Source organism: Pungitius pungitius, chromosome 14, assembly GCF_949316345.1.
Source record: "Pungitius pungitius chromosome 14, fPunPun2.1, whole genome shotgun sequence".
NCBI classification, from domain to species: domain Eukaryota; kingdom Metazoa; phylum Chordata; class Actinopteri; order Perciformes; family Gasterosteidae; genus Pungitius; species Pungitius pungitius.
In genome coordinates this window covers 16746802-16868697 of record NC_084913.1, presented here as the reverse complement: position 1 = coordinate 16868697, position 121896 = coordinate 16746802, and the positions used below count along the sequence as shown (strand labels likewise).

Below are 121896 nucleotides of genomic sequence, written 5' to 3'. Positions count from 1 at the left end.
GGGAAAACGGGAGTTGTTCATTCAAAGCCCGGATATGAAGTAGATGTCGTGGTCTTCTCTGTTGATCGGGGATCTTTGGATACTCGTGAGAGTTTTTGAGGATGCAACAGTTGTTTGTGCCCTCCAACATGTAGAGGGGGGTAGATGAAGGGTAGATGAAGCTTTCTTCCTCATTGAGCGTCTACTGTTAAGTCCAACTGTCCCGAAAGCGTTGGCTTGAAGAGGTCTATAAGCTGAAAGATGGAGAGCCTGAATCCTGACTATGCCAAACCGGTTTTTGGAGGTAAAATCTATTGTCTGTCATCTCTCTCAGTCCACAACACCAGATCAGATCTCAGGGCTGAGTTTCACCAAGACAGAGACATCACACATAGGACGACATCACCCACAAGGAGTTGCTCCGGACACCTGTTTCATCCCATGGTCGGAGCACAACCAATGACACCTGCCAATCAGTAACTTACCATTCACACATGGTCAAGGACACACCACCATGGACACTAAAGAAGCTGGTGATCAAACCATCAATCCTCCAGGTGAAGGACAACGCTGTTCACTACAGTCGGCCACATCCAACACTCTGTTATTGAATGGAACAACGTTGTGATATCTTTTACTCAGTGAGAGGGAGCAAAGTAGGTCAGAGCAGTCCTGTCCCGAACCACCCCCGCCACAAGAGGGCCGGGAGCCGAGCCCGTCAGGGGACCCAGTCTGGCCCCCTGCTGCTCACACAACTACAATGTTAATGTCACACAACTACAATGTTAATGTCACAGTTTATGACTGAGTAGGACTTGTGCTTGAGGAAATAAATCGCACCCCCCCTCTCTGAACATAGAGGTGCTGTTGTGCACACCTGCTCATGTTGTGACATGTATCTTCTGCTCAGTGAGATGGAAAATAAAATAGCTTCTCCATGTTCCAGAACTCCAGAGACTATGAAAATATTGTATTACCATGTTTTACTTTCAGGAAACTCTGATGGTGGATTCCAATCGTCTGCTCGAGTCACAACGTCTCCCAAATAAACTCATTTATACTCAACTAATTTCCCCATGTGGTGATTTAGTATTTACCATGAAATAATTTGGTGTTCTGGTGCAACCAATTATGTTCACTTTGGAGTCAGAGCGGCAACATGAGAGAGACGCAAATTGGCAGCCATTTGTAACATTTATCCTTCCTGGATATCGGAAGCCAAATCAAAGCAATTATGACCCGAGCGCGTCTACTTTGGAATTTACCAAGTTCATTAAGCAAATTAACTTCCTAATTAGCTTTGGCTTCATGCACACTTTCATCTGTTTTTTTAGGGGGCTTTCAAGTAACGGCCGGCACACAAGAGCCCAAACAAAGCTGTGTGTAAATACAACAGGGGCCACAGAATGGGCCACTTACAAATCACATCTAATCAAAATCCCAGCATGGACCGAGGGACACTGCTGAAACACATGAGCTTTTGCTGGAACACAAATGCCGCTTGTTATTGACTTCGGGCTGTCATATACTTAGGGAAATGAGGAGAACATTGTTTATTTTGTTTATTTTTGATTTGCATTAGGTTGAACGGGCGAAGAGGAGCTCCATTTTCACTGGTTGATGGGATTGTTCCTTGTCAAGAACTCCGCCTGGAACAAGACAAACCAAAAGAGACGATTGGGATCAAGTCCTAGAAGGCTGATGATAACAATGAGTTCATACCAGTGCTGAGAGCACTACCAGGAAGTCCACGGGGTCCTGTGGGCGGGCTGCACAGCATGCGATCAGGCCCTGGGACAGAGTGGGCATGACATGCTCCATCAGGTAGTTCCTCAGAGGGGCTGACTCGGCCTCCAGCACCTCCTTCTCCTGCTGCCTCACCTCCTGCAAACGGCGAGTCTGACACACATCCATGCATCATGAACATATGGAATATAATATTTAAACACCTAAAATAAAAATGTATTTCTTAGGTATGTGATATAATGCCCTTTCTTTACAATTTGTTTTAAATTGTATTGGTTATAGTTTATTTCATATTGTTTTACCGGTGTGTCAAGTATGGTGTGTGGGTGTCTCTGTGGTGGACCCCGGTCCTCCTTCCAGTACCTACCCACTCTTCCCACTGTGCTGCCGTGTGCCTCTCCTCCTCTACCTCCTGCCTCTCCTCCTCAGCTTTCTCCTGGGCTTCTCTCCTCATCTTCTCCTCAGCCTTCCTCCTCTCCTCTCCCTCCACCTGCTGGCCGTTGGGGCCGTAGTTCCTGGGCTGGCCCACTGTGTCAAAGATGTTCTGCATCATCAGCAGGTGGTCAGGTTCCTCGTTACTGGTGATCTCTGGAGAGGTTCGATGACACAATGAAGACATCGGCCATGTCAGAATGTCCTGATAAGGTCTAAGGTCTCTGAAGCTGTCTGCTATCCTTTTAAAATGTAATGATCTAATATTTATTAGAGTCAGTATTGACTTGTATTAATACGTTGGCGGCTTTGATGTAGCACCTTTACAATCATACTATCAGCAGTTAGGAAAAGACGCTGCTACTACTAGTATTAAGTGAACACAGTGGGTATCAGTTGGGACACAACATTAAGTCTATATTATAGGTCACCTGTCTGTAGTTAGTAGTAATGTGTCATGGATTACCCAGGTACAGAGGGGAGATGTCCAGCTCATCAAAGTAGTTCACCACAGTTTCATCCTCCACGTTGTTCCCTCTGTATGTGGCCAGTCGTTGCTGGAAGATCTCCTGCTCGTAGTCGTGCTCCTGAACCAGCCTCTCGGGCAGCATCATCACGCGGTGCTGCAGGAAGACGTCCGACGCATCCAGGCACAACACAAACTCTGCGATACACACAAGAAGACCAGTGCAAACACCACAACTCTGGAAACTTTCTGTGTCACATGCGGCTTGCTGCATGGCTTTAATCTCACTTCCCAGAAGGCCAATAGCGTCACACACCTGGCATAATCTTCTTCCTGCATGAAGACATCTGGGTATCTCCGTCTTCTGGTTCATGTTCTTCAGCTCAAAATGAAAGCAGACAGATTTTTATGTATGTCTATGGTATATATCCCTGTTATACTGGTTGTAAGCAGTAGTGTGGCATCAGCGTGTCACCATAGAAGAGCTCTCTGGCCTGTTTGTATGTCTTAGGGAAGCCGTCCAGAACAAAACCCTGGTTTCTGCAGGGAGGAGACATCAGCTTGTCCCTCACCACCTTCACCAACAGCTGGTCATCCAAACGTCCTACCGGGCAACACGCTGACATCACACTGGGAAGAATGATCTGAGGAAAGCACTTTAATATTGCACTTTTAATGAAAAAAGCAAACACATAACAAGTAACAATGAATACTATAATAACATTGTTAATAATAACAGTCTCTACTCTGCTCTGTGCAAACGGTTTTAGCGCTGTCATGAACCAGGCTCTAGTCCAGAGGTCACTAACTGGTGGACCGCGGTCCGGATCCGGACCCAGAAGCCGTCCCATCCGGACCTAAAGCTAAAAAACAGACGGTTGTCATTTAAACGTGGTGGGGAACTTTTAGACCGGCGCAGCTTTACTCGTCTTTACGAACGTGGCTTAAAGCACTGACCAATAGCATCGGAGTTAAACCATCCCACATGATACCACTCGATCAATAAAGTCTTTGCATTCCACGCAGGACGATGACATTGTCTCAATACTGCGGACAGACGAGAGAGTGTAATGGTAAAATGCTTTAACTCTGCATTATCAATGTACAATGCTTTTACTTTGTATTATCAATGTCTGAACTGAGTGGAAAATTACTGGCTGGGTCAAACTGAGTGGCACCGGATGACTGTTACACGCATGCTCTCTGCGGTTTGTACTTCCTGTCTCGTCTGCCCCTGCGTTCACCCGACGACCTTCTGATCACCCTATAAGGCATGGCCCCCCTCTGATAACAACACAAAAGAGGAACCAGTTCGACATGAACGCAAGCAAACTCCTTATATGAACTTGCCCGTGCATTTTGAGAAAGCAGAAGTTAGCTCAACATGAACGCCAACAACTCCTTATATGTACCTGCCCGCACGTTTGGGGAAGTAGATCTATGCTACATAAACTGCACGTTTTCCCTCCACCCTTTATGACATCTTGCACGCTGCCTTGGTGGCGTGTTTGATCTCATCCTGTGCTGCAGACAGAAATAAAACACCATTGAACGCTGAATTTTTGACTCTACGATCTTTACTACAGACAAGGTTTTTCATCCAGTGCTTTGTAGATAAAGAACCTGTGGAACACAAGAAAATTTCCACGACAAGAGGTACCGGCAAGTAAAAAGACGGAAGGAAGAAGAGAAAAATAGCGACGTTTGAGAAAAAGACGAGTCAGAGGGAGAGAGATATGGAAGGGTGATAAAAACGAGGAAGAAATGGACAGCGACAGATCATTAATCCAAAATGGATGGACTGGTTTCTGTTCATGCTTCCCACTGCAGCACTAAACCAGTGTCTCATATGCTCAGAACACGTTGAAAGGCCATCATAAGGCTCAATGAGCTCCTCCATGTGAGGAGAACGGCCTGATGCATTCAGGTACAGGTTTAAAGTCCTGGAAAAACTAGATCCTAATTCTCCCACTTACCTAAATAGTGATAAAAAAGAGTGGATAGATATATTCTATTAAACTGTTCAATTGTTAAAATGTGTTTAGATTTATTATTATTTGCTGCGACTGTCAAGTCCAAATATGAAGTAAAAAGGGTGAAATTCAAGCTTATCTTGATCTTATCTTATATTTTCTGAATTAAAGCACTTTATTTGAACATGCAAACATTTTCACATTTTATTTATTATCATTTTTAAATGCAGCCCTACTTTTATTTAACTTAGTTAATCGAGAGACAGAGAATATTATTTCTATTTGCAGTCATGCATATACTCTATGTTCAGCTCTTTGTTACGTGACAATAAATATTGTCAAAGGAGTTTTAGAATCGTACTGAATTCATTTGAATTCATTCATTTTTTAGTCATGTATTGATTACATGCAGATGTTGATATTCCTCTATTTAATCACACCAAGTATTCACATTAGGATCTTCTGGACCTTTGTTTCTAGAAATGTTCTCTAACTGGTCCTCTTCACATTTTAGTTGAAAACCCCTGCTTTAGTCGGTGAGAACAGCAGACAAAGGGTACAGGGTGAACTCTGGGTATCAGTGTGTACCTCCGTACTCCTCCATACTGTGCTTCAGGCTATTCAGAAGCTCCTTGGCCTCTGCTGCAGAGTTCTCCTCCACTACATCAGCATTCCTCACATTATCTTCCTAGAGATGGAATTGTTTGGACAGAAAAAAGTGTTATTTTTGTTAACTACCATTATTTTTTATGACCAAGACGAGTACTCGCACCGAGAGGTGGCATTAAGCTAAATAACAGTACTGTTAACAAGGTCAAAAAAACAGACTAAAAGATCTCTGCTCGGTCTGCGAGTCTTAATAAGTCCAAAGTTGACTAAAATGTAATAACTCTTTGACTACATGAAGACGTTTCCCAGACTATGAAGCTTTTTGGTTGATGGGTGTGTGCCTCAGAGAAGCTAACCAGTTGTGAGATGCTTTCCGAGATGGTCTCCTTCAGTGTGACGTGCTGGACCTTGTAGTATTCACTGATCTGTCTGGACACTGTGCTCTTCCCCACCGCAGGAGGCCCCAGCACACAAAGCCGGAGGGGCTGAAGAGGACACGCCTACATAGGTTACCTAGAACAAGTAGTGACTTGATGCGGGGATGTTTTCACACGGTTTATCCATTACCAGAAGTCCCCTGGCTTTCTGGTACTCCTCCACCACCAGCTCCATGTTGTTCACCAGACCAGTCTCACACAGCCAGTCGATGGAGAACAGTTCCTTGAGTTGGACACCCTCCATGCGGAGGTTGACAAGCAAGGAATCGATTTCCACCGTCTGTCAGGGGAAGACATCAAGATCTCAAAGTAACAATTCAACATTTGGGGAAAATGTTCATTCACTAATTTGGTCGAGGAAGAGACAAAGACAAACGAATGTCATCCTCATGTCTCTGTTCATTCTGGTGTCAGTTCAGTGTTTCCATAAAGACGGAAACAAGCAGAATCTGGCCATTCATTTCAACAGATCCATTACAAATAAACAAATATTGCATATTAGCTATGCTAAGCTAAGCTAACCCTGACCCCAGCTTCAACAACGTGCAAACATCAGCTCCATCTTCTCCTCTCGTACTCAGAAAAAAAGCCAATAAATGTATCTCTAAAAAGGCTGCACCATTTCTTTAAAGGCTTAAAAAATGTCTGAGCTAGGAGAAGTCAGTTGTCCTTCCTAGCTGTAAAGTCATAAAACATACTATGCATTAAAATGTCCTGAGCATTGCAGTAAAGTGTAAATTAAACTAGTGCAATGTACACTCAAGTCCTCTGTGAGATAGGCCTCCTCAAAAGGTCTCTTCTGGACTTTCCCTTGTCCAAATATCGAGGCAACTTCCTGTTGGAGAAAGAAGTCACATGTCATCATAGTTTGAGTTCACGCTACCAATGTGAAGAACGTAAAACGACCCGATACACTGTCTCATCGACTAAAACAACACTCACACGGTCTGATTTCACATTGATTCACACACCTTCACAATCTGCTCCAAAGTATTTCTGGAAGAGTCCACAGCTAGAAGGTAATAAGGCTCGGGCTGGTGTTTAATCACATTCAGGATCACACTGAAATAGAAAAATCACATTGTATCAACATTTACTGAAAGTCTTTTACAAAGGAAAATTCTGTAGAATCTTTGACTTCATCACTTTTCAAGAAAAAAAAAAACATATGTTCAACCTTGCCAGGTCACTGACGTGAATTGTGGGGACGATGTTTGTGCCGTCTCCAAAGATGGGTATTTCATGTTCGAGTCCCAGCCATGATGTCTAATGACACATTATTTCAATTAGTTACACATATGAAGCAAACATTTCACATTGTATGTGACATGGAAAGTTTGTAACTTTCCAAGAATAGGATTAATCTGTAAGATCAACAGGAAGTGCAGTTGATTGACAGCCCCATACAATGTATGGGTCAATCCTGTAAATTCCAATGCTGCCTCTTCTAGTACTCATCCAGGCGTCAGGTAGATTTCCCCCATTCTCAGTCATTTTCCATCACACACATCAAACATTTGGAAAAAAAAGACTGCGGTTAGGTCAAGCTTCCATGTTGTGAGATAGAGTCCACGTGAAATAAACACAAGCATGTTGTAGTTCTTTCCCCTTGACCACTTTGATCCAACAGTACATAGTAGAAGGAGCTGGCTGACTGCCTCTGTGTGTTTACTCAGAGACGTTGGGAAGGATTGGTGAGCTTAATGCTGTACCATCAGGTGTCCCAGTATTTCAAGTACAGAGGTGGTGGGTGCAGTTACATCGCTAGAGGCATTTTCATATTAGACACATTTACAACAAACCTGAGGAAATAGAACAAAATCCTGAAGCTCATTTAGAACCTTTAAGTCAAAATCAGTTCAGTTATCGCAGTCCCATTTCAGGCAAAGTATCAAATGGACCAGCTCCCTGATCAGGTCTGAGTTGCCAGCACCTGAAAGGACCTCCAGTTCACACTTGTTTCAGTGATAACCACGTAATGAGGAGATCAAATGCAGCTTGTTGTACACTCTGCAATTGTCTTCAAATCTCACCTTGAAGAAGTAGTGGAAGACCTGCTCTCCCCTCCCGTAGTGAAGTCCTGACGCCACCACGTATGTGGAGAACAATTCCCTCTTCTAAAAGCAATAGCCACAGATGTGACAGTCAGACCCATGCCTGTCAATCAAATGTATCTCATGCACAAAGTAAAGAAAGATGATGCTCACAGTTTTCCCCATGTGGGCCACCTTCTTCTCCAGGTCAATGTGGGGTTTGAAGTTGGGATGTGCTCTTCTTTTCAAGAAATGCTCATCAGTAAAATCCTGCAACACGAGGCACAAATCCAAAGAATCCATCTCCCCAGAATTGGTGAGTATTGTAAAAAACATATATATTATCATGTGTGTGTTCTAATAGATTTCATATAATATATTTAAAATTGGATATTGATAATAGTTATGATATGGTAGTTAAATCATATTCTGAATATTGTTATTGTGGTGGTCACCAAATTCTTCCCCAACAGTTGATCATTGATATTCTGAATTGTTTGAATAAGATGACCGTATTATGTTAAACTGTTGGAATAAATGTCAAATATCTATATTTATATTTAAGTAATAGTGCGTGTTTGCATTTGTTTTTTGTAATGAATCATACTGGGATGTTACTCTGTGGTGTCTTACATGCTCAGAGGAGATATGGGACTGGAGATGAGAGCACAATTTCAATCAGGAGTAAAAATAAATAAATGCATGAATGCCCAAATACCTCTACATCAATATGTGAAGAGGAAAACTGTGCTCAGGTCTGTTTTCCTGCTGCACATACGTACCATGTTGACCTTAGAGGTGCCGTATGTGGCCACTTACAGAACTGAGCGACTCGCTGCACGCCCAGGTCATCACCGTGGAGACCAGGATGAACATCTTCGATCCGGAAAAACGGCCCATCTCATTGTGGAGAGCTACAAATACAACACACAAGACATTGAGTAGAAGCAATCACAATCGCAATGACACTAACAATGAGCAGCCTAGAAGATCCACCAAGCTGAGGACCGCTGACCTGAAACGGCCCACATGGCCTCATCCACCTGCTCAGCATGCTGGGTAATGTTGTAGATGATCACGTCGCAGGCCATCAGCTTTGCCAGGAGCTCATTCCTGTTGGGTTGCTTGAGGGCAAACAAGACATTAAAGTGCAGTCCCTTTGATTTGGTCTGAGATGGCCGTAGTTGCAGGTGTGCACATGCAAACGTGTAGAGGAAGGAGGCCCCAGAGTGGAAGCCCCGGTTCCGTCAGGAGAAGGGCCACAATTGTGTTTCAAAGTGACCAATGCATATGCACGTCGTCATTCCTGTTGATTTGCAGTGGGCTACACAAAGTACGCAAAAGAAGAAAGGGGAGCCAAACTGTTACTTACTAAATACGCCTCCACAACACATGGAAGGGCCACTCCATGCGTGCCACTGACGGTTCCTACGACGCGAAAAGCTGTCGCGGCGCTATGGGTGGTTATCTCGAGCTCCTCCTCCTCGTCCTTGTCCTCCGTCTGTCCGCCCACGCCCTCAGACAGACACTGCAGGGGGGGGGGGGGGGACCAAGCGTTAATGGAGAGAACAGGTGTGCACAAAACCAAATCGAAGCGTGCACTCCTCTGATCTGTGGTACGGGTGTCCTTTCTGATTGGTTACAATCGTCTCAAGTTGTCTTTGTCCCCAAATGGATGGATTTGCTTTCCTCCCGTGTGGTCCGTTGCGTCTCTCTCGGGTTAAGTGGCCACTGACGTCACTTCCCTTAAGGCTCATTTACCGTGGCGATGCATTTGGACGCGTAGCAGTCGATGTGGTTGATGAAGACTCTTCGGACCCGGGGTGGCGGTTGGGGGTCCTTCGTCCTCGGCTCCGCCATATCCGTCATTCTCCTAAAGTATTGTTTGGTTGACCGTTGCCATGGAGACGGACGGCACCCTCGCGCGCCGCAGAGCGGAAGTGGATGTGCGCGGCTCAGCGGCTGACTCGGAGCAACGTGCATTACACTTTATACGAGTCTATACGACAATGTGTGTGCATCAGGACAACTACACGAGCACACAATGCAGACCAACAATCTCAAGTAAAAGTCGAGAGCTCCTTGAACCGCTGCGCTCCTTTTATGAGAACATCTCTACAATTATTACCATAACCTTCTTTTGTCACACTTTTTTTATTGGACATGCGGAAAAATCATCAAAGAACACAAGTGCCCATTCTTTCCTGTAATCATTGTAACACACTTTTGTACAAAAAACAGAATCCATTTTTAACAAACTAGAAGCGTTTTAGAATGGAGCTTTCAATATGTCAGCACCCTAGAAAATGGGTAACGTCATTTTATTGTGTAGATGTAATTAGTGAGTTGAACCAATTACTGAGACAAGGGCTTTGTGTGTGTGTGTGTGTGTAATTAAAAAGTATTTTAAGCACGTTGTGAATGGAGCTTCGAACCATTCAGTACAGCCCTATGGTTAAACATACAATTGATCAAAGTATTCACATCCCAATGAACATTTTTTCACATTTATTTATCAATATTCTGCCACCACGGCAAAGTTATCAAACTGAGCCAGCTCAAATGCGTGGGTTCCAATGGCCGCCCAGCCGTTCTTTGGTGTCAGTACCACAGCGTTCTTCCACAGTGGGTATCCATTCAGCTGCCCTGACGCATACGGACCCTGCAGGAGGGGAGGGGAGGGGAGGGGGGACATGTTACGTACACCTAGCAGCCTCATCGTATACATCAGGTCAGGGACATGAAGTACATTCAGGACCTCGGGTCTCCACTTACTGCCACAGTGAGGGATAAAGTGTGCCAGCCATGGGCTCGGGTCCCAGACTTTCCCTCTGCCAGTACGGTCTGTCCAGCTGAGGACAAAACAAGAGAACCAATCATCTTCAAAAGTACCTTCAGTTACAGCTCTTACAGTTACAGATTTTCTTTCATTTCAATTTGCTTTAAAAAAAAAGGGGTAAATCTTTTCCTAATGTTGACAAATTCCATGAAAATACCACAAAAAAGGACAGAATAGAAACAGTTTTAGTGATTGACAGGCACTTAAAAACAACAGATATGATAGATCACAACAATTTTTTCCTTTTATATATTCGCTGTTATTTAGACTGAATCTCAAACACAAAATTTTAGATTAATCTCCTAAAAATAGTCCCTAACAAAATGCACCTTTCCTCCCGTCGGGGCACACTTATCTGGAATTCACATAGAATTATCTAAAGCGTTGCATATGCATCTGTGAGCTGTCTGTGGTGTCCATGCTGAAATGTGTACGAAGCAGAGGGCGACACTACTGACCGAGGTCGCTGGTCACTTTGTAGGTGCCGTCTGCAAACACCCAGAAGAAGACTCCTCTGGCGCTGCGGACCGACTGCCCTCCTTTATCCACCCGGGCAGCTACGAACACGCCGCCCGTCTCAACGCGCTCCATGAAGACGTCACATGTGACCGTCAGGTTCTCCCTGTGACATCGCAGTGTGTCAACACGTAGGACAGAAATCTGGAACACTAATACCTGCAAACTCGTAAGGGCTGAAAAAGGTGACAACAGGGAAGAAGGGGCGCCTCATTTGCATAATTGGTGGTGTGGGTCTGCTTTGCTCTAACTACTCCTGTGAGACGGACTCACTGAGCACAGGAACTGCAGAACGGCCCATGCTTTCACGTCAAGATGCCAGAGAGCGCCCCAATAATACCGGGGAAAGCTGCCCACAGGGTTTGAAAGGTCACAAAGCTGGCAACACTGATTTGGAGTGAAATGATGAAAGGTTGGAGGGGAAATGAAGACGCCCCGCGGACGTCTCAACGCTGATCGGCACGGCGACAAGTTTGCAGGTATGAACTCTGTCATCAGATGTATTCTCAAAACAACCACTAGGAGGTACATCCGGCACCATGCCTCACCACTGATGGTCTCCTATGACACTGATGGTCTGGTCAGCATCGGCCACCCACGTGACGGGCCTCTCAGTCACAACCTGTCGTAAGGTGAAGACGTGAGGGCCGGGGTCGCTCATGTTCACGTAGTACTCAAAGACGCCCGTCTGATCAGCAAAGTCGGGGGCCTCTGAGAAGGGGGGGGTTCCTACACAGAAGATGGACAGAGACATATGGGGACACTGTAAAATCCAACACAAGGTCTGAAGTGCTCCTAATGTGTACTACGACTTGGTTGGAGCTGGGTCCTCAAACGAGATCCTTTTCTCCGTGGGTTCGTGTGGTACTTACGCACGTTGAAGTCGTCCTTGTAGACTTTGGGAAAGCGAGCAGAGGGGGGGGAGGCGGGGTAGCTGCCCTTCTGCCCGGTTGTGATGGTGGTAAACGTGTAAACCTCATCTTCAGCCAGTTTAATAGTGAATAATCCATTTAAAAGCTGAAATCATAAAGTAAACATCAATATGTCAAAACAATTCAAACCTGGTAAAGTTATTTGTGGGAGGAGTCCTTTACCTTCTGTGGAGGTAGTTTCTCAAAGAAGGAGGACTTTTGGGTTTTGAAGTTAAACTGTGACCTCCAAACTTGGAGCTCCTTGATGGAGGCCTAGAGAAAATACATAACCTACAATTAGACAAGAGCATAATTTGTTCATTTTAAAACAGTACAATGATGACCGCAAGGCAACTTACAAAGGATCCCTCTAGCTGGAAAGTTGCATTTTGGGATGTCACATTGAAGGGAGGGAGTGGAGGTCTTATACACACGGAATGATCGTGAGTCTGCAAGAGAAACAAAAAACGTAAAATACTTAGAACACGTTCTACAAGAAAACTAAAACTGGACACCTAAACATGTAACTCTTTTTTTAAACTTCACAACCAGAGGAGGAAACTTTGAGGCTAAAAGTCAAACTTGCCATGGTCTCTATGACAACAGTGAGGTTTCCCTTCCCGTCAGTCAGCGCCACATAACTTCCTCCTTGTGCCAGATGGCCAACAGTCTGCAGGTAGGTCCATCCGGGCTGGGTGAACTGTGTGGTGTGGGCTATGAGGGGGACAGAGGTCAGAGGCCCCATGACAGACACTATTACACTCTTAGATGTGACCACATGCGACACAGATTACATTTGACATGTGAAACATCCAAACAAACCAGGGAGATTTCCTGCAGCTCATACAGACACCAAACCCAGAAATGGAAATGTCTTGTAGCAGTTCCAATGAATGAATGAATGATTGAAGAATGCGTCCCACCTGTGATCCAGATAGGAGACTCCACCACGTAGTTGCCGCTCCAGGGCTCCTCAGCTGTCATCAGCCCGTCTCTGCTGAAGGGCAGGTCCTCATAGTAACTGGCCACCAGGTTCCAGGAGATGGTGCTGGAGAAAGAGCCACGGGTTCATCCAGGGTTTGTGCAAACATGAAAACTTAAACCATTACAAAACCGGGACGACGAAGTTCAACTTTTATTTTCTCCCATGGGTCTAAAACAAAAAAAAAGTGTAGGTTTCAGGTTGCCATGGATAAAACACACATGGGGTCCAAACTGCTTGGACCGTACCTCAAGCGTTTACTTACGCAGTGATGAGTCCGTTGACGTAGTTCTGGTTGAGGATGCGAGCCCAGCAGCCTCCTCCGACTTCATCGTTGAACGTGCTGTAGTCCTCTGACGCCCACAGCTTCTTCTGCGTCTTAAGGGCCTCCTTCACGGAGTTGGTGCCCGGGTAGTGGGCCCTGAGTGGCACACCAGTCATTTTAGCTTCAACAAAGGGCAGCCATTGCTACAACACACATGTAGCTGTTGCTGTCTAATCCTTTGAGACAGGGTCAAGTAGGAGATTGAGAAAATATAATAATAGCAAAGCATTTCATATTTATAGGCTATATTAGTGCATATGTTAAAAAAGACACTCAAGTCCCAACACTGTAGTCACTGGGTTTCATGCATTTATTCAATCAGCGAGCTAACAGCTACACATAGAACACCACATCTCAGAGGATTCAACCCGTCTCTCACAGGTCAGGGTTCACACCTGTAACAGAGCCCATATGTGGAAAACACTTAAAACGCAGCGGCCCCCGACCTCTTCACGGCCGCTTTCATGTTAGACGATATTTTGCGGATGGGTTTTCGAGGTGTGGCGGATAAACAAGACAAAGTAAAAAGATACGACCGGCATTTGTCCATATATGGCAGATTACCCGACGCTGCAACTCCTGATACTGCCTGTTAAATGATGCTTTCTTCAGCTTTTTAAAAAGATGTATTTTTATCATAGTTTTGATCTTATTTTGCACCAAGTCAAATTCCTGTGTGTAACATATGTGGCTTCTGATTTTGTTTTGAAGGTGTATGCTCCTCTCCCTTTTCCAAAGAGGTTGGTGTTTTTTTTGCTGATTTTCGCTAGTTTGTGGGTTTAAGTTGTGCCGTTATTATCACGTGCCAGAGGCAAGCGTCTTGGAATGTGTCAAGAGGGACAAGCGCACGGCATTGGGAGAATGTGGTCATTTTTCAGAATAAAACACTTCAGTAAAAAAAAAAAAAACGTCAAATGACAAAATGAAAAGTAAAAGATTCTTTTTGTGCGTCCTGGTGCCCACGGACCAGTGCTTTGGCACCATTGTTTTAATGTAGCGGAATGCTAAGACACCTTTTTGTGTGTAGTTATACTTTGTGATTAAATATAGGAGAGGCCCTTTTAAGTTTTCTTAGACACAAAAGTCACTCAGTCTGTTGGTGGTGGTTTATAGTAGCTTAAAATGGAAGCTGCTCATGCAATGGAAGCAGAAGGGTTGTGACCAGAAGCATGGCCACATTTTTAGTACCGCATATCGTACCATGCTCCTAGTTAGCCCTGTTATGCGTTAATAGCTCAGTGTCAGAGACCAGGTGTCACAACAGAGGCCGGTCCTACCCTATCACGTCTACGGCTCTGCTGAGCTCTGGGTCGAGCAGCACAGACTGGACAACGGGCTCCCACAGGTTGTCACTGGCTATGATCCTGACTGTCTCCAGGCCACTCTTATCCAGAGTGTAGCGCAGCAGCTGGTTCACAGTGACAATCACATGGAGACAGAGAGCACAACACATACACACACCTTCAACTAGGGCGGTCACAATAGCAAATCTGTGTTGTGCGATTATCGTGCAAACATTATTTTCGATAAACGATATGATTGCAATTTTCAGACCATTTTATGGTAGCATAGAAATGCAAGTTAGACATTAGAATCTGAATGTGAAAAATGTATCCCAAATAAATAAAACAAAAAAAATGAGCGCAAGGGACACTGAGCTCAAAATGAGCGCCAGGGACACATTGGGCTCGGTGCGATGCTGTCGGGTTTGTGGCAGCCGAGGAGGTTTAACCCGTAGGCTTCATCTACCGGGCGACGCGCTGCAGGGAGAGACGGAGCGACTCGGTCCCACTAACAGGGAGAAACAGAGCGGCGGGGACGTCGCCCTGCGTTCCTCGGGGCCAAACAGGCGAGCGAGCAGTCCGGAGGAACCGCCAGTAGTTCAGGTTGAAAGACTGGGCGGATGGTTGATGTTTTAGGTGAGACTTTTGCTTAGTTGTGTTGCCTGTTTTTAAACAAAGTCGACATGCCGGCTTGTTCTCGTTATCCGCATGGTACTCATCTGATGTTGCGATGCCAGTTTAGTAAATTGCTAAATAAGAAAGTAAAGAGTAAACATCTGGTGAACTAAGCATTCCTACCACCGCCAAGCATTAGATCCCAGGTCAGTGTGCAGTCTAGCTGTCAAACAGGCTCTCACTATATGGGCTGCTGTGCACTGTTTCATACATAATGGTAGGAACACATGAAGGACTGTACAGGAGCACGTATACAGCTAGTTTTAATTGTTCGAGCCCAATATAAAAACAGCCACAAACATTGAGGTTTGACAAAGAACAGCTGATCCATTTGTAGAGAAGTGGATGTTTCATCGTCAATGATTCCTTTAGTCCAGCAGTGGTCAGGGATTCACTCGTCCTTGGCTGGACTCACAGCTGAGACCAGGCTCCTCTGAAATTGGGTCAAACGACTGACTAAGCAGCGAGACTTTGATAAGGACCCCCTACGGGTCGGCACATTGGACCAACTGTACTCACCCAATGGCCTCAACACACTCAGTGAGGTAGGGGTCAACCAGCATAGAATTGGCGATGCTCCAATCGCCGTCTGCTGCGATGAGGCCAACGCCGGTTAGACCAACTTTATCCAGCGTGTTCCGGAGCACCTTGGCAACAAAGACATGCTCTCAAAGGAATGCAGGGCACCAAAGGTCCAGCTAAAACCTCCAAACCTATACTTTCTTCCATATCAATATGTCAAGAATTTCTGCTGTAGGAATTGAACGTATTGCACATCTTTAACGCTGTTTATTCTGTACACATGACATGCATTGCACAGACTGTGAAGCCTTCTGAGACTAATTTGTCATTTGGGCTCCACAAAATAAACTGAACTGGACACAACTCGATGTTAGTGGCTGTTTTTCTTCTTAAACTTAGTTTAAATTGAGCTCACCCATAATGCACATGTGTCAGTCACATCCATGAGATGACATTAAAACATATGAAGTAAGGATTACCTTTATGTAATTGCTGTCATAGTTTCGCTCATTCCAGATCTAAAAACAAAGTTAATGTTAGAGACAAGGACAAGTAATCCACATCATGTTAATCCCTTTATTAGAGGTAAATATGAGATGACAAATACTTTTTTTTTTCTTACAAGATCAAAGTAGTGATTGTACGTGAAACAAAGTTATTTTGTGAAATTAAAGTGGTACATTTCCAAGTTAAGTTAAAATAGTTCAAAATTGTCGTACAGGAATCAGAGATTTAATAAGTATTACATGTCATTTAGTTGACGCTTTTATTCAAAGCGACTTACAAAAAGTGCCAATCAACCATAAGGATACAAACCCAGATGAACAAGAAACAAGAGCGCAACACCTGATCATGTGACTGATCATATGGTTTCTGATGAGCACAATGGTTGCACTGATACTGTAAATATATAAGTGGGACTCAATAAAACTATATTGTGATTGGTAAAGCTGCCGTGTTTCCTTACAAATATAATAAACAGGTTTCACTGATACCATGGTATTACCATGCTGATGTGGATAGTTCTGACTGCATTTTAACATTAACCTCACTTGATAAAAAAGTCTCCCTAGAGAAGAGTATGAACATTATGTGCCCCGTTAAAGTTTCAGTCACAGCTAAAGCACTCCCAACAAAGTAAATGAGTACTCACCCCGACATACTGAATGTCCAGGTCATGGTACTGCTTGGCTCCCAGGATCCAGTTCACCACGTAGGCTGCAGTGATGTCTGGGAAATCATAGGGCCAGTTCTTACCATGACCCACCCACCCAGGAAATGCCCAGGGTAGACCTACGAGACACCAACACAACCTCTACTAAACACTTGTCTGAGTGAGACCCCATTTCCCATCAGTCTTGTCTGCCGAAGTGGTAAAATGGTATTTAAAACACACTACATCCATCCAGATGTTGTTGATATAAACCAGAGATAACAAAGGCATATTTCTGCGAGTAGAAGACTGCGTGGCTCTCTTACTCATCAGTGTGATATTTGGGTTCCTCTTCTTGGCCTCTTTCATTAGCCACCACTCATACCCTCGGAAGTAGTTCTCATCATTCTCATAGTGCATGTGTGACGGCTCGGTCCCATCTGTAAAAAGATAGGAGTCGAATGTAAAGTCTATCTCTATGTGGAAATGCACTTATTGCCAGTCGCTTTGGATAAAAGCGTCAGCTAAATGACATGTAATGTAATGTAAAGTCAGGGGAATACACAGCAGATGAACCTCTGCAGTGCATGCTGGGTACACTTTGCTCACTACTATACATTGCAGAAGAAATTAAAAAAGAGAACGTTTGCCCCCAGATGCCACTCACGCTAAACCATTGCTAAGGGAGGCCGGGACGGGGACCTGAGAACGTGTGAACCCGGCAGCGACCAATACCACCCACCGGTAGATTGAGCGTCTCCTCCTATCTCCACCTTCAGGATGTGCAGAGATGCTCCGAACCCGGGCTGAAACACACACGGCGCACACACTTCAGTACGTTCGTCGTGCAAAGCACAACGCTTCTTGTGAACGTGTCGTACCGTGAACAGGAAGTCCAGGATCTGACTGCGGAAAGGCTCCGGGTAATTCACCAGTAACCGAGACGTCGCCTGATGGAGCAAGTGGAGATATGACCGTTATACTTCCACGCAGCTAACGTAACGTGCGTCCACCGTTCAGGACGGGTGCTACACCCCTACTGGCTTTTACACCTACTGGTTTCCCTACGCGTGCGTGTTTGTGTTTACCCGACAGCAGCAGATGTGTCTGCGTCTGTTTCCTGATTCGTCACACATTCACAAACATTGCTGAAAATCTACAAGACGCATCACAAATCCATTGCAGCGTTCACGATTGTATAAGTGAGCACTACATCACAACCACGTATAAAAACATTTAAGAATATGTATTTAAAAAAAAAGATTTGAACGATCGGGATTCGAACCCCATGGATCAAAACATCCTAGGGCCAACAAGGTTTTCTGCCCTTTATGTAATAAATATATTACGTTGAAGCGTATAGGGCGCATCTCATAGAGGCGATCAGTTGTTTGGCGCCATGGGGTTCGAATCCTGATCGGTCAATCAATTCATATTTTTCCCTAAATGTAATGCGTCTATGGTGTACGTCACACTATGGTAAGAAAACAATATCCATTTTTAACCAAAATGTGTCGGCGCAAGGCTGCAGCCTCGCGAAAAAGTAGAGTTACACCTGTTTGGAAGTGTTCTACGACACGCCCAAGGTAACCAGTTGTTTTAGATGTGTTTTAGATCCCACACCAAAACGTTTCTTCCAGCCATCGTGTTCTGGTTTAACGTAATATATTTATTAGGTCACTGCGTAGAGCAGTGAGCGTGTTGGCCCTAGGATGTTTTGATCCACGGGGTTCGAATCCCGATCGTTCCGATGTTTTTTTAATATATTTTCTTAAATAGAGGTTTTCATACGTGGTTGTGATGTAGTGCTCACTTATACAATCGTGAACGCTGCAATGGATTTGTGATGCGTCTTGTAGATTTTCAGCAATATGTTTGTGAATGTGTGACGAATCAGGAAACAGACGCCGACACATCTGCTGCTGTCGGGTAAACACAAACACGCACGCGTAGGGAAACCAGAAAGTCTAAAAACCAGTAGGGGTGTAACACCGGAAAGTTACCAGGAAGTAAGTAAGCGTAGGTAAAACTGGGCCAAACTCACCCCTCCACCGCTCAAACCTCCTATTCCGTCAAAAAGCCTCCCGAGGCCCTGTGCGTCGCTGAGGACGTACGAGGTAGAAGAGCTCAGAGCCCCGGTGAGCCCCAGGACCAGCGCTGCCACCACCGCCAGCTTCCTGAGCTCCATGCTGCTGTCCACTGCGCGAGCCCTGCGCGTCACGTGAGTGCTCAGCTGAGCTGCGCGTCACGTGAGTGCTTACATTGTGTGCACTGATGAACACGACCAGCCAGTGACACTGTTGTCTTGTTAACCTTCATGAGGTTTGCATGCAGATCAATCCAGCTTCCGGTTGCCGGGAAATTATTCATATCTTTATACATTATTCAGATGATAAGTAGAACACTAATTATACTTGTTGAGGAGATTTATTTGAGATCGGTTTTTAAATAAAACAATGCAAATTCAACAAAATTATACCATGTCAAATATAAAATGACATGCTTTATACATACACGCATATATTTTGTCCTATTCACCCCACCCCAGACATGTATCAGTCCACTCTATATACCTCTAAATGTTCATTTCGTTCATTGTAAATATGATTATTGCGGTCTATCCAGTAGTCTTGCTTTTAATAATTGTATTTATCTACGCTACCAGTCACACACCATTTTATTCAATCAGAAAGTAACCTATATCTATAACCTTTCTCTACTCTCTGGTCAGGTTGAACTAGAAAGTGTGTCCAAACAGTTGAATGGTACTTTCATAATGTCCTGAAGGGCATTCTGTAGTAAATAAATACCAAAAATGTATGAAGGACAACACAGCCCCTCTACTTGTTCCTGACAAAACCCAGTGTGAACACATGAATGTGTTTGCGGCTTCACTAGATGACTACAAAGACGTGGTGAGACTGAAGCTTCCCCAGCGGCTCTGTGAGCTGCTTGTGGGTGGCCAGAATACCGTGTCAACAGCAGAGCACCATGTCTACAGCAAAACACACTTTCTTCGTTTCTTTGACTTTGCTGTAAATTCTTTCTCAACTTCAGCTTCCAGGGTCCTCTTCCTCTGCCTCTCTTCTGCTATGAGCTCCTGAAAAAGTCTGTCTTGCTCCTTTATTGAGGCCTTGTTTGCTTCGTTGAGAAACTTTATGGTGTAGTGGCCTCCGTCATTCATCTGCATCATTCTGACAACTTTCTCGAGCAGCTGGTGGGACTGCACCTGGGGGTTCACTTGGCTGCTGAAGACGTCATATCTCCCGTGGCACAAGGCGATGACCTCCTGGAGTTCCTTGCTCTTTGATATAAAGTCTTTGATGGTCTGCGTCTTTAGATAGTCTCCATGCGTGAACAGCACCAGTGAGTATTTAGCCGCCTCCTCACCAAAAATGGTGTGAATCATCCTGACAGTCTCCTGCTCCTCCTGGGTGAACCTGCCCAGCTTCAGAACCACCAAGAAGGCGTGGGGACCAGGAGCAGATAGCGGGATGCACACCTTGATCCTGTTCACCACTACTTCTTGGGATATCTTGGTGTCAAACAGCCCTGGGGTGTCAATGACGGTGACCTTTCGATCTCCAACCTCTCCCTCAGCTCGCTTGCATTGGAGTGTCCAGGAGGAGGAAGAGCGTTGGGGCTCGAAGGCCTCCCTCCCCAGGATGATGTTTCCTGCGGCGCTCTTCCCTGCTCCTGTCTTCCCCAGCAGGACGATTCGGAGTTCATTACCTCGCGTCTGTGATCCTGTAGAAATCAAGCATAGCATAGTAAATACAAATATGTATTTCAGCATTGATAAATATATACAATAGTAAATAAATTTGCAGACGTAAATGCAATTCAAAGCCAACATAATAAAAGCATGTGGTATCTATTTTTTGTTGAAACTAAATAAATACAGTTTACATAGTGATACATTCTTTCTTTTCCAGTTCTTTTACCAGTACAAGTATAAGACCTGCATTGACCACATTACTGGAGCAGAACCACATATGAATTATTAACCAAATGTGCTTGTTGAATCAAAAGCCAAAGGTAAAACTATTTACCATAATCATCAATTAAACCACAATATCAGATACCTAGAAGAAGTAAATCTTCACATGTTTTTAATGTGTAATGTAAAAGTTATTTTTTCAAGAAGAATGAAACTAAGTAACAAGGAAGCAATGGATCTTTCAACTGGAATACTCCTCCCCTCTAGGCTGACTATTTTGCAAGGGCCCTGTTCCTAATTCCTAAGTTAGCGGCGCCCTCTGCATGATTGGGATTTCTTCAAAAAGAAAACAAACAGGTCAGAGCACTTCTTTTACCTAGGGCAGAACACTAGGCAGAAGACTGGTGCAGCAAACCACCCACAAAGTAATGGAAAGTTAATCATTTTTACACTGTCCTATTGTCCGAAATACTAACAACAGCATCTAATGTGGATTAATCCGCTGATGAAAATAGTCCAAGAAATGCATTATTTCCTTCCGTCCTTCCGTGGTAAAAAAACCCACATTGACCATGGTTATTAAAGACGGACATCTTCAGTGGGACCCAGTGGATTTGCGGAGCCGCAGACAGGAAGCCAGAAAGTGTTGGTCATTCTGGGATTTTGTGACCTAAAAACCAACGTGTGCGCTCTACACCTTACTGAGATTCCACCTCGATGAGAGCCAAGCGTCCCATTGAAAAGACAAGTTTGACATGTGAATAGCAGTATCTACCAGAAAATGATGTAACCTGTTGTTAATATGTGTAAAGTCTAAGGTTTGGAGACACTTTTGGCTTATGGAGCTCATACACAGAGCAATAGTGCAGCTGACCAGCTTCACGGCAACAGTGATTTTCCTGCTGCAAAGACACCATCATGAGTCTGAACATTAATTCAAGGAATGATTGCAGATCCACATATTCAGTTTAACTTTTATTTAGATGGTACACATGTCATCATCCAGCCACAATCCATCAAGGTTATTATTTACTACTTTTCTTGCATTTTACATTATACAGTTGAAACACTACTGTATAATAATGAAGAGTAAGTCAAACACAAAATAAATGATCAAAAAGTTTTTCAGTAAAAATTAAATATACAAGGAGTTTACTCGGAGCCAATCCTTGCCGTCTAATGATGGCATATTAACATGACCATTTAACTGTATGCAGTACGGCCCTTATTGCACATGGCAGCGCTCTGACACTTTGATTGACCCCACACCAATGGCAGCTCCAACAGCTGCTCCAGCTGCGATTCCAACTACGACCCCGATTGGACCTCCTGAAATCCCAATCACACCTCCGACAGCAGCACCACAGGCTGTTGCCACAGCTATTGCCGGAGCAGTGACAAAGTCATTGGATTTTTCCGCTTGAGATCTGGCTTGAGATCTGGCTTGGTCATATTGTCTATTCACCCGCTTCATCTCCCTGCGGTAGTCCCTTTCCTGATATCGAGATCTCAGTTCCTCCAGCTCCATCTTCCTCTTCGTCTCCATTTCCTTCAGGAGTCGCTGTTTCTCCTTTTCTATGGCTTCCTCTGCTCTGGTGAACATTTCGTTGGTGTAGTGTGTTCCTTCGTTTGCCATAGTCATCTTGGCAATTTTGTCCAAGAGCTGACTGGTTTGTTCATGGTCTTTGATTTCGTTGTTAAAGACGTGGTAGCGATTGTTGCACTGCTGAATGATGGCTAGTAGTTCAGGACTCTCGGAAATAAAGTCCTCAATGGTTTGGCTCCCCAGCTGGTCGCCATGTGTGAACAACAACATGGTGTAGTTAGCCGCATCTTCCCCAAAAGTGGTCTGAATCATCCTGACGGTGACCTGCTCCTCCTGGGTAAACCTGTTCAGATCGAGAACCACCAGGAAGGCGTGGGGACCAGGAGCAGAGAGAGATATGCACATCTTGATCTTCTTCAACACTTCTTCTTGGGGAAAATTGGTGTCAAACAGCCCCGGGGTGTCGATGACGGCAACCGTTTGACCTCCAACAACACCCTTGGCCTTTTGGCATTCAGACGTTAAGGAAGATGGCGACATCTCAGACTCAAATGCTTCCCTCCCCAGGAGGGTGTTTCCTGCTGCGCTCTTTCCCACTCCGGTCTTCCCGACTAGAACAATCCTCCATTCGTTTGGAATTGGGGTAGCTTCGAACCCTGCCGGACAGAAATACACTGCTCGTCATAACGTGCTGCCTTGTTCCCAGAGAGGGTGTTGATGGACAAATGTCAGCCGCCTTTATTTTGGTCACCTGTCATAAAGAAATAGCTGAGTGTGCGTGTCCTTTTAGCCAATGGTCATGTCAAAAGAATGAAAACAATATTTGCTTAGCATGATGCCATCGTGTCATCACGTCAAACAAGAATGTTAGTATCATATTACTATATATAACTTCAAGCTGCATTCAACGTATTTTGGCCCTGATTTAATCACTGTTTTTTTCTAATTAACTTATTGGTTTGCCTGTAACAAACTAATAAACAAAATATATTGTTTTTTTAAAAACACAACAAACTTTTATCAGAAAAACAAAGACGGCCTTGATCTGTTTGGGCCCCCACCTCCCTCTCCCCTTAATTCCTGAAAATCTCATTATTTTAGTCATCAAAAAAAACTATAAAATCCCTTTAAGATAATTCTAAAAATGCCAATAGTGCTAAGAAGTATAATTGTAAAATTTAAATTTGGAAATATTTTCACAATCACAGCAAAGGATGAACTAGCTGTGCTTCTGGTGGACTTACACAACCATTGTTACCGATAACCTAACTAACCTAACTAACCTAACTGAACAAAAACAAAATGGGGTCGTTCCTTAAACTCCAAAGTTTTATTTAGAAAATTATTACTTACTTTCCCAATCAAGTTACATTTTGTAAAACATATTTTGAAGTGAATTTACTTCAAATATTACAATTGAAGTTATATAGGTTATAAACTTATTTCCACATTTAGGAGAAAATTTCCAAACCAATTTCTCTGTGTACCCTCTCTTTTTCGCTGTCTTTCTGATGCTGTGCGTCTCGCTATCTCCCTCTAACTCTCTCTCGCTCTCCCTTTCACTTTCTCCCTGGAGAGAGCCCTGATGTTGGTTTTGCTCACTATAATCACTATAATACTGCTCACAATATTATGAAAAGTTTTTCAATCCATTATTTGAAATACGTGTCATATATTAATGGAGACATTAATAAAAGTATATCCACGAGGAAATGTCAATACAGTCCAATATCTATAGTGGTTTGAATCTTCTTTTCCACTGAACGACCATAATGACAGAAAGCCCGGGCTCTTACCTTGATAGTGTGACTTGCTCATGTCGACAAGCTACAAAGACCTTGCTGCTGTGTGTCGAGTTTCTTTCTGAAACCTTTAACTGTCATGACTTCATCATTCTGGCTTCCACATGGGCGGCACCTTTCTTGCTGCTAGACTGGAATTTCTCAGCAGATAGAAGTGCTGCATAGTTCTGAATGGAATTTCCCATTGAAAAATTTACATTTCATGTAGATAGTGCAGGTGTGTGAATGAACATTCCATTTCATGTATCTTTCCACCTCTGCAGTTTTGTAAAGAAGTTAATAAAAATAGTTCCCAATGTTGTGAGCTATTCCTTCGTTCACATTTTGTCATGAGGGCCACTTCTCTGTCTCATTGACACACATTTTGTGAGAACCAATACCTGTAATGGTTGCTTCCTTTCACCATGAGGTCTTCAACGCTGGTTTAGACAGCTTAGATGGGCTGCATCAATAAACACAACTATATCATTTGAATACAGTGCTTTGCATGTGGCCATCCCACATGAACTTTTCTACATTTTTTCTCATGGTACAACCACAGATTCAAACTTATTTCAATGGGATTTTATGTAATGGACCAACACAAAACAGTCTATCATCTGAGTCGGGGGAAGATTTACATGGATTTCAAAATTGTTTACGGATCCAATCTGTCCACAGGACAACTATTAGCCGTGTAGTCCACAAATCTGGCCTTTATAAAATAGTTGCGAGAAAAAGACTAAAGATATCCTGTTTGGAGTTGTCCTCAGGCCGTGTGGGAGACAGAGCAAACATGTGGAAGAAGGTGCTCTGGTCAGATGAGACCAAATCAGAACTTCTAGAAAACAATCTGCCCAAAAAGAATAGACGAAAATTTCCATTTCTAGATGCGCAAAGCTGGTGGCGACATACCCCAAAAGACTAGCAGGTGTAATTATAGCAAAAGGGTATTATGCCATGCATTGACTTGTGAATACTTTATTTATTTATAACCGACTGATTATTGTTTGTGTCACAATAAAATTTATTTTACACCTTCAAAGTACTATGCATGTTGTGTTTAACCAAAAGTCCATTTGTCTATTTGAGTTCCAAGTTTGTAAAAGTACAAAATGGGGAAACATCCAAGGGGAGTGAATACTGTAGAACTAATCTTCATTCTGTGTCTCAAATTTTATACTCAAACTGACATAAATCTTGTAAGTTGTTGCCAAATATAGTTTCTCCATGCCTGCAGCAAGTGTATCTGTACTGAGTTGGAATCCTCACTTTGCCTGCTCGACTGTACAGAAAAAGGTCGTAGCATAACCACTGCAGGCTCTCTGCAACGCTGAAGATACTTCATCTGGTTTTCAACATACTGATCCTCACAAATAGTAAGAAATGCAGTATTAGATACCAACAACATACTTCAAATTTCAGAACAACGTCTGCCATAAGCCATTCTTTTAAATGGTCAGCCTCTCTCAGTAAGGTCACATCTACTTGTTCTCTGGTCATATATCACATATATTCACTTGTGTCCGTTTTTTGGGATAACCACCACACAATGATTCTATTGAAATATTTAGACTAAAATCTGGTAGCCATGTTATTGATCATGCTTTTGTTTTGTCAAATCCACTCGTGTAGCAACAGTTTGGGACCTAAACCCCATCCAGCAGTGAACTGCACTGTGAACCAGACCTTTGCCCATTTGCCATTTCTCTTTCAGAAGGAACAGTATGGCTCAGTTATGTTCTCAATAATTGACTCCAATGTAGTTTAACCGTATACTATTTTACATATGCTACTCCATTTCGGGTTGGAAGCCCTTCATGATAAAACCCACTGCCAATCTGTGTACCACATTGACCCTTTGCTAAATCCCTCAGAGTGGGTTGGAGTTGTTTAATGCTGGAGTTGGCTGCTGACTTTGTTACTCACGTAACTGGAAAACATGACTCGTTCAACGTGTCTTGTTATTGTGTGCTGTATCTCTCAAGGACTTAGCTGCTAACACTCAAAGGTCCTGAAAAAATGGAGTGAGCCTTTTTTGCCTCACGGACCGGGGGTGGGGGGCTTGTGCATGAAATTGGGAGAGAAACCACTTTGTACTTTGTACCGTGATTGGGGAGCTCTGCTATGAAGCTTAAGTAAACCTGCTGACAAACCTGTATAACCTGTCCGGACAACTTACAGGCAGGTCACCATGACTTGGCAGAAGTTTGCCTCAAACATTGCTTTTTTATTAATCCCCAAGTCCCCAACCACCGGGCCATTTGGTACCCGGCCGCACCACAGAAAGAAAAAATACATGAAATGGTTTTATTTGGAAAATTAACAAATTTCTCTTGTCATATTTCCCATGCGTCACCAAGCGGGTTTTTTCCACATTTACAATTGTCGACTCCTCGCTGCGCACGGCAGTTCCGCCCACCAGCTGAAAGAGAGCGCGCGACAACACCCTCCCTCCCCAAGTCGATTGGTCGGTTCGCAACATCTACTAATATGCCCCTCCCCCCGTCGACCGGTTATTTTGTCGGGAAAGGTTGGGGACCACTTCCGTATGGCATACTGTTCTTGTATAATATACTTTTGGAGCTTACACTCTTAAAAACAATGAATATAATGTCACCAGACATGTCTGTATCCAATCAAATGAGGGGCCAAAGCATTCTTTCATGTTCTGCCAAGCTGCATGGGACACAGTGCCACAAATCTATCTTTTTAAACCTGTTCGAATTGAAATAACTTCATAAAAATTAAATGTTTTCAAAGATGTATCTTTGATAGATTAAATACTTTTCTTATTATTTCTTTCCTAAAATTGTTTTGTTTTATTCATTGCCTCAAGGCAGTGGTCCCCAAACTAAGGCCCGCGGGCCGGGTAGGGCCCGCCTCCACATTTGGCCCGGCCCCCTGAACAATACCAGAGGGGCATTATGATTTTTTTTTCAGTCTGGCCACGCAAATCCTAGACTAGCCCCTGTGAAGTAGAACGGAATAATGGAGAAAAGGTTGATTCAGAATGTAGGGTATTTAACCTGCTGTGGTCAAACGATTATTTGTTTGTTCAATGCCCTCATCTGTCAAGAGGCGGTGGCGGTTATTATTTATTTCATTTTTTTCTGTAAAAGATCCCAGAGTAGATTATTTGGTTATTATTTATTTTATTAAGTGATATTATTTATTTTCCTGACTCTTTTTTCTGTGAAGATCCCAGATTGTTATTATTTGGTTATATGTGGCATTCTGGAAAACAATAAATGTTTACATTTAGGCACCCACTGCAATCGTCACACTTTTTCTGACCCCGGCCCCCTCCAGAGAAGGGAAAAGTTATCTGGCCCTCACAGGAACAAGTTTGGGGACCCCTGCCTCAAGGCAACACTTTAGATCATTGACCATAGTCTATGCCTTGCTTGACCAACTACTGAGGGAATGGACACAGGAACATTTTATGGGTGGAAGGTTCAGGATCCAGCAGTTAGGGCCGCTCCCTCTAGCTTGATGACAGTGAGCTTGAAAGGAGTCAGGGAGATTGGATCCCTAAAACAGGTTAGCAAGACAAATAGGAGATTGGAACAATGTGTCATTCATTCATAATCATTCATTTTGAATATGACATATTAAAATGTGTGCTTCCTGATTTCTTCTTGGAGAATTCATGTCTGATGACAGTGAGTCTGTGGATCAAGATGAGGATGAAGAAATAGTAGAGGTTGTACAATTCAGGTGGAGAACAGCCCACAATGCATTCTGTTCTCGCTCAGCCATAACATTTATAATGATATCATTTCCCCTTCAGTATTTTAAGAATTGTTTTCTTTGAAGACATTCTTCGCACTATTGTAGGGCAGTCTACAAATATATGTCATACAATGAGAAGCTTTATAAATTCAAATGTTTTGCATATGAATTTTGTATTTTATTTCTTGGTTTGATACTTTCTAATTGGCATTGTTCATTTCCATTTGTAGCTAATGTGGTCAAAATGAACTCTTTCTAATTGCTTGTTTGACTAATTTCACTTATTATCTTTAGTACCCTTGTAGAATACTGTTTTCATGAGGCAACAAACCAAGATTGAGTTGGGGGTTGGGCATGCATTTAATGGTTGATATTGTATAAAGGAGCCCCAAGCTCCCTAAATATGGAATGAAATATGTTTTACCCCCCAAAATAATAAGTCATGCCATAGAGCGTTGTGCATGCCCTGCAATGCCTTAGTTTGAAATGGTTGACGGCAGTAAAACTGCTCAAAACACATCATGAATATGAAGACAAAAACAAGTTCTCTTTGTTATCATTGTGTGTCTGTGCTACAGCTGCAGATGTTGTTCAAGTGCTCTTTCTGTAATTGATTGAACAAACTGAAGATGGGGGCTCCATAATGACCGTGGCAATGCCACATATCAGCTTTGTCTCAATTGCCTAGGCTGCATCATTGTAGAACCCAGCACTGGTCTACCAGAACCTGGATTCCATTTAATTTAGGAAGATATGCTTGTCCTCCAGAGCATGATATATTTTATGCTGAGAGAAGAACATTTTAAATTCAAAGTAAATCAGTTAAACCATGTACTCGCAGCGAAAAGGATAAAATTGCAATTTTCAATCAATACTTATTTTAACTCTAACTCATTTATTTTACAATATGTCCAAGCTACAAAAAGTTGAGTTCCTTTTTCTGTATCTATTCTTAACGTTACTGACTTGGAAAGTGTTATTTCAGGTTCATAACATGAAGTATAAACAATATATATAAAACCATCACAGCCACAGTAAGATATTACTGCCTCTAAAGTATGAAAGTTAAGGAATTAAAGTGACTTTTCACTTCTAACTACGGATGAGCTGCTGTCAACAGCGCGATGGCCCCCCGGGAACGCAAGCTGCTTGTTGTGTATTTTTTTTAAACGTGTCTTAGTAGTACATTGATGTTGATAACAAGCAGTAAATGGACCCAAGGGGGGTTCAGGTGTGGAGGACAGTCTGTGTAAGGGGCGGTCTTATGTGTTTTTAAAAGCATCAGCAGCAGCAACATCAGGTAAGCCATTTCATAAACTAAGATGTGATATAAAATTCATATCGGTAGATATTCGAGTGAATTCTATTACTTAACGTTACATTTAAAAGTGAACTCTTCCAGGCTGTCGGTTTACCTGTCCCCGTCTTGAATAAATTAAATCCTCGTCGGCCCGCACTGCACGATGGCATATGCTGGGCCGCAAAGGATAGATCCGATGTGTCCTCCAAATTGGCGCCTAAAGGGCTGTGTCCCCGGACCGCGATCGGAGGAGCCGAAGGAACGGGACAGCCGAGTTGCAGCTGAAGGGACGTATGCGGTCGATGTATCGACGTATGCGTATGCAGTCTAGTGGAATTGAGACATACCCACTCGGTACCAGTCTAAATCTTGGACACACCTTCTCACTCAATTTAAAAGAATTGTGTCCAAACTTTTGACCAGTACTGTATCTGCCTACATGAGGCCCTTTAGGTCCTACATGTTGAAGCAGCTCCTCCCAGCTGCCACTTGATGTCAGTGTTGTCTGAGCTTTAGAAAGAAGGCCACCACAGGCCTTCTCGTCCACACAGGCTCCAACACAGTACCTGTTCAGTGTCCAACATTTACATTTTGTAATTGTCTTTTAGCCAGTCCTGCCAGCCTCAACAAGTCATGCCCACTGGATCCGCAATTAATTCATCCACTCCCTGATTGGTGAATGATTTACTTTGCAGATGTGCACACTGTCAAAGCTCATAGACTTGGAGCTTCTTCAAATGTACTACAAATAACACGTCACTTATTTAAAGAGTTGTGGATTGCAATTTGAAAGCCCTGCTAACGTATAATAAATAATTTCCCACCATCGTACACAGCAGACAAGGTACAGTTAGATTATGAAGCATTTGCATATAGTGACATACTGTATAAGTCTCCCAGTCTGTGTAAGGAGGCAGCCACCTTCATGACGAACTGTCAAAAAGTCTGTGGCTTTCTTCATTTGAACTAAACTCCCTCACCCCTTTGTGATTCGGTTTGATAGTGGTTGTGTTTTTAGATCGTCCACAGCCTGTGCTTTTTCTCAGAAAATTCCCTTTTCACATTAAAAGCTAGCTCTTTCAGCCGGTTAGGACTTTGTCAAATCCACCACATTTCAGTTATTGTTTCTCATCAAAGGTTTGATGAGATCTTATTCAGTGAGGAAACTGCAGCTCATAAATCAGGTTTTTGTTTATTTCTTTTGTCAGTTTTCAGAATAACTTTAACAGTGTGACAGTCAGCCATGGGAATTAATACAAATGAAAGGTTTTGAAAATACAGATGCAACACAAGCTCGTACCAATAAAAGAGTCCTCATTTATTTCTAGGCAGGAATTGTTTAAAAAAAATAATGTTGCTCGACCCAGTGTTAAACAGTTGGGCTTACAATTTGTCTATTGCTTGAAATCCGCATTTGAGTCCTCCTGTCTTCGGTCCTGGACTTTTCCACGGGACACATTAGAATCCTATTAGTGATGAATACACAGATTATTATTTAGGAATGAGTCCAGACATCAGTGATGAATGAGGGGCCAGTGTATGACTGACACTGCCAGTGTGGCCATGTGTCACTTCAGCTGCCAGGTGAGTCCCATATATAAGGACTATATTCTCTCAGCTATAATGAGAGCAAAGTCCCACACGGGTACAGCGGGTGAGCTGCTCGGCTATTGTCCCTGGTACCATTCCAGGGAAGTTTGCTTGATTGTAAGCTGTTGTGTTTTGGTCCTCCTGCGCAGAAGACAAATTCCTCCTTGTAAGCCTTCCTTTATTCGGTCAAACCTCCATCACACACAACAGGTACAGAGTCGCTATGTCTTCCATGGATGCAGAGGAAAAACAGTGGCGTGAAGTTGAACTGTTTCAGGGTGATAATAAGCCACACCCCCTTTCTGTCGCAACTATGAGGCAATTCATTCGAATGGAAGACAAATAGTTCCCATGCGAGTCTGCAACAAAGAACATATCCTCAAGACTATTTAATAGATAAACTAAATTTTAGACTTTGCATGCAGGTGTTTTATATTAAACAACACTGCTCATTGTAAGGCACTGTAGTAATACTTTTTTTCCCGAGATTTCTTGTTATTGAGAATGTGTTTGAATGAATTGAAAGAAATATTGGCGTATGTTCATAGAAGGAAGTAACCAGTGAGCTATTTACTTTTATAAATCCCAAATGAAGCTGTAAGTGTTCAGCTTCTACCCGCCAATGTTCAACCCGACATGGTCAGTAAAGCAGCTTATCAATGCTGATGCATGGAGATGAACTGCTGATCAAAGGGTGAATACGGTAAATCATCGAGATCACTAGTTCACAACAAATTCTTTTCCAGTTTTTCTTTGGTGCAACATAACACATGATAAGTCTTACTAAAATGATGGCGTCTATAAAAGGACATTTATAGGTGAACACTTTAGGACTGACGATGGATCGTAAGAGAGCTGTCCCTGGCTTTATTTTCACTCTGCAGGTGACTGGAGAAGATCACCATGGCAACTCCTCTTCTCCAACGAGCTCTAATACCCTCAGCGATAGTTGTGTACAGCTTGTCTCTGTACAGTACTCTGGATCTGTTACAATGGAAGATAAACCATAAAAAAATCAATAAAGTAATGATGTCATCAGGTGAGATGGCATACAACCCGTGCAATTGGTCAGCGCTCTGGAAAAATGTTATTCTCTGTGATTTATCGGTTTTAGAACTGGGTAGAGATCCAAAATGCGTCAATCCATTAGCGTCAACAATGATTTTATCAGGTGTTAACAGCATTTTGAGGGGCTTAACACTGCTGCCTACATTAAGCGAGAAAATGGAGAAACCTACTACGAGCCTGAAACATTGATGTCAGACCTTGTTGGATGTGGCATGCCGGAGAACTGTCAACAACCAACACTAGAAGAATTAAGCGTCCTTAGAATCGAAACAAACGAGTCCCATGGTGGGGCGATGGTGGCGCATGGAGTAGTGCAGTGCGCTGGGGGCAGCAAAGTTGGTGGATCGAATCCCAGCTGCCCCATGTGCCATGCCGAAGTGTCCCTGAGCAAGACACCCAACCCCTAATTGCTCCCCAGGCAAAAATGTATGCATGGGTTATAATGCAATGTAAGTCGCTTTGGATAAAAGCGTCAGCTAAGTAACATGTAATGTAATGCATGCAAGCCTCCCCAAACACGCACCGTAAAGAGAATACACAAGTTGTATGAAACGGAGTGACGGCGTTACAACGGGCACCAAACTGTTGCTCTCACTGACAACATGCAGACACACACAGTAGTCTGAAATACAACATCTGCACTGTGTGGAAGCTGTTTTTTTCTAGCTGGTCATATTGTTCAGAAGAAGAGAGAAACCATTGCACATAACATTTAAATAGGCCAACATGCATAAGTTGCTATGACAGAATATTGCAGTGAAAATAAGAGAACTAGAGATCTCAATTATATTGGATGTCAAAAACTGGTTCTAGGGGAAAAGCCAGTGTAAATCCTCACAATAAACTCTCATTACACCCACTGTCTCTCTTGTAAATATGACAATACGACTGCTGTGCTGTGGACGCAACATCCCGGCCACTAAAACAGAAGGGGGCTTAGAGCATAGCCTACAGAATATTAAAACTGATTGCATGTCAGATAACAGATGATGGATGTAAATATAGGTCATAGGTTTTGTTGAGTCAGCTAACGCAGAGTGGCATCATAACACTCTGATCAACTGTGAGGGGAAGAACTGGGAACAGCATCTGCCTGAGGATGTGTGCTCTGATCATCCTACTGTACTGCTACAGAAAGTAAACCAAAAAGTGAAACCCAGTGCCCACAGTCCTCCAGCTCTGCTACAGAGTACACTGCTTTCAGTATTTCCACTAAACGAGGCATGCTTTGAATCTTTACTTGCTGGTAGAGGGCGAGATGGAGGAAAGCTGGAAAGAGCAACAATTGGCCAAGAAGCTACGTTTTCTTGGGACCGAGCTGGCACCAATGTTAAAATATGGATCGAGCAGAGAGCCAATAGGATGCTCAGAAGCTAAAAAGCCTCCACGCACAGAAGGGCCTTTGATTTGTCTTGTGTCGAACAAACACAAGTAGAACGGATGCTGTCAAAGTGTAACAACTTTGCTGCTGTAAACTGGCTTTTGGATCGATTGGTGGTCACAGCCGCCCCATGTCGCATTGACCGCTCGCAGGGAAACAAGTTCTTTTTTGTCACTTTTATGAATAGTGAATATGCTCTTACAGAGTCTGTGACACTCTGGATAGTACTAGCCGTCTTCTCACTGGCGCTGAATATGAGGCTTAGTGCAGTCGGTGGTGTCAAGGTCCTGCTAGTTATTGGCTGTGGAGCAGTACAAGCGTGACTTTGTGCTCAGAAGGATGCAGTTGAAGGAGCCATAGGGTCACCCAGGGACTGTTAGTGTTTGCACCTGCAGGCCACAGAGGCCACAAGGAATCAATTGGAGGCAGCTGTGAGTCAACCAAGCTGTCTTTCCAGGGAGCCTGCAGACAATTGGTGTTTCTATTGAGGGGAAAATCTAGACTGGGGCTTTTTTTCATACATATTTTTGGACTTCCTGCTCTGGACCTTTAGTTAGAACATTTTCTTAAAGATTAAAATCACTTTGAACATCCCTCCATTCTCTTTGTCGCTTTGTCAATACTGTTTGATCAAAACGAATAAGCATACCTGTAGCCTTAAGAAATGGTGTAATTAAAGTAAAAACTTTCACTATGATAAACAAATAAATAAAGTTCACACACAGGAAGAGGAGGACTGAATCGGTGGGGTTATACTAATCAGTAATGCAACGTGACATTGTGTAATCATATTATATTGAAAAATATATTCAATTTCTAACTCCAATGTGCCTTTGGACAGAAAAAAATAAATTCAAGTAGTAGCTAAAGAATATTCTCTTAGGACATCTAAGAAGTTTGCATTCATGTTTTGCCACCAGTTAACCAATTACCGCTATAAATAAATTTTGATGAATTCATTACGATGACGGGGCTCTCATCTCAAAGGAGTCCCATGTTATAATTACATTGTGATGCATATTTAAACATACAAGAGAATTATTCCATTTAGTTTGAGGAGCTGCGCAATGCACACACATTAATCGATGGATCGTTTTATTGACAACAAGATTATATTCAAGACATATTAGGCTTTATAGATTATATGGGATGTTACTTTCTTTTCTGATTAGAGCTCAAATAGGCACAGAGGGATTACCAGCAAGACCTGAAGATAATCATACCTCTGTAATCACATGTGCAGGACATGCAGCAGAGCATGCAGACGTACATGCACACTTTGGATCAGCGGCCATGCTTCACAGCCATGATATTTATTTCTGAGCTGAAAATGATCTTGTCTCATGACCAGATGTGAACCGTGGCTCACTTTAGGAGTCCATTTAATTTCCTTCAGTGAAATATATATTGTGTGCAAAAAGACGGTAAATGAAGACGTAAACAAACCTTGTGAGCCTCTCTGTGGAATCCCACCACAACATGGTCTCAACTTTTGTAGTATAAAAGAACGACAGATGCATTTGTTGTGCAAATGGACATTGTCAATAAATGTTTATTCAACATTGAACACAAAGACTCTACAACAATGCTAGCAGCCCTGTGAGGCAGTGTTCAGGCACATTGGGGCTTTTCCCTGAATGCTAATCTCAGTATGCGGACATCTCACATTGGCAAAGATAGCATGCAGATGCTAAACTGGAACAATATTTATCAGTCAGAATCAGCCTTGTTGGCGAATTGGACTTTTTTTCATTGTTCTCCACATACAAAAGAAAAACATACAGATATGTGAGTGTAAACAATTATCCAAAATATTTTTGTATATACATATACACAAGGGGCCGCTTAGGACTATTGAGACACTCTCACGTTCGCTATTGAAATGCTTTCACGCACACAACTACTGTTAACACAAATAGAATAATTTATCATATAAGTAAAATACGATACATCAGGAAGACGGACCGCTATTGGGAGGTTCTGAGGAGACAGAGAGGTAATCCCCAGCGAAACCCCAAACGCCAAGGGTCTTCCCCCGAATGGCGACACCACAAACCCAATGGAGCTCGACCTAGGGTACCAGGACGACAGGTCGATCCAGACAGCCCATGGGAATATCGTCCAATTTCAACGCCTATTGCCGGCTCCATCACCGGCTCTTGGCAAAAAGGTTGATACAACGCCTGCCCATTCACCACTCCCAAAAAGGGTTCCGAAAAGTAGACGGAACAGCGACAAATCTGGTGATCCTCGCAATTCGGGAGGCCAAGTGAAGGACTAAGGGATTATATGTAGCTTTATTTAGGAATCAGGAATCAGGAAACGTTTATTGCCATTATATGTTAGACATACATGGAATTTGACTTGGCGGTTGGTGCATGATGGACAACAGTACAATAACGACAACGTAGTGCAGCAATAAGATAAAAATAAAATAAAAGTATAATAAATATGTGCTATGGGTTTGTACGCTAAATCTATGGATAAAATTAAAAATTAAAAATAAAGATAAAGTGCACCAGCTAAACAGAAAGTGACAAGTGACAAGTGAAAGTGACAAAGTGAATGTACATGAGAGTTAGAGTCAGTCAGGGGGGGCCCCGGGCTCTGGGGAAGGGAAGAAACTGTTAGTGTGGCGGAAGGTCTTAGTCCTGATGGACCTCAGCCTCCTGCCGGATAGAAAGGGCACAAACAGTTCATGTCCAGGGTGAGAGGGGTCAGCTACAATCTTTCTAGCCCGCTTCAATGTCTCGGAAGCAAACAAGTCCTGGAGGGACGGTAGATTGCAGCCAATCACTCTCTCTGAGAGAATTGACCTGAGGAAAGCCTTCGATAGTGTTGCCCACCAGACAATCTTAAGGGTAGCACTTGAGGCCGGAGTGTCAAGGCGACTGGTGCAGGTAGAGGCAGGGAGGACTCAGATGCAGAGTTTTCCAAAAAAAAGTGTTATTTAATAAACCCAATTCGAGGACGGCTGTGCACCAACGCCGGGTAACACTCAACAATGACGCGACAGGGGACAAGAGGCACACAGGGCTTAAATACACTAGGGAGGTGCAGGTGATTGGACACAGGTGGAAACAATCAGCCAATAACAGGACAAGGCAGGAAGTGAAGCTAACCCAGGGACACAAGAGATATGCAAAACTACAAAATAAAACAGAAAACACGGGGTCTGCCGGGGCGGCAGCTGGGCCTCAGGGTCTTGGGGGGTCTGCCGGGGCGCCGGGCTCTGCGGCTCCGGCGGTGTGTCAGTCTGGGGAGCCGGGCTGTGCGGCTCCGGCTGCATGGCGTGGGCCGCCGGCCCAACCCCTGACCTCACCCCCCCCTCAAGGGCTGGATTCCAGATGGACTAAGGGACGGGAGTGAGGGGGCACGATCAGGGGTCGTGGGGACGGGGCTGGCAGAGACAGGCGTCGGGGGGCTGGAGACGGGGCCAGGGACAGGCGTCAGGGGGGCTGGAGACGTGACGGGCGGAGACGGGAGTCTTGGGGCTGGGACGGGCGGAGACAGGAGTCTTGGGGCCGGGACGGGCAGAGACGGGAGTCTTGGGGCCAGGATGGGCGGAGACTGGCGTCTTGGGGCCAGTTCGGGCGGAGACTGGTGTCTTGGGGCCGGTTCGGGTGGAGACCGGCGTCATGGACGGTGTCACTGCGACCCAGCGCGGAGATCTTTGCGCTGCGGCCCAGGTCCAGGACGTGGGGGTCGTAGGTGGCGTGGAGGTGGGCGGCCAACTCCAGCACCTGCTCCCAGCGTGGAGATGGAGATATGCAAGCCCTCTCGGTGGCCCCATTGTGCTTGGAATTTGCACCCGGTATGGTGAAGGCCTTCCTACTTCCTTCCCCTGGCTACATTCCTAAGGTCCCGTCCGCTTCGGTCGGGCCTATTGTGCTGCAGGCTTTCTGTCCTCCCCCGTTTCTGACGTCGGACCAGGCGAAGCTTAACCTCCTCTGCCCAGTCAGAGCCCTAGACTTGTACGTTCGCAGGACCGCCCTGTGTAGGCTCTCCAAACAGCTGTTTGTATGCTTCGGGCCCCCCAATACACCCACAGCGTTTTTACGCAGCTCGAGTTCCCTGAGAGGGAACGTCTCTCGGTTACGTATGTAACCTTCGAGACGCTGCGTAAACGTTCTGCCATACTCCCGGCATGCCCGTGGCACTGGATTCGGCCCTTCAGAGATGAATGGTCCTGCGCTTCGGGTCCCTTTATAGCGCCCTGGTCCCGGCGTCGCTCTCCTATGACGTACCAGCTCGCCATTGGTTAGATTTCACACTTGCTTCATGATGCGGTCACGCAGAGGCGTTCCCACAGCGTCTTTATGCAGCGTCTCGTTCCCTGCAGGGAACGAAGGTTACATACGTAACCGAGAGACGTTCATTCAGCGGTGTAAGCTGGTACAAACTAGGTAAAAACTCAGATCGCAAGTTTTTTTTCTTCTTGAAAGCAAAAGTTTGTTTTACAGCCAAAAATTCTGGTTCATAAGCAAAACTACCGTATAATTTATTTTCAGTTTATACATTTCTACTTACAAAATGTAGATTTTTGTTTGTGATGATAGAATTTTTTTTTGTTATAATAAATAAATAATAAATACACAAATTAACTTCATACATCCAGGACCTCAAGTCCATCACCAATGTCACGGTTTGGGTCTGCTTGTCTTATTTTGTAGCTTTCTTGTGTCTCGTGTCTCTGGGTAACTTCACTTCCTGTCCTGTGATTGCCTGATTGCTTCCACCTGTGTCCAATCACCTGCACCTCCCTTGTGTATTTAAGCCCTGTGTGCCAGTTGTCCTTTGTCGCGTCATTGTCCATGTCTACCCGTCGTTGGTGCACGTTCTGTTAGATTTGTTGGTGAATAAAGAGCACCTTCTGGAAATCCTGCTTTTGAGTCCTGCCTTCTGCCTGCACCAGCTTCCACACCTGACAGAATGACGCGACCATGGAAGGACTCAGCAGGGTTCGATTGGGTACACCCAATATTGGGAGCCCGAGTCAGCTTCGTGGGCTTCCGCAGGAATCCAAGGGTGGTTCGGGCGCGGCGCTTGCCCCCCTGCCACTCACGAGCCCCAGTTCCCGCACCTTGGGACCCGACCGCGGCGGCGCCATCCAAAACGTCCGTCAGCGCCCGTTCCTGCGCCGAGACGCCCGTCAGCGCCCGTTCCGGCCCCCAGACGCCCGTCAGCGCCCGTGCCGGCCCCCAGACGCCAGTCAGCGCCCGTGCCGGCCCCCAGACGCCCGTCAGCGCCCGTGCCGGCCCCCAGACGCCCGTCAGCGCCCGTTCCTGCGCGGAGACGCCCGTCAGCGCCCGTTCCTGCGCGGAGACGCCCGTCAGCGCCCGTTCCTGCGCCGAGACGCCCGTCAGCGCCCGTTCCTGCGGCGAGACGCCCGTCAGCGCCCGTTCCTGCACCGAGGCGCCCGTCAGCGCCCGTTCCTGCGCCGAGACGCCCGTCAGCGCCCGTTCCGGCCCCCAGACGCCCGTCAGCGCCCGTTCCGGCCCCCAGACGCCCGTCAGCGCCCGTTCCTGCCCCGAGAACCACGCCCCCGCCCGTTCCTGCCCCGAGAACCACGCCCCCGGTCCCGGCCCCGCGGCGCCTGACCATGACCCCTCCCTCCCACCCTCTTGGGACCGCCTGGAAGTCGGTCCTTGAAGGGGGGGTGGGGTCAGGGGTTGGCCCAGAGCCCCACGCCATGCAGCCGGAGCCGCACAGCTCGGCGCCCCCCGCAACGACGATGCCGCAGCCGCACAGCTCGGCGCCCCCCGCCACGACGCCGCAGCCGCACAGCTCGGCGCCCCCCGCCACGACGCCGGAGCCGCACAGCTCGGCGCCCCCCGCCACGACGACGCCGGAGCCGCACCGCCCGGCGCCCCCCGCCACGACGACGCCGGAGCCGCACCGCCCGGCACCCCCCCAGACCCTGACGCCCGGTCGCCGACCCGGCACGCCCCCCAAGACCCTGACGCCCGGTCGCCGACCCGGCACGCCCCCCGAGACCCTGAGGCCCGGTCGCCGACCCGGCAGGCCCCCCGAGACCCTGAGGCCCGGTCGCCGACCCGGCAGGCCCCCCGAGACCCTGAGGCCCGGTCGCCGACCCGGCAGACCCCCGAGACCCTGAGGCCCGGCCGCCGTAGCGGTCGGCCCCCCGAGACCCTGAGGTCCGGCGGTCATCCCGGCCGGAGGGACCCGACCCCGTGCCGCCGACCCTTGGAGTCCCCTGGGCGGCCGGGGGTTGTCGGGTTCCCCGCCCTCCCTCCCTTGTCTGTTTTTCTGGGTTCCACCCTCCTTTAGGACCGTCTGGAATTCGGTCCTTGAGGGGGGGGTTCTGTCACGGTTTGGGTCTGCTTGTCTTATTTTGTAGCTTTCTTGTGTCTCGTGTCTCTGGGTAACTTCACTTCCTGTCCTGTGATTGCCTGATTGCTTCCACCTGTGTCCAATCACCTGCACCTCCCTTGTGTATTTAAGCCCTGTGTGCCAGTTGTCCTTTGTCGCGTCATTGTCCATGTCTACCCGTCGTTGGTGCACGTTCTGTTAGATTTGTTGGTGAATAAAGAGCACCTTCTGGAAATCCTGCTTTTGAGTCCTGCCTTCCGCCTGCACCAGCTTCCACACCTGACAACCAAGAGGGCTCAGGAGAGGCCGTTCTTCCTGAGGCAGCTGAAGAAATTCTACCTGCCAAAGACAATGATGTTGCACTACCATTGCCATTATTGCCATCATTGTCATCATCGTCCGGCACGAGGTTGAGGTCCATCAGGACCAAGACCTCACGCTACACAAACAGTTTCTTCCCGTTTTCTCTTTTTTACATTTTTATTCTATATCTAGATATAGCTTTCTGTTTTGTACTGTAGATTTACATTGTAAATTAAACATGTTTTTTTCTGGTTGTCCATTGTCTCACTGTCCATAGTTTGCACTTTTATTTGCCTGAGCCAGCTCAAAAGGTTTTGCTCTCCATTCCCCTTTTAAATTTTCATTGAGAACTTTTTCAGTGGCTTCCAGCATAGTTTGGTATTGGCTGCTGTTCTAAAAAAAATCTCAAAACATTCTAACTATATCATCCTTGTGGAATGATTCAGTCTCTGACAACGATATATTTCAAAGAATGCACAAAGGTGTTCTCATGTTACATTTTCCCTCTGAAAATGCATACAAATTAAACATGTTCTAATGAAGTTTTACTGCATTTTTAAAATCAAACATTAACACAAATAGGTATTTAATGGTAATAGCATAGCAGTCAAGGCTTTATATCATCAAGACCAGTAATAATGCATGTAATGAGCAATAAAATTCCCCTGTAACTTGCATTAAGCAACAGATGAAATGATACTTCGAAGCCCCTACAATAACACGACTAATGGCCCTGACACTGTTTAATGGGCACACATAAAGACTAGAGCAGGCCCTCTGTCCCTGCACTTCTAACATAATTCATGGATGTTATATTAAGCCTGGAACACACCAAGCCGACGCCGACAAACTAGTGGCGATGTGAGCAGACTCCAAAGTTGCCCTGTCACACCAAGCCGATTCTCAACACCCGACGCCCAAGTAGCACGTCCGTTCTGCGCCTGCGTAGGAGGAAATATCTTCCGTACCAGCAGGTGGCAGTATTGGTTCGCTGGCTGAGCAGCCAATCAGAATGATCAGAATGCCCGACTGACCAACAAGCCCCGACGCCGATTCAACATGTCGAATCAGCCGTTACAAAGCCGACGAGGACCAACTTCAGCAGACGGTGCGGAACACACTGAGGAGATTTAGTCTGCCGACGCATGAAGACTGCCCGACGGCCGACCGTCGGCTTGGTGTGTTCCAGGCTTTAGGAACATCAAGTAGTCATGGTTCCTGAATGATGTATCCAGTTTTATGGGCTTGTTCTTGAACACCAATTCTGCCTGAGTAGAGCAGAGTCCCCCTCAAATAACAAGGAGACTTTCTCCAAAGAGGAGTCTTCCATAGCTTAAAGTATTACAGCAATCTGACACCTGCTTCTAGTCTTCCTTTCACTGCAACAGGGGAAATATGCCCTTTTATCACCCTGCTTGGTCTGCTGTTACCTATTGTACTCAGAATCACAATTGTCAAATGTGCTGCAGCAGCAGATCAGATTTGAGAGTGAATTTTGAGGAGAAAAGGAACGTGTTAGCAGCTAGAGGGAGTCAATCTTCTTTTTTGCCCCAAGTAGTATTTTGGATATCTGTATCCTTCCACTTCTATTATTAATGTTAAAAACATGCAAAAACACTGTTACAGATACACGTTGGTGAACAATACTGTCACGTCAGCTCTTTGGGTCAATGCTGTGGCCGACACAGTGTGTATCGAGATTCCTGTCTGCTCAAATCTGTTTGAGCTTGACTCCTCTTCCTTGCCGTACATAAATAAAGACGTTGGTTCCATTTCAGTGAATCAAAGTTAGACTAAGAACTCCTCTTAACTTGCACTTCCAACAATATTTAAATTGAAAATATTAAACACTACAATGTAATGAGTTATAACGAATGCTTTGAACTAAGGTGAATGAGAAACTGAGGTTTGCCTTCCTTCTTAAAGTTCTTTTAAAGCAAATGAAAAAGGAACAAAGAACTAATGGAGGGCTGTCAGGTCGTTGGAGGGAGGGTGGGATTCACCGCAGCAATTTCTTCATGTCAGGGTTCAGGGAGGTACCCAAAAGCAGACCGGAAACTCAGACTGAAGGAGGAAAACCAAAACGGGTATTTAATCAAACAATTCAGATGAGGAGTGAGGAGGCCAGCTGGTCGGGAACGGGGAGTGGTGGTGATCCTGGGGACAGAACAAAAACAGAATCAAAAACGAGCGAAAGAGCCAGTTGTCCTATCGACGCACAAATGCGACTTAACGATCCGGTGGGTACGCGATGTCTGGTCCTTCTCTTTATCCTGTTGATGATCTTGATTGGGATCAGGTGTGTTGGCCCGAGCCTCTGCAACTCCTCCCACCAGCAGGGCTCACGAGGAGGAGTTTGTGACACTTCATTGTTGACCTGCAAAGCTTCAATTTAGTTAAATATGCTTCATTTTTGATGAGTGGCTTTCATTGATGACTGGGAAGAAAGTAGTTTTGAATGGATCCAATGATGTACATCAGGAGTGCCTACACTTTTTTGGCTCGCGAGTCATCAAAGTCATCTAAATCTACCCCCCCAACCTTTCTGTTTAACTTTTGAAACCGTTCTTTTCGGATTCATCGCTTTAAAAAAAACAACTTAGTTATTTCTAGTTTTCGACGTTAACAATCAAAATAATGTTACATCATGAAAGGCCATAAAATCTGTCTGTTTTGCAGAGCTACTGCTCCACAGAGTAGTGATTCCTTTCACTCGAGGTTGAGAAGAACACCACCCACACCCTGATATTGTGAGCACCCACCGCCTCTCTTTTCTCCACCGCCTACACACGCTCATACGCATGGAGCAAGGGTGGGAGAAGGTTAAGTTGAATGAAAGGGGACGCGACCAGAGGAGAGTTGAACTTTGGCCGCCCACTGCTCCAACACATTTATAAACATCAAGTCATGTCGAAGGTTTCTGCTCATTGATTCAGCTTCATTCACGAGTCAATCAATAGCACTTGATCAAGGTACAGCACGGACACATCAAGCAGTAAATCTGATGTTTGGCCACTCCATCTCCTTCTATCCTGTCTGTTGCCTCCTCCGGTGCAATGCTGCTGTTGTCCTCCCTATGTGAGAGGATAAAGACGGGACAAAAGGCGACAGGGCAAATCCAATTATGTTCTTTCACCGCAGCATCGGGCTCACTGTTACTGCAGAAAATTATAGGATAATATTAGAATAAGAAATCTTCCAAAGATGGTGAGGAGAATTGAACAAACTTCTCACGGTTTGGGTTCATGTCGTTTTATCTTGTAGTTTCATGTCTGTTGTGTCCCTGGGGTAACTTCACTTTCTGTGATTGTCTGCAGTGTCGATGATGATGTTTCCACCTTTGTCCCATCACCGCCGGCCAGAGTTCCCTGAGCGGACCATCGTCGTTGGGTCCCCACCCTTCCGCCCCTTGTCTGCTTCGCCCCTGTTTCCGCCCTCCCCTTAGGGCCATTTGGTATTTGGCCCTTGAGGGGGGTGTTCTGTCACGGTTTGGGTTCAACTCTTGTTTTATTTTGTAGTTTCATTTCTCTTGTGTCCCTGGGGTAACTTCACTTCCTGCCTTCCCCTGTCTTCTCCTGTGATTGTCTGCAGTGTCGAGGATAATGTTTCCATTTGTGTCCAATCACCTGCACCTACCCTTTGTATTTAAGCCATGTCGGTTTCTTGTGTCGTGTCGTTGCATTGTCTACATCAGGTTGTCTTTATGTCTTGGCTTTTCCCCCCTTGGTGTTTTTTATGTTTTGGGTTCTTGGATATTTTGATTTATTAAAAAGTAATTTTTGCCTGAAGCTCTGCGTTTCAGATCAGCCTCTGCCTACACCCACCGCCTGTGATTAAACCTTTTTACAGCAGCTACAACTTAATGTTCTCTTTCCCCCTTATCTCCAGGATCAAGGTCAGTGTTGTAACTGTGATAGTAGTGGTGGATGCCACAGAGTTGATAGAACAGAGATTCATTAATTTCCTTTAGACAATAAAAAATACTTTAACAGTATTGACCCAGGCCCACTGGGTCTTTGCTCAGTATCCCTGGGTAGTTTTGGACCATTAGTATCTTTTTCTCGGTTGTGTGTGGTTCCAATCTTACAGTCAGTTTCTTTCAAAGAAATGTTTTACTAAAGGATTTGTTTACTCTGCAATCCTGGGAAGTCTTCACTCCTCAGTAATGTGAGCAAAAAAGGAAGGGTGTTAGGCAGTGTGCCTGGTGTGCAGGTTGTCAATCTGCAGAGGATTACCCACACAGGCCCCACACAAACAAGACACCCAATCACTATCACAACCCGGAATGTTTTTCCCGCTTGTCAATTTACCATTATTAGGCCCTGTAGAGCTTATATATGTCCAACACCAACTAAGAGTTGACGATCATCCACTCCTCTGAGCAACAAAAAAGTGGTTACGGCCCTAACTTTCAATTTTCAAAAGTCCGGAGATAATCCCAAGTGAGTGTGTAATCGAGAAATCCTTGTTGCTGTCAGTTCCATCTGGTCCTTGGAGCTGTGCATTTTTGAGTCGTCAAAAAGTCCAGGTATTTCTAACATTTTTTCCCACACAAGTGCACATGCAGGAGGACAGTCCCAAAAGGACACCTAAATCCTCAAACAGTCGGCTGGCTGCACATGTATTGAGGCCCAAAAAGGTATGCCTCCTTTGTCAAGTCAATGTTACAAAAATCACAAAAAAAATGATACCTCACATTTATATTATATATTTGTAAAAAAAATTCTTGTGAGGCTGATTCTTTTCTTTCTATGATAAACCATCTGGTATATACATAGCTCTTTGTGTAGCTGATAAAGTTTTGCACAATATACTAAGGTGATTTCACACATAAGGATAATACCTAGTTCATTGACAATAAGATACCTATCGATGTAGTAGAAGTTTTCTGAAATGTTATATTTGAAGGTGTAAAAAGCAAACTAAAGAGATTAGTGAACAAAGTAGAAAAACAAATGAGTATTTCGGATGTTCAGTCTTCTCTCCGAAAGACCGGCTACGTTTCTCTCAGACTGACGGAAAGGCTATACTGATGACTCCATTTTTCAAATGCTTCCATCTTTCACTTCTAAAATGTACAATATGAAGTATCGAACAATTCTAATGTTCTACACTGTAAATTAAAAGGTTAAATCCGAATTGGAAACTTTTATTTACAAAATGTCTAACGTCAGCTTGTAATAAGTTGCAAAGTATTGATGAATTTACTTTATTCAACAACGAATCACTTTAAAAATGTGTTTTTGCAAGACCTTGAAGGATTCAGACATTTCCTAGCTCCGGTCAAAGGGCTTCTAGAGAGCGCAGTGGCTGCTATCTATGACTATCTCGCCATCCATATATCTTTTCATAACTCAACTCATCTTCTTGGAGCAACACCTCCGTGGTTAGCTGAGCACCCAATCAATATGTGGGCAGGAGCACTCTGAAGATGGAGAGCAGAAAAATTACATCTAAAAATAATAGCTGGAAGAGCAGTAGAGGGAGCCAAGCATAAATCAAATGGCTTTTTTTACCCTCAGATGTGTGAAGACGGGGATATGGGAACGGATGTGCTATCGTCGGGTGGACAGAACATCCTTACAACTAAAAAGTAGCGTCTCTCTTCAGAGGGGTCAGCGGATGTGTGGCAGTGCCCCAGGATATCTCCATCCACAGCACAGTTTAAGCAGTTAAATGCAAACATGTCATTCCAGCATTATAAAGCAGCCGCTGGACTTATAATCAACAATAAAGGTGAAATGAATATGTTTTATTATATTGTTTGATTTGATTTGAGTCAATGGTCATTGATGGAGGGGGGAAATGGTACAATAAAGACAATTTATATAATGCAGTAGAATACAACATTAAAATAGTTTTCTTTTTGATGACTTTGATAATGAGAACAGCCGAGTAGTGGAATGGAAACATGGCAGAGCTTTTTCTGTGTCATCAGTTTAGGACACACTATTTGGAAAAACACTGCACGTTCCCTAAATAAAAAATGAAAAATGTGCTCTTGTGGTTTAGTTTGAACCCTGCTGCTTCCTGTTCTAATTCTCCAGATGCAACAAAAAGCCACTGAACGGTGTTCCAAATGTCACGCTTGTGTCGTTGTTCTGTTATATTTAAAAGACATGAAATCTGCTTCAGCTTATTTGAGTGCAGACAGAGTTCAACCATTGGCTGACTACTGACCAAGTCAGTGGTAAGAAAACCGCGAGTTTACCCCTCAAACATTCTGAGAGACTTGCAATATCATTAGTGCCTCCTCATCCCAACTGTACTCCGCAGCCACAATCTGGAAATCCACAAAAAAACCTGGAGGTCAAAGACCCTCACAAAATTGTGGGATCCTGGATCCGCCTGAGCCGCCGTTTGGATATTGTTGTCGACGACCAGAGGCACCACGTTACCCGGCCGGTTGGTTAATTCCTGGGCCTGTGAAGCTGGTGAGGATTTGTTGTAGTTCTTGGAAGATCTGATGGTCAAGTAGCTTCTGCAACTGGGTTAGATGTCTGGCTTTGCCGAATTCAGTTCCTGGGTTCGCAGGCTCCAGCATCCATAGGCCTTCACTAGCACCAACAAGAACATCTTCTTCCTTGCTCAACTAAATGGTAAGAGGTGCAGTTAGAGAAAATTTCTGGAAGATCATAATGTGACTATTTAGTGTGATTAAATAGATGGATAGAGTTGTATAAACATTTGCATTTAATCAATACACAACTAACGAATCAAATGAATTCTGAAAATATTTATTGTCAAGTAACAAAGAACTGAAGATACATGTACTGGACTGCAAAAATAAATGGGCTGCTTTTAAAAAAAAAGTTTTAAAAGTGTCATGTTTAAACAAACATGCAGAAAATTCCACACATGGCAGTTCCACATGAAGTTTTAAACTTAGGGGAACACTGAACTCAGGACATGATGAGACTCACTGGTTTAATGCTCCCGGTGGGGAGTATGAACAGAAACGTCCGTCCATTTTGGATTAAATGCTCTACTTCCGCTGCCCACTTTTCTTCTATTGGAGAACGCCATGTCTTGGCAGAAATTCCACACTGGTTTGGATCAGTGTTAATTTCGTTGCCGAAAACTATGACTAAATCTATGCTTAACGAGACGAGACAAATGTTGGTGGTGACTACGTTTTTTAAAAATTCGTATGCACGTAACAGACACGGGCAACGTATGGCCCCGTATGGCGGTTATTGTGTCATGATGACACGATCCACGGACCCAGACTACCTGGTCACTATGGGGGCAGCGGTGGTTCTTGTGCGACGATCATTTTACACTTCGGTGAATTTGAGTGTGCGCTTCCTTGGCTCAGCTGTCTCCATTTAGATAACTATTAGCAGGCTAAAGCCGCGGAACTTGGTGGAGATGACCCATTTAACAGCTGGGGGCTGGTCGGCCAGCAGAGATGCTCATGCGGACCTGGCTGTTCCGTTTTCTGGTGACGGAAGTCAGTGTTTCGAGACACACGCACTTCAACCAGTTCACACGTCGAGAAGACTGTGTCAAACCGTCTCGGCCACCATACGTTCATTACTAAGCATGAAAGAACGCTTTTGACAGTGGAAACAATAAAGGACCATGACGTTTCCGTTGGCCATGTCAAAAGCATTGTGAGTAAACAGACAAAGACAACAGTTCCAAGTGTTGCGTTTAGGTCCCTTGTCCTCATGAAGTCGGCGGTTCTTTAGACCCTTGCAAATGACTGCGGTTCTTTAGACCCTTGCAAATGACTGCTTTGCTACTTGCCAAATCCTTTCATGTAATGACTTCATCCATTTGTTCCCGGCCCCTTTGTCAAATTTTAGAACCCATCATGGCCCCCCTGCTATAGACCGAGGCTAGGTGGGATCTAATGGACAACTTAAATACTGTAACCTAGAATATTATGCAGCTGTAGACACAGCACAGGGGGTCCCTGGGCCTGAGAAGGGAAGAAAAGGAGTTCAATATTTCTATTAAATGTGACTAAAACTAGACTAAAATGTTATGAGTTTTCGTCGAAAAAAAAACAGACTAAAACTAAGAAGGATAAAAATGACTAAATGTGACTAAAACTAACATACAATTTCGTCTAAAAGACAGCTGCCAAAATTAACACTAGTCTGGATTATTGCGTCGGCCCTTACTCCACTGACCGCCAAGGCAGCTGTTGTATTTTCATCATTCATTTGTGTACAAGCCAGAAAAAGGAAAGAAAGGGTGGGCTGCTAGCCCACACCTCTCTACAATCTCAGAGATCTGGTCTTTGCCGTAAAGAATGTAGCCCTACGTTACCAGGTTATGCTACGTGGAGGCGCCAGACTTGCTTGAGTGAGTATTCGGCTCGCCCCTGGTGCAGGGTTGTAAAGCTCCAGGTGCTCCTCTCTTAATCAGTTTTCAAACAAAAACGAGCTTTATAGACTTAGGAGCTGAAAATTTGGTCACTGTACATGTAGGGTTGATTTGGATGTTCGTTTACATTAGAAAATATTTTAAATCTGGTTCTTCAAGTAGATTGTAGCAAACAAGTCAACTTTGATTAATTTCCGAACAACAAAACTGTGGCTGGAAAACAACTAGCCACAGTGGTCAAACATGTGAATGTCAAGCCCTGGATCCAATGAATTTTAATGGTTCCTTTTTTCCAAGTCGTGTTTGTTTCATAGAACCCTGTTTACAAGGTTTCACACTCACCATCTCAAAAACAATTTCAACGACTGTGAGGTAATTATGCCATCCTTTAAGTTTACCTAATGCTTTTTTCCGCCTTAATGGTATGTTATAATTTCCTTTTGATCAATTCTCATTTTGACTGAGTATAGCCTGAAAGAATCACAACCCATTTTTGATTACATTTACTTTACTCCAATATTCCAACTCCCTCCCTGCATTTTTTTCATGAAAGTGTGCCGTCAAGCCAGTTAATGTAATTAAAGGTATCAAGCTACGGATGATAATGGCCTTCAATAGATAATGCACTCATTTTGCATGATTACACTGTAACAAATTTCCCCCTAGTACAATTTAATACTGGCAGCCAAATTTCCTGTATTTTACTGTAAAAACAGAATTATATGGTTTATAAACAGCATTAGTATGGAAACAGCATTATATTGTTATTTTAACCATTATTCTCATCTACGTGTAAATATTTAATTTATAGGAATACAACCAAGCTCACGTTGGCTAACTTAAATTTATATTACATTTGCTGTCAAATAAAATCTGGTGTCAATCAACATGAAACAACTTGCTGGTAACGCGATTCAACCGAAAGATATTTAAGTTGTTTACTGGATGCGGCACTTGCTGGACAAATCCAGTTAACAACAAGTCACGTTATCGGCAAAAATCAATACAACGTATATTCAACACAAAATGACTGAATACGGTGACAGTGATATTATCCACGTTACATTGTTCAGTGAGCCACATGGGCAGGAGGGACTACGGGGTCCGCTGCGCTGTTTGGCGGCAAGGGGGAGCAGCACGTGGTGCTTCATGAGCACCGTGTGGCCAAAACCGAGTCTGCCTCACAACTCAACTCAATTGGTGTGGAGTCATAGATGACCTGACACCAGTGTGCTAACCGGGCAGACTGACGATGCACCGGGGAAAACACCAAATTATTTAAGCCAGCCAGCGGTTATCACCCGGATGAGCCAGAGAGGGGTGAGGCAATGGGATCAACAGAGGGGTGGAAACTATAGGTTCACACAAAAACAAAATATAAGCACATTGCTCTCAAATACAACACAGACAAGAGGAAGAATTAAAGGAGTACACAGTAGAAGCAGACAGGAAATCTAGCAAAAACACATCCCCAGAATTGCCTCTGGTGGCCTACATTAGGCCGCAGTGATGGACAGTCAATATCTGTCATCCTTATTCTCTTCCTGTTATTTAGACAGGGTAGAACTGCCGAGCTATGGCTGCTGTGTCCACAGGGGCCAACTGGCAAGGCAGCTGTAATGAGCAGTACAGCCTTTCTTCTTAGCTCCAAATTACCCCGCAGAGGCTGGAAGAGGGAATGAACGGGAGGAGGACAGCCCTGGGCAGAGTGATGCTTGTTGAACCACGCGATCATCTCACATTAACATTTTAAAAGTCAGTGGTGGCTTCCGGAGAGCTCGACACAAACGGTCCTTCTCAGCAATTAAAGGCATGCCTGTGGAGAGTCGATTTTCTTTTGCTTAGACTCCTATTTGCTATCCATTTCTGTCCAGTTATCTAATTTGAGTCACTCGAAGCCACTTTATTCAGAAATCACTGTATATTAGGAATGTCTTAATCGTCATTAGCCTAAATGAATAAAATTAATTGGATGTATCCCAGCAAGTTCGTGATCAATCACGATATTATGTTATTATATAATAACGATTATTCTTACAGCATAAGTTGGATTCAGTCTCACATACACCGTCCTGCCAAAAATGTACTTTACAAAATGTGGATGGATCAGTTGAAAATAGTCCAGCAACTTATTTTCTTCTTTTGTCTTGAAAATGTATGTTTTTGTTTTTTTTAATTACACTATTTTAGTGTCAAGTTCTATTCTGTGCCAAAGATTTCTTACATTAGGTGAGGAGTCTCCCCACAGGAGTACTAGTATTGTCACAGCCGGTGTCTCGTTAAGTGTTTGTCTCTACCCCTCCCAGGTGTTTCTCGTCCCCTGATTGCCTCCCCGGTGTATTTAACCTCTGTTCGTTTGTCAGCCCCCTGCCAGATCGTCTTGTGATGTCTCCAAGCTTTCCAGCGTTCCCGTCTCTCTGTCTTCTCCCGGCCTGCCCTTCGTACCTGACCCCCGCCTGTCCGACCACCTCTGTCTCCAGCCTGACCCCCCGCCTGCCTGATTGCCTCCCGCCTGACCCCCGCCCGGCTGAGTACGTCTGTCCCCTGCTCGACCCCCGCCTGGCTGACTACGTCCGTCCCCTGCTTGACCCTCGCCCGGCTGACTACGTCTGTCCCCTGCTCGAACCCCGCCTGCCCGACCGTCCCGCATCGTGCCCCGCACAGGCCACGCTACTCACAAATAAAAGCGTTGTATCCTGCTTACCTGTGTCTGCGTCTGCTATTGGGTCGCCCTCTGTCATTGCCCTGACAAGTATAGATTCCGCTTAACACTTTTATGTATGTTCTGTATTGCCTTTGATATATCGCTCAACTTTCTACCTAGTTCCAAGTGAAAAACCTTTAAATGTACAAAACAAAGAAGACTATTGAATTTAATGAAAAATACACAAGCAAGACGCCCGTGCCAATCCACACTGAAACCACATTCAAAAAGCAGACCCAATAATGCCATGATTTCCAGTAAAACCGTGTGCAATTTATATATTTTTTCAAGTATAATGAGATCAAGAACAACCATACTACTTCATGCCCATACTTCATCATCACTATTCCATGTGCTTCCACTATCATCTATCAGGACTGCAGAGAGCCCTTACATCTCGACGAAAATGTCACTCTCTTGGTCGGAGTTTGTATCTCTAGAGTTGAAATGCACTTATTGTAAGTCGCTTTGGATAAAAATTACATGTAATGTAATTGTGCGAGCTTAACCATCACTGGACAATTTATCATGAGTTAATAACATTACAGAATTGCACCACAAAGGGCCTCTGCTTGGGTGTGTCTTTTGTATTGCTGAAAGTCTTCAAAAATGGGTCACATATCCTTTGCAACAATTCCAATAATATAAGTTCACACCACATCACTGCCATATATGAAGGAATGCATTGAAGAACATATTTATTGAAAGATCGCAACAACCTAGATTTCAAGTCAAGGAGAACTGTAACAGATTCAAAGGCTGTTACGCAGTCCACCACGTACCTTGGTGGTGTTACAAAACTAAAAATACAAGTGACAAGTGGATCACAGACCCGTGAGAACGATATCCCATATTGGAAAATTATTGTGTAGCACCAATCCCCTATCGTAAAAACCACTGGCCTAAACCACACCTTCTAAAAGAACATTTAAAACTAAAATTATAATTTCCTAATAAACATGTGATTCTACTGTCATGAATAAAACTTTTCCTCTAACCGTATTCTCTGAAAAGCAATACATTCTGAGCTACTCAGCGGAACTAGGAAGTCGTGACTGACAAAAGCTCTTTAAAATTGCAGGCCTGTGAGGTTGAGGCTGTAAAAGAGTTTTCAAAAATGTCGCTCGTACAAGACTTTATAAGTTGTCCATAAAATAAATAGCCTTTGCAGCTTAAGACATTTTACATTCATTACAGGTTAGGTCTAGATCAGGAGTCCAACCTTTTTTGCCTATAGGGCCGCTTTAATGTTACTGGTCTTCTCGCCTAGCAGATCTCCGTGGATCATAGTTTCATGCGGACCCCGGTTCTGACTCCTGGCATGGCTCTGCTGACACCTGCTGCTGCCATCATCATTACTTTAAATATGGTTCATATTACTGTCATCATAAATCAACATCTTTCTGCTCTCCCTCCCCACAGAAGCCTCTGTGGATGGTGGTTCTATCTGATGGTGGTTGTCCCTGCAGTGGTCCTGCCGTATCCTTGTTCTGCTACTTGCAATTACTTGTATCATTTCTGTTAGAGAAATTGAATGTATTGTACATCTTTTACATTGTTTATTCTGTACACATGACATCCATTGCAGTCTGTCCATCCCGGGAGAGGGATCCGTCCTCTGACATTCTCTCTAAGGTTTCTTCCCTTTTTTCCCCATTGAAGGTTTTTTTCATATTTTGGGGAGTTTTTCCTGTGTCGATGTGAGGGTTTCGGGATAGAGGATGTTGCATGTGTACAGACTGTAAAGCCCCCTGAGGCAAATTTGTAATTTGCGATTTTGGGCTATACAAAATAAAATGAATTTAATTGAATTGAATTGGTCTTGAAAGTGATGCGAGTAAACACAACAAAATTACCGGCCGAGGGGGGGGTAGTTTCTGCACGCAGATAAAATACGCATGGTTAATGTGGCAAAAGGGACATGCACATGTAATTGATAGAATGTGGCCTTTTTTAAATAGTTTTCTTAGGTAGGGGACCCCTGGTCTAGGCAACTCACTAGGTAGAGAATATAGACATATCAACGTTATCTCGTAACGACCGGACACGCCCTGAACCCAAATGCACGTCTCCTCAGACAATTTTTAAAAAGTTTATTCACAAAAAGGCTACAAAGGCTTAAACTAAAAGACCTAGAATAATAAACACAAGGAACACACTAGGACAAAGGAAGACAATATATACACACAGGGTAAGGGCACATGTAGAAACAATCGGGCAGGGCAGACATTCGGACCGGCAGGGGGACACAGGCGGAAAGAGCAACTTCCCTGAAACGAGAGGGAGGTTAATTTTCAAAGTGAAACAGGAAATCACAAGACATATAGACACAAGACAACCTGACTAACACAGTTTCTTGGACATGACACAACTTTACTTCACACCTTGTGTTTATTTCCAATAGAAGAATGTTGACCAAAACATCAGTAATTGAGAGAGGGTTACTGAGAGAGGGAAGAGTAATTTGCCTCAAGATGCAGCATATGTGAGGAAAAGGAATGGCATAACCAATGCAACGACAACCCTCCTCTCAGTTTTTTCTCCTACTGCAGGCGCTCAATGAATACTGGTTTGGAGCAATAATTAAAACACTGGTATGTCTGGCTAGGCTGGAATTACTTGAGCCAAACTTTGGCTTCAACATTAAACCAACAGCATCTAAACAAGCTATAAGCAGGAACATAACTACTTTATAGCGTACTTAGAACAATCTGTTTAGAGATTATGTAATGTTAACATTAGTTCTGGGCATAGTCATCACAGCCTTCAGTATATACATCCTAATATTAAAATATAACATTTAATCCTTGCTCCAGAACAACCCACTTCCAATCTGCATTCATGAAAAAAAAGATCAGCAAAATAATAGACATCATATATTATTAGTCAACACATGATGAAATTGCCTACCCTAGGACAGCCACTGGAATTATGTAAAAATGTATTTTTAAATTGTTGGCCGACAACAAGAGTCAAAGATGACAAGCGGGTGTCGCCATCTCACCACAAGGGGGATGTCTGTGCATTGTCCATGCGCTTCCGAGAAAAAAACGCTGACGGGAGACTAACTGCTGAAAACTATTTACTTGTACATTCATTTAAGGTGAGATTATCATGGGTATGAAACACTGTTCAAGAAAACTTTTTACACTTCTTAGTTAATGGCAGTGATCGATTAAAAAGTTGTTCTGTCGTAATGGTTCATAGTGCTGTTATTAGCATTAGCCTGACAAGCTAACCTATGTGTTTATCTGTCTAAGCCTGTGTATTCCCATGTTATTGTTATGTTTGGATTTGTGAAAAAGTCTTAGTCTTCCGTCAGCTGTTCTTCTTCTAACGTTGTATAGACACCACCATTAAAATGATTTACTTGTACATGCATTTAAGGGGTCCGCTGCTGTTATTTGATGCGCCACCGAGAGGGCAACAATTACAGTGTAATGAGAACTTCTCGAACTTAAACTGGCTGCAGTCTCAATATAATATATTTTGAAATACTACAAGATAAAATACATGCAGGATAAGTTAGATAGGGAGCAGCAGGTCTAACAGATGCATTTACTTGGTTTAAATGCCTGAGGTCTTAACAGGGACACTCCTCTCCAGGAAATTGACCAGGAGAACTGAGCCAAATTCATTAGCGTTTTCAAAGCTTTTGCCAAATGGCTGTCAGTCCACTGTCCCATGACAAAACACAGAGGAGCAGACAAGTTGGGAATAGTTCGGGAACTTTAGGCAAGATGAGGATTTATTTTTTACTGAAAAGATCCTAACTTTTGACTTTCAAATTTACATTTACATATAACATTCAGATTTAAATTTCGATCAAATATTTGTTATTTAACAACTTTGTTAACCCTAACCCTGCCAAACATTATTATTGGAAAAGTTATTGCATGTTTTTAAATTCATTTCTCTCTAAATGTTTTAAAAAGCGACGTGAATATTGTGTACGAAAACGGTGCAGGATTTTAGAACGTTCAACATTTCACAAACGGCGCCCCATAACATTGAGTGATTCAGAAATGTCTTATTTATTGGGTTATGTTTGGAACTTGATGACAAACCTAAGCTCAGAAGATAAAAATACATTTACAATTATACCTGAATCATCCCTACTGAAATTAATTTTAAAAATATTTTTTTTGTAGAATCAATTAGTGCATAGAACCGGCATTTTACTCTTCAGCCTACCAGCACCTTTTCTTGCGTAGCGCTACGTCTCGCATGTAGCTGGCCCGGTACACTACCACTGACAGAAGGCGTCAGTGTCAGAGAGATTGGTATCCAGAGGGCACTAGCACTACGTGACTTACATCAGCCGGTATTCAAACCACCAACCTTGCGGCCCCCAGCGCACTGCACTACTCCATGCGCCACCATTGCCCCAGGTAGTGATTTATCTTCCTGTACTCCTTCATCCCTCAGTTCCCATATTTGCCTAGTCTCCAGGTGCACCAGCACGTGAAGCTGGGGAAACACATCTCTGCCTCTCGGTCCACCGGTTCCCCCCAAGGCTGCGTTCTTTCCCCTCTGCTCTTCTACCTGTACACCAACAACTGCACCTCCAGTCACCAGTCCGTCAAGCTCCTGAAGTTTGCTGATGACACCACCCTCATTGGAATGATCTCTGGTGGGGACGAGTCCGCCTACAGGTGGGAGTCTGACCACCTGGTGATGTGGTGCAGCCAGAACAACCTGGAGCTCAACGCCCTGAAGACAGTGGAGACGGTTGTGGACTTCAGGAAGAACGCAGCTCCACCTGCCCCCCTTACCTTGTGTGACTCTCCCGTCACCACTGTGGACTCCTTCCATTTCCTGGGCTCCATCATCACCCAGGACCTCAAGTGGGAGCTGAACATCAGCTCCCAGAAATTCAACCTCAAGAAATTCAACCTGACAAAGACAATGATGGTGCATTTCTACACGGCCAACATCGAGTCCATCCTCTGCTCCTCCATCCCCGTGTGGTACGCTGCAGCCACAGCCAAGGACAAGGGCATGTTGCAGCGTGTCATCCGCTCTGCAGAGAGGGTGATTGGCTGAAATCTGCCCATAGCTTTAGCGTACTAACCCATAGCTTATATTTTATTATACTTTTATTTTATTTTCATCTTATTGCTGCACTATGTTGTCTTTATTGTACCGTCTTCGTCATGCACCAACCGCCAAGACAATTTCCATGTATGTCTAACATATTATGGCAATAAACGATTCCTGATTCCTGATTCCTGAATTGCTCATATATCTTTTACTCTTCTAAATAAAACTTTTTAACTTGATGTGTCAAATTCCTCTGATCAACCAACCCGGAGGGATTGAAAATCAAAACATCTGCTTTATAGAAAAAAATGTAGGAACAGGAACATACTATTCATGAACTGATGGCAATCACTACTGACGGGGCCCCGGCAATTTGTAGTGTGCACGCTGGTTTTATTGCACTTCATGAAGTATCATGGTGTAATTCATCAGTAAGTAGTGGACTCGCGTAATGACACTGGTGGTAAACTCGATTCGAGTCAAAGCACTTCAGCATTGTTTATTTAAGGCATTACTCGATGAGCTTGATTCCGTGTATGGAGATCTGCTTCTGCATGCTGATGTCCAGTGGTTGAGTCGCAGTGATTTTGTTGACCTGCTGCCTAAGATAAAGGTGTTTCTTTCGGAAAGGAACAAGTAACTACAAATACTACTAAACAATCTCCAGGGAAAAGACCAGCAATTGCCCCACATAAGTGCAGTGAATCCATTCTAGACTAAACTCTGTGTCTGGACCACACACACCTTAAGTTTAAGGCTGCGTATCGTTTTGTTTTTTTACCCCGATACCAGTGCTAAACCGATATTTAAAAAAAGGGTGGGATATAGCACAAAACAATTATTGACTACTTTTTTTGTTTTAATTGCCATGGCAATTTTTTTCAAATTGAGTATTTTAACTGTTTGCTTCAGGAAACATTTACCGAAATATGTATGTGGTTGGTGCATAACATCAGACAGTAAGACAATAGAGGGGTCGTTGTGGACCTACGCACCTGTGTTCATCAGGTGATACTGCAGCGAAAAACTTGCAGACTTAACGTTGTATATAAATTGAAGGTAGATGACTAGCTTGCTAATGTAGCTATATAAGCAGTCGTTAGGCTGTGTAAACAACATTTTTCAACCAGCTCAAAGCACAAATCTTTTGTATTTCGGTAAATATCGGCCGTATAGGAATCCAACCCTTCTAAAGTTTTGAAGACAGGTAAGAGTGTCATATCCCCCCCCCTCTTAAACCAGTATCCAACATCTGCAGAACATAACATGAGCTCAAAGATATTCATTTTTTCACTATACAGCAAATTATTTACTGCACCTTCACTGAAGATATTTAATAGAAAGCAAACATGTTGAAACTTACTTTGTAAGACCTCTTCCCTGCGTGTTTAGCAGTGTTATAAATTATATGGCAGGGGCATCCATGAATGAATGGGTTTTCATTTTTGCAGCAATTGAATTTCTGGCTCCAATATTGGCTGGGGCATTGTCAACTGGCAGGCCAACACAATTTTTCTATGGTATCATGTGCTCTATTAGGACGTCGTGATTTTTTTTATAGATGACATCAGCTGTGCCACAGCTTCTTCCAATTGTGGTGCACATGTTGAAAAATCTGAGAACAACTTTGGTATCAAATATCCTTACAGTTGAGGGGTTCATCTTCTCTTGTCCTGTAACATGAAATACAGTACATAACAAACGCTCAGTGTGTGTGTGACATGAACATGAGGTAACATGAGGTAATGGAAACAGGCAATTTAGCTGTCAAAGGTATACATCATTGGAACCATCCGTAACTAATGTAAAGGGATTTTCCCTCATCCTCATCACCAGCTTGTTCCTATAATGTGGTGCAACTGCATAATTAAGGACGCATGTAGTTTTTGATGCTGGCACTCCCAAAGTTTTGAGCTGTGAGAGTGTTTAAAGAATTCCCTGTACAAGGGGCTGAAATGGTCAGCCACAGTAAATAAAACATTGCGTTGCACCATTGCTACGGCGACTTTCACCGCCGGCTGTCCTTGTCTGCAACAGAAACAAACAAAAAAAGATATAGCTCTACTGATTTTAACGCATGTCGATTAAAATCTATGATATTCAGTAACAATAAAAATACATTACTGAGCAGTATTCTCTCCATGTCATGGATGCATGTCTTATATGTCATAGAATTGGATGTATTAATTAGGAAATGGTACTCATGAACATTGTAGTCAACCATATGCATTTAAATGAACACTCATCCCTGCAGTCACTGGCAAGTAAAAGTTTTGGACTGTGCTGGTTGACTTCAGTGCCTGATGACCCTTACTGCCTATGTGCCTTGGCACATCCCACGGGCACAGGAGTTCTCTTGGCGGCAGAGCACCAGTAATAAGCTGGTGCTTCCTACATTAATAAATGGCCATTTAGAGGTCCATTCACTATTAGGAGGTCCTGTACGTGGCTGCTCCTGGGACTCTTCTTCCTTTTGTTCTAGCCATCTCCTCCACCTGTACTGTCTCCACAACCTTCTCTGGGCTTAATCTGGCCTATTTAGGGGGCTTTCCTTTGGGTGAAGGACAGGAAGCTTGTTTTTTACCTGACATCTTTGAAAGACCAATGCAATGATTAATGCATCCATGGCCAGGATATTTATAACATGCTAGTATGCTAATGAGCATGCGATTCACAACTTTACCTGGAATGAAGAAGCCTTAGAATGTTCATGCAAACACATTTACAAAAACGAATTCCCATAACATCATTGAATATTAAGGACTGCCTAATATTCATTCAAATTATAGGCTATATATATTTTTAATAGGCCTACTTATAGCCTATAAACGAAATTCAGAGTCAAATCTATAATAAAAAGGCTGTTGGCTACACATTAAAAACTGATGCTAATTATCTGGTAAATATTCTCTAACTACAGTCAAGTTGTCATTGCTTGTGTCAAACTATTGTGAATTTTTTGTAACATTAAAACAGGAGACGACCGCTCTGAGCTCCAGTGGTTCCTTTCAGAAGAACAACCGCGCGCAATTGCAGGATGCTTTATTTTCATCGGTTGCTGGATTAAATCTTATTACTTATGGAAACAGTGCTTGGAGATGCATTTTCCCCTGACGTTCAAAGATTTTTATCGTCATGGAAAACCAACAGCAAAACAGCCATTCTTCAAAGACGAATTGGTTTCTGTGATTGCACTCAATTCTCTGATTGGACTTTGTCGGAAAATCCATATTGATAAATGTTTATTTATTGAGGTCAATACTGTAGTCAGGATAGAGCATATCTAACAATCTCTGCATATCCTAACAAAAGTGTGATTTCAACACACCCTCTGTAATAAAAAATAAATTCACTACATTAATGGATTTAGCACCAATGAAATTCATTGATTTTGTTGATGTCTGTCAAATACGCAACTCTGTAATGTTATTGTAACGATACTTTGGGCACACTTCACAGAAGCATTTGTAGTTTGGACGCCTAATTTATTTAGTTAAGGTATGTTGGGGTTTCTGATCTCCGAGTTGGTTGATGAGATGAATCCGACACGTCAATCAATCAAAGTTAAAAAAAGTTAACATTTAGAGGAGACAAGGATATATTGAGCAATTGCCCGCAGGTATACCTGGAGACCCTCTTCTATGGAAGTAAATCTGTGTCATCGGGTGTTGAAATAAAAAGGTGATTGAATTTCTAGCACTGAATATTTATGCATTGAAATGGATATGTACCTGAATGTTTTTCAACCCAAAAATCACTGTTAAAATATTTAGCCGCAAAAAAAATCATGGTTACAATATTCAGCTGCAAAAACACCAACATCCGGGACACTAAGGTAGAGCAATCGATTCTAGATTCAAGATCAGGAGCGTACGTCAAGCAAAAGGAGCGAGCACCCAATATACCTTTGGCTTCGGATTGTAGCCATGTCCAATAATAACGGGGCTTTAACTCTCCTTTATGCCATCAGTTTTATTTCAACACCCTGTGGCAATCCAAAAAAAAAGGTTTGATTTATTTCTAAACGTCCAAACAAAAAGAAAAAAAAGCCAAAGTAAGTTCTTCCTCTTTGGAGGGTTTGGGTCCCTCGGTCCCGCTCGACGGTCCAGCACTCGGTCTCCTCACTGCAGGGAAAACAGAAGAAAAGTCCTTAGGGGTTAACGCATATGTGTTAGCGCAGGCCTCGGCCTGACGTCAGCTCCTACTCACGTCTAGTTCTCCCTGGCTGTTGGAACGGTTGGTCCTTTATAGTGGGGCCCACCTTCATCAGCCTCATGAGCCGCAGCTGTGCCGCTCGTTGTCTCCCGGGGGGGGGGCGGGGCGTATCCCCTTTTAGTCACCTGACCTTGGTGCTGATTGGTGCTCCTAGGGACCTGCACCCGTGGGTTGCCACAACTCCCCCACCCCAGCAGAAAGCCGGGACCCCGCCGTCCCGCCCACATACAAACGTCCCGCCGGGACAGTGCATCCGCGTTAGCATGTTCCTTCCCTGGTCGGTGCTCCACCGTGAATTTATAGTCCTGGAGGGTCAGGAACCAGCGGGTGACCCTGGCGTTGGAGTCCTTTGCCTGCGCCATCCATTTCAGGGGGGCATGGTCGGTCACCAGGGTGAAACTCCGCCCCAGGAGGTAGTAGCGAAGCTTGTCCAGTGCCCATTTTATGGCGAGCGCCTCCTTCTCCACAGTAGAGTAAGCGCGTTCGTTTGGCAGAAACTTTCGGCTGATATACATCACCGGGTGCTCCTCTCCGTCTCGTACCTGAGATAGTACTGCGCCCAGTCCCACTTCCGACGCATCTGTGTGGACTAGGAATGGGAGAGAGAAGGCAGGCGTTACTAGCACCGGTTTGGTGCACAAAGCCTGTCGTAGGCACTCAAAGGCCCCGTTAGCTTCGGTGTTCCATTTGACCTTGTCCGGCCCCCGTTTTCTCGTCAGGTCATGCAAGGGGGCTGCCATAGTTGCGTAGCGGGGAATGAACCTCTGGTAATACCCCACCAAACCTAGGAATGATTTGACCTGGCGCTTGGTCTTGGGTCTTGGCCAGCTGAGAATGGACTCTACCTTGGCATCCTGGGGTCGCACGTTGCCCCGTCCTATGCGGTAGCCCAGGTAAGAAGCTTCCTCTAGGCCCAGCCGGCACTTCTTTGGGTTTGCCGTGAGGCCTGCCCCGCGAAGGGCCCCCAGAACAGCTCTCAGTCGGCTCAGGTGAGTCTCCCAGTCGTCGCTGTGAATTACAATGTCATCGATATAGGCTGCGGCATACCCTTGGTGCGGCCGGAGAATCTTGTCCATTAACCGCTGGAATGTGGCGGGGGCTCCATGGACACCAAAGGGCAACACGGTGTACTGATATAGGCCTTCGGGGGTGGCGAAGGCCGTCTTCTCTCTGGCCCGAGTTGTCAGCGGCACCTGCCAGTAGCCTTTGGTGAGGTCCAAGGTGGAGATGAAACGGGCCGTTCCCAGCCGGTCTATCAGTTCATCCACCCTGGGCATAGGATAGGCATCGAACTGGGAGGCGTCATTGAGTCTACGAAAGTCATTGCAAAAACGGTAAGAGCCATCTGGCTTGGGCACCAGTACCACTGGGCTGGACCAGGCACTCTGGGACTCCTCAATGACCCCCAGCTGGAGAATTCTACTCACCTCCTGCCTGATGGCCTCTCTCCTCGCCTCGGGGACACGATACGGCTTCACCCGAACCGTTACTCCTGGCTCGGTCCTTATGTCATGGGTGGCCACGGCGGTCCTGCCCGGCAGGTCGGAGAAGACATCCAGGTGCTGCCACACTACCTCACGTAGGTCTTGCAGCTGACTCGGGCTGAGATGGTCTCCCATGGGCACATTCGGTAACGGAATCCGAGCGGTAAGGGCCGGGGTGGGTTGCGCCGGCGGTCCTGGAAGACTCTGCCATTTTTTAAGAAGGTTAACATGGTAGAGTTGTAGGGGCCTGCGCCGGCCAGGCTGACGTACCTGATAGTTGGCTTCATTGACCCGTGTCACCACCTCATAGGGTCCCTGCCACTTAGCCAGGAACTTGCAGTCTGCGCTGGGGACCAACACAAGAACACGTTCTCCTGGTTGGAAGGCACGTACCTGGGCACCCCGATTGTACACTCTGGCTTGGGCCTGCTGTGCCTGTTGCAGGTGTTCCCTCACTACTGGCCAGACTTGGGCCATCCGGGTCCTCATTTGGTCCACGTGCTCGATGATGGTGCGATGGGGTGAAGGCTGACTCTCCCAGGCTTCCTTAGCGATGTCTAAAAGTCCGCGGGGTCTTCTCCCGTACTGCAGCTCGAACGGGGAGAACCCTGTGGACGCCTGAGGCACTTCTCTTACCCCAAACAGAACGTAGGGTAGCAATTGGTCCCAGTTCTTCCCATCGGCCTCCATTACCTTCTTAAGCATCCGTTTTAGCGTCTGGTTGAACCGTTCTACCAGGCCGTCCGTTTGGGGGTGATAAACTGATGTTCGTAGTTGCTTCACCTGTAGCAGTCTTAACATTTCTTTTAAAACCCTTGACATGAAACAAGTGCCCTGGTCAGTGAGGATTTCCTTTGCTATTCCTACCCTACTGAACAATAAGAACAATTCTTTACCCACCGCTTTGGCGGTGGCAGCTCGCAGTGGTAGAGCTTCCGGGTATCTGGTTGCATAGTCTATGATCACTAGGATGTATCGATGACCCCTACTAGTTTTGGGCAGTGGACCTACAATGTCCATGGCAAGTCGCTCGAATGGTTCTTCGATAATTGGCAGGGGGATTAGCGGGTGCCTCACTGAGGGCCGGGGGGCCACTAGTTGGCACTCTGGGCAGCCGGCGCAATAATCCACGACTGCCCTTTTCATGCCGGGCCAGTAAAACCGGGTTTCTATCCTCTCCCGTGTCTTATCCATCCCTAGGTGAGCGCCCATAAGGTGGGAGTGGGCCAGATACAATACCTTACCTTACTGGTGTAGGGGCGAGGGACTACTAACTGTTCGACTGTCTGCCCTCCTTTCTGGCACATCCTATACAGCAATGAATTTTTTGTAACAAAGAAGGGGTAAGACAAGGCACTCACCGGGTCGATGGGCTGTCCGTCGTGGGCGAGCACCCGAGCCCAGGCGTGTTTCAGGGTGTCGTCTTCTTTCTGGGCTGTAGCAAACTGGCCCTCTCTGTTCCCCATCCCGTCCGCGACTAAGGGGAATTCTGAGAACTCCGTAAGGCTCCCGCCCTCCCCCCCTCTGGGGATTTGGGATCCCTCCGTAGCGGTGTCCGTATCGGGGGTTCGGCCCCCCGCCCGGTTGGAGCCTCCTGGTGCAGTCGAAGGGGAAAGGGGTCTTGCCTCTTCCGGGGGGCCCTCGTCGGACGAACCGGACGGAGCGTGGGCCGCACAGGCAGCCCTGGGTCTCCCGCGTCGGATGGGTCTTAGCTGGGAGGCCCTATCGTGCCCTCCCCTCGGTCGCAGACCCCAAAATCTCTCAAAAATGGGGCAGTCGCGTCCAATGATCATGGGGACCGGGAGGTCGGGAACCAGCCCAGCCCGTATGGAAAAAGATCCCCGGGGGGTACACACCTGGATCCATCTCTTGGGACTGGCCGCACGAAAAACATCTCCACTCAGACCTGTCGGGTGTTGGGCGCGGAGCGGTTCTCGGAGCCGGGCGAAGAAGGGTTGCTGATGGCCGGATCGGAGCCCGTCCCTCAAGGCCTCGGGGAGCAGGGCATGTCCCCGCCGTCATCTGCTGGCTGACCCGATGGTTCTCCAGTAGGTTAATCAGCTCGTCCACCGACGCGGGGTGGTTCTGGGCTGCCCATCGCTTGGCGTCGAGAGGCAGGGCCCGGATGCAGCGGTCCATAACGACGCGGTCGATGGCAGCTGGACCCTCCCCGGTCACCAACCAGCTACGGGTAAGCCTCCCCAGGCGCACCACCTGGCTCCGCACGGGACCCTGGGGGTCGTACACCCAATCGTGGACCCGCTGGGCGCGGCCGGCTAAATTGTGCCCATAGTGGGCCAGGATGGCCCCCTTCAGCGTTGGGTAGTCTGTAGCCTCCCTGGTCCCGAGGTCTTGGTACGCCCTCTGGGCGTCCCCTGTCAGAAAAGGCGCCAGAATGTGTGCCCACCTGTCTTCCGGCCAGCCTTCACGTTCTGCCGTTCGTTCGAAGACCTCAAGGAAGGCCTCCACATCGTCTCCGGGGGTATGCTTTGTGAGTAGAGCTGTTGGGGACGCGTGAGGGGCCCTTGGGGTTAAGTTCTCAGCCAGCCGGTCGAATGTCCCCTGAAGGGCTGCCATGCTCTGCACCTGCTGCGCCTGGGCTTGGAGAAGCCTGGCCATCGCGGCCTCCATTGCTTCTCCCATAGTCTCCTGCTTTCGGGGTTACGGCGGTGGAACTAAAGTATTGCCCGCATTCTCCACCATATGTGGCAATCCACGGGTGTGGGCAAAAAGAATCTGCTGGGAGTCACGAGTGGTTGCACAAAAAAGGTTTGATTTATTTCTAAACGTCCAAACAAAAAGAAAAAAAAGCCAAAGTAAGTTCTTCCTCTTTGGAGGGTTTGGGTCCCTCGGTCCCGCTCGACGGTCCAGCACTCGGTCTCCTCAATGCAGGGAAAACAGAAGAAAAGTCCTTAGGGGTTAACGCATATGTGTTAGCGCAGGCCTCGGCCTGACGTCAGCTCCTACTCACGTCTAGTTCTCCCTGGCTGTTGGAACGGTTGGTCCTTTATAGTGGGGCCCACCTTCATCAGCCTCATGAGCCGCAGCTGTGCCGCTCGTTGTCTCCCGGGGGGGGGGCGGGGCGTATCCCCTTTTAGTCACCTGACCTTGGTGCTGATTGGTGCTCCTAGGGACCTGCACCCGTGGGTTGCCACAACCCGATTACACAGATTTACTTTGTAGCAGACCAAAGCTGCTGCTTTGTTCCTCCCACCTGACCTAACAAATAAAGAAGGCGGGACCAGGAACAGATTGAAGACACCTGGTGGAAAAGGTAAATGACAGAGGCTGCATGTGAGAGGAGTGAGAGGAGAAAGCACAGAAACCTTGGAAGACAGCTGGTTGCTGGACCTCGAGGGTCCTAATAGGAATCTACTAAAAGATCCTACTTGACACGGACCGAGGAAGGGAACCGGCTGGAGAACTTGTGGACTGCCCTGGACCATGTTGGGCAGAGCCGTGGCCGATCAGGACTGAGAAGCCAGGCTGAATTCCTCTCCTGACTCCCCCAAGCTAAGCACACACACCGGCCACGACGGCTACTGGACCTGAACATTCTCTCTTCCCGGACGCCTACCCCGAGACTTTACTAAAAAAGTCCCTGTGATCTCCAGTGTTAAAATACTGTTGTAGAGCTGTACCTTTTGTGTTTTTGATTGGAATATATTTTTTCTGTTTGAATACAACCGTTCCCCCTAACTAGATGGGCTTCCTTGTTTTTGATGAATTTACACTTTTGTAGAGGGGGGTACAATATGGCAAGTTCATTAACCGTAATATCTTCTTAAAACCAGGTTAGAAATGATCATATGGATGTTTAAAGGGTGAGAAGTTCATGCTATATGAGAAATACGGAGCAGATTAGATAAAGTATGGTCGAGTTAAAACAATTTCAACGTTCGTGGCTAATGGCGTTTTTTTGAAAATGCTCCCTACACATATGGTTTCAGAATCTTAAAAATCTGCCAGTTTAAGCCACACCCCTTTCGAAGTTATTTAGCCCATATCTCATCAAAACAATGAGTTCTAAGCACCATTCTGATGTATCAATGGCACATTGACCCAATAATGATCCACCAAAAAAATGAAGAAAGAAACAACTAAATCAACCAAATTAATCCAGGGAGCAAAACCCTTCAGCTACGCTCATTCATAAAAATAAAAAAACCGGCAGCTCATACATTAGCCCAGTAGCAGTGAAAGCAACACAGGCGTACAGCAATGGTTGCGATATTCCGGATTTTTAGGAGACAGAAGCAGTCTCTGCAAAACAGCAGCCACTTGGAGTGCTAAACAGCTACGAGGATCTCCAGCTATACCACTCAGGTCCGATCAAGCAGCGTTTTATGTCACCCTGAAGGAGACAGCTCCAGCGGCCAAACCGCATTGGCAAACTTTGATATTAGTCTTATTTGGAGAGTGATTGAAATGGCGCGGTGGGAGACTAGCCCACCAACCGGAGATCTACGAGGGTTCAATACATAGTAAAATAACGGCAGCTGATAACAATGAAATGAATGAGTGTGGAGGCAGCCAGGCCGCCACCCTACCTGTAGCACAGCAGAGTAACCGCACAGAGTGACCGACGCGGAAGGATGATGCACTTCCGTCACCAACGGGCAAGAGGAACTAGCAGTTTTTATACAGGGCCCTGCAGCCGTGATTGGCCCAGAGAGCACGCGGTAATTAGGAACACAAAATAACCTGTATTTTTACAGAGACCTAGGATTGCGTGTTGGCAACTTTTATTTACTATTAATATATAATTGGATTTTAAATCCCCGCCTCACAGGGCTGACGCATATTTAAATAGATATTTACATGCATGAACACAATGAGAGGTTTAAGCAGGGTTTTAAAAAAAAAATGCTAGTAATCCAAAATCAACAAACAAGTCAGTATAGGTATCATCCTGTCGAGTAGACGCATTACTCCAGCCAGCTATAGAACATAATATCCCAATAATTACAGCTAATATGCAGAAATCTGTTATTTGCTTGATGGACTCTATTTCATTTGTATGTGGTGATTGGGTTATAGTTATTGAATATTAATCTCCCCCAGTAACAATGGTTTGGGATTCCAGCTCTGATAGAACTCATCCTGCTGCAGTATGTTCACAATTCTCACACATACCGCGGTGCTCTGCTGGTTGGTCAACGCTATTCTGCATGATGGTTTTTCCTGTAACATGACATCCAACAATTCCTGTTATCTCTTATACGTGAACTGACCTATGAAAGAGTGGCTGTGATTCACTTGTGTTAATAGAACTAATACAAATTAATTATAAATATTTAATGTTGATTTTTTTTTTTTTTTATGATTGTCAAATGCCTCCATTTGTTTTCTCGATCCTCTATATTTCCCAACCCTTCATGTTGTGCTCACATGTTCACATCCCTTCAATTCCAAAGAGGAGTCTGAGATGAAGCCTGAGGGCTGTGACCTGGAATTTAAAACCACATCTGCAACAATCAATATAGTTTCTTTGTTCTTTGTGACAGCACATTGGCAGTCTCAACCAGCTGGCTTTACATAAACATAGGCTCTCCGGTCTGAGAACAAAGCTGATGCTTGCTGGGATCGAAAGCACGGGCTATGTGGGAGTGACCCCTGAGGCAAGAAGCAACAATTGTTCTATACTGCAGTTTACAGATTTGTGCGTAAAAGGAACTGGATTGTTGACCTAGATGCAATTGAAATATACTCTAATCTTCATGAAATAAGTTAAGGTGAGATGGAGATTAAATGGTTCTGAAAATTATTTAATCAGACAAATAAGGTATTAATGAAAATGTAAAACACTCCAATAAACTAAGACTGATTATTCCCCTCAGAGAACAAAAGCCAGAATGTATAACATTTGCAAAAGTGCAGTCCGTTCATATTGAAAACATTAAGGAAAAGAGCTATGTAATGTTCCAGATGACACAGTCAACATAATCACACAGCGGCTGCAGATGTGATTGGCCCAAGCTTAGACTGTAATGACACAAACATTACTAGCAGTTTTTTCTGTAGGAATCTATTAGCAGCATCTTCACAACCTCTCACACTCCCATGTCTTCATAGATTTTCTTCCAAACTAGCTGTCACTGCAGCGCTAGATCCATGCTTGAGCCCCTGTGTGACTGTACCCATGATCCAGTGGTGCTTTAGGGTTTAACGCAAATCATTTATTAGGGCCTGAGCCGACTGAAAGTTTATTTTGTTTGTAGGAATTATTATATTTCTGCCACTTCAATCGCACTTTTGGGGACTTTATCATGTTCAAAAACTCTTGAATTTTTGCAAGCGCGAAAAATGTAGATATTCTTTGGGTCGCGCCATTAAGGGATGAAGAAAAGTGCTCTCTAGCGCCCCCAAGTTCTCTCTAAGGGGAAATTTTTGTTCCCACATTTACCGATATACTTGATCCTTTGCACACAGGTGCTCTTGGTTGTTTTTGTCTACAAAAAATTCAATTATGGTATGCAAATGCGCCTGGCGTTTTTTCCGCCATTTCGAATTTTGTGAAAAACAAGTTTTTGCAAACTCCTCCCAGACGCAATGTCCGATTCTTGTGAAATCTTCAGCAAAATGATCCTTGGCTCAATGTCATCACAATTGACAGAATGTTGATATCTCAGTTTTGATTAAAGTTATGGACCAATGAAGTTTGTAACGGGTGTGGCCTGGAAAGGAAAGACCTATAATTTCAAAAGTATAAGGCATGTCGTCACCAAATCTTTAGGACATGTTCACATTGAGTCCTAGAACATCCCCAAATATTTTCAGAATATTTGAACATTAGAGAGCGCTATAATGATTCTGCTTGTTTTTTGCACGTTTTTTGCCTTTACAAACAAACAAACACCTCCGAGAGTTTAAATCCGATCCATTTCAAAATCAGGCAACTTGATCCTGACAACCGTGGGGTCAAAAGTTATTAAAATCAAGAGTTTTCATAAAACTACCTGGGCGTGATCTTGCGTCCAGTTTGGACCATATTTGATGACTTTCTATTTAAAATGTGTAATGTTACAACTCCAAGGAACATTGATATATCTGGCTAGAAATGTTTATTCATGATGCTTGTGCAGGCCTATAAGTATTCCCATGCAGTAATTTTCGAAAAAGTATAGCGCCACCTATTGGCTTAGGTCAATGCAAAGTTTCTACATTTAGATGTCTATCTCCTAGCCCTTTTATCTGATCCACTTCAAATCTGTGAATATAAAGCTCAATACTGTAATGATAGGTGACAGTGAATATTGGGAGTTTTGGACAAACTTTGTTGCCGTGACGACACCATCTTTGCATGATAGTTCAAGCACATCTTCTGAGCCTTGCCATCTCCAAAACTCTTGAAAATATCTGAGTGTCCTAAGTGATGACCTTTACAGACCTGATGTGGAGTTTTGGATCAAAAGTGAAAAACTCCATAGCGCCCCCTGGAGGTTTTCGACGAAGCAGTGCCGGCACCCTGTTTGACCAAGTATGGTGATTTTTTAACAAATGTATTACAGGGAGACTTTAAAAAGTATCTGAGTATTATGCTCCAAAACAAACAGGAAGTCAGTTATAATTATTTTAGTGTGAATATTCCCTGTATTTTTTGCAAAGAGTCAAAAACCCTCTTTGGGTGACATTTTGATTCCAGAAATGCAAGTGACCGTTCAATATAATTACATCTATGGTTTAAATACATGTATTCTGCCACAGCCGAACCACAGACGCGCTCGTAGTCTCGCGTGACTTTATGTTCTTATTGCGAGAGTTCGCCAGCTCTAACTTAATGTATTTCTGTTTAAAGTAACCTCTATTCAGGTTTTGCACTTTGTACATCGCCCCAACTTATTTAATAAGACTCCTGATGTGACTCAAAATGTGTTTAATGAATAATGCTAATAACTGCAAAAAATAGTCCCCACAGATCGCATTCTCTGCCCTGACGAAATGTAAATGAATCAACGACTTACGATGACGTTTTGATTATGCAGTCACAAGTGAGCCGATGGCTGAGTGGTTATCTCTGAGCACTGAACGCTCTAGATCCATGGTTTGAATCCTGCAGAGGCATAGATTTTCTCTTCTTCTCTTTTTAACCACTTGTCCAGCTGATATAAGAAACAAAGTTACTTTTGAGATACTAAATATGCTCCATTCTTTACTCAACTTGGCTCCCACAATAAAGTAAAGACATTGTCACTTCTTATGATTTTAATGCTTCCACATTTGAATTTTGCTTGGTATTTTTTCAAACCTGCCCCAGCACCTGTTGTGATCAATTCTTTCCCACGGTGTCAAGTGTGTACCTTGATTTTTTTTTGATCATTGCAACCCTTCTCTGCAAGGAGGGCTAACAATGCATGGTGCTATTCATTAAGGAACTGGGTAAAGATCTTGTTATGCCACATATGAAAAGGCTCATGGAGAGCAATCTTGCCTTGACTGAATGGGGGCGATCAAAATTATTTTAGTGACGTTTTGATCATTGATTCACAACAAGTCCTGTGTTGTAGAGGTTGGCTTGATTCTTTGGAATCTGTAGACACGTGGTCATCAAGTGTGTGTAGTTAAAAGGTTAATATTTCTTGATGGAGCAAGAGTGGTGTGATTAGCTGTCGTCCTTTGCCTTGACTGAACAAAGGTGATCCTACATTTCATTTACTTTTTGCAGGTCTTTTGCAGCTCGGCAATAGCCTAGTGTTGGTGGATTTTGTTTATGAAACCACAGACTCAGGTTTGAATACCAGCCCCAAGTGATTTATTTTGTCTCTTTAGTCTCCTTTTGACACGCGTGTCCGGCTGACCACTGCCCCTCCGACATGCAAGGAGAGGCGAAGGCCCGTTCATTGCTGCTCGCAGCTTTAATTCCAAATTAATTTCTCTTTTTTTTAACTATTTTTCTCATAGTGTACAGGGCCTCAGGTCCGTGACTGAGTTTTTAGAGTTAGAAGTTAGAAGTTCAGTAATGATTGTGGGTGATTTTTAATGTTCATATGGATGTCTTGGTACTGCATGTACCTCATTATTACATTCAATTGAAACCAATCCATTGTTTTAATCACACCCTCAACCTGGTTCTGATGTATGGTATTAGCATATATTAGTCTTTCCACTGATCTCTTTATTGTCGGACCATTATCTAATACAGGTGAAACTCAAAAAATTAGAATTAGTATGTATATATATAGCAATCAGTTCATCAATAAGAGGACAAAGAGTCGAGAGAGGACAGCGTTCAGGTGTAAGAAAGAGTCAGTTGACCGGAGAGCTGAAAGAACAGAGGGAGAGAGGGAGCAAATGTTGCGACGAACAGGTACAGAGTTAGTTGATGTGGCGGGGTCATTAGTTATACAGAGCGAAAGAGAGTAGGAGATGAGACAGAGAAGTTAAGTGGAATTACAGCGAGTGAGAGCAGTTTCTGGTGAAGATGTAGTCAAGGTGATTGCCGGCTTTGAGTAGGAGAAGAGGGAGTGAGTTACAGTGCAAACGAAGAAAGTAGGAGTAAGAGGTCCGATGACTTCTCTGTCAGGATGTTAAAGTCTCCCAAGAGGATGAGTGGAGGGCCATTTTCAAATGTTATAGAAAAGTGCCATTATAAGTACAGTTTAAGTACTACCATTTGTTAGTGCTACGGTTTGCTAGAGTTTTAGTAAAGGTAGAGTCTAAAAAGGAAGTTGCAGGTCATCCAAGTTTTGATGTCTCCAAGACAATCCTGAAGTCCAACAAGCTGGTTGGTGTCTTCTGGCTTGATCGACAGATACAGTTGAGTATCGTCTGCATAACAATGGAAGTTTATGCGGCGTTTTCTGATAACGTCGCCCAAAGGAAGCATATACAGGGTAAATAAAATCGGTCCAAGCACAGAACCTTGTGGGACTCCGTGACCAACATTGGTGGTCCTCGAAGATTCACCGTTCACAAACACAAACTGGGATCAATCCGATAAATATGATTTAAACCAGCTGAGTGCAGTAAATTTGATGCCAATCAAGTGTTCTAGTCTCTGCAGCAGGATACAGTGATCGATGCGGAACTGAGGTCCAGCAAGACAAGAAAAGAGCAAGTCCTTGGTCCGATGCAAGTAGAAGATCATTTGTAATTTTCACCCCTGCCGTTTCTGTGTTATGATGCACTCGAAATCCTGACTGGAAATCCTCGAACAAAGCATTGTTTTGTAGAAAGTCACATAATTGATTTGTGACAGATTTCTCAAGGATCTTAACGAGAAAGGGAAGATTAGAGATAGGTCTAAGCCAACACCTCTGGAGCTAGAGTAGGTTTCTTAATAAGAGGTTTAATTACAGCTACCTTGAAGGACTGTGGTACATGTCCTGTCAACAAAGACAGATTCATAATATCCAGTAAGGATGTGCTAATTAACGGAAAAACTTCCTTAAGCAGCTTAGTTGGAATCGGATCCAAGAGACAAGTGGAAGAATTGGATTTTAAAATTGTAGAAGTCAGTTGATCAAGGTTGATGGAGGAGAAACCATTCAAGTAGGTATCGGGGCCCACTGCTGCATCCAAGGTTCCTACATCCGAGGACGGGTCGGCTCCGGTTGCGGGCAGGAGACCATCAATTTTCTCTTTCATAGTCAGAATCTTATTATTGAAGAAGTTCATAAAGTCGTTACTACTGAGGTCCATAGGAATACACGGCTCGACAGCGCTGTGACTGTCAGTCTGGCTATAGTGCTGAAGAGAAACCTGGTGTTGGTTTTTTTTCTCTATTAATGATGAGTAATAAGATGCTCTTGCGTTACGGAGAGCCTTCTTATATGTCAATGTCAATTTTATTTATAAAGCGCATTTACAGACGGCTTTGCCGCACCAAAGTGCTTTACAACAAAGTGTAATAAGGTAGGCCCCAAAAAAGAAGGGCTACAGTTAAAATAAGTTAAGAAAATGCAGTAAAATAATATTTAAAACAATACACAGGATCATAGAGGGAGACACTAGCCAAAAGCAAGTGAAAAGAGGTGGGTCTTTAGAAGGGACTTAAAAACATTTAGAGACTGAGCTGAACGGATGTGGAGGGGGCTGCCACTGAAAAGGCTCTTTCCCCCCTAGTTTTCAGCCTGGCCCTGGGTTCTACCATCCACAGTTGGTCTGCTGACTGTAGTGCTCTGGAAGGGGAATGGTGGTGGAGAAGATTAGACAGGTACTGTAGATGGGGGCCAGACCATGACGAGATTTGAAAGCAGTCAAGAGGATTTGATGCGATAGCGGATGGGAAGCCAGTGGAATGAAGTCAGAACTGGGGTGATATGTTCACGTTTTTTAGTGCAGGTGAGGAGTCGGGCGGCTGAGTTCTGAACCAACTGCAGGCGGCGGAGCTGGGATTGATTAATGCCGGTGTAGAGAGCATTACAGTAGTCCAGTTGTGATGTGATGAAGGCATGGATGACTCTCTCAAGATCGCTCTGAGTTAGGTAGGCTTTGGTCTTAGCTAGGGTCTCTGACAGAGGGCCTAATGTTAGAGGCAAGGGGGGCCCAGGGCATTTGTGGAGAAGGCCGGAGAGGTTATGCCAAAGACAATTATCTCATTCTTGCTCTCATTAAGGTTGAGGAAGTTTGCACCCATCCATGCCTTGACATCAGCAAGACAGTCACGGAGTAGAAGGAGTGCAGCCTGCCTATCAACTTTAAGGGGGAGATACAGCTGGACGTCATCTGCAAAGCAGTGGAAGGAGATGTTATGCTTTGCTAGGATGTACAGTAAAAAGAGGATGGGACCCAAAATAGAGCCTTGAGGGACCCCGCAGGTGAGGGGGGAAGGAGAGGAGATAGGAGCTTCTTTGTCGAGTTAGGAGACTCCATCGGCTAGGTAGGACCGGAAGAACTCCAGGGCTGAGTTTTTGATGCCCACATGATGCTCGAGCCAAGCCAGCAGTGTCGAAGGCTGCTGTTAGATCCAGGATCACAGGGCAACCTGAGTCAGCGGCTAGGAGCAGATCCTTGAGGACTCTCAGTAGCGCAGTTTCTGTGCTGTGGGCTGTTCTAAAGCCAGACTGGAACTTCTGTTATTATTGGATAGGAAAGATTGCAGCCGGACATAAACCGCTCGCTCAAGGACTTTGGATAGGAATGGTAGCTTGGAGATAGGCCTGAAGTTTGAAAGGATAGAGGGGTCAAGGTTGGGCTTTTTTAGGAATGGTTGAACCACAGCATGCTTGAAGGCAGCCGGGACGTAACCAGAGGTGAGGATGGTGCTTATCAGCAGCAGGAGGAAAGGGGCAACTGTGTCAAGGACAGTAGCGTCCTTGAGTAAATGGGGGGGTAGGCAGTCAGAGGGGAAGTTGGAGGGCCGCAGATGTCTGACTGCGTCAGAGAGGGAGGATAGGGAAATGGGCTCAAACTGCTTGAGGACAGCAAGTGGGATGGCAGGGGTACCTGAAGGTCTTAGAGCGGAAACCTTGTCAATGAAGAATTTGTTAAAACTTTCACAGAGGGCGGGTGATGGCACAACAGGAGATTCATTACGGGGATTAATGAGAGAATTCAGTGTATTAAAAAGAACCTGGGGTCTGTGACTGTTTCTGGAGACCAGGGTGGAAATTTACTGAGTTTTAGCAGTTTTAACAGCTTGGTGGTAGTCCGACAAGCAGCTACGGAGGATTTGGAGGGAGACGTGAAGGCGGTCCTTCTGCCACTTCACTCCACCCGCCTACAGGTGCGTCTGAGGTCGCGCGTTGCGTCGTTGAGCCATGGAGTTGACTGCGTTTGGGTTTGAACGGGGCGATGGAGTCCAGAATGCCGGTGCAGGATGATGAGAGCATAGAGTGAAGCTCATCAGCAGTGTACTAATGACGGTCTACACAAGGGGGAGTCATTGAACATGGTAGAAAAATGTCCGGCAGTAGAGGGGTTTAACGTGCGGGATACATGTTTGGAGACACTGTGAGTATTACCTGGGCATGGAACTGACACAGTGAACAAAATTGGGGTGCAGTCGGAAAAAGACATGTCACAGATTTCAATAGCAGAGACAGAAATGCCATAGGACAGCACAAGATCTAATATGTGACCCTTTTCAAGAGTTGGGCCGGTGACAGCTTGCTTTAACTAAATGAGTCAAGGAGGTTTAAAAAGTCCTGTGTCAGAGGTTGTGACTCACAGCAAACATGGACATTAAAATCGGCAGAAATTAAAATGTCCGCCAATCACTCCTGACATCTTGTCGAAGGATCAGCCTCATTAAATTAATTCAAAACTAGAAGAAGAGGCGTATTCTGACCGGCTATACGCTCTCGTTTAACTTCCGCTTAGTTCATGTCCAATACAGGTCTGTTAATGTACAAATGTCAGCTGTCTATTATGGAATCTTAGACACAAACCACACTGATGGCATAAAGAAGAATTAAAGCTCCGTTATTATTGGACATGGCTACAATCCAGTCACCATGCTGCCGACAAGCCCAAGTTGTATTGGGTGCTCGCTCCTTTTGCTTGACGCACTCTCCTGATCTTGAATCTAGAATCGATTGCTCTACCTTTAGTGTCCCGGATGTTGGTGTTTTTGCGGCTGAATATATTAACAGTGATTTTGCAGTTGAATTTTTTGCAGTATTTTAATGTTGAAAAACATCCAGATACATCATTTCAATGCATGAATATTCAGTGCTAGAAAGTCAATCACCTTTTTCTTTCAATACCCGATGACACAGATTTACTTCCATACCGGTCTAGCACAGGGGTTGAAGTGAGCCTGAATGATTCAGAACTATTTTTGGCACCATTCATTAATAAGTAAATAAATCTGATTGGCAGTTTAATACAGACAAGTTCATTTTTAATGATCTGCAGCCTGGTGTTCCCTCCAGAGATTGAAATTGTCATTCAAAAGTTATTTCCCCCAGCTCCACCACTACACTGGCAGAAGCAAGATATGAACAATCCAAACTGAATCCATCTTCCATAGACAAAAAAGTAATGTACATGGATTTATTCATTAATATTGTTTCACACAGTGTTACAGCGTGAGGTGAATCTACCTGTACAGAAACACAAATTCGTGTGGGATATTGTCAAAAATGTTCAAGATTGCTATTGGCTCCACATCTATTTTGAATTACAAATGGATATTTAATTGCATGCATTTAGATACATTTAAAGAGGCCTACTACAAATCAACTATATAAACAGCAGTCTATGCAGATTATCCGTCACTAAATGACAAAAGAAAATATTTCATGTCTGATTTATCAATGACAACAGTGTCCTTTCAGATATGGTGTTATTGTACCATCCTATTATTCTGATAGCCCAATATCCACAAGCCTTAATAGTCCCCTTTAGTCTAAACCCTAAATATCTGAGAATAAACACTCATATATTTCCATCGTTCTATAAATTCTTAAAGCAGCAAACAGAAGAACATAGCTTATTACAACAGAATAAAGACACGTAAAAGTAGACACAGATCAAAATTGGTTAGGTGAGATGACAGTGTTAGAATTGTAGTCTGGGTGTTATTTGATATTACTTATTAGATTAGTATGTTTGATCAATAACTGCAATATTAATTAGAGTTTCTTCTCATGCCATTTATGAGCAAAGAATGTGGGACTGCCCTGAGAGGCAAATGTTTTGGACCATTATGGTTATTATGGTCATTATGCATGCTATGTTATGTTTACACAAGAAGCTTTAAGCCAAAGTTCTATTCATTGAATGTTTTTGGAATGTTGAGGGACAGAGAGGAGAGAGAAGTTACCTGCGCTCCGTAGACGGCCAAGAACATCTTATTTTTTTACATACAGGGCAGGGTAGTTCAAAGGACTGTCAGATGAGATGACTTTCAGTGGCCTCATGAGAATCAATATTGATGGTCATAATACAATAGAGAATCCCCTGGTCCAGTCTATCCCAAAATATTATTGGGCGAGGGTAAGAGGAGCATTCCTTGATCCGAGTTTCAGAACTTCACATAAGCCATTTCGACTGGGGTTTTGTAATTAGGTATCCATCCATTGAAGGGAAGTAAAAATTCACCTTCCTCATTGGTTTAGCAAATGCAGTTTTTGTGTGTCATATAAATCTCTGTCACAGTGCACTAAATAAGTGAAAATCATTGTCCATCGCTTTCTATTCACAAAGTACAACTCAATTGTACTTGCCATGGTGCATCGGAACAGGTCAATTCCATCCCGCTAGCGATCCAGGGATAGGCTGATGCCATTTTATTAATTAGCTTCTTGCGTGTCCCCAGCTCTGTCTTGTTTCTGGTCTACCTGTGGGCCTGTCTGGTTAATTGCATGGCAAAATAATTTGTTACTGAAAATCGGGATGTTATTAATCATCAGTGCAGTGCTAACACACCAGGTTCATTAGTAGACAGAGTCCTTGACAATAATAGTTTATGCCGCTGAAATAAAACTCGTCATTAGCTCATAAGCAGTCAGGTTATCAATCATCAAAAGATGGAGGAACCTTTGTGTCTCTCCACTGTCTCAGCTTAATTCATGAAGGCCAAGAGTAGGTTTTAAAAGAAGCTAATATTACTGACACATTGTACCAGATAGTAATGCAAAGAAGACACTGTCCTTGGACATCATTCATAATCAATAACCCTGCCTCATCCAATCTCAAAGTTAATGTCGATCCTGAGGAGGAGGAGGAAACATTAGCTTCTCAATGATCGCATTAAAGGCACCATGGTCCGATTTATGAGTGTAATTTTCTGCGGGCATGCCTGTGTTATCAATTTTAAACACAATGTACAGAACCAACAGTCATTTGCATAATATAGGCTCACAGCTTAATGCTGACTGTGGGGATGTGAGGGTGAAGGAACTGCAGGTTCATATGCATGAGTTCTCATGTACTGACTTTGCAAAAATTTGCTTACACAAGCATGACAGGTAAGATCTCTGGACCAGTTCTGATCTGATGTGGACTGATTCCAGCTATTCATGTAACTCAATATTGACAAATCAGTTAACCCAGGCCAAAAAAATATGTTTTATCACTTGAGTTTTAGATTTTTGTAATGTACTAGTTTTATGTATTTTTGGATCTGAAAAATAATTTAAATGTGATAGTGCCTAAAACCCCTTTCCAGTAGGGCTGAGATCCTCCTATTGGCAATTACAAGTCAGTTGGACACAGAGGCAAGTCAGTGGCAATCGCCAGTAAATCAGTGGCATGTCCGGGGCACAGGTTTCACAACAGCAAGCTGAGGGGGCGGAGCCAAACCTCTTATAATACCTAGGTAAATCTACAGCATCTTTTATATGTACTCCATAATATAGCTCATTATATTACAAAATATATTGATCCTAAGGTTATAACATAGGCACATCAAATTTATTTGTCCCCTTTTCCTATCCTAAACCTTTAATAGTTCTTCGTTATTAAAAGTTAATATAACAAAATTAACAGTTTTGCATATCATGCTATCCTCAAAAATATTGTTAGTGGTATTGAAATGATTTTGTTTGCTTTATAGTAATGAAAGGATGATTGTATAATCTCGATGAGTGTGGATTCATCACACACGATGAACTGTGTGTGTGTGAGCACACTGGTTAGAGAGCTGGAGTGGCTCTTTTATTTGACTTTGCAGGGCTGTGGGTCGGATGTACTTTGACCCTAGCGGTGATGTCTGTGTGTGTGTGTGTGTTTCTGTGTATGTGCGTGTGTGATAATTGCTGTGGGACGAGGCCAACCAAAGAACACACACATCGATCAGGATGTTAGGTGAGAGTGTTTTCTTTCATCCAGCTGCCAACTGCTCTGAGTACCTGGGCGGCCTTGTTTTGCACTTAGCTAATTGCCTCAGTGAGAAGCCGAGCTCTCTCCGGCTTCACCACTCTACGCTCTTTACAGATATTTGGATAGTGGAGTTTCTTCTAAAACAAATACCAATAAATATATATTAAGTGGTGTTATTTACCAACAATAAAAAAACAAAGGTGAAGTACAAAAAGCCGCTTTGGAGCGCGAGCCGCAGGACAGCACCGAAACGTAAATCCTGATACCACTGATGTTCACACCCCATTGTATTTTACAGTTCTACCCTCTGGATCCAGTTTCTTTATTGTGTGTTTTTGCTGACATTCATTCCTTAAGGCTCTGTAGTTATAGTTATAACCATCTAATACTAGCCCGGAGAAGAGCATATTCATTCAGCGAGCTATACTTGGAGTGGTACAATATGCATCCATGTACAAAATAGTGGATCCAAATGTAATTTCTTTGGAATCATCCAAAATAATGTTAATAATGTTGTTAATAAAGTGTAAAATATGGTGCAGCCTGATTTTTATTTTTCATTATCAAAATCTAAATTAAGGATCTGTACAATTCTTTCATGGTTTGACAAAAATCTCAATCTTAACTTGGTATTAACCACAAACTTTTATGGAGGAGACTTGAGTATAAATAAATACATGAATGAATACAGGAATAAATATCCAAATAAATACAGAAATATATAAATATAAGTTGATACCTAAACAGGTATCAAAATTTTGATACCTAAATTTTTCTGTGTCCGCATGTTGATGAGCTAGGTGGTACCTCATTTGTAAGCAAGATTGTTCCCGTAGGGTAGAAAGACAGAAGCAATCGATCCCTAGCACATCGCTACTGTAGACCTCAAACAGCTCATGGCTCCAACCGGGCAGGATGTGGCCGAGCAGCTAGAGAACTCTAAGTTGCTGTTTAACTAAATAATGTTTTTTAAGGTGCCAACATACTATATTAAACGGAACTTGGCGGTCATGTAGCGTTTACTGCTTTTTAACTTTTTTTTATGCACCACCAAGGACCCCAAATGGGCCATGTTTACCTCGATGGCCAGGTAATCCCACACTTAGTGGATGAGGGGTTTCTGCAGGGAACACATTTCCATACTAAATCCCTTGTGAAGACTAAATAGTTAACTATCAGCGTGATGACTGATTTTATTTATTTATGCTGTGTAGTTTCCTTGTTGGCTAACTGAAACAGAGACTTCAAAACTGGTCCATACAATAAAGGAAGACGTACAATAATCATTTTTGCTCGAAAATGACTGCCCATTGACCAAGCTACTGTAGTTTTTTTTTTTTCTCTTTAAAACAGTAGCCTTGCGATACCCTTCCACTTTTTCCAATGTTATCTGATTCATCGATTAAATGCAAATTATTTACTTAACCTCAGCGGAGAGAAGTACTCCTCCTCGCCACGGTCAGGCTGCTACCCTAGAAGCAATGGGAGGTCTTCACTGAGCGAAAAGCCATGATGGAGGTGTTCATCTTTACTGTGCTTACTTGATCTCAGCAGCTTTCTGCTTGCATCAGGTCTGCCTAATGGATCTCATAAGCTCCCAAAGCTGGCATCTACTATAAAGCTGAATCGGTTCCATGCTGCCCAGAGAGCTGACAATAGTTCTCGCTCTGGTGTTAGTGGAATCACAAATTGCTGTCAGAATGCCTCTTTCAGTTCTGACAATAGAGTTTCCGATAGTGATGCCTTTTCTTCATTCTCTATAAAACAATTTACGCCATCTTTAGGACGTTTGGGAGTTAACATATCGCCATCCAGCTGAATTTCTTCCTCTTTTTTGTTATCTACTGTACACTTACATAACATGACAGTAAAAAATACTGTTATCAATCTGCTTGTTACAAACAACAACACACTAATTTCTGTTCCAGAGAGACGCAGATAGAGTATGTGTTTGCTCCACATGGCTGCATTGTGTAAAGATGCTATCGGCCTGCAGTCATTAATAATGATTTTGTCTGGCTGACCCGCTGCTCGTGGGGAGCTTTCAGCAGCTGGTAACTTCAGACGGCCAGGCACAGTGAATGTCAGAGACAACACAGTGACAGACAGACAAGCTGTCTGGAGCCTGTGGTTGTTGGCCTTATTGATTGAGACAGATGCTTTGCTTAGCTGACGGACACTCTGGCAAATGGAAGCTGAAGACACAGAAGACTCTGCGGCAGGCAAGGCGGCTCACTTCTGTCTGATCATCAGTTCAGGTCCGGGGTGTCCAATGTTCTCACCTTGCTGATGTGACTTCGCCCCTGACAGCTGTTATAGATTGAACGAGGGTCGATTTCGATGAGCGATGAGCTGAGACTCACACTTATTCTAGAGGTCTTCTAACACTACTGGCATACTTCCCTAAATCTTTTTAGAAATGCATCAACCAAATATGAAGAAACACGTATAGATTACCTCACATATAACTCCTATTAGCAAACCTATTTACATTTTTTTAAGTTAAGGCCCAAACTTACTGACAATAACTGCTTTTGACTACATCTATTCTGAATGGCCAAACAAGCACCAGAAGCAATATGAGTACATAAAACAGGGTAGTATTGTTACAACACCCATATGTTTGTGGAATGCCGTTATGAAGCCACAAATTGAACGTAATCCCTTTTTTAAAATTAAATAAATAATTATAATGACTAAAATAAATCATTCTCTTAATACAAAGGCAGCTACAAAACTTCCCCCACCCCTTCTTACTTATTTTCCCTTATATACCACAATTCCCCTAAACCTTATTTTATCTACACATGCAAATTCCACCCACCATTTCTCCACCTCTTATCTAAGAGTCAAATACGGGCCGTCTGATTTTCCCATACTTGGATTTTTCTCGTTGGAATATTCTTTACCCTGGCTATCGAAGAATGGCCCTTAGTTAAGCGGCTATAGGCCTACATTGCCGGGGGACTTCTTAGGACACACCAAGCTCCTCTCTCCTTCTTCAATAATCCATGTTTTATTAATGCACATCACTAATTCAGCTTCTTCCCCGGAGTGTGCTTTCTTGCCTTGCAGGTCTCTGTAGATGGTGGTTCCGTCTGAACCCTGGTCCTGACTCCTGCCTGGCCCCTGGACACCTACAGATTCACCCTTGATATTCCAATTTCTATTACTGTAAACATGAATGCGCATCACTAACTTTGCTTCTTCCACGGGGTATTTGCGCTTTCTCTCCTCACAGGTTTATTACTGTCATCATAAACCAACATTACCCTTTTACCCTTACCCTTCAGTCTTTGTGCTCTCCCTCCGCATAGAAGCTTCTGTAGATGGTGGCTCTATCGGATGGTGGTTGTCCCAGCAGTGGTCCTGTCGTACACATGGCTTAGTACTCGCAATTATTTGAATCATCTCTGTTATAAGAATCCAATGTATTGTGCATATTTTACATTGTTCCGTACACATGACATCCATTGCAGTCTGTCCATCCCAGGAGAGGGATCCCTCCTCTGACGTTCTCCCTAAGGTTTCTTCCCTTTTTTCCTGTGCCAATGTGAGGGTTTCGGGACAGGGGGTGTTGCATATGTACAGACTGTAAAGCCCTCTGAGGCAAATTCAGTTCTTTGACCATGGCCTCTCCATCCCAACACCTCGTCATCACCGCCGACCTGCTGCCACACCGCAAATACTCTTTATGAAACTTGAACACCTCTAAGTGTTCGAGGTAATTGTTAGATGGTAAATGTTTTAGAGTAGGCATCCTAAAGTGATGCATAGTGTGTGCTTATTGTGTAATCAAAAGAGTGGAATGTATTGGCAAAAATGTATGTAACTCTTAAATGCTTCATTTGTATAACCATTTTATTAATTGCAAGTGCTGAGATGGCAAAGGCCATGGTATAAGAGCTGGAGTGTTTCACACGGATAAATGTCCTCAGCAACCTAGCTGTAGAGACTAAACAAAGTAGGTCATATGTGTATAACCAGATTTGTTTTCAAGTGGTGGGTTAAAGTTAAAAAGTAAAAGTATTGTAAGGGGAAAAAATGTCCATTATGACAAACTCTTAATGTGTAACCTCACTTACAGAACAAGTCAGTCCGTTAGTATATGATCAAAAGGTGCCTTCAGATCACTTGAACTGCCATTCGGATGATGGAAACATTGCAACATTCAGAGGGGCAACGCTAAAACAACAGAGGGACACATGTATCGACCCGCATGCTATCTGACACGAAAACCCATTTTCCAGTGACGGCTAAATTACATGAGTCGCAGGACATTACATTACATTACATGTCATTTAGCTGACGCTTTTATCCAAAGCGACGTACAATAAGTGCATTTCCACATAGATTCAAACTCAGAAAACATGTAACAAGAAAGTACATTTTTCATCAAATAAGCAGTTACAAAACATGTTATAGAAAAGTGCCATTATAAGTACAATTTAAGTGCTATCATTCGTTAGTGCTACGGTTTGCTAGTGTTTTAGTCAAGGTAGAGTCTAAAAAGGTGTGTCTTGAGTTTTTGACGAAAGATGTAGAGGATCTCTGCAGTCCTGATGTCATCGGAGAGCTCATTCCACCATCTCGGAGCCAGGACAGCAAAGAGTCGCGATCTCGTCGAGTGCTTTTCTCTCAGTGAGAGAGGAACAAGCCGCTTTGCAGATGCAGATCGAAGTGTGCGAGTTGGGATGTAGGGTTTCACCATGTCCTGGATGTAGACTGGTCCCGATCCATTCACAGCATGGTACGTCAGTACCAATGTTTGGAACTGGATGCGGGCAGCTACTGGTAACTAATGAAGTGAACGGAAAAGCGGTGTGGTGTGGGAGTATTTCGGAAGGTTGAAGACCAGTTGAGCTGCTGCATTCTGTATGAGCTGCAGTGGTCGTATCGCGGTACCTGGGAGACCCGCCAGCAGAGAGTTGCAGTAGTCAAGGCGGGAGATGACAAGCGCCTGAATCAGTATCTGTGCCGCCTTCTGAGTGAGAAGGGGTCGTATTCTCCTGATGTTGTAGAGCGTGTATCTACAGGATCGAATCGTCGCTGCGATGTTGGCAGTCAGGGAGAGTTGGGAGTCAAGTGTCACGCCGAGGTTCCTGGCACTCTGAGTGGGCGTTAACATGGAGTTGCCGAAGTTGCCGAAGAATGGTCAGGTCCTGGGTGGGTGAGGTTTTTCCAGGGAAGAAAAGTAGTTTGGTCTTGTCGGGGTTGATCTTCAGGTGATGAGCGGACATCCACTGGGAGATGTCAGTCAGACATGCAGAGATCTGTGCCGCCATCTGAGTGTCCGAGTCGGGGAAGGAGAGAATTAGTTGGGTGTCGTCGGCATAGCTGTGATAGGAAAAACCGTGCGAGCGAATGACGGAGCCAAGGGAGTTGGTGTAAATTGAGAAGAGGAGGGGACCCAGGACGGAGCCCTGAGGAACTCCAGTTGTAAGGGGACAAGGTTCCGACACTGATCCTCCCCAAGTTACCCGGTAGGTGCGTCAAGATAGGATGAGAGAAGAGACAGCGCGGATCCTGTGACACCAAGTGCCTGAAGGGCGGCCATAAGGATCTGGTTTACTGTGTCGAATGCTGCAGAAAGGTCCAGTAGGATGAGCACGGAGGAGAGCGAGGCGCCTCTAGCAGCGTGGAGTTGTTCCGTGACAGCGAGGAGAGCAGTCTCTGTGGAATGGCCCGCCTTGAAGCCTGACTGGTGGGGGTCTAGGAGGTTGTTAATATGGAGGTAGGAGGAGAGTTGGTTGAAGATGGCTCGTTCAATTGTTTTGGACAGGAAGGGAAGGAGGGATACGGGTCTGTAGTTGTTTACTTCCGAAGGGTTGAGGGTGGGTTTCTTCAGAAGTGGGTTAACTCTTGCTTCCTTCAAGGTGTTGGGGAAACAGCCAGATAACAGAGCATTGTTAATGAGACATGTGAGGTAGGGAAGAAGATCAGGGGCGATCGACTGTAGGATATGGGATGGGATGAGGTCAAGGGGGCAGGTGGTGGGACGGACAGAGGTTATTAAGGTAAGGATTTTGTCAGGGGACAGGGGTGTGAAACAGGGTAGTGAGGGCGATTGGGGCGAGGTCTGTGCGATATAACTGGAAGGAGGTGGGTTGGAGAAGGAGGAGCGTATGTCATCTATTTTTCTGGTAAAGTAGGTGACAATGTCTCCTGGGAGAAGGGTGGAGGAGGACTGGGGGGTTCGAGGAGGTTAGTGAAGATGGAAAATAGTTTTTTGGGGTTGGAAAATGAGGACTCAATTCTGGATTGGTAGAAAGCACTTTTTGCAGCGGAGATGGGGGCAGAAAAAGATGACAGAAGCGACTGAAACGCATGCAGATCATCAGGTTGTTTGTATTTTTGCCATTTCCTTTCAGATGCTCGCAGAGTGGCTCTCGTAGCACGCACCGGTTCAGTCAGCCACGGAGCTGGAGGGGATCTGCCAGCCCGTCGAGTCTTAAGCGGACACAGCGAGTCGAGAGAGGACGACAGAGTTGTTAGGAGAGTCTCTGCGGCAACGTTCGGATGCAAAAGTGCAAAAGAGTCGGTTGCGGGGAGAGCTGATATAACGGAGGAGGCCAGGGATGGGGGGGGAGAGTGAGCGAATGTTACGGCGGACCGGTATAGAGTCGATTGATGGGGCGGGGTCGTTAGTTGGTGAGAGCAGAAGGGAGTATGAGACGAAATAGTGATCAGAGACATGCAGCGGAGTTACAGTGAGGTTAGTTGTAGTGCAGTTCCTAGTGAAGATGTAGTCAAGGTGATTGCCAGCTTTGTGAGTCGGAGGGGAGGGGTTGAGTGTCAGTGCAAATGAAGCAAGTAGGAGTATGAGGTCAGATGACTTCTCTGTCGGGATGTTGAAGTCACCTAGGAGGATGAGCTGAGGGCCATTTTCAGGGAAGTTTGACAGGACGATGTCCAGTTCTTCCTGAAAGTGGCCCAAGGAGCCTGGTGGACGGTAGAGGACAACAATGTTTAATTGAACCGGGTGAGTAATGGTTACAGCATGGAATTCAAAAGACAGTGGGGTGGGGGAAGGTATGGGGTACGGGGAGAAGGTCCATTTGGGTGAAATGAGTAAACTTGTCCCGCCACCCCTGCCAGTGGGTCTGGGTGTGTGGCTGAAGGAGAAGGCAGAGGAGAGAGCAGCTGGGGTGGATGTGTTTTCCGGTGTGATCCATGTCTCAGTGAGGGCGAGGAAGTCAAGCGACTGCTGGATAGCAAAGCCGGAGATGAAGTCTGCCTTGCGAGTAGCTGACTGGCAGTTCCAGAGTCCTCCTGTGACAAGGTGCTGGACATGTGTGGAGCGGGCGGGGTAGGTAAAGGAGGAGGGATTACGACAAAGAATTGATCTAGGCCGGGGGCGGTAGTATCTGCGGGCAGAAATTCTAACAGGTATAGTGATAAAACACATAGTTACGAATGAGTATGTGAGGCGCGTCACGCTCAGTCGCCCCGAAGACTCCACGAGGGGGGGGGGGGCGCATTGCTGTTATAATGATGGGAAACACTGGCAGCGGTCGGTTATCAAAACACTGAACAGAATCCCTTGATATTTTCTAAAGCCTCACATTAAGACATACATCACTTTATTTAAGATGCTGCACTACTTGCAAGTCGCTATGTTGTGCCAGATCCTCAATAAAGTCCTCAAAAAACATGTATGGCAAATCCATGGTCATGAAGATACTCACTTAACGTTACAATTGCACCAGGAGGAGGAAAAGGGTTCATGTCGCTAAATACCAACGAGTAGAGTAAAAAGTACAGATATTTGCCTGAAAATATAATATAAGAAGTAAAAATTCGTCTGAAAAATAAATACTCCAGTAAAGTAGAAATTTGGGGTATCTAAAGTAAGGTTAGGTTACTTGACACCTCTGGATACAAACTACAGTATGCAGGTGTTTTTCATGAACTTAAATCAACAGTACTGAATGAGACTGAAAAATTGTAAGTGCTGATGAGCTGGCTAAATGGTTACACAACCGGTTCCACATGCATTTGCCACTTGAAAAAGTGAGCTGCTACTGTTGGGATTGTGATTAGTTTGAGATTTTTTTTCAAACCAAATCATTAGTCATTACTTCTCTTACAACCTTTGCTATCAACCTGGTTTTATCATGTATCAAAGCCTGCTGGAATAGTTAAAAATCTGATTCACAAAGATAATTGAGGGAAACATCTTTTCATAGTTTTTAAAAAAACATTTTCTTAAAAACTAAAATAACAGGATGTACTTGGATTGGTGATGCGTAGACTACAAACTCTGACTCCATACTACCATGTTGTGTTTTCACTTCTGTCCGTGGTTTAATGCTTTAAACTATAGCACAATGTGGACAGGGACAAAAAATGTAACGTTTACATAAGATAAATGTGCAGATTACATGCATTGCTTTGTGAAAACCAGTTAACTAATGTGACAGGTAGCAAGTATTATTGCAAATGTTGATGTATATTCATAGGTTTGAAAATAATGTTTTATGTTTTTATATTTTTGTCTGGTGTAAAAATTAGACAAACAAGAATTATATAAGGTTTATGACAAGGACGTACCACAGATCCACACCTCTCATATACCTTTACTCCCTGTTTTCCCTCACACCCAGTCTCCAGTTTACCAGCCAAGTTCTCAGGTACTCAGGTCTATCTGTGACTTTATCTAATCATTGTCTTGTCCGAGCTTCAAATCTACCGTCATCCAGCTTCCTACCGACGCCACTCCAGCCTCCAGTCAACCCAGTACTATACCTTGTCCACCTCAGGTTTTGACTAAATAAACGACTTTGAACTGCTCTTTGTGCTGACAGTATTCTGCTTTTTGGTCCAGACCAACACCCTCCATGATCGCTTGAGGATACCGTATATGGTATGTATATAATGCCTCCTCACTACTGGTGGAATCTAAATTTCTAAAACCACGCTTCTACAAATATTATGTCTCCTTAGCCAGTGACGTGTGATGAGGTGATACCTCGATGTCTACCCATCTCTTCCCAGGAGTCTTTGCATATCCTTAACAGCCAATCAATTGGCGTTGTAAAGAGCTCACTGGCTCTACTTGACTTCCCACTCTCCCATTCTTAGAGCAAAACACTATTACTTCTAATTTTAACCTCACTAGGGCATGATGGGGGGGGGGGGGGGTATTAAAGGTCTGCCAGCTTAAGAGAGGAAGAGATGTCAGTTCAAAGGGACCATGGGAGACAGTCTTTATGAGCATTTTTAATAGTGACATTTTATATGTGGACGCACCTCATATACTCACTTTGCAGTGCCTTTTTAAAAAGACATCAGGGAGCCAAAGTGTAAAAGCAGAGGCTGATGAAAAGAAATTCATCAATGTGGTCATAAAATTGTGGAAATAAAACGTTAACGGTGCTATGATCCCTTGAGTGCAGTCAAGCTGTAGATTACACCATTGTAAGTGGATATTTACCTTATTACAGAGAGACAAGCTTTTGAGGTTACACATTGTCTGGTTATCTGACATTTTCCACAGAGCAGTTCACAGTAACGGTTGTAAAGATCCGAGTAAAGAGTCCGCCACTAAATACAATGTTCGTTTTGGTAGTTTCCCTCTACTAGTTGTACTGTTTTTCAGGGCCTGCTATTGGAAAAGCAGGATATCAATAGGTCGGGTCATGGTTTCTATTAATTTCATTGTTGTTCTTGAGGGTACAAATACATGACGGGGCAAGTGACCGACAGTCAGAAGTATGCGGACAACTGGATGTGTTCGGCAGACTATGGGGTGGATTTGAATAGTCAATAAAATGATTGTCTATTCCCTAACCACTCTTCCTTCAAAACGTCACAGGGTCAAGGAAAGATTGTTAGAATAATTAATGAGTAAAGAGAAGACAATTGCTGTGTTTAGGAAATCCGATTCCACTTTCATTAAGCTACATAGATACGATGCGACGGGACATGTTAGTGACGTCAGTCTTTACTGGTGTAATGTAAATATCGCCACCACAAGGAAATGTGTGAGTGAAATATCTACTTTTGAAAAAGATGGTCCAGTGGTTCCTATGCTAAAGGAGATAATTAAGAAGCAATGTAGCTGTACCGTGGGTGCGTCGTGCGGATAAAGGGCTCGGAGCCAGGATCTAGTATTCACAACAAGTTTTTATTGTTTCTTTCGGGAAACCGTGTCAGCGTCGGGCTCGCTCGTTGTCCCCGCTCTCTCCTCCTCGCTCGTCCTCGCCTTACTCCTTAAATGCAAGGGAGCACCCACACACACACACACGCACACACACACAATCACCCACAGCTGATAATTATTATTTCCACCTGGCCCTGTTCCCCGAGCCACTCCCCCTCTCTCCCCCCTGCAGCCGAGCTGAAACCACGCCCGCCACCACATACCCCCACCGCCCGACTTAGGCCGGGGAGCCGTCCGGCCTAGCTTACTCCCCCCCCCCTCCCTCCAGAGGGCGGGAGAGGAAGTCCGCCACGACCATCTGCGTCCCCGGCCTATGGACCACCTTGAAGTTAAAAGGCTGCATGGCCAGATACCACCGAGTGATCCGGGCGTTAGTATCCTTCATGCGGTGGAGCCATTGGAGCGGGGCGTGGTCCGAACAGAGGGTGAATGGGCGTCCCAGGAGGTAGTAGCGCAGGGAGCCCACCGCCCACCGGATGGCCAGGCACTCCTTCTCCACCGTGCTGTACCTGGCCTCCCTCTCCGACAGTTTCCGGCTGATGTAGACCACCGGGCGGTCGACCCCCTCGACCTCCTGGGACAAAACGGCCCCCAGCCCTCTGTCCGACGCGTCGGTCTGCAGCACAAACGGGAGAGAAAAGTTAGGTGTGTGGAGGAGCGGTTCCCCACAGAGAGTTTGTTTTACCTTCTCAAACGCCCGCTGGCACTGCTCCGACCACTGGACCGGATCTGACGCACCTTTCCGGGTCAGGTCGGTCAAGGGGCTGGTGAGGTCCGCAAACCCGGCGATGAACCGTCTGTAGTAACCTGCCAGCCCCAAAAACCGCCTCACCTCCTTTTTTGTCTTGGGGCGCGGGCAGGCTGCAATTGCCGCTGTCTTGTCTACCTGGGGACGCACCTGCCCCCCCCCCAAGTGGTACCCCAAATACCGTACCTCCCTCCGTCCAACTGCACACTTCCCCGGGTTGGCGGTGAGCCCGGCCCGCCTCAGCGACTCCAGCACCGCGTCCACCCGCCGCACATGCTCCGCCCAGGTGGTGCTGTGGATAATGACGTCATCCAGGTATGCGGCTGCATATGCGGCGTGCGGGCGCAGCACCTTGTCCATGAGGCGCTGGAACGTGGCCGGGGCACCGAACAAGCCAAAGGGAAGCATGGTAAATTGGTACAAACCATACGGAGTGGAGAAAGCTGTTTTCTCTTTGGACTCTGACGACAGGGGAATCTGCCAGTAGCCCTTAGTTAAATCCAGGGTCGTAAAAAAACGTGCAGTGCCCAGCCGGTCCAGGAGTTCGTCGACCCGGGGCATTGGGTAGGCGTCGAATCGTGACACATCGTTCACCTTGCGGTAGTCCACGCAGAACCGCACAGTCCCATCCTTCTTGGCCACCAGAACGATGGGGCTGCACCAGGCGCTGTTGGACTCTTCTATTACCCCCATCTCCAACATTGCCGCTAATTCCTCCCGAACCACTTTTCTTTTGTGTTCGGGCAGTCTGTAGGGTCGTGACCTCACCGTCACCCCCGGGGGTGTCTCGATTCGGTGCATTATCAGGTCGGTGCGGCCTGGCTGGGGGGAGAACACATCAGCAAACCGCTCCTGCAACTGGGCAATGTCTGCTCTCTGGTCCTCAGAGAGATGACCCTCACACGGGAGCGGGGTGGGATTGGCCGCTTTTGGCACCTCCGGCCCCAGGTCCTCTCTTTCCGATACTGTGGAAATCAGAGAAACAGGCTCCGCCTCCCTCCAGGGTTTCAGGAGGTTGAGGTGGTATATTTGTGTAGCCCCGCCCCTGTCAGACCGCACCACCTCATAATCAACATCCCCCACCCGGCGTGTGACCTCAAAGGGCCCTTGCCACTTAGCCAGGAGTTTTGAGTTGGAAGAAGGAAGTAATACAAGTACCTTTTCTCCCGGTGTGAATTCTCGCAGCTTGGCTCCTCTGTTGTACAGCCGCTGTTGTCGTTCCTGGGCCTGGAGCAAATTCTCCCGTGACATCCTACCCAGTGTGTGGAGCTTTGCTCGTAGGTCCAGGACGTACTGGATCTCGTTTTTCCCGGGGCTCGGACCTTCCTCCCAGCTTTCTTTAATAAGGTCCAGCACCCCTCTTGGTGACCTGCCAAACAGAAGCTCAAAGGGGGAAAACCCGGTGGAGGCCTGGGGAACCTCCCGAACTGCAAACAACAGAGGGTCAAGCCATTTATCCCAATTACGTTCATCGTCGCTAATAAATTTACGAATCATGGACTTCAGCGTCCTATTCATCCGCTCCACCAACCCGTCCGTCTGGGGGTGGTAAACGCTGGTGCGGACGGACTTAATGCCCAGTAACCCGTAAAGTTCTCCCAGTGTGCGCGACATGAACGAGGTGCCCTGGTCTGTTAGAATCTCTTTCGGGATTCCAACCCGGGAGATGACCTGAAACAGCGCTTGCGCAACGCTCTTTGCAGAGATATTGCGCAATGGCACTGCCTCCGGATACCGGGTTGCGTAATCCATGAGGACTAACACAAAGCGGTATCCGCGTGCGCTCCGGTGAAACGGCCCGATTAGATCCATGCCGACGCGCTCGAACGGGACCTCCACCAGCGGTAGAGGCCGCAGCGGGGCGCGCGGGATGGCTGGTGCATTGACTAACTGACACTCCGGGCAGGACGCACACCAGCGGGGCGCGTCCGCCCGGATGCCTGGCCAATAAAATCGGGCCATTATCCGGTCTAGTGTTTTCCCGTATCCCATGTGACCCGCCATCGGATTTTCGGCACCAGTAACTGTGTGTTTTCCTGCCCCGTTCGAGTGTCACGACTCACTCTATACAGTCTGTCCCTAATCAATGAGAAGTGCGGGTACGACTGTGCTGCGTCAGGGCGCACCAAATGACCATCAATTCTTATCACTTGGTCGTAGGCTGAGCGTAGAGTATCGTCCCGAGACTGCTCGAGTGGAAAATCTTCCATGGAGCGGAACTCGGGAACCGCCAGAGTCTCCACGGGAGGCTCCGCCGGTTCCCCCTCTCCCCCGGCGGCGTCGGACGACCTCGCGTCACCGCTGAGCACAGCACAAATACCGCATGTCCCTGTCGGTCGTGAACGCACCCCCGCAGCCTCTCCCAGTAGCGCGTTAAATCCCTCCCAATCCGTTCCCAAAATTACTGGGTGCGTCAGGTGGGAGCTAACCGCGACCTTTATTCTATATTTTTTCCCCTTGAACCTAAGTTCGACGGACACTATGGGATACTCATGAACGTCCCCGTGCACACACCTAATTTTCACCCGCGACGCCTCCATCAATGCCCCGGGCCGAACCAGGCTCTGGTGTATCATGGACTGCGAACAGCCCGAATCCACCATCGCCTGGCGTGTCCCCCCCTGGATTCTTACCGGAACGCGGTACGTTGCTCCCGGGCCGGGGGAGGGTGCTGGAGCGCCGGCAACCCGGATCACCTGCCCCACCTCCATTAGCGGGCACTCCCTCCGTAGGTGGCCGGGCCGCCCGCACCTCCAGCACTCCTGCCCTGGCGCTTGAGAACCTCCCTGTGGGTCAGGAAGGGGGCCGGGGCTTGCTGTGGTTGGGGGGTCGCGGTACGGGGCCGTCGGTGTCTGCCGTGGGGCCGGTCCGGGTCGTCCTGCCGCCTGCTGCTGGCTCCATCCCTGGGGTGCCGCCGCGGGTCGGGGCGGTGGTGGCGCGCCCTCCCTGTTGCCCGGTCCGCGGGGGTGTACCGCCAGGTGGTCCTCTGCCAGGGTGACGGCTGCCTCCAGTGTCGGTGGGCGGTGATACCGGACCCACGCCGCCGTCCGGGCCGGGAGCCCCTCCACGAACTGCTCGAGGACCACCTTCTCGAGGACGTCCGCGGCTGATCCCACCCCGCCTGGCAGGAGCCACCTGGCGGCCGCGTCCTTGAGCCGCTGCCCGTAGGCGAATGGCCGGTCCTCGGGTCCCAGCCTGGCCCCCCGGAACCGCCGCCAGTGGTCCTCCGGCAGCAGCCCCAGTCTGTCGACCACTGCCTTGCGCACCGCCCCGTAGTCCCGCCGGACCGCCGGGGGCAGCCCCATGGCTGCTGACTGCGCCTCCCCTGTTAGCAGCGGGAGCAGCCTCACTGCCCACTCCCCGGCCGGCCACCCGCACGCCTCCGCCGTTGTTTCGAAGGCCTCCAGGAATGCCTGTGCATCGTCCTCCGCCGTCATCCGGTGGAGCGTCAGGCTCGCCATCGCTGTCGGGATCGGTGGTGGTTCCGCCCGCGCCACCAATTGCTCCAGGGTCTGGGCCTGCCTCCCCACCTGTGCCTGGAGCGCCCCCAGGAATTGGCGGTTGGCCTCCGCCTGGTCGCGCTGGATCGCTGCCATTTCTGCCAACATCCGGCCCAGTACGAGCACTGGCTGGGCCGCCATCCCCTGCCGTTGCTCCTCATCCGCCATTTCTCCTCTCCGCCGAGTTGGGCGCCACTGTACCGTGGGTGCGTCGTGCGGATAAAGGGCTCGGAGCCAGGATCTAGTATTCACAACAAGTTTTTATTGTTTCTTTCGGGAAACCGTGTCAGCGTCGGGCTCGCTCGTTGTCCCCGCTCTCTCCTCCTCGCTCGTCCTCGCCTTACTCCTTAAATGCAAGGGAGCACCCACACACACACACACGCACACACACACAATCACCCACAGCTGATAATTATTATTTCCACCTGGCCCTGTTCCCCGAGCCACTCCCCCTCTCTCCCCCCTGCAGCCGAGCTGAAACCACGCCCGCCACCACAGTAGCGCATTTAGCATTTAGTTCCAAATTGCCTGCAATGCGGCAGCATGCTTTGACCATATGACGGGGCTCTTCTGATTCTGTTTTGCTTACATTGCTGTCAATCGCATTCTGATGAGTACAGATCAATTCTATAGGCTGTAATGCGCTTGTCAATCAGGCTAATTTGGCAATCCATCGTATCCCATAATGGTAAAATAGATAGAAATCTGGTAGAGGTTTAGAGCTTAAATATCATAACTCCAAAGGGATAATCATGACATCTTTTTTATTTGTACCGTGTGCAATCTTAATTTACTATTACCCTGCAACCTATACACTAATATTTACACATCTAGACACTATCTCACACGTATTCTCTTTATTACCCAGATTATTCAAATATACCTCGTGGTTGCAAAGAAACTCTTTTGTATTATGAGTATCCAATCTGCGAGCAGGTGCCTAAAAATGGCTTAGGGATTTACTGGCATTTTTGTCCACCGTTAATGTTTTTTTTTCCTGTTTAATTTTGAAAAAAACATACCATCTGAAAGTTGCAGCTGATATCAAGACTTGGCAGCTTTTTTCCAATCTTATATTTTCCAATTTTGGTGAGTCTGTGTGAATGGTAGTCTCAGTTCCCTGTTCTTAGTGGCCCCCCTGTGTGGTCTTCTGCTGTTGTAGCCCATCTTCTTCAAGGTTCCACGCGTTGTATGTTCAGAGATAGTATTCTGCATTCCTTGGTTGTAACGAGTGGTTATTTGAGTTACTGTTGCCTTTCTATCATCTGAAACCAGCCTGCCCATTGTCCTCTGATCTCTCACATCAGCACGGTAATTTCGTCCGCACAACTGCCGCACACCGGATATTTTCTCGTTTTTGCGCAATTTTCTGTAAACCCTAAAGAAGGTTGTGCATGAAAATCCCAGTTAATCAGCAGTTTCTGACGTACTTAGACCAGCTCGTCTGGCACCAACAACCATGAAGTGAGAAATCTGTAGCCGGCTGCTCATCTCTGCTGCAGGCTAGCCATCGACTGTAAGTCCTTAACACTGGTGGAGCATTGGTATACAAGGAAGCGGTTAAGGTTTAAGGAGGTAGAATTTAGGCTCTTGGGCCCAGTTTCATGAGGACTGAAATCATTGGAAAAACCCATGCATATGTACACTATAGTCCTGATGTGAAAAATGCATATGTAAGAGGTTTTAAGGGGGAGTCTACTTAGAGTTGCATGTATCTGGTCCCCGTTCTGTATGTAACACACATAGCATACAAACTGTCAGTCTTAACAAATAATTGATAAACTTATTTCCCAATTTTTTGCATTATTCCTTTAAAACTTGCAGTTTAACCTAAAATCAGGATTTGTGAGAGGAGATCTATGCTGTGTGCACGTAGTGCTGCAAAAATAGGAACAAATGACGTTAAGCAAACAGAGTTTACTTTTTTCTCCTCCTCAGTCATCAACGGATGTGTTATTTGCTGCCTGTCTCTTGTGTAATGGAGGGTTGACACTTCCTCAATCTAGTAGCATAATTAATTTATAGTCACAAGGGCTCATTGTTCATGGATTCACTTCTCCACTCATCCTAGCTGCTCTGAAAACTCTTGCCGGCAATTGCATCACTCTGAGCAAATCTAATTTACACACGAAGAAAAATGTCAGTTACAATTATATCCACATCACTTTCCGATGAGTTCCCGAACTCATCAAATGCTCCTCCATCTAGAAATAGTGGCTTGTTGATTCATTGACTCCATCCCTTAATGAAACAGAGAACCATAATTCCCTTGTACCGCCCATCCTTCACAGCAGTGATTATCTTAGGTGTGTGTGTAGGTGGAAAGTGACACCAAGGTATTTTCTTTTCTAGCAGGCTCATATGGTGTAAGGTGACTCCAAGGTTCCTCTATGGCTTTTTATTCCCCAGACCACTAGTGTAATCAGGCTGTCACTTCTGATTAGCAAACACACCAATCATTGAGCCGAGGGGTTGGCCAGATACAGCCCTGCAGGAGTAAAACAACCAATCAGGTAGTGTGAGCTCTCTCTGACAGTGGAAGTAAATCCCACAATTAGATTTAAGACCCATTCACAATTAAGTTTTCAAAGATTCTGCTAAATCGGAAAATTCTGCTCTTCCACTGGTCCCCAGATATTTAGCTCTTCTGCAGTATTCATAGCATGAGCGAACTTTGCTACGTAATGTCCGATCCGTAAAACACTTGTACACAACCACAATGGATTTGAATTGAAAAAATCAAAATGTGCTTCGATTAAGGCTTATTACACCACAAAAATTGGAAATTGTATACTGTACTCTTAGTTGGATGATGGATATGTTGTCTTCACTATGGTGTAGCAACCGCAGCTATTCAACTAGCTAAACTCTTCCTGCAAATGACAAGTTGAGTCGTAGAAAACTTCTCAAGCTGTTTACTGTGGCTCTTTATATCATGTCACAGACAGAAGATTGAAAACTGTAACAAACACAAGATTCAAAATTGTTTAATCCTACGTAAACATATGTGAATAAAACGTTTTTTAATTACAGTCATCAAATCCCCTTTTACTGTAAATATGCATCTTAACATTTACATTAGAATTAAAACAATAAAATTATCAACTTACGACATTACCTCTGCCGCATTTACGATGTGGATTGCAATGGATGACAAAAGCATGTTGGCTGATTCTACCATCTTTCTCTAACCACTAACAGGACACTAACCCCTGGAACTCCTAAGGCATGAAACCATTTAAAAATAAAAGCTTGTACAAAATGAAAGCCTAATGCCTAAATGGCAATACACTCCCCGCCTGGCCTCAGTGAGTACTGAGAGAGGCCTCACTAGTACTACTAAACTAGGAAATGAGTGTGTTTCAGTACATCAGTCCTTAACTAAAAGTAAAATGACTTCAGAGACTGGCCTGAGGAAAGTCTTTGAAGATCTCTGATCTGCAGTCCTTAATTCCATTTTCCTCACTCTCCCATCTTTTCCAGGAAAGGTCTTTGTGATTATAGCCGTTGGCCAGTGGTTACGGGCTACTTGAGTGTCTTTAATAAGGACAATGTCTCCCTCCTGAAGGTTTCGCTAAGACTTGTGCCATTTCCTCGGCCAAGACGGATGCACATAGCTCGAGTCTTGGGATGGTTGGTTCAGACTGAGGTGCCAGTTTTGACTTTCCCATAACAAATCCAATTTGTTCGTCTTCTTGTATGGCCTTCAAGTATGCCACAGCGCCGATGGCTTTAGTGGATGCATCAGAGAGCATGCAGAGCTCAGTTTTCACCGCTTTAGCTAGAGAGACTGCTGTGTATGTCCTTGGTATGTGAAGGAGCTTGAGGTCCTGGAGTGAGTCTCTCCAGGTCTCCCACTTTCTCAATTTGTCTGCAGGTAGCGATGTATCCCAACCAGAAAGCTCGACTGTGAGTTCCCAGAGAAGGGCTCTTCCTTGCATAGTGACCTGGGCCACGAACCCAAAAGGGTCAATAACACTGTTTACCGTGGAGAGGACTCTACAGGAAGTAAATGTTGAGAGACAGTTGAAGAAGAGAAGGTGACCGTGTCCCTTGTTATCTCCCATAGAAGACCCAGGCTGAGTGTGTGCAGCTTCTCCGCTGAGGTCTACATCTTTTGAGGCCCCTATACGGTCTTCTGGTGGGAAAGCTTGCAAGACTTCTTTACTGTTTGAGGCAAACTTGTGAAGATGGAGGTTAGACTCGGCAAGTGAAGTCTGGGTACGGCGTAGTAAGTCAATGGCTTCCGCATCCGTTGGCATAGAACAAAGGCCATCATCGACGTAAAAGTGACGCTTAACAGAGTTGACTGTGTCTTCCCCATGTTTTTGGGAATCCTCTCTGATAGCTCTTCTAAGCCCGTAAATGGCTATGGTGGAAGACGGGCTGTTGCCGAAGACCTGAACCTTAATTCTCAAGTCTATGACGTCTTTGGTCACATTGTTGTCCCTATACCTGAGGTAGTTCCTGTGATGTTCTCGTACCACAAAGTGAAACATCTGCTGTATGTCCGCTAGGACAGCAACCTTTTCCTTCCAAAACCGCAACAGTACTCCCAGAAATGAGTTGTTCAGGTCTGGGCCTGTGAGGAGCACATCATTGAGAGAAACCCCTGCATGTTTAGCACTTGAGTCGAACACCACCCTGATTTGACCTGGTTTTTGTGGATGGAACACACCAAAGGTTGGCAGGTACCAACATTCTTCGTTGTTGTGCGACCTCGGCGTGGTCGTTCTCCAATATTTTTCCCATGAAGGCCACAAAAGTATCTGGCTTCCTACTCAGGCTTCGTGATGCAAAGCGCTGCACTGCCTGTTCCCGGTTGTTAGGTAAGTATTGTCTTGGGTGTCGGAATGGGAGTGGAGCTACCCAACTTTGTGACTCATTCCTGAAGACTTCTTCGTCCATAAGATTCAAGAAAACCTTGTCTTCAATTGAGGATGCCAACCTGTTGTCGTTTTCTGTGTGATTGAAAAGTTTGTCCCAACACCTCTCCTGTAACCTTACTGGAGGTGTGTCTTGTCTCCCTGATACGGGGAACCATTTCTTTGACTTGTAGGAAAATGGTGCAAGGTCGAAAGAGCGATGGGCAGCCAATGTTGAGAACAGCTGTCTTGAAGGTGCTAACTGTAGGCTTGTGTGCATTCCCCAAGCAGACTACTAGCACTCAGCCCAGATCTAGGCGTTGGGCAAATGGGGCATTATGTGAACCATTGATTTGTTCCCGTACCTTGTGAACCCTAATGATATCTCTGCCAAGTAACAGGAGAATCTCTGCTGTGGGGTCGACTTCCGGAATGTGTTCCGCTACCTTGCAAAGGTGAGGGTGACATAGAGCTGCGTTTTTGCGTTGGGATTTCTGACCCGATTGTCAAGAATGTCATTGCACTCGATGAGGGGTGGTAGAGGGATTGTGACCCTGCTGTCGAGTGACTCCACCACAAACTCTTCAGCCCTAAGTCCAGATGTTTCCGTTGTGACAGAACACATCCTCAAAAAATAGGAATATGGTTCACACTTGATGTCGAAAAAAAAGAAAGTAGACCTTGCTAACGATCGGTTACTTTGGTCGTCCAATATGGCGTAGGCCTTGATGGCTTTGTCTGGTTAACGTTTGTGATATACCTTCACTAAGCGAATCTTGGAACATGACTTGTCGATAAACTTCGGTACAGCTTGCGCTGACGACGGATTTGGTGTCACTGCTTTATTCTCCCTCCCTGCCGTTGTGTGGTGAGGTTGAGGGAGCCCTGTCTTGAAGTACAGGACCAGGATGCATAGCAGCGTCGTGGTAGGTACTATCACACTCTGTACACTTAACTGTAGTTCGACATTCCCTTGCCAAGTGAGTAGTTGAACCGCAGCATTTGAAGCAGATTCCTTTTGCCTTGAGAGAGCTTTTTCTTTCCTCTAGGTGTTTGGCAATGAAGGCTTTGCATCGTCTGAGTGGGTTTAGCATGTATTGGACAGTTTTTGTTTAGATCACTGGTACCTTTTAGGTTGTTTGAGTGTGTTGAGACGATATCTGTCTTGTGAACTGATATAGGGGTTTGGTTGCTTTTAAAGGAGGGCCTTTCAGACTTTGCAGGTAAGCCACTAGTATCTTGAAGAGCAGAACTAGGGTCATTCCTTTTCCGTGCCTCGTAGTGTAGAAAACTTGCAAAGACAGGCCTGGGAGGTATCCGTCCTCCTTGGCTCCCTGCACCTCCATTAACAGGTCGGCTAGTTCACGTAGCTTTATGTGTTCTTTTCCTGAAAGTATTGGGAAATTATCGAGCTGGTTGAAAAGTGACCTTTCGATAACTTCGGGTGCTGCATAACATTCCTGGAGACGTTCCCAGGCCCTTTTGAGTGCTACGACAGGATTCGTCGCGTGCACTGAACAGAGACGTTTGACTTGGTCGCTGGATTCGCTACCGAGCCACTTAGTCATTAAGTCTAGCTCCTCCGTGGCTGTGTGTATGTATGATGAATGGCAAGCTCGATAGTTGTCTGGGTTATCATCGAATTTATATAAACTTGAACTCACCAGGTCGCGACGAGCTAGATGTTCAGCTCCGGGTGCATCATGGCTAGCTGTTGTCATGTAGTGTGGAAGGGAAGGCTGAGGACGGTTGTTTGAGTAAGTTTTACGCATGTTTAGGTTTGTCTGATAGTCAATCTCCTTTCGTGGGACTTGCTTTTGCCAATTTAATAGCAGAAGGCGATTGCACATTTTCCGAGCCATAGTTTGCTAATGCAGGGTGGGTAATATTTTTAGCATATGACGGTTCTTTAGGACTAACAGGCGGCTGCCATGTTGGAAGGAAAAGATTGGAAGAATATCTTTGAAGGGTTTCATTTATCGGGAGCTTTCATGGCTGCTTGCCTTAAGGACTTGGTACGTGGATGGGTTTCACCTGAGTGTAGCTCGTATTGAGACTGGACATATTCATTTGTACGCTCCAGCTTGTCTTTCTCTGATGGGCCTGCTTCATCCAGTACAACAAAGTTTCACTTAGACCATTACAGCTTTACATAAAGGTGATGACTCTCTTCTCTCTCACTCTGATACACTGAACCTGACCGTATACACACAAGCCCCACCCCTTCCCCTGAGAACGGAGCCGGATTGGCTGCACTGTCAGCACTAACCAATTAAACACGAACAAAACAAAGATTGACTACTGCCACCACGTTAGACTGTTAGGATAAATAAACGAGCTGAATTATGTACAAATCACACAAACTATACTCATAAATAATTAAATTAAATTAAATAAATGACAACCTTGAAACTGTAAAAACAAGACTGTTATTGGAATACCGTTTATTCACCTGTATCTTTTTCTTCTGTATATTTATGCACACTTCTAACTTGGTTTTTAGAAAACTATTTACATCCTGATGTCTGAGTGCATTTTGTGCCAGGGCTACATAAGGTAACAGACACAAGATTTAGACTTGTTGATCAAGGAAAATGGGAGATTAGCCATATAAATATGTAACAGGGCATGATAAGTACAATTATTTTTTTATGTTACTGGTTAAGAAATATCAATATTACACAGAAACAACACTATAAATCTTATGAAACATTTATAAACAAGGCTTCAAAGTGAAATAAACACCTAAGGTCCCCATGAAGCATTTTACCGCACAGAGAATGAAAGGAGGAAGTGAGACGACGCAGGGCCGTAGCTTATTGCAAAAACAACAAATTGTATCCATTATTTCTGTGAAAAGGTAAGACATTTAATTTTTTTAATGATATTGTCATGTTTATCTTCATAAAACATTGTTAGCAACAACCTTGAGTTTATCAGTGTTGGGCGGTTTTTTAAGTAATGCCTGGCATGTTTCTTCCATTGGACAATGAAGTTATTTGTTACACTTGATTGGCTGCTTTGGTCACTGAGCACAAAATCACACTGAGTTCCCCCAATGACTCAGTGACCTGTTGATAGCATTGCTCACAGAAGTAGTGAATGGTTAATGCTCCTTAAGCTGCACACCACACAATGTTTCCCTTTTCTCTGGCCAATATCCAACATTGTACAGAAGTTAAAATGAAGTGGAAATTTTCATCCGATCACTACACTTGATTGAAGTTCACTGTGCTCCAGGGCCAAGATAGCAATCAGACCATTTAAAAGATCCCAACTGGAATCGTCCATAATCTCTCTTATCAACAATAAAATCTTAACTGCTTATAAAAAATAATCAGTTTGACCTTCAGGGACACAATCACGTTGGATGGGATGTGCTGGTGTTTGTTCTGCTCTGCTTTTCATAAAGAAACAAAAAAGTCGCTGCAGTAACAGGTTGCTGATGTTCATCAGCGAGTGGAACCGCCATCATCAGCAAATCAGGGTATTCTCATTTTTTACATTATTACATGTCATTTAACTGACGCTTTTATCCAAAGTGACTTATATTGCATTATAACCCATGCCTTACATTTTGCCTGGGGAGCAATTGGGGGTTAGGTGTCTTGCTCAGGGACACTTCGACATGGCACATGGAGCAACCAGGGATTGAACCGCCAACCTTGCGGCTCCCAGCGCACCACGCTACTCCATGCGCCACCATCACCCATCATTCATTCAAGAATAACAAGGTTAACAGTTTCCTAATCTAAATGGCTCTGCACTGAAGGGCTGCATGCCTCTGAAAGAAGAAGTAGTCCAACCTGGACAGTAACCTTTAATTGAAGAGATTTCTGTTCATGCCAAGTACCCTAACGGTGTGTTCAGAACAAATAGCCTCAAACACCCTAAACACACTCCATACTCGCAGGGGACCACTTTTGGGTTTGGCTTATCACCCTGAAAACAGCTTGACTTTCTGCCATTATATTTCTTCCACATCAACCATGGAAGACATAACGACTATGTATCTCCTGAGGAATACCTACTCACGCTGGACCACCAAACGCTGTCGTATTTTGGTTGAAAATAGCATCCGTACATGTAGGCTCTTCTTTTGTCTCCTCAGGGGGCCCTTTACCCTTTCCAAAGAAGCTCTCCAAAGATGCTGGTTTGTTGCTTATTTTCGCCAATTTTACTGCAACTTTTATTCTGTTTCAAGCTTGTTTATTGTTTAATATCTGTTTTTAACATATCAAACAATGCTCTATATTGTTTTTACACTTCATTTTTTTGTATTTTTTAATGGTTTAAATGAATTTAAAAGGAGGCATAAATTGTATTATTGTTAAAATGTGCAATACAAACATTTGCCTTGCCTATTGTTTTGCAACACCATTCTGTGGAAAGGCTCATAGAGTTCAGTATTTGCCTGAATAGTAGAAAGAACCATAAAGTACCAATAGGTAGGATATCCTCTAGTAAAATAAAAGAACTTAACAACTTTCAATCACTGGTTATTTGTACATGAATACTTAAAGTTATGAATGAATACATCAATTTAGAAACCTAATTTCCTTTTTCTTGTTTTACCATCACCACTCTGGGTGGTGGTGGTGTGTCACTTTTGAGTTCATGTCAATTTTCATAGTTATTGTGAGTCTCTTTTTCACAGTTGGTTTTCATTCCTCTACTGAGATAAGAATGATTTCCTTGGCTGGAAAAATGCTATTATATAGATACCGGGATACAAATTTAATGGCCTGTTGCTACTGCTCTCCATGTTAAATCCCGGATGTTTATTAGTGTTTCTATGTGGTATTAGAGAACATATGGTGAAGGAATAGTGACAGAAGGGCTGTTAGTAGTCTTACATTACATCCAGGGGGAAATTTGTGAGCTTCAAGGTGGGTACAGATGGATGCAGTGTTTCGGCGTGATGTTGAATAATTGTTAGTAAAGCAGAACGCCATCATTGGTCTCAGTGGGGCATATACCACAGTATCAATCACAGAGCCATAAGAATGCAATCAGAAATATGTCACGCAGATGTAGTGTTTAACCTTAAGGGTTGATGAGCCGTCTTTCTGGTCATGTTCTGAGGGTTGTGTGCTTTGATCATAAATACAGTTATGACAGGTGTAAATCCTATTTAATCATCACATTCTAAAAGTAAAATATTGAGGAAAATTAACCCAAAGAAGACCAAAGAAGAAGTCAAGACAAATCCAATTTTCTTTTTTGCATTATTAAGGAAGGCCAAGCTGTCACATCCTCACTGGGTTTGGAGAAGTCCGAGTCTCATATTTTACCATTATGAAAACAACAATAGCATAAGTTATTTTTTTTTAGAACATAATTCGGATTTAATGGGAAATTTCTGCAGAATTAAAATTCATTATGAAAGGACCAATGATGCATTTTTCCATTTCCATTCACCAAATTTTATAAAAGGGAAGTAAAAGCAGATTAATCCCTATCTGTAAAATGCATTTAATTTCTGTATCCTTATTGACAATGTAAACAACACAGGAAAACAAATAGAAGTTAGATAGCAAATATTTCTGTCCCAATATATTTTAAGTCATGTATTTCATTGATATGGTAATTGTCAGTGCCATGTAGGGGTTCTAACTAAACTGACATTTTTCAGGCTGCAACATTTTATCATGTTTACCAAGCCCAATAAAGTACAAGGGTTCTAATTTTAAATTATTAGGAAAAAACTTGAATCATCTGCAGTTGAAAGTCAACTCAAATCATAAAACTCATCACAGCGGTTCTACCATCAAATTTTGTGTTACACAACACCAGTATTCCATTAGAATGAATGTGACGATGAGTCTGGATTAGTTGATTAATTATGATGCAATTTCATCAACCCTCAACATCTGTACTTTTACACAGTTTGGAGCTGATATTAATCAAAGATTCTATATTAAGGAAAAAAAGAGCTCAGACATAACAGCAGTACTGCGTACCAGCAATTTTCTGTAGCAAAATCTCCAACAACGGAGAAAAAGATGGATCCATGCGCTCCTACTGTCAAAAACCTTACATGTCTAACGAATGGCTTTGTGTTCACGTGTTTCACATTAGCATGTGGTACAACTTTCCCTAACCTACTTTCCAATGAGGGATAGTATAAATAATTCAGATGATACTGAATGTGTTTGCTTTGTGAGGGTTTTATGGGGGCGGCTACCTTTTTAACTAAGAGTATAAACTTGACAACAATTAGCTCATGTGGCAGCGCTGCGGGTTCCAACGCTCCTAAACCCTGGGTCTCCAGTCAACAGATGCACTCCGAAACAGTTTTATCAGCTTTAATTACCCCCAAATATACCTCGCCTTTAAAAATATGAACATAATGACAACAAATTGCTGAGAGACCACAAGGCAATATACAAACATCCAACCAAAACACTTGTTCCCAATTGTAAAATAATGAGCAGGAAGCACAGCTCGTCTGTGAGCAACAGAAAAAAAGCAGCTCTCTCTTCTTGGATGTTGCTGCCAAACATATCTCCAAGGCCACAGCTATTTCGTCTGTTCACTGGCATGCAATTTATATGGCGCTCCCCGGGGAAATTTACTTTGTGGTGACAACTCTCAAGATGAACAATTCTAAAAGGAATTTGGACCATTCCTCTACAGAGAGCAATTGTATAATAAAAGGCCGTGAACCTCAGCACAGCCAACAAAGGGGATATTCTCTTTGGACTATTTATATTATTTTATTTGTAGTGGGGTTTTTTCTCATAAGAAGTGATTTGTGTTTTAACTTAACCTAAGAAGTTAGACGATTTTTAAGGGTATTTTTCCCAGCCTTTTGAAAATATTTATCGTCTACTTTGAGTCTTAGAAGAGAGAGGGCTGTGCACATTCCATCCTGAAACTGAGGCGATGATTGTACCCAGTTGCTGCCGCGAGCCAAATGCATACCAATGGGCAGTGGAAATGTGCTGATATGCGGAGGGGTCAGCCAGAAGACGAACAGTGGCCCTGCCAATGTCTTGGCCGTCTCGCATTCCAAACTGTGTTCTTTTGCATAATGACGGGAACCTCAAGCACACAAAGGCTCATAATTTACAAGGCTATTACAGCTACACTCACAAGAAATCACATTTTCCCAGATAACTTGCAACATTTGACATAAATACAAGACATACTATGTGATTTGTATAGCTATTGTGTGCAAATTATCAACAAATTGCAACAATTGCAAAAATATAAAAGAGACTTTTGGCAATTAACTATTATAAATTGTTTTCAATAATTAAATTAAACAAATGTGTGAATAAGAAGTTATTTGTTGAATTTATGGAAAATTAAATAATTTTTGTCTTAATAACAGTAGTTCAAGCAATATTACTGTAGAATGCCAAAGACTTTACCTTCCAGCAGAGAAACCTTGATGTACAACTGTGTGTGTGTTCTCTCAACTAAACTAGAGATTTGAAAAGCCTTGCCTAATGTCTTAGGTGCACACTTTTTAACAAATACATCTAAACGTGCACATATTAGCCCAGTTGTTTACACTCTACATTGGCTCCCTGTGCGTTTTAGAATAGATTTTAAGATTTTATTGTTTGTTTTTAAGGCCCTTAATGGCTTGTACTTGTGTGAGCACAGCCGGTCTCTGCGGTCTCCTTAACAACTGGTTTTAGAAGTGCCACGTTCAAGGTATATACGGTGGGGTGATCAGGCTTTTGCAGTTGCTGCCCCAAAACTCAACAAGTTACCTCCTGATATTCACACTCACAGATGTAGCTCTTTTTAGGTCCAAACTCAAAACGTATCTGTTTTGGCTGGCTTCTGATACGTAGCAGTGGTGTGACAATTTCATTCTTTTGTTTCTGTGTAACCTTTTCCGATTTTGCTGTTTTCTATGTCCGCTCTTTCTATTGTCTGAGATGGGTTTCTGATGCTAAGCACTTTGGATACCTGCTGGTTTTGTAAAGTGCTATATAAATAAATTGATTGAAATATTAACTACCATACATTATTGACTATGATGTAGGTCTTCGACCTTGAAGCATAATTTGTGTCTGTCATCTCAACCAGGGGTCCCCAACTACCGGGATCACTTGGTACTCGTTTTCATTTTTGTTCACCGAGCAAACACATGATTCTTATGTGTTTCCACTCTGCTTCTACTTGCAAGTATTATCTAATACATGTAATACTTGCAAGCAGGAGAAAGAATTGACACATACAAGTTACGCGTCAAGGCTTATCAAAATCTAAAAAAGTGCATTTAAATGAAGCTTAGGTGAAAATTCAGTCAGGAAGACTGGACAGGCGTTGCCATTCCCGGTAGGCTTCCTCTCTCCATGGGGGCACACGGCCAGCTGATTAGGGGTGGGGTCAGGTAGTACCAGCCAACCAGATGTGGGTGATGTTACCGTAAACCAATTGCATCAGTGCTGGCAAACGTTAAAAGACTGTTCTCTCTCTGCTGTCAGTTGTCATTTCAGCGCGCACCAAAGGTGAATCAGAGCGCACCAGACGTGAGCAGGGTCATTGCAACGCAAAACCAGATGCGATAGGTTGGCTCTGACGGCAGGGCATTCTCGGTAAGACGATTCCGGAAGAGAAACTATTATCCCTTGCCGCACGTCCTTGCGCAACTGTGCATGTGACCGGTTGACCATCAAACGAGGTAGCATACGGTTTAATCCAAGGGACAAGAAGTGCATTCAGCAGAGGGTACAGAACAAGAAGCAATAGAGTACAAATAAATCAAGTAGCCAAACTACAAGTGCGTTATTAAGAGCCAGGGCATAAACAGTCGAGCTGTTACGGTAGCTCGCGCTGAGGGACTGTAAAGCACGCGCTTCCGGTACCGATACCAGCCGAGGCATCGCTCCCATAGATCGTGGTAACGCTCCTTTAACTTGAGGCACCGGTCCATTTAGCTCCCCCAACCGAGGACCCGGTTTTCAGAGGAACACAGGGGCATGCACACAGGACCCGGTGCACGCCCGTTCCGTGCTTGGTTACCCCTTCTTGCAGCTGTCAACCAAATGTGCTGGACTAGCAAGCTACGCAAGCCTCGCGCAACCCGCAATGCTGTGGTCTATGTCCTTTCCATCCATCCTGTTAGCATAATACAGGCGTATAAAAGATGTTCAGGAGAAACGAATCCACTTGAAGCGCTTTTTCGGAAGTAATACAGAGGTGCGTTTACCCATTCAACCAGTCATTGGCAGATTATAAGGACGCACATGGGCTCCAAACTCATGGAGGGAGATCTCTGAAATTGCCGGTTGAGGGGCGTAAAAGTCCTGGAGGAAACTACGGGACAAACATGGCTGCGGAAACTAATAACTGAAAATATCAACAACTTCCACGCGCAAAAGACTTGGTGTTCTGGGTCGCCTTCTACAAGGGGCGGTGTGCCACCTATGCTGGCGCTGAATGGCTTTGCAGCACGGGCAGGCCCCTTTCAAAACCAAGGCTCGGAATGAGTATCGACTCAACTGCCTGTAAGATGCAGCCGCGTTGCAGAACCAGGCACCGGAACCATGTAAGCTACACTCGTCGCATGATGACAAGAGTTGGCGCGAAGAGGCTAATTCGCCATACGCATTATGCCGCGGGGAAGTGTATTTCCATGCTGCTAGCAGGATATGGCGTCTTATTTATGCAAACAGCCGCAACCGATATGGGAACAGGAGCGGTACTGACGGAATGTGAATGTCAGTGGTTTCAATGTGTTAGTGTAACGGCCAAAACGGTGGTTCTGATTCAGTAACATTGAGGCATGCAGGCCAGCTGTGTTTTGGGGGGTTTAGGTCAAAGCCACGGCTGGCTAAACCATGGCCTCCTTTCTTCAGACGATTCCATTTAGCGTGACAATCAAGCGCGGCCAGCAATCTCAACTAAGGGCTAAAATTATTCTTGGCGGGCTGAAATATTTATCCGCTTAAGAAGTTGGCACCAACAGTACGCAGGGCATTCATTTAGGGGCAGCTACTTGACTATAAACCAAGGTATATCCTCGTCATCCCTGCCTAAGGGTACGTTGCGCAGCTGTAACCCACACATTCTCCAACATCAAGGATGGTGAGTTGGATTCTGGAAGCCTAAGAGGGTCCGTGAATTCTAGAAGGTAATAGCTGCTAGCATCCCAGTGACAAGCTCTCAGCCAATAGGGCAGGGGGGTCGTCAGAGGTTGTGAAGTCCCTCCGCCCTGGTCATAGTGCAGTACGTGCAAAGCAAGATCTATAAGCAGTAAATGAGTGGGTAAGCATGCATATAACTGGTGGTGGTGGTGCATTCTCTTTTGGCATGTTGGAAGGCCAGGTCAGCGTCCCCTTGCAGTGGACCGGCGTAGTTCCTTCCAGTCTCTCTAAGAAATCTAATTTCCTAGGTGAACGTGACCTGACTTAATGTGGCTGTGTTTCCTAGGTTTAACGTTACCTGGCTTAACGTGTCTGTTTCCTGGGACCATATCAATTTCTCCAAAAGATGTCCGAAAGGACCCGTCTAGCTGACAACACTCTGTTTCGCGGTCTCACGGGACCAGTCAAGCTGACTACCTTTCCGTTTAGCGGTCCCGCGACCAGGTCACTATAGATAAGGACTAGTTGCCTGTCTGAGCAGGGCCCGGTCCAAGCTGGACCCGTCAAGCGACGCAGGGCTGTTCAGCGGGCGTACAGGATCAGTCAGGGACACCATGTGACCATCTGTTTCCCGGTCAAGTTGTTCTGTGAGGGGGCCCTCCACAACTGTCTATTCTGCGGTCTCCCTTGACCCTGACTGTCCTGTTCTGCGGTCAACCGTGACCACATCTATCTTGTCTGCGGGCTTACACAACCACACCCTGTCCTTGTCGTGGGTCTATCTCAACCCCAACCTACAGCGTCCTTTGGTCTAGCAGACCCTCTCTTTTACTTTGGGATCTGTTGAAATCCCACCATGCCTTACTGTGGCCCAGCAAGGCCCTCCCTACGTCCTGTGGCTTCCCTTGCCCCCGTGTCCTTGTCTGTGTTTCAACGAGATCTTCCTGTCCTTTCCTTGTTAACTGTGGCCGCTATTGGCTCTTGACCCCCCATGACCCATGATATGTTCCCCTATCAAGCTAACCCCTTGTCCCACCAGCTCCACTTCAAGTCTGGCTAGGACTCCTCAGTGGCCGTAAGTATTATTTTATTCGTCATAAAATAAACCTGTTTTGGGGGATATAGCTCGGCTCAGCATCCCGGCCCCTGGTCTATCCTACGGCAGGATGGAGTCCAAGCCCCAAACACATTGCAATATCAATATTAATGCATGTTATAATAAAGCAGTGTTCAAACTTCAACAAGTCTCTCCGGATTGAAATGCCATTATTGACTGTTTTGTAGAGCGTATTCACGCATGGGCTACAACATTTCTAGGGTGCGCAATACACATTTCTCTTTTCTAAAATGCAAGAACCGTAATATATATATATATATATATATATAATAAGTCTTGATATGCATGTCCAATTGAAGAATTTTTGGGACAAAAGGCAAAAAACCTTAGAGTAGAATAATAATTCCAAATACAAGCGGTCCCTCTCCGACACTGTCAGTGCGAAGGCCCTATTGATACTTTTGTCACGTTTTAACTTCACTTCCTGCCTTGTCATCCCTTGTGATTGTTTCCACCTGTGTCCAATCACCTGCACCTTCCCAGTATATTTAAGCACTGTGTGTATTTTGTCCTTTGTCGTGTCATTGACAGGGGACAAAATGTCATGTACGTGCTCTTGAAGTTCCTGGTCAATTCAATTCATTTAATTTTGTATAGCCCAAAATCGCGGACCAGGGTCCGCACGAAACTACGATCCACGGTGACCTGCCAGGCGAGAAAGCACAAAGGACTCCCAGAAAGAAGCTAAAATAGTGATGTACATTAATAAAACATGGATTATTGTGGAAGGAGAGAGTGAGAGAGGGGCTCGGTGTGTCCTTAGAAGTCCCCCGGCAGTCTAAGCCTAGAGCAACTTAACTAAGGGCTGGTCCAGGCTAACCTGAGCCAGCCCTAACTACTTATAGTTAGGGCTGTCTCAATATCAAAGAGGAAAGTTTTAAGCTTCATCTTAAATGAGCTGACAGAGTCTGCCCCCCCGGACTGAAAGTGGAAGCTGGTTCCACAAAAGAGGAGCTTGATAAGTGAAGGCTCTGGCCCCCATCCTACTTTTTAAAACTCTAGGAACCACAAGTAGCCCAGCATCTACGGAGCGCAGATGCCTTGTAGGGCAATACGGTGTAACAAGATCTTTTAGATAAGACGGTGCCTCACCAGCAAGTGCCTTGTAGGTGAGGAGAAGTACTTTATATTCTATTCTTGATTTAACAGGAAGCCAGTGCAGAGAAGTTAATACAGGAGTTATATGATCCCATTTCTTAGTTCTTGTTAAAACACGTGCTACATCATTCTGAATCAACTGGAGAGGTTTAAGCGATTTACAAGAGCAGCCCGATAACAAAGAATTACAGTAATCCAGTCTAGAAGTAACAAATTCATGAACTAATCTTTCTGCATCACTTTGAGACAGGAAGTTCCTGATTTTCAATATATTACGTAGATGAAAAAAGGCAGTCCTTGAAGTCTTCTTTATATGAGAGTTGAAGGACATATCCTGGTCGAAGAGAACTCCAAGATTTCTGACGGCGCTGTTGGATACCAGAGCAATTCCGTCCATAGAGACTGTATCACGTCACAGATGACCTGGAAGGCGCTCTGCTGCTCTCATGATAACTTCCGTTTTTTCTGAGTTTAATATCAGGAAGCTGCAGGTCATCCAAGTTTTGAAGTCTCCAAGACAATCCTGAAGTCTAACAAGCTGGTTGGTGTCTTCTGGCTTGATCAATAGATACAGTTGAGTATCGTCTGCATAACAAAGGAAGTTTATGCAGAGTTTTCTGATAACGTCGTAAGAAAGCATATACAGGGTAAATATAATTGGTCCAAGCACAGAACCTTGTGGGACTCCGTGACCAACATTGGTGGTCCTTAAGGATTCACCGTTCATAAACACAAACTGGGATCGATCCGATGAATATGATTTAAACCAGCTGAGTGCAGTTCCTTTGATGCCAATCAAGTGTTCTAGTCTTTGCAGCAGGATACAGTGATCGATGGTGTCAAATGCAGCACTGAGGTCCAGCAAGACAAGAAAAGAGACAAGCCCTTGGTCTGATGCAAGTAGAAGATCATTTGTAATTTTCACCAGTGCCGTTTCTGTGCTATGATGCACTCGAAATCCTGACTGGAAATCCTCGAACAAAGCATTGTTTTGTAGAAAGTCACATAATTGATTTGTGACAGAGGAAGGGAAGATAAGAGATAGGTCTGTAGTTAGCCAACACCTCTGGAGCTAGAGTAGGTTTCTTAAGAAGAGGTTTAATTACAGCTACCTTGAAGGACTGTGGTACATGTCCTGTCAACAAAGACAGATTCATAATATCCAGTAGGGATGTGCTAATTAACGGAAAAACTTCCTTAAGCAGCTTAGTTGGAATCGGATCCAAGAGACAAGTGGAAGAGTTGGATTTCAAAATTGTAGAAGTCAGTTGATCAAGGTTGATGGAAGAGAAACCATTCAAGTAGGTATCAGGGCCCACGGCTGCGTCCAAGGTATCTACATCCGAGGATGGGTTGGCTCCGGTTGGGGGCAGTAGACCATCAATTTTCTCTTTGATAGTCAGAATCTTATTATTGAAGAAGTTCATAAAGTCGTTACTACTGAGGTCCACAGGAATACACGGCTCGACAGCGCTGTAACTCTCTGTCAGTCTGGCTACAGTGCTGAAGAGAAACCTGGAGTTGTTTTTATTTTTCTCGATTAATGATGAGTAATAAGATGCTCTTGCGTTACGGAGAGACTTCTTATATGTTATATGTAACGCTGTCTTGCCAAGTTAGCCTAGATCCTTCTGATTTGGTCGAACGCCATAACCGTTCAAGTTTCCGCACAGTTTGCTTTACGTTCCGGATTTGAGGGTTATGCTAAGGGGCGAACTTCTTTTGAGGGGAGCAATACCATCCAGCGCCATTCTCAAAGAGCCTGATATCTTGAGACAGGACACTGAACTTAGAGCAGAGGGAATGGCTTCTTTTAAATGAGGCTACAGCGGTATCCGATTAACATCAACTGTAGAAACCCTTGGCAGGAGGAGGAGATTCCGGTAGTAGAAATTCAAAGGTTACAGACAATGGTCCGACAGGAGAGGGTTCTGTGGAAAGATTGTTAAATGTTCTATCACAATACCATACACAAGAACCAAGTCAAGGGTGTGGTTAAAACAATGAGTTGGTTTATTTACACTCTGCCAGAAACCAATTGATTCCAGCAAATAGAGAAATGAAGTACCAAGGCTGTTGTTATCGACATCCACATGAATGTTAAAACCACCCATTATAATTACCTTGTCCGTTTTAAGGACGAAACTCGTTAAGAACTGTGAAAATTCACATAAAAATTCAGGACCTGGGGCCCCTGTACACTATTACAAAGAGAACCGGATGGATTATTTTCCAGGTTGGTTGTGAAAGACTGAAAGTCAGGCTTTCAAAAGAGTTATGATGCATTTTAGGTTTAAGGTTTATTAACATTGTATTAGTTGAAGGGATAGTAGATAGGACGTGAGATGGAGCGAGTCCGGAAGAGGGAGAAGGATGGAAAAAAAAGAGGGACTGTCACACCGCGGTGAAATTGTCTGTTGTTTTACTCTGTGGGGCATTTTGTTTTGTCATTTACGGTTTTATTTTGAAATAATAACTCCTCTCGTTTCAGGTCACTTACCCTTCCTCATGTGTCACCAGTCTGATTGTCTTCCCTGATTCCTGATTGTGTCCACCTGTTCCCCATTCCCCTCCATGTGTATTAATAGTCTGCGTCTCCCTTTGTCCTGTGCCAGTGTGTTCGTCATTACCCATGTGTTCTACCTCGTTCTGCCACGTCACAGGTTCCTTTTTGTTGTTATTCAGGATCTTCGATCGGCCCAGTGCCTTCACCTCCACGCAGGTTGTTTTTGGTTTTGCTTAAGTTTTGTATTCCTAGGTTAGATGCAACATTAATCTTTCATAGTTCTTTGTTTTTCCTCCGGAAGGAGTGATTTTGTTTTTGGGACGTTGCCTCCGTCTAAAAGAGTGCGTTTGTTATTTTGATAAGATTAAAAGTTTTTTGTTTTCCTCTATAAGGAGTGATTTTGTTTTTGAGACGTTGCCTCCGTCAATAGAGTGCGTTGGTTATTTTGATAAATTTAAAAGCCTTTTTGTTTTCCTCCTAGAGCGGAGTGATTTTGTTTTTTGATAGTTTTATAGCCACACTTCTTCCTGGTTTATTTTATCGGAGGAAGTGTGACCTAGGATAATTTCATAGCCCGCTTTAGACTCTGTCTGGAGGACCTTCGCTGCATAAATAAAGATCTCCGTTCCTACCTGAGAACCCTGCGCCTGCTTCCTATCTTCCTCCCGGGCGTGACAGTACACACTGGCCAGTATGGAAGCAGCAGGGGAGGACCTTCTCGAGCAGGCCCTAGCCTCTCAGGGGGAGCGTCTCTTCCAGCAGGAAGAGCAGATGACTTCACTGAGCCAGGGACTCAGAGGCCTGGCCCGTAGTCAGGAGGACTTCAAGGCTGCTGTTTTTGACCAGATAGGGGGTCTCGCGGGTCAGCTTCAGCAGCTTCTCAGAGGTTCTGAGAGGAGGGACCCGGCACCTCCTGCACCTGAACCTTCGCCCCCTCCCACCTTCCCCTACGCAGGAACTGGGGTTCGGCTGGCACCTCCCGAGCGATATACGGGAGACCATGGACAATGTAAGGCATTTCTCATAGACTGTGACATGCATTTTGAACTCTCGCCTCAACACTTCCCCACAGATCGAGCCAAGGTGGCTTACGTAATCTCCCACCTGTCGGGAAGGGCGAAGGCGTGGGCCGTCGCAGAATGGGAAAGCGGATCCTCAATCTGCGACTCCATTCAGGATTTTAAAGAAGGGCTCCGAAAAACTTTTGATCCGGTCACAACAGAGCGAGAACGGGCAAGAGAGCTCAGTGGGCTGAAGCAGACAAGAGAATCCGTCTGTGATTACGCCATTCGCTTCAGGACTTTGGCGGTGCAGAGCGGCTGGAATACCACAGCGCTTTATGACGTCTTTCTTAAAGGATTGGCTGCGCCCATCCAAGAGCGATTGCTGCCTCTGGACCTTCCTCCAGACCTGGACTCCCTCATCGCCCTCGCTATCCGAACGGATAATCGGCTCCTGGAATTTAGGGCTCTCCAGGGACAACGCCAGGACGCTCCACATCGCTCACAGCACTACCCCGCCCCCTCCGGGTTGGCTCCCGGCCGGGCGCCACCAGATCAGCGCCGGTCTTCTTCCCCGGCTGGCGGAGACGAACCTATGCAGCTGGGTGGTGCTCGGCTCACCCCGGAAGAACGGCAGCGCCGATTGAGGGAAGGTCGGTGTTTCTACTGCGGGGAGCTCGGTCACCTGGTAGCCGCATGTACGGCCAAGACGCCGTGGTTAGGCAACCGACCCACGGCTCCAGGCTCATCGACACGGGTTTTGACCTCCATTAAGGTACAACACCACAGTCATGACGTTGGATGTTTTAATTGACTCAGGGGCTGACGAGAGCTTAATGGACTGGGGACTAGCAAACAGACTGGGGTTAAAGACAAAGACTCTCGCACGTCCCATCAGGGCTAGTGCTTTAAGTGGGGAAGCATTATTCACCATCACACATGTCACTGAGCCTGCTGTACTTTCCATAGACAATCACACAGAACTGATGAATTTTTTTTTGTTTCACTCACCGACAAGCACCCTAGTACTGGGATTCCCATGGCTTGTTCGCCACAACCCCCACTTAGACTGGCCTACGGGCAAGATCATGGGATGGGGAAAAGACTGTGAAGGGAATTGTTTGCCGGAGAAGCCTCACCGACCCATCACCACTTTAATAAACACTGTTTCTGCTCACCCCGTCACAGAGCCCCAGTACCCAGATCTGACCTCCATTCCCCCCTGCTACCATTCTCTCAAGGAGGTCTTTAATAAAACAAAGGCCACGTCTCTCCCTCCACATCGACCGTATGACTGCGCCATCGAGCTCATCCCCGGCTCCACCATTCCTAAGGGTCGCTTGTATTCTGTGTCGGGACCCGAACGTCAGGCGATGACTGAGTACATTGATGCATCTCTGAAATCGGGGCTCATCCGGCCGTCATCGTCACCTGCGGGTGCCGGGTTCTTTTTTGTTAAAAAAAAGGATGGGTCTTTGAGACCATGTATAGACTATAGTCCACTTAACAACATTACAATAAAGAATCGCTACCCACTTCCCTTGATGACCTCTGTTTTTGATCAGCTCCAGCAGGCCACAGTCTTCACAAAACTGGACTTGCGCAACGCGTACCATCTGGTCCGAATAAGAGAGGGAGACGAGTGGAAGACTGGGTTCAATACACCGAGCGGTCATTACGAATACTTAGTCATGCCTTTCGGCCTCACCAATGCTCCTGCCGTATTCCAAGCCATGATTAACGATGTCCTCAGAGATTTTCTTGACCACTTTGTTTATGTTTACCTCGACGACATTTTAATCTACTCACCAGATCTAGACACACACAAACGCCATGTACACCAAGTCCTTGAACGTCTTCTCTGCAATCACCTGTATGTGAAAGCAGAGAAGAGTGAGTTTCATGCCGACACCATCTCCTTCCTGGGTTTTATTGTAGCCCCTGGAAGAGTCCAGATGGATCCGGCTAAAGTAAGCGCGGTGGCTGAGTGGCCTACGCCCGATAGCCGCAAGAAGGTTCAGCAATTCCTGGGGTTTGCTAACTTTTACAGGCGGTTTATCAGAGGCTTCAGCGCGATAGCTGGTCCCCTTCACGCCCTGACATCCCCCCAGGTGCGGTTCAACTGGTCCCCAGATGCAGAGGAGGCGTTTCAGAACCTCAAGTGTCGCTTCACCTCGGCGCCCATCCTTACTCTGCCAGACCCACAGCGCCAGTTCGTGGTAGAGGTTGACGCTTCCAATGAGGGGATCGGGGCCGTCTTATCGCAACGGTCAGCGGCCGATGGCAAGATGCACCCCTGCGCCTTCTTGTCCCGGCGACTAAACTCTGCACAGCGGAATTATGACGTGGGCAACCGGGAGCTGCTAGCGGTCAAGGTGGCCTTGGAGGAGTGGAGACATTGGCTGGAGGGGGCACAACATCCGTTTATCGTGTGGACAGACCATAGGAACCTCGAGTACATCAAACAAGCGAAGAGACTAAATTCACGCCAGGCCAGGTGGGCATTGTTTTTCAACCGCTTTTGCTTCACCTTGTCTTACAGGCCGGGGTCCCGGAATGTTAAACCAGATGCCCTGTCACGCATCTACGACCCGGAACCAGTGGCCAAAAAACCAGAACCCATCCTTCCACGGAACTGTGTGGTTGGAACAGTTTCCTGGCCGATAGAACAAGAGGTGAAGCGTGCGAATGGGGGGGCGCCTCCACCTCGTGGGTGCCCAGAGCATTGTTTGTTTGTTCCAGTGGAATTGCGCCCAAACGTGATTCGGTGGGCCCACACCTCGCTGCTCACCTGTCATCCAGGAGTCCGGAGAACAATGTTCCTGTGGTCGAACATTTCGATGGACTTCATCACGGGGCTCCCGGCTTCAAAAGGTAACACCACGATTTTAACCGTGGTGGATCGCTTTTCCAAGATGACACATTACATTGCCTTGCCTAAGCTACCTTCAGCTAAAGAGACTGCCCAAATCAAATGAGGAAGAAGGGGAAACAAAGGATGACGGACAATAACAAAACAGCGGGAAGTGAGGTAGTAGAGCGAATTAACGAGAGGAACGGCGAGTGACTCAACTATCAGAGACAGCGATATCTGCACACGTTGCGCTAGGTTTGTTTTGTTTTGTTTATGACGGAACTCAGATAGAGATCCGCCCCGGGAACGCCGCGGCAATAGCTAGTTGAGCCGGGCATTAGCTTCCCGAGATCTGGAACTGCACGAGAGAGAGAGAGTATCCAACCCGGCCACTCTTTCAACCATCGGTTCGCGGATCCGGAGTGACCAACACCGCTGTGGACGTCTGCAACGACGGCCCCAATTCCGACTCGCCAACACCGTGAGGAGGATGAGTGAGTGTTTCTTTTTCGGGGGCACTTTGGCGCGAAGTAGCCATTTTTTTGGTAGGAGACTTACCCGCTCTCTCTCCTGCGCAACAGGCCTGCACCGTGCATTGGACAAGTGATTGGGTACCCACTTTTGTTTTATGTATATTAGTTAGTGACCTGCCGGCTTAGATAAAAAAAGGGTTTGACAGAGGTCTGGTGTGGTGATATGCTGATGCTAAAAGTTCGAAGCTACATCTGAAGTAAGCGACTGGACGCAGTCTTAACAACCTATATGTTTGAGTGTTATTTTATGTGTATTCGTGAATCCCATTTCAAGTAAAGGGTTAAATGTATTCTCTTGTGTACGTGGTATGTCTTCCTAAATAATTGGTGTTATAAGGTGCTAAAATAATAGGGATAAGAGTGTAGTAACCTAGTATTAATTATATAAAATTAAACGGTTAAGAATTCGGGCAGCGCACTCCTTTAACAAAGCCAGGACAGCTAGGGGGCGCTACACATGGATGAAACTCAACTTTCTTCAGTTGAACAGCTCCAAAACGGAAGCCATATTAATTGGGACACCACATCAGCTCTGCCTATCCAGCATCTACAGTATCACTATCTCTGGTCAAAACATCCTATTTTCCACATCAGTGACTAGATTGGGGGTTAAAAAAGACCCCCAGAGTTTCAAACAGACAGAATTGTAAGCTCTGTCTATTGCAGTTAATAGTAACATTACTAATGACAGTAGAGATAGCCAGCATTGTCCAACTAACGTGTGTATTTATATACACACAAAGATAACTTTTCTGAACAAGACAAATTTCCCTCTGTTCTATTAATTTTATTTGCAGCATATTTTTATCTAACGCAGAAGCTAGGTGGCTACCAAGCTTCAGCAACCCTGTGCTAAAGTGACTTTAGGCGGGATCTTGAAACTGCAGCGTCTGATGACTGATGACTACTACAGTCAGTTGAATCTCTAGGAAATTAATGGACATCCAGACATTTGATCATGTTGAGTACTAGATTGCCTTGAAAAAAATTGCCTTCTGCTAGAGCTGGCCGCCTCAGACCAGTATGTCAACTCCCAGTTCTTTTAAGCAACCATAATGTGGCCATCGGACCAGCAAGGGGAGCACTCCATATACACCTTACATGATCCCACTAGAATTTCTCTTATTGAGATCTTTAATATTCATCAGTGATTGCTGTGCCGAGGAGAGGAGCCCTGAGCAAACAGCAAAATGGGTGTTCGGAGTCACTTGGTAATTATCACACCACATATCTGAGCAATAATCAGAAATTAAATAGAAAAAAATCAGGGGAGCGCATCTACCTTCAGATGACTTTCTGCTCTTGTTTGATTACTCTGTGTTTTTCACTCAGATAATCTTTGTGCAGGCGTGGTTTAAACAAACCTTTTTTATTTATTATGCGTGATATTTGACCGGGGCAATAAACTTGATTCTTTCAACCTCAAAAGTTTTGTGTCAATTTGTTGAAGTGAGCAACAAGATTCACAAAGGGTTTTGTTACATTATATAATCATCAAATAGGTAACTGGAAATAGCACCTGAATTGTATATCAGTTACTGAGTTTTTTGCCATACCACATGTTCGTCACATCAAAATATCTCTTTATTTCACAGGACCAGTTAGGAAAGTGAATTGTAGTTATTGTCTTTTTGTAATATGTACTTTCTAGTGTTCTGACCAGTTAAAGCGTTCATCATTCACTGATGAGCTATACTGTGCAAGGTACCTGCTGCTGTTGAAATATTTTTCTAAATATTCTTTAACTCGTTGACTGTATCCATCTGACTTGTGCTGAGGACCGACATACCCTCACAGACTAGGAACTTTCAATAACTCGCACCCACACTGGAGATTTGGATTCTTCAAATCACAAAGATTTACTCAAATAAACCGAGCTCTTTCTGGAAAGACACAAACAGGGTGATGAAACAACACGTTTCTTTGAACATTCAATTGAATGAAACCCTTGCAGTCTGTCCTAACTGCGTAACTTCCTGATGTTTTCCCAAAATTCTCCTCCTTGTCCCCTATTAGCCCCGCCCTTTCTGGTATGTTGATGCCAGCCCTCCCTCCTTCTTGTCCGCTGACCATATCTCGCTGGTCCCCCTCCGTTCGGTCTCCTAGGGCCTACAAACACATCCATGAGACCCGTGCCCTACTGCTAATGTCCCTTCACTGTGGATTCTTGGGCCTTTGCAATCCTAAGTGTGAATCACTGACAGCATTGGGCCATCTTCTTTCTCCATATCTCTACAACCTTGCATGCTTGGAGTCTCATTATGTTTGTCTTTCCGTTTCAAGAAGCGGGTTTAGTGTAAACTCAGAGTTTGTTAACCCTGAGATGAGGGAAACTCTGGGTTGTCTGTTTCAGAAAGGGAGGTAACTAAACCTCAGGGTCAGTCGCTATGGTAACTGAACCTGTGAACCTAACCTGGTCGGAAGCAGGTATTCTTCAAGAAACCTCGAGTTTTTTTCCACAGGCTCCTCCCTCTGACAGCAGCCAGCCAATGACACAGCGCTGTCATTTCCTCATTCATTCATGCTCAAGGGGATTTTAGAGCAGTTTCCACATATGAACGGAATTAGATCGTTACACTGTTTTCTTGAACATGGCATGTCCTTTTCTGGACCATCCTGTTTATAAAGAAGCGGTTTTGCGTCGCAGGGTGTTAAACGTCGGGAGAGAATAATGTGCATCAAATATATACATTACCTCACCCGTCCTCAAACAATTAACGTCACTCATCATGGACATGCACTTACATCAGTTGTCCTCACATTGTTTCCTTTACAACATTGGTGATGGATAATATTAGTCAAGCTACTTGAGGAAAGTGTGAAACGTCTTTTAAACTTGTTTGTTCCCAGGACACAAACCCGTGACAGCCTTAAAGAGGAGTTCTACAGGATGCACCTGAATAAAATACATTATAGGTTCAACACCATTGTACCAGTTTTTACCAACGATATTTTTCCTGTGATTAAATATGAGCATGGTGTGTATTTCAAGCCTGTGTGTAGTGCTGTTACGTAGGCCTCTTGGGGGAGGGAACGCAACAACCCGCCGCTCATGACCTCAATGCAGCAAGGAGGAAAAAGGTGTGAGTGTAGGTGCACTGACGACCAGAACACTTACAACCAGTAAAAAGAAATGCTCATTAAAAAATACGGGTTGCTTGGGAAAAGGGGCTGGACGGAAACAAAACAGTGCCTCTTGCCTACCTGACTTGAAACACCCCCCCCTTAACCTAGCTTTGAGCACTAGCAAGGCTCGCTAACCAAAATACAGGGGGGTGGTCCGCCCAGGTCTTGCCTAGTGTTTCTAGACAGGAGGATGACTTCGGGTGGTGTAGGCCCATGGGCAGCTTGCCTACGCACTCCCAAGGTGCTTCCCCTTGTCCATGGGAAAAAAAAGACAGGTTTAAATACACCACTGAAAATGCGCTTCCCACAGCAACACAGAACAAAGATACATACCCACGCTCTCGCTCTCTTTACACACGCTACATCCCATACAGGACACCAGTGAGAGTGTACCACATAAAATGCAACCACTTATATATCCTTCCAAGGGAAGGAATCCAGGTGCAGCCACTGACGAGTGGGTGGGACAAGATCTCCAATCTAGGGACAGCTGCTCCTGGAATCAATCACCTGACGTTCGGAAAGACACAAAACAAGCACACCAGACACAGAAACTGGGGAACGTAAAAAGTGTGATTTTCCCACTGGGAATTAGTAAAACGTATGGATTATGATTGGTGTGTACATTAAGTATTAACTGACAACACTATATTGGAACTTATGTGTTATCCTGAGCAGCAGTTTTCTCCCATGTTTCTCTGTCTTTTGCTGCAGTAGCGTGTTGGTTCGGTTCATACTCGCCACACGCTTACATTAATATTTCCAGCTCGATAGTGGTGATGTATGCCGACCGATTGTTCGTTGTCGTTGCCATGGTAAATCGTTGTATCATGGCTCCATTCATTACATTACAAGCTGACGCTTTTATCCAAAGCGACTTACATTGCATTATAACCCGTGCATTACATTGTTGCCTGGGGAGCAATTAGGGGATAGGTGTCTCGCTCAGGGACACTTCGACATGGCACATGGGGCAGCCAGGATTCAAACCACCAACCTTGCGGCCCCCAGCGCATCACACTACTCCATGCGCCACCATCTCCCATTCATGCTGCTTTCAGTGCACGCTCTCAACTCTGAGTCAACCTACTCTCTAAACAGCTGTTCTGAAACCCAAAGCTCAGAGTTTCCCATCTCAGGGTACGTCAACTCAGGGTTTAGGGTTTAACTCAGAGTTTGTTTGATCTCCTACTTGAGACGGACCCCAGGTCAGGCTGAAATAGGAACACAACAACAAGTGAAGAGTGAGTGCATTATTGAGGGATAATGTACAGTAGTTGTTCAAGTTGGCCCGAGCGTTCCATATCACTGCACACTCAAAGCAACACGTTAGATTTTGCGGAACCATCAGTTGACATAACCCGGATGTCACACTCGGGCTGGGGCAGGATGCAGTGAGGACTCAGGTGCAGAGTTTCTCGATCCAAAGTGCTCTTTATTCTCAAACTTAAGACGTACTCCAACGACGAGGGACATATAGACAATGACGCGACAAAGGACAACAGGCACACAGGGCTTGAATACACAAGGGAGGTGCGGGTGATTGGACACAGGTGGAGACAATCACGCAATCACAAGACAAGGCAGGAAGTGAAGTTAACCCAGGACCACAAGAGACATGAAACTTCAAACTAAAACAGGAAGCGAGGCCAAACCGTGACACCGGAAATCTCACAAATGATCGTTTTGAGGCAATGCGAGCTTTCGCAACCGGACAATTAAGGTGGACGTCATGAGCGATGTGAATGAATGAGATGCAGGACTCAATGCTGTTTACTAGAGATGAGCGAGTACAGCATTATCTGTATCTGTTGAACCATATGAATTATCTGTATCCGTATCTGTACTCGGATTGGGCGGGGCCTAACCCGTTATTAGTGACTAGTCAACGTCAGACACTGAGTGCGTTAAGAGAGCCAGCAGACGGTAAAAAAAAAACTGATGACCGGCAGAGAGAGAGAGTCAGTGCGTGACTCGTAT

General features: G+C 45.0%; 3 protein-coding genes across 5 annotated transcripts; all 3 read right to left on the bottom strand.

The window, feature by feature from the left end:
- Positions 1–1526: 1526 nt before the first annotated feature.
- On the bottom strand, positions 1527–9590 carry ak7b (adenylate kinase 7b). 2 transcript variants are annotated; one of them, XM_037486616.2, is made up of 18 exons: positions 9437–9590; positions 9048–9203; positions 8691–8799; positions 8495–8589; positions 7850–7945; positions 7676–7759; positions 6820–6908; positions 6614–6704; positions 6400–6477; positions 5773–5922; positions 5562–5690; positions 5185–5284; positions 3099–3227; positions 2940–3005; positions 2624–2821; positions 2093–2313; positions 1720–1878; positions 1527–1628 (listed from the first exon to the last, which is right to left on the bottom strand). In XM_037486616.2, the coding sequence occupies exons 1-18, from the start codon at positions 9542–9544 to the stop codon at positions 1590–1592; spliced, it is 2097 nt and encodes a 698-aa protein (XP_037342513.2). In that variant the 5' UTR covers positions 9545–9590; the 3' UTR covers positions 1527–1589. The 2 variants fall into 2 exon arrangements, with proteins under 2 accessions (XP_037342513.2, XP_062413217.1); XM_062557233.1 differs by lacking the exon at positions 3099–3227.
- A 220-nt stretch (positions 9591–9810) lies between these two features.
- Positions 9811–19120, bottom strand: galcb (galactosylceramidase b). Of its 2 annotated transcripts, none has more exons than XM_037486619.2 (17): positions 18926–19120; positions 17763–17831; positions 17624–17687; positions 17208–17321; positions 16882–17021; positions 16208–16246; positions 15726–15853; positions 13189–13344; positions 12865–12989; positions 12528–12655; positions 12301–12390; positions 12125–12214; positions 11903–12047; positions 11579–11759; positions 10973–11136; positions 10451–10527; positions 9811–10337 (listed from the first exon to the last, which is right to left on the bottom strand). In XM_037486619.2, the coding sequence occupies exons 1-17, from the start codon at positions 19067–19069 to the stop codon at positions 10191–10193; spliced, it is 2001 nt and encodes a 666-aa protein (XP_037342516.2). In that variant the 5' UTR covers positions 19070–19120; the 3' UTR covers positions 9811–10190. The 2 variants fall into 2 exon arrangements, with proteins under 2 accessions (XP_037342516.2, XP_037342515.2); XM_037486618.2 differs by lacking the exon at positions 15726–15853 and adding an exon at positions 14526–14656.
- A 614-nt stretch (positions 19121–19734) lies between these two features.
- On the bottom strand, positions 19735–62231 carry LOC119227919 (uncharacterized). Its single transcript, XM_062557419.1, has 6 exons — positions 61585–62231; positions 60283–61468; positions 36824–36965; positions 22048–23023; positions 20843–20859; positions 19735–20628 (listed from the first exon to the last, which is right to left on the bottom strand). The coding sequence occupies exons 2-6, from the start codon at positions 61432–61434 to the stop codon at positions 19877–19879; spliced, it is 3039 nt and encodes a 1012-aa protein (XP_062413403.1). The 5' UTR covers positions 61435–61468; positions 61585–62231; the 3' UTR covers positions 19735–19876.
- Positions 62232–121896: the final 59665 nt, after the last annotated feature.

Bases quoted from the DNA above. Each gene is read 5' to 3' on its own strand.
- LOC119227919 (XM_062557419.1), bottom strand. From the start codon at position 61,434: ATGCCCAGGGTGGATGAACTGATAGACCGGCTGGGAACGGCCCGTTTC. The intron at 36,966-60,282 runs GTGACTAAAAGG...CGCTGGGAGCAG, and splicing joins CCAATCAGCACCAAGGTCAG to GTGCTGGAGTTGGCCGCCCA. The intron at 23,024-36,823 runs GTCTCCGCCCGA...TCTGTCCGGCAG, and splicing joins GAACCGGCCCCAAGACACCA to GGTTCGAAGCTACCCCAATT.
- ak7b (XM_037486616.2), bottom strand. From the start codon at position 9,544: ATGACGGATATGGCGGAGCCGAGGACGAAGGACCCCCAACCGCCACCC. The intron at 9,204-9,436 runs GTAAATGAGCCT...CCCCCCCTGCAG, and splicing joins CGTCCAAATGCATCGCCACG to TGTCTGTCTGAGGGCGTGGG. The intron at 8,590-8,690 runs GTCAGCGGTCCT...TTGTATTTGTAG, and splicing joins GGCCATGTGGGCCGTTTCAG to CTCTCCACAATGAGATGGGC.
- galcb (XM_037486618.2), bottom strand. From the start codon at position 19,069: ATGGAGCTCAGGAAGCTGGCGGTGGTGGCAGCGCTGGTCCTGGGGCTC. The intron at 12,391-12,527 runs GCAAGTTTGACT...TTTCTCTTGCAG, and splicing joins CTGTTGTCATAGAGACCATG to ACTCACGATCATTCCGTGTG. The intron at 12,048-12,124 runs GTAAAGGACTCC...TTATGATTTCAG, and splicing joins AGAAACTACCTCCACAGAAG to CTTTTAAATGGATTATTCAC.